This window comes from Hemiscyllium ocellatum, chromosome 13 (assembly GCF_020745735.1).
Source record: "Hemiscyllium ocellatum isolate sHemOce1 chromosome 13, sHemOce1.pat.X.cur, whole genome shotgun sequence".
NCBI lineage: Eukaryota > Metazoa > Chordata > Chondrichthyes > Orectolobiformes > Hemiscylliidae > Hemiscyllium > Hemiscyllium ocellatum.
Window position 1 is genome coordinate 20,316,394 of NC_083413.1, and position 144,179 is coordinate 20,460,572.

Genomic DNA, 144,179 nt, shown 5'->3' on the forward strand with positions numbered 1-144,179 from the left:
GTTGGAGGTTTCAACAAGACGTTGACAGGACGCAGAGCTCGGCTGAGAAGTGGCAGATGGAGTTAAACTTGGATAAATGTGAAATGGCTTATTTTGGAAGATCGAATTTGAATGCTGAACACTGGTTTAAAGAGAGGATTCTTGGCAGTGAGGAGGAAAAGCGGGATCTTGGGGATCCACATACATAGATCCTTCAAAGTTGCCACCCAAATTGATAGGGCTGTCAAAACGGTGTGTGGAATTTTGGCTTGCCTTAACAGGGGGATTGAGTTAAAGAGCCTCGAGGTTTTGTTGCAGCTCTATAAAACCATGGGTAGACCACAATTGGAATATTGTGTACAGTTCTGTTCACCTCATTATTGGAAGGATGTAGATGCTATAGAGATGATGTAGAGGACATTTACCAAAATGCTGATTGGATTGAAGGGCTTGTCTTATGTAGAGAGGTTGACGGAGCTAGAGCTTTTCACACTGGACAGATGAAGGAAGAGAGGTGAATTGACAGAGGTGTGCATGGTAGTGAGAGGCATAGATAAAGTAGACAGCCAGAGACTTTTCCTCCTGGCACAAATGACTGTCACGAGGGGTCACAATTTTAAGGTGAATGGAGGAAGGTATGGTGCAGATGTCAGAGGTAGTTCCTTTACACAGAGAGCTTTGGGTGCGTGGAATGCACTGCCAGTGTTGGCAGTAGAGTTAGAAACATTAGGGACATTTAAGAGACTACTGGACAAGCACATGGACCGCAATGAATTGAGGCATATGTACTTTAGGTTGATCTTGGATTAAGGTAAATGCTTGACACAAAATCGTGGGCTGAAGGGCCTGTTTTGTGCTACACCATTCCATGTTCTAATGGCATGCGTGGACTCTTCCATACCCCGCCATAGTCATACGAGACTCTTGCACTATCTGCATTGTTGTCACTTGTCTTCCTAACTATGCCTGCGGTGTGACCACTTCTCTCAAGCTACTCCGTGATCTCCCACATCTGACAGATAGAGCATACCACTCACGCCATCTCTACCCCATTGACAAAACAGATTTCTCGGGGTGGGGGTGAGGGTGGGGAATGGGTCTTGGGGGGGAAGGCGTCTGATCTAACCTTTGCCATGTAGCAGCTCGCCATCCTCAATAAAGTCTGGTTTTCACCTAGATCCGCTCATTTTAAAACAAAATATCTGTTAAGTAAAATGGCAGTTGTCATTGCAGGGCTTCATAAAAGTTCACAATGATCCGTGTGAGTCGTTGGGCAGAAAAAGATTTAAGCCTAATCATTGTCAAGAAAACATTCTTGTATCTTCTCCTACAAGTACCACAGCCAGCTGGTGCTGGTACATCTCCAGCGTTGTTGGCAGGAAGTTCAATGACTTTGATTCAATGTGAATGAAATAAGAGCAATAAATTGTCAAATCAAAGCTCTGTGTGACTTGGATTGCAACTTCCACTGGCAGAAGTTTAGCCAATCCTGGAGCGAATGAAACAGATTTAAAAGGCAACACCTAGAGAATTGTCATGATCTTAAATGCACTGCTTGAGGGAATGGTAGCAACACATCGAACAGTCAACATTAAAAAAGACTATTGGTTCAAGATTTTAAGGGTAAACGTACAGTTCACAGTGGAAGAGTAGGCTACCCGGTCTTGCAGTATACCTCTCTTGACGGCAAAGTACGAAAATTTCCACGTGTGTTACGCTGTGAATCTATTATGTGGATAACATGGCATTATTTCCTTTGTTTTAGATTCCACGTGCGCTTTGCTCAGAACCCTGTCCTCCTGGAAAAAGAAAGGTCAGCAGGAAAGGTCAGCCAATATGTTGTTTTGACTGCGCAGAGTGCGGCGATGGTGAGATCAGCAACACCACAGGTATGCATGGCGGGACCGAATACCATGTTAGCTCGTGACAATATCATTTTCATAATAAAAGGAAGATTCTTTCATTCTTTCAGATTCCATCGATTGCGTCAAGTGTCCTTTGGAATACTGGTCGAATCAGCAAAAAGATCGATGTGTTCCCAAAAAGATTGAATTCCTTTCCTTTGAAGAAGTTCTCGCTTACGTCTTAGTGGCACTTGCTTTCATGGGAGCGTGTCTTGCACTGGCTACAGCTATTATATTCTTCCAGTATCGGGAAACTCCTATCGTTCGAGCGAACAATTCGGAACTGAGCTTCCTCCTTCTCTTTGCACTAACGCTTTGCTTCCTGTGCTCACTTACCTTCATTGGGAAACCGACCGGATGGTCCTGCATGTTGCGGCGGACTGCATTTGCAATTGTATTTGTTCTCTGTATTTCCTGTATTTTGGGGAAAACTATTCTTGTTGTGGTCGCTTTTAAATCAACTCTTCCCAACAACAACTTGATGAACTGGTTTGGACCCATGCAGCAACGGTTAGGAGTATTCGTCCTCACATTTCTTCAAGGTTTAATTTGCACAATCTGGCTCATTGTATCACCTCCCTATCCAGTGAAAAACATGGCGTATTATAGAGACATTATTATCTTGGAATGTGACGTGGGCTCTTTAAAAGCCTTTTATTTTGTATCCAGTTATATTGGTCTTCTCTGCACTGTTTGCTTTCTGTTAGCTTTTCTTGCCCGGAAACTTCCAGATAATTTCAATGACGCGAAGTATATAACTTTCAGTATGCTGATCTTCTGTGCTGTTTGGATCACTTTTATTCCGGCTTATGTCAGCTCTCCTGGGAAGTACACGGTGGCCGTCGAAGTGTTTGCCATTTGGGCGTCAAGCTTTGGTTTACTTGTCTGCATTTTTGCTCCAAAATGTTACATTATCTTAGTGAAACCGGAAAATAATACAAAGAAAAATATGATGGGCAGAGGGTCTCCACTGTAGTACTTAGCTTCCTCTCTTTCTGCCCACAATATGTTCATTCTGGAAATTGTTGTTGCAATGTCAATATTCCTTGCATTCATTTTAAATATATTTGTGCTTTTGTTCTAATGAATACAAATGTAATTAATTTCGACATTGTATCAAGGTTATGAAGCCTATTTTGTCGTCTGACTCATTGGCGACCTTTCATATTGGTCTGGATATGAATTCCATGCACAAGTTACACTTTTTACGTTGGCCTTACTATTCGTTCGTAATCATGTTCATTTAATTTATTACTTGGAGTAATTTTCTTCTCAGATTGCCTTTTTTTGATTAGCAGATGCACATTCTCCGCATATTTTTGGAAGGAGTAACAGGAATGCAGACTAGTAGGCTACTGGTAAGCTTCTTGGTAGCGTAGGTGAGCAGAGGGTTCTCGGTGTCCAGGTACATAGTTGTCAACTACGTTGATGGAGTTTTTAAAGAGGCACAGGATGTGTTAGCTTTTATTGACAGAGGGATTGAGTTTCGGAACCACGAGATCATGCTGCAGGTGTACAAAACTCTGGTGTAGTAGCACTTGGAGTATTGCGTACAATTCTGGTCACTGCATTATAGGAAGGATAGAGTCATAGAGATATACAGCACGGAAACATACCCTTCGGTCCAACCAGTCCATGCCGACCAGATATCCTTACCCAATCTGCTCCCACCTGCCAGCACCCTGCCCATATCCCTCCAAACGCTTCCTATTCATATACTCATCCAAATGCCTTTTAAATGTTGTAATTCTATCAGTCTCCACAACTTCCCCTGGCACCTCATTCCATACACGCACCACCCTCTGCGTGAAAACGTTGCCCCTCGGGTCTCTTTTATATCTTTACTCTCTCACCCTAAACATATGCTGTCTAATTCTGGACTCCCCGCCCCATTCCGCTCATGATTTTGTAAGCCTCTATGAGGTCATTCCTCAGCCTCCGACGCTCCAGGGAAAACAGCCCCAGCCTGTTCAGCCTCTCCCTATAACTCAAATCCTCCAACCCTGGCAACATCCTTGTGAATCTTATCTGAACCCTTTCGAGTTTCACAATATCTTTCTGATAGGAAGGAGACCAGAATTGCACGCAATATTTCAACAGTGGCCTAACCAATGTCCTGTACAGCCGCAACATAACCTCCCAACTCCTGTACTGAATACTCTGACCGATAAAAGAAAGCATACCAAACGCTTTCTTCACTATCCTATCTACCTGCGAATCCACTTTCAAGGAGCTATGAACTTTCAGTCCAAAGTCTCTTTGTTCAGCAACACTCCCTAGGACCTTGTCATTAAGTGTATAAGTCCTGCTAAAATTTGCTTTATCAAAATGTAGGTTCACGAGGACAATTCCTGGAATGGCGGGATTACCTTACATGAAAGACTGAAGCGACTGGGCTTGAATACCCTTGAGTTTAGAAGACTGAGAGGGGTTCGGAATGGGACATATGAGATTATGAAAGGATTGGACAGTCTGGCAGCAGGAAACATGTTTCCGCTGATGGGTGAGTGTGGAACCAGAGGACATAGCTTAAAAATACGGGGTAGACCATTTAGGACAGAGATGAGGAGAAACTTCTTCACCCAGAGAGGGGTGGCTGTGTGGAATGCTCTGCCCCAGAGGGCAGTGGAGGCCCAGTATCTGGATTCATTTCAGAAAGAGTTGGATAGAGCTCTCAAAGATAGTGGAATCAAGGGCTATGGAGATAAGGCAGGAAGAGGATACTAATTAGGAATGATCAGCCATGATCATTTTGAATGGCGATGCAGGCTCGAATGGCTGAATGGTCTACTCCTGCACCAATTGTCTATTGCCTATTGTCTAACCTCACATTTACCTGAATTAAACTCCATTTGCCACTTCTCAGCCCATTGGCCCATCTGATGAGCAAGCTTTGGAAAGGATTCAGAAGAGGTTTACTAGGATGTTGCCTGGTATGGAGGGAAGGTCTTACGAGGAAAAGCTGGGGGACTTGACGCTGTTTTTGTTTGAGAGAAGAAGGCTGAAAGGCGACTGAATTGAGACATATAAGATAATCAGGGGGTGAGAAGTGGTGGACAGTGACAGCAATGTTCCTCGAGTGGCAATGACTAGCACGAAGGGACATAGTTTTGAATTGAGGGGTGTTAGATATAGGACAGATGTCAGAGACAGTTTATTTACTCAGAAAGTGGTTGGAGCATGGAATGCACTGCCTGCAACAGTAGTAGACTCGCCAATTTTAAGGACATTTAAATGATCATTGGATAGACATATGGACGAAAATGGATTAGTGTAGGAAGGATGAGCTTCAGCCTGGTTTCACAGGTTGGCTCAACATCGAGGGCCAAATGGCCTGTACTGCGCTATAATGCTCTGTGTTGTATGTAATGTTCTGCAATCAACCAAAAACGTCAAACACTGAAAACCTGAAGCAAAAACAGATATTGCTGCGCAAACTCAGTAAATCCAGTAATATCTATTAAAAGAAAACTGAGTTCACGCTTTGACTCCCATGACTTTCATGAGAATTGTTAATAGCTCGAAAATCCTGGTATTTGCGCCGAAGTCAGGGTGGGGAGTGAGTGGATATGTGGAGACCTAGTTGAGGCAGAGAGATATATGAAGGGGTCGGTGAACAAGAGATGATGGCCAACACATTAGGAAAGAAGAAAAGCAGAATAACAGATAAGAAGGGCTGAGAGTGTGAAGATTGGTGAGATCTGCTGAACACAACTCTTAAAAAGTGATCATAGGCCTGGACGTTGGAGACACTGAATCACTGTGCTAAATGCAACGCATATCACGACAGGAAGCGGTGTGGCATGGGTACAAAACATGGAAGGATGGAATCAGGCTCTAAAATTATTGAATTCCATGTTGAGACTGCGAAACCGCAGGCAGTCGAAGTGGACAATTATATTTAGGGGTTCTCGTGCACAGGTTATGAACAAAAATACACGTTTAGCAGGTAATACAATGATAAATGGAAAGTTGCCCTGTGTTTTAAAAGTTCGAAAAGTGTGGCACTTGAACAGCACTGCAGGTCAGCCAGCAACCAAGGAGCAGGAGATTCTACGTTTTAGGCATAAGGCCTTCATCAGGAATTTGCGGGGCGTGGAGCGGGGTGGGGGAGGGGGAAGGGGTTGGGGGGTGAGAGAGAGGGGGAGGTTCAAATTTTGGGAGAAGATTTGTAGCTCGGATGCTTGTTGTTGTGGTTCTGTTCGCCGAGCTGGGAATTTGTGTTGCAAACGTTTCGTCCCTGTTTAGGTGACATCCTCAATGCTTGGGAGCCTCCTGTGAAGCACTTCTGTGATCTTTCTACACTACAAATGCCGGAGGAAAGATCACAGAAGCGCTTCACAGGAGGCTCCCAAACACTGAGGATGTCACCTAGACAGGGGACGAAACGTCTGCAACACAAATTCCCAGCTCGGCGAACAGAACCACAACAACAGAGGGGAAGGTGTCTGAGAGATAAACAGGAGGTAGTGGTGGGGCTGGCGTGTGATAGGTGGGAAGGTACGGTAAGTGCATACAGGTGGGGGTGATGGTCAGAAGGGAGGATGGAGAGGATAGGTGGGAAGGAAGGACAGTTCAAGAGGTCAGTGCTGTTTTGGAAGGTCGAATCTGGGATAATGTGGGGGGAGTGGAGTTGAGGAAACTGGTGAAATCAAATTGTTGCCGTGTGGTTCGATAGTCCCAAGGTGAGAGATGAGGCATTCTTCCTCCAGGCGTTCAGCTGGACCATCTCCAACAGCTCCCTCCCCTTCCTGGACCTCTCTGTCTCCATGTCTGGCAACCAATTCAACATGGACATCTACTTCAAACCCACCGACTCCCACAGCTACTTGGACTACACATCCTCCCCAAACCCCTCCGGTAAAAATGTTATCCTTTGCACCCAAATCTTTCACCTTCACCTTATCTGCTCCCAGGAGGACAAATTCCACTCCAGGGCTTCCTAGATAGCCTCTTATTTTTAGGACCACAATTTCCTTCCACGTAATCAACAATGTCCTCCTCTGCCCTTCCAACCACAAAGATAGAACCCCTGGTCCTCACCTTCCACCTCACCAGTCTTTGGATACAACGCATTACCCTCCGCCATTTCCACCACTAGACCACCATTAGACCCCACCACCAGAGAAATATTTCCTCCGCACTCCAACCAGTATTCCAAAGAGACCATTCGCTCTCTGACTCCCTGGTTAGGTCCACACCCGCCACCAACCCACACTGCCCTCCTGGCACCTTCCCATGCTGCTGCAAGATATGTAAAACCTGCACCCACACAACCTCCTCACCTCCTGCCAAGGCCCCAAAGGATCTTTCCACATCCAACAGAGATTTTCTGTGCATCCAAACACCTCATCTACAATGTCCATTGCTCTCGAAGTGGTCTCCTCTACATTGGGGCAAAAGGACGCCAACTCGTAGAATGTTTTAGGGAAGATCTCTGGGGCACACGCATACAATAACCCCACCACCCCGTGGTCGACCATTTCAATTACCCTTCCCAGTCCGCCAAGGACATATGAGTCCCAAACCTCCTGCATTGCCAAATCCAAGCCACCTGCTGCTAGAGGAAGAATGCCTCAATTTCCGCCTTGGGATGCTCCAACCGCACAGCCCCAACATCGATTTCACCAGTTTCCTCATCTCCCCTCCCCTCTCCTCATCCCAGACCCAACCTTCCAACTCGGCTCCACCTTCTTTAACTGTCCTCCCTGCCTATCTTCATTCACACGTATCTGCTCCACCCTCTCCTCTGACCGATCACCCTCATGCCCATCTGCATCTACCTATCACGTTCCCAGCTACCTTCTACCCTGCCCGAGCTCCACTTCTACCCTCTTATTTATCTCTCAGCCCCCTTCCAACCCCCCAGTTCCTCATGAAGGGCTTATGCCTGAAACGTCGATTCTCCTCAGATGCTGCCTGACCAAACTTTGATTTTCCAGTGACACATTTTTTGACTCTGATATCCAGCATCTGTACACATCCCTTTCTCTTTTACTTCAAAGGGAAATAAATGTGGGCCTGCAATCATACAACATAGAAGAATGAAAGGGGGCCTTATCAAAACATACAAAATTTTTAGGGAACTTGACAGGGCAATTACTGAAAGATTAGCTAATCAGAAATACCAGAACAGAGGACTTAACCTCAGGATAATTAGCAACTTATATAAGACAGAGATGAGGAATACAAGAACTGAAGAGTGATTAGACAGACTGTTTTCCTTCGAGTACAGGACATGAGACGTGACCTGACTGAGATATATAAAATAATGAAGGGAATAGTTGTGGTACACTGGAAGAAACATTTCCCCTGATGGAGGAATCAGTGACCAAGGGCGTAGATTTACAAGGATGCTGCCAGGGTTGGAGAATTTGAGCTATAGGGAGAGGCTGAACAGGCTGGGGCTGTTTTCCCTGGAACGTTGGAGGCTGAGAGGTGACCTTATAGAGGTTTACAAAATTATGAGGGGCATGGATAGGATAAATAGACAAAGTATTTTCCCTGGAGTCGAGAAGTCCAGATCTAGAGGGCGTAGGTTTAGGGTGAGAGGGGAAAGATATAAAAGAGACCTAAGGGACAACTTTTTCACGCAGAGGGTGGTATGTGAATGGAATGAGCTGCCAGAGGAAGTGGTGGAGGCTGGTACAATTACTACATTTAAGAGGGGTTTGGATGGGTATATGAATAGGAAGCGTTTGGAGGGATCTGGGCCAGGTGCTGGCAGGTGGGACTAGATTGGGTTGGGATATCTGGTCAGCATGGACAGGTTGGATGGAAGGGGTCTGTTTCCATACTGTACATCTCTATGACTCTATATAAGTTGCGGTAGAAGCTTTACAGGAGATGTGAGGAAAAAATATTTTTCGGCTGCAGGTGGTGCATACCTGGAACTCACTGCCTGTTAGGGTGGTAGAGGCAGAAACCCACAGAACATTGAACAAGTATTTCGATGTGCACTTAAAATTCTAACGCTATGGGCCCCATGTTAGGTAATGGGATTAGAATAGTTTGACGCTTGATTTTGACCAGCGCAGATGTAATCGCTGAAAAGTCATTTTCTGTGCTGCAGATCTCTGTGGTTCTTTGAGTGTCTTCAGTCAGAGTGTCGTGCGCTGTGGAATCCGTTACCACGGAGGGTTGTGCAGATTGTTCGTGAAGTATATTTTTGTGTATGAGAGAGACCGATTTTGAATTATTACGCGAATCAATTATTTTGGAGAAAAGACAGGAAACTGGATTTGAAGATAATGAGATCAGACACGATCAGATCGATGGGGTGAATGACCTACTTTTGGTCTAGTCTTAGAGATGATCATAAGCAGGATTAAGGCTTCTTACAACCTGTTTCTGAATCGAAAGCTTGGACTCTCTTGGGGTTTAAAAGTTGACTTATTTTTTATTTCACATGAATTCTGTTTGCAGAAATAGCGATTCATTAATTACGAACGGCCGCATGACTGAAAATTCCTCATTAACAAGTTGAGTGAGCAATGTCTCAGAGATGTAGGCTATTTGATCAGGTTAAGATGGCTTGTTAGCTGTGAGGCGCTGTGGGATGTCCTCGGGTTATAACAGTCCCTTTATAACTTCACCTTTTTTTTCTCATTTCGTTAATCTAGTGATAGGTTCTTTGCAAGAGCGCCATGATTTTGTTTCCGATATTCCTATTGCTAGCTGTTGTGTCTACGCAGCAATCACCTGGAATGGTTTGTAAGTCTCGAGGAAAAGGTGACTTGCCTAATTTGTCTGAAGATGGAGATATTATCGTGGGCGGGATATTTGCAGCACATTTAGACGTGATTCATGATATTCCCTCATTTGCCGTCAGTCCGTCAGACACGCATTGCGAAAGGTAGGTCAAACAATCAAAAAAATTATAGAATCCCTACAATGCAGAAAGAGGTATTCGACGTCTCTGAAGAGCATCCCGCAAGGTCAAAACCCCACTTTCTCGCTGTAAATCCGCATTTAGCACAGACAACCCACAGAACCTGCACATCCTTAGACAGTACGGGGCAATTTGGCGGCCAATCTACCAAACCTCAGGACATAGCAGTAAACGATAAAGAAATCCTGATTCCACGAAACCACAAATCCCGAATAATTTTCTGAACTCAGTGAGTAATGCAGCATTTAAACAGTATTGTGTTTGTTCTGAACATGATTATGTTCTGATATCTTGATTGCATAAAGTAATTATGCAGACTAATGACCATTCTTAGCTGTCTACGTTACTCTTGGATGTCGAATTTCACTTTGATATTGCATACCACGCAAAGACAAAATTAGATCTCAAGAAGAGTCATAACAAACTTGAAAAATTTGTCCACGGATGCGGCAGATTTGCCCCAGCATTCTTTGCGTTTGTGCTTATTTAAGGAAGTAATGCTTACTTATAGCGACATGGAATTGTTGATGACTGGTTTTGTTGTCCTTGCAATGTGAAAATGCTTATTTGGGGGGCAGAAACGAATCTGAAACAGAAGGTACAAGGTATCAAAAGTACACTGAAAATAAACGACCGTGGATATTAATTAGAAATAATCTGTGTGCCGTCGGCGGTGGTATTGGAATCCGTTACGCAATGGAAATAAAATCTAAACAACATTCGGCAAAAGTGTAATGATTTAGGCAGAATCCAAAACAGAGTTTCTACGGATGTTGATGACAGAAACGTGGAGTTTTAGATTTTGAACGTTGAGCAGACTGCATCAAATTAGAAGATAGATTTTTAAAATTACAAAACGGGCAAGAAAATGCAATAAAGCTGAACACAGAAATGTATGAGATAGCACATTTAGCTATGAAGAATAGAGAGATCACTAACTACTTTGCAAGTTCATATCTGGATAGAGAAAAATAAAATGGTATTGAACGGCAAGTAGACGGGTCACGAAATGCTATGTCATATGTTTGGAATGTGATTACTAAAGCAAACCAAAACGAAAAGTTTCATGTCAAAAGACTTAAAACTGATTCTTGGGAGGATTCTAATAAGCCATCATTGAACATTGGTTAGACCGCACTAACTATACCACGAGCAATGCATTTCAGCTTCTTAGACAAATGGGACAGTGGAGATGCTGCAGAGATGGTTTGCAAGGATGAGTCAAGGAAATGTTTGGAGTTTGTTATGGGAAGGGAACAGATAGTTTACTTTCCTCGTGGAAATGAAAGCTGAGTGTGACCTAACGGAGGACTTAATGTGATTCCAGGCTTTCAAAGAGTAAATAGAGAGAGAATTTCTCATTTTATGTGGGAGTATGTCACTAGAGGTGATCAATTAATCAACATTACTGATATTGATACATACGTTATGGTCAAGAGCATGGCAGCGGCATAGGCGGTTGAACATGTTTTTAACTGCACCTTTAGCTTGTATTTTTGGTGAGGCATTCGAACTTCCTCTCTATGCTGTCAGTAATCTTCGAAGGAATTCGCGGGGGGAATTTCGCGGTGGCGGTGTTGACGGGAGTTTACAAAGTTAAAAATCACACAACGGCAAGTTATAATTGAACAGGTTTATTTGGAAGTAGAAGCTTTCGGAGCGCAGTTCCTTCGTCGGGTAGAATTTGCGAGGGGCAATAGCGGGTGGCAGATATGGCGGAGCTGCCTTTCAGGTCATTAGAGGAAACCGTGAGTGTAAAGATTGCGCAGTTTTCCAGTCTTCCACCGGCTAGTATTAATTTCTGTGACGTTGTGTGCATTTTTAAAGTGTTTTAAACATTTCTAAGTCTTCTAGGGTATTGATAGTTGCTTGCAAATATTTCCAGGAGTTTGTACGCGTTTCCAGATGTCTTGTTTGCCTCAGGGTAGTTGCAGGCAGTTGGACGGGTTCATTGATACAATAAATTAATTATAGCTCATTATGCCTGGTAATCAGAGAAAATGGGCGTGGAAGGATAGGGTTTTGGGTGGCGTGGGAAAAGTCGGCTGGTGAGCGGAATGGGCGTTGATGTACAACGGGATAATGGATGGTGAAATTGCTGGGCCGTGGGTGTGAGCGGAGTTTGAAATACACAAGGGGTCCAGTGTGCCGGCTGTACACTGCGTTGAATACATGCAGAATATCAGGGGAACGAGAGGCGTGAGTGGGGCGGCTTTGCCGATCGGTTGCCATGGGTGCTGGCAGTAGGTTGGGGGTGCCTGGGCGGATTTCATAGCCCCACTGGCGGAGAGCATTTTAAACATTGTAAGCATGACTTGAATCAAGGTATATAGCTGGGTATGTGGTGGACAACCGACCCAACTTTTCTCACTAATTTGTACCGTAGTAAGGCCAAGAAGGCCTTTCTGGCAAACCGTAAGTTTCAGCAGAAGTCTGATGCTCGGAGTTTGTGCCTCTATTGTGGTTATCAATTAAGGCGAGATTCTCAACGGGGCTGCGTGATCTGGGTGAATGAGGCTTGCATAATCGAATGGTGAATATAATATGCATGTCATTCTCTTTCACATCTAACCCCGCAGTTTTGATATCGCAAGCTTCCGCCTGATACAGACAATGATATTTGCTATTGAAGAAATAAATCAGAGCAAAACGTTACTTCCGAATATCACTCTCGGGTATGAGATCTACGATGACTGCTCGATCTCCGCGATAGCTTCGGAAGCCGCACTGGCTTTGGTGAATGGAGAACAAGAACTAATTGAGTACCCAAATTGTAAAGGTTCTTCTAATGTTGCAGCCATTATTGGTTGTGATTCATCCACATCATCTATTGCCGCCGCAAGGACAGTTGGAACGTTTGGAATTCCGATGGTAACGTGTTTAGTAGCTTACTGCATGCTTCCTACGCCTAGGATCTTCAATTCCCCACTGTCCAAATAAAGACCATTTGAACCATGGAGTGGGAACAGCCTCTCCTAAGAGCATTCCATTCCCATCCTGACATTTATTACGTCTACCACCTTGCCAGCGCATACCTGGACGCTATGGGCCATTTTGCATGGTCAATCCACATAAGCTGCACATCTTTTGACTGTAGGAGGAGACGGAAGCCCCCAAAATAAATCCTCGCAGACACGTGGAGAATGCATATCCTTCACATAGTCAGTCGCCCAAAGGCGAAATGGACACCCGGTCTCTGGATCGGTGAGGCAGCAATGCGAACCTGATTCTCCGTGCTGCCAAAAATTTTGTCTTTTTTTTTGCTTATTGCAGGCATTATTGAATTCAAATATTGCTGTCTATAATAGCGGGATTTAAACCCAAATCCCCACAATCATATGCTTTGGTTTACTTATGCAATGATATTACCATTATGCTACTACCCCAACATACCACTCATTTTCTCGTGAGTGTACAGTTACAACATGTAGCGAAATTGTCATCATAAAAAGAAAGGTTATTTCAGACTCAGGCCATCTTTTAAATTCCAGTAGAATATTCAACACGTTCCTTCAGGACGATAGTTCTCATGCAACCACAGTGCTAACCAATGCAAAATTCAGTGCGCCACGTCTTTTTTTTAAACTCGATTTACGATTTACTTTGTGTGATCATTTCCATTCATAGGCATTTGTGTTTGATACTGCACTTGATGAAATTCATAATTAAGAAAAATACATTCATATTGAAGGTAAAGGAGTGAAGCTTTTCAGAATTAATTCCAAAAAACCAATGAAAGCATATTTGCATATATTTTCCCGTTTTCTGCAGATTAGTTATTTCGCCACTTGCTCTTGCCTGAGCGATAAGCAAGAATACCCGACTTTCTTTAGAACGATACCAAGCGACAAATATCAGTCCAAACTTCTCGCTGAACTCGTGAAAACCTTTGGTTGGAATTGGATTGGCGCGGTTAGAAGCAACACAGATTATGGGAACTTTGGGATGAGAACATTTATCGAAGAGGCCCAGAAAATTGGGGTTTGCATCGCATATTCTGAATCGTTCTACAGAACCGATCCTGCTGAGAAAATCAGCAAAATAGTGCAGGTGATGAAAGAAGCGACCACAAAGGTTGTGGTTGGATTCTTGCAAAAAAGAGATATGCGAGTGTTAATTGAGGAGATTTTGCGCCAAAATGTGACGGGTATACAGTGGATTGGAACTGAAGGATGGCTTACAGGAGATACATTGTTCACTGAAGAAAGAGCAAGGGCTCGCGTTGGGGCCATTGGTCCAACGACCCGAAGGACAGAAATAGCCGGCCTCAGAGATCATCTTCTGAAAATTCATCCTACTAGGTTTCCTGACAGCACTTTTGTGAAGGAGTTTTGGGAAAATCTCTTCTCATGCTCTTTAACCACGGGCGATACGACAGACCCCCGAAGTTCTGCATTTCAAGTGCGGCCATGCACGGGAAATGAACATTTAGATGGGTTAGAAAATACCTATCTTCCAGCGATCATGGACGGAAGTTCCTACCATGTATACAAAGCGGTCTACGCTGTCGCTCATGCACTTGACGATATGCTGTCTTGTGAAGAAAACAATGGCCCTTTTATGAATAGCACTTGTGCTCATACTTCAAGCTTTGAACCCTGGCAGGTAGGAAAATATTTCATTTTGTTTCATCATCTTTGAAGTTTTATTTCCGCTTGTGTCTTTTTTCAGAGCTCCATTTCAACAACAAATTTCCTCTCGGAGATTGAGAGAAAAGCGTGCCAATATGTTACTCGTGTATCAAAATGAGAATGAAATATACCAAATACTGCAAAATCAAGCACACAATAGGTGAAGAACAAACATAAATCCATTATTGCAATGATCAGACTGGTCTACACCTCTTCAGCAGCCTCTTATCGACTGTGACGTGCTTGAGAGGGTTATTCATTGCTGTGAAGTTTGAAATAGAAAAGCTAAATTGTAGCCAATGATATGCCAATAATAACAATGTGATAAATGTTCCCAATATCGATGTCAGTCATTGTTGTTGATGACTATTGACGAGATTCGTCTTTTCACTTTATTATAGCGCCTTAGTTCTCTGTGAATGTTTAATTTAAAACATGTTTCTCCGGCAATTCAGCACACATTGCAAATTATACTGCACTATCAGTCAAAACTCAGTTGTAGTTCTAAACTCATAGAGGCTCAAGGAGATGTATAGCAGAGAAACAGGCCCTTAGGTCCAACTCGTCCATGGCGACCAGATATCCTAACCTCATCCACTTCCATTTGCCAGCACTTGGCCCATGAAGCCCTAAACCCTTCCTGTTCCTATACACATCCAGATGTCTATTAGATGTTGCAACTGTACCAGTCTCCACCACTTCCTCTGGCAGTTCACGGCACCCCATTCCATTCAGGCACCACCCTCTGCATGGAAAAGTTACCACAAGGTCCCTTTTAATTTTCCCCCTCTCACTCTAAATCCATTCCCTCGAATTCTGGACTCGCCCGCTCCAGAGAAAAGACCTTGCTTATTTACCCTATCCACACCCCTCAGGATTTTATCAACCTCGACAAGGTCACCCTCCAGCCTCCAACTCTCGAGGGAAAATAGCCCCAGCCTGTTCAACTACTCCCTGGAGCAGCATCCTTGTAAATCTGTTCTGAACCCTTTCATGTTTCACAACATCCTAACCAATGTCCTGTACAGCCGTAACATGACTTCCCAATTCCAAGACTCAGTGCGCTGTCCACTAAAGAAAAGCGTACCAAAAGCTCTTTTCGCTATCCTGTCTACTTGCGAAGCCCCTTTCAAGGAACAATTAACCTGCACTCAAAGGTTCACATATTCTCAATTAGAATCATTGGGACTAATAAAAAGATTTGAATGTCAGACAGATGTTCCGAAACTTGCAAAAAAATGGCAGGTAGTGATCTCCAAGCCTTATTTATTCTTTTCCGGATGCTGATTTGTGATATCATTAATTTCTAAAATATCGGTGTAATTTGTTCAAATGAATTTTAATGCATTTTTAAACATGACAGGGACGATTTACATGCCTTGCTTTGCTCTCCTTTAGCTACTGCACTATCTACACTCGGTAAATTTCACTGCTAGCACTGGGGAACTCGTGTATTTTGACGAAAACGGCGATCCGGTCCCAAAGTATGACTTAATAAATTTACAAATGAATGCGGAAGGTACGCTTAAAATTGTAAAAATTGGATATTATGACGGTTCAGCGCCGGAAGGACAAGAAGTTGTCCTGAATATTGGAGATATCGTGTGGAGCTCCGCGAGTAACCAGGTATTTTCCTTACGATCGTCACTGAACAACAATGGCAAAAAAAGTGTCGTTAGGACGCGAAAAATTGAAAAGGCGCGTTAGATTATGGGCGTCACTGGTATTGCAGCTATGGATGGTCCTTTCTTACAGCCCTAGTTTTGCACAGAACTGATTCGTTTTGCAGAACACCTGTTCCATTTTCTCTTCTTCCCTTTACCCCGAAACCAAGATTTTGTTCCTCTTCTCACCACGATTATTTCTGTGCAATTCATCAGTGGCAAATATAATTTCAATCTCCATTTCGAAATACCTTTTTTTATTGCAATGCAGCTGAGATAAAATCTATAATTTAAAAAGAAAACCTCCTGCTTTACTTCTTCTTGGAATTGGGGTATTTTTGCATGCATTATTTATATTTATCTGGAAAGTTTAGAGTAAAGAAAATTGGTCTTTAGACTCAAAATGTTGGCTCTGTTTTCTCTTCCGGGATGCTGCAAGACCTGCAGCAATTTATGTTTTAATTTGTTACCGCCCAATGTCAAGTCAGTTTTTTTTTCTCTCGGAGCGGTGAGGCGATAGACATTTTTGAGATTATGAAAGGCCTTGATCGAATAGACGTAAAGAAAATGCATGATCTTCAATCATTAGTATCCTCAACTTACCCAGAGAATTTCAGACTGGAGGCCTGTGACCAGTCGAGTGCCACAAGGATTGGTGCTGGGTACACTTTTCTTCGTCACTTATATAAATGATTTGGATGTGAACATAAGAGGTATAGTTAGTAAGTTTGCAGATGACACCAAAATTGGAGGCGTAGTGGACAGCGAAGAAGATTACCTCAGCTTACAACGGGATCTTGACCAGATGGGCCAATGGCCTGAGAAGTGGCAGATAGAGTTTAATTCAGATAACTGCGAGGTGCTGCATTTTGGGAAAGCAAATCTTAGCAGGACCGATACACTTAAAGGTAAGGTGCTAGGGAGTGTTGCTGAATAAAAAGGCCTTGGAATGCAGGTTCATAGCTCCTTGAAAGTGGAGTCAGAGGTAGATAGGTTAGTGAAGAAGGCATTTGGTATGCTTTCTTTTATTGGTCAGAGTATTGAGTAAAGGCGTTGGGAGGTCATGTTGCGGCTATACAGGACATTGGTTAGGCCACTGTTGGAATATTACGTGCAATTCTGGTCTCCTTCCGATCGGAAAGATGTTGTGGAGCCTGAAAGGATTCAGAAAAGATTTACAAGGATGTTGCCAGGGTTGGAGGATTTCATCTGTAAGGAGAGGCTGAACAGGCTGGGGCAGTTTTTCTTGGAGCGTTGGAGGCTGAGAAGTGACCTTATAGAGGTTTACAAAATCATGCTGTGCATGGATAGGGTAAATAGAGAAAATATTTTCCCTGGGGTGGGGGAGTCCAGAACTAGAGGGCATAGGTTTAGGGTGAGAGGGGCAAGATATGAAAGAGACCAAAGAGGAAACTTTTTCGCACGGAGGGTGGTACATGTATGGAATGAGCTGCCACGGGAAGTGGTGGAGGCTGGTACAATTGCAACATTTAAAAGGAATTTGGATGGGTATATAAATATGAAGAGTTTGGAGGAATATGGGCTTGGTGCTGGCAGATGGGACTAGATTGGGCTGGAATAGCATGTTGGCATGGACGAATTGGACCAAAGGGTCTGTTTCCGTGCTGTACATCTCTATGACTCTATACATACAACCTCCAAAATGCTCTTGAATGTAATGATGTTGATGGATTTACGAGACCTACGGAAATCGCCATGAGAGAAAATAATTAACACTTATGGTGCTGATGCTGAATATAGAGTGTTGGATCAAACTTTTATGGAGAGTAGATACTGTGTAATTCATGTCAGTAATGTCACATGTATACAATTTATGTTGTTATCTCTTCCTGGCAACAATCGGATGCAAATGGAGGAGGACTGCTGGAGGATCATATCAGCTGCAGCCAGAGTTCATTCAGGGAACCATGCAAAGCATTGGGAACTGACAAACGATAATTTGCATTGTCAGTTTAATATATTAAAAACCTTTCCGAACGACAAAATACTAACTTTATTTTGTCTTTAACGCTATGGTTCCATTGTATGGATAACATAGGTATTATTTCATTGGTTTTAGATTCCACGTGCTGTTTGCTCAGAGCCTTGCGCTCCTGGAACAAGAAAGGTCAGCAGGAAAGGTCAACCGATATGTTGTTTTGACTGCGCAGAGTGCGCCGATGGTGAGATTAGCAACACCACAGGTATGTACAAACATGGGACCAAATGCGATGTTCTTCTGTGGTCAATATCATCTTCGTTTTCAAAAACGGATTCTTTCAATTCTTTCAGATTCCAGTGACTGCATCAAGTGTCCTTTGGAATACTGGTCGAATCAGCAAAAGGATCGATGTGTTCCCAAAAAGATTGAATTTCTTTCATTTCAGGAAGTTCTCGGCTGTGTCTTAGTGGCACTTGCTTCAGTGGGGGCGTGTCTTGCACTGGCGACAGTTGCTGTATTCCTCCGATATCGCGAAACTCCTATCGTTCGAGCGAACAATTCGGAGCTGAGCTTCCTCCTTCTCTTTGCACTAACGCTTTGCTTCCTGTGCTCACTTACCTTCATTGGGAAACCGACCGGATGGTCCTGCATGTTGCGGCGGACTGCGTTTGGAATTGTATTTGTTCTCTGTATTTCCTGTATTTTGGGGAAAACCGTTCTTGTTGTGATCGCTTTTAAAGCAACTCTTCCCAACAACAACTTGATGAACTGGTTTGGACCCATGCAGCAACGATTAGGCGTGTTCATCCTTACATTTCTTCAAGGTTTAGTTTGCACAATCTGGCTCATTGTATCACCTCCTTATCCACTGAAAAATATGACCTATTATAGAGACGTCATTATTTTGGAATGTGACGTGGGGTCTTTAAAAGCCTTTTATTTTGTATCCAGTTATATTGGTCTTCTCTGCACTGTATGCTTCCTGCTAGCTTTTCTTGCCCGGAAACTTCCAGATAATTTCAATGACGCGAAGTATATAACTTTCAGTATGCTGATCTTCTGTGCTGTTTGGATCACTTTCATTCCGGCTTATGTCAGCTCTCCTGGAAAGTACACGGTGGCTGTCGAAGTGTTTGCCATTTGGGCGTCAAGCTTTGGTTTACTTGTCTGCATTTTTGCTCCGAAATGTTACATTATCTTAGTGAAACCGGAGAATAATACAAAGAAAAACATGATGGGCAAATGGTCTTCACTGTAGTTCTGAATTTCCTTTTTTTCATGTCCGCGAAATGCTCCATCTGGAGATTTTCGTTCCAATATTAACATTCCTTCTTGATTAAATAATTTGCATCTACTTTCGATACATTCGTTACTTTCGATACATTCATACAGGCGACTGACTGTGTGGAGATTGCATGTTCTCCCCGTGTCTGCGTGGGTTTCCTCCGGGTGCTCCGGTTTCCTCCCACAGTCCAAAGATGTCCGGGTCAGGTGAATTGGCCATGCTAAATTGCCCGTAGTGTTAAGTAAGGGGTAAATGTAGGGGTATGGGTGGGTTGCGCTTCGGCGGGTCGGTGCGGACTTGGGCCGAAGGGCCTGTTTCCACACTGTAAGTAATCTAATCTAAAAAAAATAAATTTTTTTCTGATTTTGTGTGAAGTTTCTTGTTATTCTTGAAGAGTATTTTATAGTCCATTTTGGAACATTTGTTCGTCTGGATTTGAATTCCATGCACAGCCTTTGCTGATATTCATTAAATACAAACCGAAATAACTGCAGGCGCTAGACATCAGAAACCAAAATAGAATTGCAGCAACAACTCAGTAGGTCAGGTGGACAGAAATCAGAGTTAACATGTAAGATTCATTGACGCTTCCTCCAAATTGTGCTGATCCGAATTGTTATCTTTGATATCCCTGCACAGATGGTGCAACACCTGCTGTATTTTGCACGGATTTTTTTTTTGTTTTTGTTGACCTTGCATAAAGTTGTTCCTTCAATTTATTCCTTTTAGTTTATTCCTATTCATTAGCTCTTGGGCTGGGCTAATGTTCTTCTCATTCCGTTCATTTGCTATTTGTAGATGCGCATTCCCCATGTACAACCGAGTTGTTATTCCAGAATGAAATAAAGAACCGCAGAAGGCGCAGATCTGAAACAGAAACAGTGTTGGAGAAACTCAGCAGGACTGGCAATCTCTCTGGGAAGCATATAGCGTGAAAGTTTAAACTTCATTTGACTCTTCATCGGAACTAATAGTAGCTAGGAACAGTTGGGATTTATGTCGAAGTCGAAATGGGGGAGAGGTTGATGGATCAGTAAATAAAGAGATAATGGATAACAGGCCACCACAGAAAAAAAGCTGAATAAAAAATCAAAAGAACTCAGCTTGAGAAAATAGTTGATATGCACTGAATGCACACATAGTATGTGATAATGGCCTGGAAGTAGGTGAGAATAGGTAATAGTGCTAAAATCAAGGCATTTCAGAGCATGACTCGCTGTAAAGGAGGTAGAAATGATGGAAAGATGTAATCATGGTCATTAGTCATTGAACTTGATGTCGAGACCTGAAGGCTGTGGTGTCTTCAAGCAAAAAATGCAAGCTTACTTTGGGGATCTCTTGAACGCTGCAGTGGATGTATGAGAGAGGCGTTGGCGTGGAACACATTAGTATGTTTGAGTAGCTGTCTCATTCTCCTAGTTTCTCCATTGCACGCATTCTGCTAATGCTATCTTCAACAACTCTACCTCAGAAATGTTCACTCATTCGTTCAATCGAGAATTCCTGTCACCAAGGTTGACAGGGCCTCGAGTCGTGTTCGACCCATCACCTAGACCTTGGCCCTCACTCCTTTCCTTCTGTTTACCTCCTCTCTAATCACCATCCAAGACCCGAGACAAAACTACGAGGTGAAGCAGTGATCGTATGTACTTCAGTTAATCTAGACCACCATAGTTGCTGGTCACAATGTGATCTTCCACAGTGAGGAATCATGCCACAGACTGTTTGACTGATCTGCAGAGCACCTCTGCTCTAGCCATAACAATAACTCTGCCAGTGCAACACACCGTGTAACCATGCAAACACACTGTTGCAGGGATGTTGCAATATTCCAAAGTGCTTGACTGCAACCTTTGAAGAACAACATCTAATTTTTGGCTTGCGGGTATCCCTACAGTCTCTATGACTTAACATTGGGTTCAATAACTTTAGAACCTGATTAAATCCTTCCATGTTCATTACCCAGCCCACATCTAGTCCTGTTAGGAAATGGGCTGCTTTCAGCAGAGTCGTCCATTCACTGCTACTTCTGACCCTTTATCACGTTACATGTGTTGCACTATTAACTGATTTGCTTACTCTTAGCTCTTCTTGTCTTTTATTCAGCTTTTCCTCTTTTCTGGCCTGCAATTCATTATCTCTTTGCCTACATACTCCTTCCACTGCTCTTTCTCTCTGAGCTGTGTGTCCACTTATCCACCCAACAATCCTTCTCCACCTCTCCACCCCCTTGTCCCACATTGGTTTCAGCATAGATACTAGGTTTTTTTCCTACTTACTAACGGTTGTGATGAAGAGTCAACAATCTCAAAACTTTAACTCTGCCTTCTTCCCAAGGATGCTGCCAGACCTGCTGAGTTTCTCCAACAATTTCTGCATTTGCTCCAGTATTCCACAGTCGTATTTCCTAGTAAGAGGATTATCAGGGCAGAGCGATGGACATGATCTATATTGACTTCAGTAAGGTGTTCAACAAGGTTCGTCATGGTAGATTGATGAGCAAGGTTAGAACACACAGAATAGATGGAGAACTAGCTATTTGGATTCTTAACTGAGCCGAAGGCAGGAGACAAAGAATGGCGATGAAGTGTTGCTTTTCAGGACGCCTGTGGCCATCAGTGTACAAGAATCGGTGCTGGTCCACTGCTTTTCATCATTTATGTACATGATTTGTACGTGAACAAAAGAGAAATGGTTACTAGGCTTTCAGATGATACCAAAATTGGAGGTGTTGTGGAAAGACAAGAAGATTACCTCCCATCACAACAGGATCTTAATCAAATGAGCGAATGGGCCAAGGAGTGGCAGATGGAGTTTAATCTACATGTGAGGTGCTGCATTTTGGACAGGGAAATCGGGGTAGGACTTTTACAATTAATGGTGTGGTCCTGGTGAGTTCTGCTGAATAAAGAGACATTGGAGAGCAGTTTCATAGTTCCTTGAAAGTGGAGTCACAGAGAGGATCATGCAGAAGGTGGTTGACATGCTTGCCTTCATTTGTCAGTGCATTGAGTATAGGAATTGGGATGTCATGTTGAAACTGCATAGGACATTGATTAGGCCACATTTGGAATAATGCGTGTAATTCTGGTCTCTCTGCTTCAGGAACGATGTTGTAAAACCTGAAACGACTCAGAAAAGACTTACAAGCATGTTGCCAGGTTTGGAGAGTTTGAGCTAAAGGGAGAGGCTGAATGGACTCAGTACATATTCCCTGGAGTATTAGAGGCTATATGTATAAGGGTGACTCTGTAGAGGATTAGAAATTCTTGGGAGGGGGGGTATAGGAGTAGGGGAGTTCGAAACTAGAGGGAATAGATTTAAAGTGAGATGGGAAAGATTTAAAAGGGGCAAAGTTTTCAAACAGAAGGTGGTGCATGTGTGGAATGACTCACCAGATGAAGTCGCACCCTCCCCTGCTTATCTCTCCACGTTTCAGGCTCACTGCCTTTATTCCTGATGAAGGGCTTTTGTCTGAAACGTCGATTTCGCTGCACTTTGGATGCTGCCTGAACTGCTGTGCTCTTCCAGCACCACCAATCCAGAATCTGGTTTCCAGCATTTGCAGTCATTGTTTTTACCAAAGTTGGTATAATGTTGATACTTTAAAAGCATCTGGATGGGTATTAAAATAGATGTACATGGAATAGTGTAGGTGGGATGGGCTTCAGATTAGTATGACAGGTGACGCAACATCGAGGGCCGAAGAGCCTGTACTGCGTCGTAATGTTCTATGTAAGTGTTTAGAGGGATATGAGCCAAATACAAGGAAAAGGGACTAGATTTATTTTGGATCTCTGGTCAGCGTGGACAAGTTGGACCAAAAAATCTGTTCATGTGCTATACATCTCCATAACTCTAGTGGTTGCCATTAAATACCTAAGAGTATCCCACTGTCTGCTTTAATAAAGCGATAATTTAATATAGATAACAATTTTGAGAAACAATTACACTGATTACTTTGATTTTTGAGATGTTGAGGAACTTATGGCTTTTGATTTATGGTCCAGTTTTTGTCCAGACTCGTCTACTGCCGAGTATGCGTCCTCCCTGGGGCCACTTGTCAACCACCACGATAGAGCGCTGAGCCTACTTGCAGCTGCTGATGCCATCACCACAACAAACCTCTCCAACAACATAGAATCATAGTAGCCCTGCAGTGTGGGACTACACTGGGCCACACCGACCCTCTGAAGAATCGTCCATCCAGACCCATTCCCCTACATTTACCCCGACTAACGTACCTAACCTACACATCCCTGAAGACCATTGGCAATTTAGCGTGGCCAATTCACCTAACCTGCGCATCGTAGGATTGTGGGAGGAAATGCACGCAGGCACGGGAAGAAACTACAAACTCCACACAGATAGTCGCTGGAGGCTGGAATCGAAGCCTAGTCTCTTGCGCTGCGAAGCAGCAGTGCTAACCACTGAGCCACCATGCCAACCACTGAGCCAATGTGCCGTCCCACGGGTGGTGGCGGCTCAGTGATTAGTACTGTTGGTCAGTAAAAACAAGCAGAATTCTTAGAGAACTTGAAAGGGAAAATGAAGTAAGGTTACTTAGCATTCTGCGAAATATATGAGCAGAGGGCATAATCTTAAATTGGCACTCATTTAAAATAGATGTATGGAATACTAGATCTGAAGAGAGACTGATCAGACGGAGGATGCTCTCCTCAGAACAGAGGACGTTGAGAGGGGACATGGTTGAGATATATAAAATTTTGAAGTGAAAGATAGGATGTACTCAACAAAACGTTTTCCCCCTGACAGAGGAATCATTGACAAAGGACACGTGCGCCGATATGGCGCCAGGGACCTGGTTTCGATTCCAGCCTCGGACGACTGTCAGTATGGAGTTTGTACATTTTCCCCGAGTCTGCGGGGGTTTCTTCCCACAAGGGTTTGGGAATCAGAGCTACACATCTGAGAGGGGGGTACTTGTAGATGGGGCAGTGACATGATGTAGCGAATCTATCGGGAAAGTTTCTCACGTGATGGAACAAAGGGACCGGATAAAGTGTGACTACTTTAACGCGTGCAGTGTCAGAAATAAGAGGGATGAACTTAGAGCATGGATCAGTCCTTGGGGCTATGATGCTGTGGCCATAACAGAGACGGGGGTTTCACAGGGGCAGGAATGTTTGCTAGATATTCCCGGGTTTAGAACTTTAAAAAGAACAAGACGAGTGGAAAAAGAGGAGGGGTGTAGCATTGCTAATCAGAGAGTGCATCACAAGTACAGGAAAGAAGGTTTTTGGGGAAGGTTTGTCCACTGAGTCAGTATGGGTGGATGTTAGGAAGAGCAAGGGAGCAGCCACCTCACTGGGGTTTTCTACCGATCCCCTATTAGCAGGAGAGAGATTGACCATCTGATAGGCTGGCAGATTTTGGAAAAATGTACATGTAGCAGGGTTGTTGTTATGGGTGACTTAAACTTTCCCAGTATCGACTGGAACATCCTTAGTGCAGATGGTTTAGATGGAGCCGTTTTTGTCAGGTGTGTTCAGGAAGGTTTCCTTACTCATTATGTGGAAAGGCCGACGAAGGGGGAGGTTATTTTGGATTTGGCGCTCGGTAATGAACCAGGACAGGTATCAGATCTCGTGGTGGGAGAACACTTTGGTGACAGTGACCACAACTGCCTCACATTTACCATAGCCTTGGAGACGGAAAGGAGCAGTTACCGAGGGAAGATATTTAATTGGAGAAAAGGAAACTATGACGGTATTAGACGAAGTTGGGAAATACAGCCTGAGAACAAATGTTGTACAGGAAGGGCACAACAGACATGTGGAGACTGTTTAAGGAGATGTGGTTGCGAATGATGCACGAATTTGTCCCTCTGAGACAGATAAGAAGGGGTAAGATTAAGGACCCTTGGATGACGCGAACAAGGGGAGCTTCTCGTCAAAAGGAAGAAGGCAGCTTACGTGAGGTGGAGGAAACAAGGATTGAACATAACTTTAGAGGAATACAAGCTTGCTGGAAAGGAGCTCCGAAATTGATAGAGGAGAGTTAGGAGGGGCAATGAGAAAGGCTTGGCAGGAAGATTAGAGAAAATCCAAAGGCATTTAACCCATACATGAGGAATAAAGGAATGATAAGAGAGAAGGTAGGGCCAATCAGGGCCTGAAGAAGGGCTTATGCTCGAAACGTCCAATCAGGGATAGTGCAGGGAACTTGTGCGTGGAGTCTGAGCAGATAGGGGAACCCTAAATGCGTTTTTTGCTTCGGTTTTCATGATGGAAAGGGACCTTGTTGTGAATACAGGTTTGACCAGATCAAGATTGATGAAATTAATGAATTGGAAATTTTGGAAAATATAAAGAGTGAGGAGTCCCCAGGGCCAGACCAGATTTATCCCAGGCTGCTCCAGGAAGTGAGAAAGGAGGTTGCTAAACCGTTAGCAAAGATCTTTGCTACCTCACTGTCCACGGGAGTCCTGCCAAGGTTGGAAAGAGGTGAATGTTGTTTCTCTTTGTCTTATGTCTTTAGTCAGCAAAATTTTGAAAAGAATTCTGAGGGATAGGATTTATGACTATTTGGAAACGCATGGCGTGATTAAAGGCAGTCAGCATGGCTTTGTGAGAGGCAGGTCATGCCTAACTATTCTTATTGAGTTCTTTGAGGAAGTGACAGGATACTCGATGAAGATCAAACAGTGGTTGTGGTGTACATAAAATTCAACAAGGCATTTGACAAGGTTCCCCATGGCAAGCTCATTGTAAAGTCAGGAGGTATTGGATACTGGGAGGTTTGGCTATCTGGATTCAGAATTGGTTGGCTGACAGAAGGCAAAGAGTAGATATAGATGTAAATGACAAGTATTCTGCCTGGGGGTCAGTGTTGAGTGGTGTCCTGCAGGGCTCTGTTCTTGGGCCTCTGCTTTTTGTAGTTTTTATAAATGACTTGGATGAGGAGGTTGAGGGTTGGGTTAGTAAACTTGCAGATGACACAAATGTTGGAGGTGCTGTGGATAGTACTGAGGGCTATTGCAGGCTGCAGCGTGACATAGACAGGATGCAGAGCTGGGCGGAGAAATGGGAGATGGAGTTCAACCTGGATAAATGCGAAGAGATGCATTTTGTAAAGTCGAATTTGAAAGCTGAATATAGGATTAGAAACTAGAGTCTTGTCAGTGTGGAGGAACAGAGGGATCTTGGTATTCAAGTATATGGATGCCTCAAAATTGCCACCCAATTGGAAAGGGTTGTTAAGAAAGCATGTGGTGTTTTGGCTTCCATTAACAGGGGGATCGATTATAAGAGCTGCAAAGTTTTGCTACACCTTTACAAGTCCCTGGTAAGACCACACTTGGAATACTGTGTCAAGTTCTGGTCGCCCTACTTTAGGAAAGATATGGAGGCTTTGGAGAGCATGCAAAGAAGGTTTGTCAGGATGCTGCCTGGACTGGAGTGCTTGATTTATGAAGAGAGGTTGATTAAGCTCTGACTTTTCTGTCTAGAGAGAAGGAGGAAGAGAGGTGACCTGGTCGAGGCATACAAGGTAATGAGAAGCATGGATAGAGTCAATAACCATAGACTTTTCCCCAGGGCAGGATTGACTGGTACGAGGTGTCATAGTTTTAAGGTATTAGGAGAAAGGTATAGATGAAACTTCAGAGGAAGGTTCTTTACAGAGTTGCAAATGCATGGAATGCATTGCCAGTGGTGCTGGTGGAAGCAGAGTCATTAGGAACATTTAAGCGACTGCTGGACATGCACATGGGCAGCAGTGAATTGAGGCGTGCATAGGTTAGGTTATTTTATTTTAGATTAAGGGCCTGTTCTGTCCTGTATTTTCCTATGTTCCAATCCAAAGATGTGCAGATTGGTGAGTTGGCCAAACTAAAATTGCCCTTCGTGTTCAGGGATATGCAGGTTAGGTCAGGATGATAGGGTAAGGGAATTGGTCTGTGTAGGTTACTCTTCAGAAGGTCGATGTGGAATAGTTGGGCTGTAGGGCCTGCTTCCACATTGTAGAGATTCTATGACATCGATTTATGGCAAGGGGCAAAAGGTTCATAGAAGATATAAGGAAAAACATCGTTACATGATTGTGGGAATTTGAAACTCACTGCCTGTCAGTATGGTAGAGGCAGAAGTTCTCAGAATATGTAGTTAAATGTACATTTACAAAGCAAGGTTACGAGACAAATATTGAATAATGGCATTAGGACAGTTAGATGCCAGTTTTTGACCACCACTGATGTAATGGGCTGAAGGGCCATATTCTGTTCTGTATAGCCAAGTGCCTCTTTGAATGTCTTAGCCCGGAGAGTAGTGAAATTCTTTACCACAGAACGTGGTAAAGTTTGATCATGAAGTACGATCGAGAATATGAGATAGACAGATTTTTAATGAATCAAGGAACCAAGCGTTTTGGTGAAAAGGAAGGAGATTGGAGTTGAGGATTATCAAATCAGATATGACCAGATAAAACGGGCTGAATATCTTACCTTCCTTGGCAAGATCATTCTCAAGATTAAGCCTTCTTGCATTCCTGTTGTCTGATTATAAAAAAAACCTCACTTTTGGTTTTTAAAATTAGTTCATTTTTAATTCATGTGAATTTCATTTGCAGAAATTGGGATACATTAGTCATGAAGGTGACTTGCAAACAACGTGATTGTGCAGTGTCTCCAATATTTAATCTATTTTATCTGGTTTTATGTCAATTATTGCTATGAGGCGCTGAGAGATATCCTCAGGTTGCAATAGATTGTATATACCACATTCTTTCTTATTCAGTTTCACCCTGTGATATATTCCTTGCGAGAAAGCAATGACTTTGTCTCTGATATTCGCATTTCTGGTTTCTGTACCTACGCAGGAATCACGTGGAATGATCTGCAAAAGATAACTTGCCAAATTTGCCTGAAGATGGTGATATCATTTGGGCGAAATATTTTCAGCACACTTAGATGTAATTTATGATATTCCCTCATTTGTGGTTCGTCCATCAGACATGTATTGCGAAAGGTAGGTCAAAGAATCATAGAACCTTCGAATCCATCCAGACCCGGACCCTCATCTCCTCTCCCTAAGCTCGCATTTATCATGGCAACTCCATCTAATCTGCACATCCCTAGACACTATGGGACAATTTAGCATGGCCGATCCATCTAAACTGCATATCTTTGGACAGAGAAGTAAACGATAAAGAAATCCTAATTTCATGCAACTGACGTTCTGCATAATTTTGTAAGTTCATTGGGTAATCATGAATTACAGTGTTTAAACAGTTTTGACTTTGTCCTTAACATTATTATGCTCTGATACTTCACTGGGAGCATTTTTAGCTATCTACATTAGTCTGCAATGTCGAATTTCACTTTAATATCACACATGAGATAAGGACAAAATCAGTTGTCAACAAGAGTCTTAAAAGACTCGAAATGTTGGCGCTGTAACTCTGTCCACAGGTTCTGCCAGAGCTGCTGAGTTTCTCCTGGCATTCTCTGCATCCCGTTTATGTGACAATGTTTACTTGTAGTGATATGGAATTGTTCGCGAATGTTTCTTTTCTGCCCTTGCACTTTAAAATGGTAATGTAAGGGACAGAAACTTTTAAAGGAATCCGAAACACTGTATGCAATGAATCAGATGCCCACTGAATATAAACGACTGGGGTATTAATTAGAAATTGTCTGTATACTGGCGGTGATATTTTTACAATCGTTAAGCAATATTCTGTGGTTCTCTGCAAATAAAATCTGAACAATATTCGGCAATGATTGGGACAGAACTGAAAGCACAATTTCTAAAGATGTGATGGAAGAATCCTGGGGCTGGAGATTTTGTCTGAGCAGACTGCAACAAATTGCAGGAGAGATTAACAAACGTGGAATACGGGTAAGTCAATGCAATGAAGTTGAACACAGCTAAATATGAAATAACACATTTAGCTACGAAGAATAGACAGATCACTGATTACTTCTAATATGCGTGTCTAGGTAGAGTACAGTAAAATAAGAGATTTTTGAATAACAATTAGACCAGTTAACAACTACAATGTCACATGTTTGGAATGTGATTACTAAAGTATACCAAAGCAATGAATTTAGTTTCAAGAGTGTTAAAACTAAATCGTTGGGAGATTCTGATAAATCTGATTGGAACATTGGTTAGAGTGTGCTGAGTGCTACGTGCAGTTGTGCTCACGTTCCTGGACAAACAACAGTGGAGATGCAGCAGAGATGGTTAACAAGGATTATGCTGGAAATCATATACTCATAGAATTATACAGCACAGAAACAGACCCTTTGGTCCAACAAATCAATGTGAGCATAAAAGGTATCATTAATAAGTTTGCAGATGGCATCAAAATTGGGGGTGTGGTGGACAGCGAAAAGGGTTATCTCAGATTATAATGGGATCTTGCCCCCACTGCTGCAACCAAGGGCCTGCCTAGGACTTGCCTGAGGCCTGCCTCCACTATCGCTTCCTGGGACTTGCCTCGGGCTCTTCCTCACAACCTCCACCACTACTATTGTTGGAGGCCCACCTCCACTGCTGCTGCCTTTTCCCCCAGGAACCAGGCATTCCGGTGTCGGGAGAGGAACGGTGCCCCGAGCCTCTGCCGCCTGACGACCCAAACTCGGGGTGTTCTGGGAAGAGGTGCACCGAGGAAGGTACCGCCGGTGACCCTGGGGGTGGGGTCGATGGGGGGTTGAGGTCAGTTGGCGGTGCCGAACCAGCCCACATTCTCTCTGTGGGGGAGGGGTCGGTGACCGAGGGCGACCTGATTGTGGAGTTCTTCAAGGCATTCTGGGATGTCCTGGGGAGCGACTATGCAGAGGTCTTGGGGCAGTGTCTAAATGCCAGAGAGCTGCCCCTCTCTTGGTGCAGGGTAGTCATTATCCTGCTGCCAAAGAAGGGGGACCTTTGTTCTTTGAAGAACTGGCATTCGATCTCCCTTCTCAGCACGGACTACAAAATCTTCGCCAGGGTGTTGTCTTCTCGCCTGGCTTCTGTGCTGGCCCACACGATTCACCCGGACCAGTCCTACACTGTCCCGGGCTGGAGGATACACGACAACGTCCACCTGGTCCGGGACCTAATTCATTTCTGTCGATGGGCTGGACTGCCGAAAGCCTTCCTGTCTCTCGACCAGGAGAAGGCGTTTGACAGGGTCGATCACGAGTACCTGCTCAGGACTCTGCGGCATTCGGGTTTCGGAAGCAGTTCGTCACTCAGATCCAACTTTTGTATGCCGCCGCAGAGTGTCTGGTTAAAGTTAACGGGTCCCTGACGGTGCCCCTTCGCTTTGGGAGAGGAGTGCTTCAAGGCTGCCCCCTGTCCGGCCAGCTGTATTCCCTGTGCATGGAACCTTTCCTGCGCCTCTTGCGGAGGAGGCTGTCGGGGCTGGTTCTGCGTGGCATGGGCACGGGGGTGGTCCTCTCAGCCTACGCCAATGACGTGCTCCTCACTTTCACCTACCCGGCTGACCTGGGGAGGATGCGCAAGTGCCAGGCCGTGTACTCAGCAGTGTCTTCCGCCAGGATCAACAGGGCCAAATGCTCCAGACTACTGGTCAGTCCGTGGCGTGTGGACTCTCTGCCGGAGGAGTTACCGGGGTTCAGCTGGAGTACCACCCATCTCCTCTACCTGTGGGTCTACCTCAGCCCAGCTGAGAGATCCTGGTGGGCCAACTAACAGAAGCTGGAGGCTAAAGTCTTGGCTTGCCTAGGCTGCTGGACAGGACTGCTCCGAGTGCTATCTTACAGGAGTCGAGTGCTGGTCATAAACCAGTTGGTGGCCACCATGCTTTGGTACTGGCTGGTCACTTTGGTCCCTCCTCCTGGCTTTGTCGCTGATATCCAGAGAACGTTGGTCGACTTCTGGGACAAAAAGATGCACTGGGTCACTGCGCAGGTTCTGAGTCTCCCTATTGAGGAGGGCGGTCAGTCGCTGGTGTGTGTCCACACCCAGGTCATGATGTTTCGCATTCAGACCTTGCAGTGATATCTTTATGTCGAGGCTCCTCCCAGGTGGTGCACCCTGGTGATGTATTTTCTTTCCACCGGGTGCATAGCCTCATCTATGACAGGTAGCTCCTGTTCGTCGACCATGACAGTTTGGAAGTCGCCCTCAAGGCACTACCTGTCTTTTACCAGGACCTGATCACTGTCTGGAACATGGTCGAATCGCACCGTGTCTACCTTCCAGCAGGAGTAGCGGCTGTCATCAGGGAGCCGTTGCTCTAGAATCCGCACCTCCGTACCCGCGGGTTCGAGTGGCTGTCGGAGGGGACGGCTGTGGCAATGAAGGTGACCAGGGTCAGGGATGTGCTGGGTGCCAGGGGCCTGGGCTGGACGCTGCCACTGGACATAGTGAGCAGGGCAGCAGTAGACGTCCGGTACATGGCCACCGCCATCCGACGCTTTAAAGTGGTGTTGCTCGGACCCGACATAGTGCACCAGTTGGAGGACACTCAGGTGTCCGCGCTCACCCCAGCCCGGATGGAATTTCGCATTAGTCCCAAGGTCCCGTACTTCCCATGGGAGCCTATGCCCCACAAACTGAGCCGTCTCCGGAATTTTAATTTTGTTCCCTTTCAGGGGGTAAAAAGACGGGCCCTGTATAGACTGCTGGTGCACACCGTCCACCTCTTCTCCCTCATCCACCGTCTGGACAAGCCTTGGCATGTCCATTTGCCACCGGGCTGTGGGGATCCCCAGTGGAGTGCTCTCTAAGTGGGAGTCCTCCCCCTTTCTCTCATGGATCTGGGGTGGAGGGTGCTGCACGCAGCAGTCCCCTGGAACCGCAGATTGTGTTGGTTCATGGACTCCCAGCCCAACTGCTTGTTTTGTGGCGCTGTGGAGTCTGTGGACCACGTGTATATTGGGTGTGGGCGTTTGCAATCCCTTGTTGCTTTTCTTAAAAACCTCCTCCTCTGCTTTTGGTTGCACTTCAGTCCCACACTCCTTATCTTCGGGCACCCGGTACACAGGAGGGAGGGCAGGTCTGAAGACCTCCTCGTGGGTCTGCTCCTGGGCCTGGCCAGTCTGGCCATAAACAGCTCCAAGCAGCAGGCCATGGAGGGGGTTGTTAGGGCCGTCTGCCTGCTCCTCTTCCATTGGTACGTTAGGACCTGGATGTCCTTGGAGAAGGAGCATGCGATGTCGACTAACACTCTGGAGTTGTTCAGGGAGAGATGGGTGCCGCAGGGAGGGGAGTGCATTATTTCCCCCTCCAACTTTATTTTGATTTAATCCCTGCCCTCCCCTTCGCTGTTTGATCACACAGCATTGCCCTTCGATGTGAAGGGCACTGCTTGTCACTGGCCACTCGGGTGTTTTCCTATCTTCCTGGTAGTAGAAATTGAATAAATATTCATGTATCTTGTGTCTCTCATTGTGTCTCACACCTGCACACACACACACACACCATGGGTGCTGGGGAAAAAATTAGCACTACCGCAGTTAGGCGGTAGTGTGGGGCATAAAAGAAAAAAAAATGAAATGGGATCTTGATCTGATGGGCCTATGGGCTAAGATGGGGTTTAATTCAGAAATGTGAGGAGCTGCATTTTGGGAAAGCAAATCTTAGCAGGATTTATACACTTAATGGTAAGGTCCCAGGGAGTGTTGCTGAACAAAGAGGCTTGGAGTGCAGGCCTGGACTCCCAGGTAGATATGACAGTGAAGTGGAATCTCAGGTAGATATGACAGTGAAGAAGGCATTTTGTGTACAATCCTTTATTGGTCAGTGCAATGCGTAAAGGCGTTAAGAGGTCATGTGGCAGTTGAACAAGACATTGGTTCCCCTACTTTCTGAATATTGTGTTCAATTCTCATATCCCTGCTACAAGAAAAATGTGAAACTTGAATGGGTTCAAAAGGATCTACAAGGACATTGCCAGGGTTTGAATGGTATGGAAAACTAAACTGTCTGGGTCTAATTTCCCTGGACAATCAGGTGCTAAGGGGTGACTTTTTGGAGGCTCATAAAGTTATGAGGGGCATGGATAGTGTGAATAGTCAAGGTCTGTTTCCCGTGGTGTGGGAGTCCAAAAGTAGAGGGCCACAGGTTTAAGGTGAGAGGGGAATGATTTAAAACGAACCTAAGGGGCAACTTTATCACGCAGAGGGTGGTGCATGCATATAATGAAGTGTCGGCGGACATGGTGGAAGCTGGTACAATTGCAACATTTAAAAGGCATCTGATGTTTATATGAATAGGATGAGTTTAGAGGGATATGGGCCAAATGTTGGCAAATTTGTCTTGATTTATTTAGGAGATCTGTTCGGCATGAAGGGGTTGGTCCAAAAAATCTAGGTCCATGTTGTGAAGTTAAATGTCTCTATGACCCTAGTAATAATATTTCTTTCTGATTAAACAGTTTACATTCACGTTAGATACTGTTGTGTTTTTTGTTGTTGTAAGTTAAAAGAAAATTGCTTCATGTTACTTGTTATTTGTGAAGAATATTTTGTAGCCTAAGTTTAAATGCATTGGCACAGGTGGTTTATGTTGGTGTGAATATGAATTCCATGTACACGCTGCACTTTTTCAATTAGCGTTTCTATCCATTCATTTTTGTTTTCCTTTAGCTGTTTGGATGGGGTAATTTTCTTCTCTCTCCACTCATTTATGACCTATAGATGCATATTCTCCATTTATGTCTGAGTTCATTATTCCACAACAAAAGAAAAAGAAAAACTGCAGATGCTGGAGACCTCAAACAAAAAAACAGGAACTACTGGAAAAACTCAGCAGGTCTGGTAGCATCTGTGGAAAGAAACCATAGTTAACATTTTGAGTCTGATGACTCTTCATGAGATTCATTAGTAACTACCTAAATTCTTAGCAGCTTAGTATTTACGACAAAGTTTCAGTTGTGGAAAGGTGAGTGAATAGGTGGAGACAGAGCAAAGACACAGGTAGATATCAAACAGATGAGTAAACAAGGACATAATGGACAGGAAGCCAAGGAAAGAAAAACAACTGAATAAGATATAAGAATAGCTAAGCATGAGAAAAAGAGTGAGCAACGCTGAATAAAGTCCATATAATATGATAATTAGTCTAGAAATTGGTGAGAATGGATATTTGTGCGAAAAGCAACCAATGCCATAACAGGCCTGGAGTAGGACACAGGAATTGGTGGTAGAAGGCTCCTTTTCAGACTGGAGGCATGTGACCAGCTGCTTGTCACAAGGATCAGTGCTGGATCCAGCTTTTTATCATTGATACAATTAATTTGTAGTGAATACTGGAGGCCTAGTTAATACGTTTAGGCATGACACAAAATAGGTGGTGTAGTGGATAGTGAAGATGATTGTCATATTAAACTGGATCTTGATCGGAAAAGTCAATGGACCAAGCAGTGGCAAATGGAGTTCAATTCAGAAAAATGCAATGGTTTTGAGTTTGGTAAGGCAAGACACACCTGTACTTACATAGTTAATGGTAGGGCCCTCAGGATTGTTGCTAACAAAGAGACCTAGGTGTGCAGGTGCATTGTTCCTTGAAAGTGGAGTTGCAGGTAGACGAAGAAGTGAAGAAGGTGTTTGGCATGCATGCCTTCATTGTCAATACATAGTTTATTGGAGTTGGGATGTCATGTTGCATCTGTACAAGATATTCCTGAGGCCAGTTTTGTAATAATGAGTGCCATTCTACTCCGCTTACTGTAGTAAGGAAACTGTTAAACTTGAGGGGGTACAGATAACAACAGTGTTTCTGGGACCTGAGGGTTGAATTTGTTGGGAGAGGCTAAATAGGCTGAAGCATTTTTCCTTGGAGTGACTGAGGGTGAATAAAATCATGAACGGCATGGATGATATGAGTAGCTGAGGTCTTTTTCCTAGGGTGGAAGAATCGAAAACTAGAGGGTAAACGTTTAAGGTGAATGGAGAAAGATTTAAATGGGACCTAAGAAGTAACCCTTTTACACAGTGGGTGGTGCATGTGTAGAATAAGCTGCCACAAGAAGTGGTGGCTGCTGGTACAATTAAAAGATTTAAAAGGCACCTGGATGGGCATATAAATAGGACGGATTTAGAGGGATGTAAGCCAAATGCCAGAAAATGTAATTAGAATTATTAAGGCTATCTGGTCGGCAGTGGCAAGCTGGATGAAAGCGTCTGGTCCATGCTATATTGATGACTAATATTTCTCAGATTAAGTAACTTACATTTACTTTCATTGCATTTGTGCTTTTGTTGTCAGAGGTTAAAAAAATCGGTTTTGTTTCATGTTTTTTGTTACTTATGAAGATTATTTTGTAGACTAGGTTTAAACACTGTGATGATGCTGCTGCTTTAACAAGGTTAAGTTGTGCATATTTCTGTTTCAGCAGCTAGTAAATACACAGGCTCCGAAATATCTGGGTTGATCTACTTGAGGAAGATTTTAAATAAAAAGTGCAATAAAAGGGGAGTGGCCATTTCTCCCAGTTTGGTTTTCTCTGGTTGGTTTATGTTTCATCAATCTGGCTGTTCAGAGCAAGCAGTCAGTCAGTTTTAAGACTGCTGATCAAAGAAACAGCTGCATGGAAGAAAATGTTCCAATATGAATCTCTCAGGCATCTCTCCTTTCAGACCCTGTGTTTGCGTTTACCTTTCATGCCAAGGGGTATTTATGGGGTATGTTGCAGGAATGTGGAATGGCATCATTAAGTTGGGATAATCTGTTGGATTTTCAGATAGGTGAAGTTATTCTATATTGTGTTCTCTTTTGTTCGTGTTGCATTCAGTAATTCTGCAAATAAGTTCTGTTTTGTTTAAAATTAACTGGTTGGGCCAATGACATCACTCCTTGAATATCCAATGTACACCTGCTTAAACTAACTGGCAAAGTTAGGCTCCAGACTACTTTCTTGAAATGTTTTGAGGGTGTCTGGCCTGGTCCATTACAACACATTGGCGCAGATATCTGATGCTGGCATGGATATGGATTCCATATACACACCCTTCTATCCGTTTGTATGGGTTTTCCTTTCATTTTTTGGCTGGAGTAACTTTTTTTCAGTCTGTTCACCTACGATTTGTAGATGCATATTCTTCACATGGAATAGAATCCACTAATCTACAACAAAACAAAGAACTGCTGATGCTGGAGATCTGAAACGAAAACAGAAAGTAGTGAATAGAGAAGGCTTTTTTCTAGGGTGGTGAGTCTAAAACTCCCGTCCAAAGGGCTATAAGACCATAAGCACAGGAGCGAGAAATTAGGCCAGTCACCCCATCGAGCCTGCTCTGCCATTCAATCATGGTCGAAAATGTTTGCAAACTCATTTTCACACTTTGTCCCAGTAAACACTAATCCCCTTGACAATCAAGTACTAAACTATCTTTATCTTATATATACTGAATTACCTGGCCACCATAGCCATTTGTGGCAGTGAATTCCAATAATTCACTATTCTCTGGCTGAAAAAGTTTCTCATTACCTATGTTCGGAATGGTCTTTCCGTTACTCTAAGGCTGTTACCTTGGGCAGTAGTCTCTCCTACCAATGGAAACATTTTCTCAACATCTACTCTGTACAGGAGAGTCTAGATTAGAGAGGTGCTGGAAAAAGCACAGCAGGTCAAGCAGCATCTGAGGAGCAGGAAAATCGACGTTTCAGGCAAAGGTCTTCGTCAGGAATGACCTGATGAAGGGATTTTGCCCGAAACGTCGATTTTTCTGCTCCTCAGATGCCGCCTAATCTACTCTGTCCAGGCCATTCAGTATTCTGCCAGTTCAATTAGATCCCCCTCTCATCCTTCTAAACTCTATTGAGTATAGACACAGAGTTCTCAAACGTTCCTCATATGTTAAGCTTTTCATTCCTGGGACCATTTTCATGAACCTCCCCTGAGGACATTCTAGGGCCATTGCATCCTTCCTGAGATCTGGGCCCCCAAACGCACAATACTCCAAATGTGGTCTGACCAGAGTCTTAGAGAGCCTGAGAAGTGCATCTCTGTTGTTATATCCAAGTTCTGTCAAAATAAATGCCAACATTCCATTTTTCTTCCTAGCTACTGACTCAAACTGCAAGTCTACCTTGACAAAATCCTGGACTAGAACGCTCAAGTCTCTTTGCACTTCTGACTTCTGAATTTTCTCTCCATTTCGAACATACTTCACTTTACTATTCTTCTTACCAAAGTGCCCATTTTCTCACGTTGTACTTTATCTGTCACTCCTTTTCCTTCTCTCCTAAACTTTCTTCCCCTTCTCCAGCCTCGCCGTTTCCTCAATATTACTTGTGCCTCTGTTTATTTAGTTATATTTGTTCTACAAACTTAGCCAGAATGCTGTCAGTTCCTTCATCTCGACCATTAATACATTGAGTGAAATGTAGTGTTGCCAGCACTACCCCTTGTGGAGCACCACCTGTCACCGACTGCTATGCTGAGAAGGACTCTTTGAGTCCCACTATGTACTTTCTGCCAGGGAGCCAATCTTCTATCCATGCGAGCACCTTGCCTCTAACACCATGGGCCCTTATCTTACTCAGCAGCCTCCTGCATGGCATCTTCTCAAAAGCGTTCTTGAAATCCAGGTTAGATAACATCCATTAGCTCTTTCTGGTCGAATCTGCTCATTACTTCCTTCAAGAATTCTAGCTGTTTTGTCAGGCATGACCTCCCCTCAATGAACCCATGCTAATATCGCCCTCTTTTACCATAGATTTAAGGTGAGAGGGGTAAGATTGAAAAATAACTTGAGAGGTAATCATTTTCATGCAGACGGTGGTGGTTGCATTGAATGAGCTGTCAGAAGAAGTGGGAGAAGCAGTTACAATTTCAATATTTCATGGGCAGCTGGATGTTTGCATGAAAATGAAGGGTTCGAGGGATGTGTTCCAAATGTTCAAGAACAGAGCAAGGGCTAATTGGGATGTCTGGTCAGCAGAGACGAGTTGTACTGAATGGTCTGTTTCTGTGCTGTTTGGCTGGATGACGCAAGACCTCTAAGAGGTGGTCTGGAGTGGCTACAAAACATAGAAAGAAGAAACCATGATCTAAAGTTATTGAACTCAAAGTCCAGTCCACAAGGTAGAAGGTTCTGCATTTAAAAGTGTTTTCTGCACATCTCCTCTGAACCTTTTGCCCCTTATCTCAAATACCTGCCCTTAGTTATTGATTCATCCATCGAAGAGAACGTATCTTTCCATCTACTCTATTTATACTCCTCATCTGTCATATATCTCAATCATGTCCCCTTTGAATTACGTGTGTTTTAAGAAAATCTCACTTCAGCTCTTATACTGATCATTTCTGTTTTCAGTGGATGACCACTTAGCCTTAAATTAAGCACTCAACTCTTTATTTCCATCAAGGCTAAATAACCTTTCTGATTTACCCAGTCAGATTCGCTAAGAGTTTTGGATGTTTCAGTATGGTCACCTCAAATATTCTAAGCTTTATGAGTGCAAGTTCAACATGCTCCATTCCCTTTGAAATGAAGGCCAACTTTCCATTTGACTTGCAACTAACTACAGATTTTATTAAAAAAATAACTTATCTACAAAATTCCGAAATAACAAAATTAAAAGCACAAATGAGTCAACATTTTCCATTCACACAATAGGAAGGTAAGAGATTAGAGCAAAAGAACATTGTAGAGATTGGTCGTTAAGTATATTCGAGTATATGAGATATAAAATATTTTTTAAAAGTCAATGAATCAAGAGTTTTGTGAGAAAAAAGAAAGGAAATTGGAGTTCAAGATGATCAGATAGGCCGTATTTAGATTCGATGAGCTGAATGTCCAACTTTTGTCCAATATGTCTGCGATGATCATTACCGGTCTAAGCCTTCTTCCCTTCCTACTGTGTGATTGGAAAATGTTTACTCACTTGAGGTTTTATTTTTAGTTCACGTGAATTCTATCTGCAGAAATAGCGATCGATTAATCAGGATTGGCTGCATCAACGGAAATCTCCCGCACGCAAGTTGATTGTGCAATGTGCAAAGTGATTCGTTGGCTGTGCGGCGCTGTGGGATGTCTCGGTTTAGAAGGGACGGTATATAACTCCACTTTCTTTCTCTTTCCATTGAACCTCGTGATAGGTTTCTTACAATAAAGCGATGGCTTTGTTTCTGATGTTCCTGCTGCTATCTGTTGTTCCTACGCGGGAATCAAATGGAATGGTTTGCAAGCCTCGAGCAAAAGATGAATTGCCGAATTTGTCTGAGGATGGTGATATTGTCCTGGGCGGGATATTTTCAGCGCATTTAGATGTGGTTCACGATGTGTCTTCATTTGCCGTTCGTCCGCTATATATGCATTGCGAAAGGTAGGTCGATCGTAGAATCCCTGCAGTGCAGATATAGGCAATTTGACCTCGAAAGCACAGCCCAGTCAGACCTAATCCCCACATCCCACTGTACCCTCGTAAGCCTGCATTTACAATGGCTAGCCCACATAACCCGCACGTCCCCAAATACTACAACGCAATTTAGCATTGCGGAGCCACAAACCTGCACATTTAGATAGAACAGTAAGCGATAAAGAAATCCTGATTTCACGTGACAGCTCGCACGGAAAAAAATTCTGAATTCTGCGAGTAATCATGAATTGTAACATTTAAACTGTTTGTGTTTGTCTTTAACATACATATGTTCAGATATTTGAATGGGATAATTATATCCGCAGAACGATGATCATTCTTAATTTTTAAAATTACTCTACAATGAAGAATTTCAATTTGATTTTGCAAAAGACGGAGGGACAAAATGAGTACTCGAACACAGTCAACTAAGAATCGAAACGGTGACTCTGTCCACACATGCTGCCAAATCCGCTGAGCTTTTTCGGTATTTTCTGGAGTTGCATTTCACGGAAGAATGTTTATGGTAACGATATTGAATTGCTGACGAACGGCTTTATTGTCCCTGCAGCGGAAAACCAGTAATGTACTCGACAGGAATTGCGAATGGAATCCCGAAAAGCATATGCACTGCGTCGGAGATGCACTGAATGTATACGACGTGAATATTAATTAGAAATACTCCCTGTGCAAGCGGTGAAATTATTACAATCTGTTAAGCAATGGTCCGTAATGGAGTTAGAACCATAGAACCCCAACAGCTTGGGAGTAGCCTATTTGCCCCATCATGCCCACACCGACCCGTCTCCCTGCTCAATCTTCGTATCCCGGCATTTCTCATATCTAATTCACGTAGCGGGCACATTCTTCTACTTTATGGAGAAATTTAGAATGGGCAATCCATCAAAACTGCGCATCTTTAGACTCTAGGAGGAAACCTACGCAAACATGTATAGAGTATGCAAACTCCAGGCAGCCAGTGGCCCGATGGGTTGAATCGAGCCGGGGTCCTTGGCGCTGTGAGGCAGCAGTGTTAACCACTGAGCTTAATTTCAACGCCGATAAGCGGGCAATTGTACGTTTAACATTGTTTAGAGCGCACTACGTTTGTTAAATGCAGTTCTGTTCATCTTCTTAGACAACAGAGAACGTGGAGATGGTACAAAGATGACTAATGAGGATGACATTGGAAATTTGTGGGTTTAGATATCGGAAAAGGGTTGAGCGGCTAGATTTCTCTCCTGGTGGGAGCGTCAGGGTGACTTAACTGGGGTGTTTAACATCATAAAAGACTCTGAAAGAGTTGATAGAAAGAGAATGTTTAATTTGATGCGAAAGACCGCCAGGAAAGGCCATCAAGCCACATAATACTCATAAATGTGCACACCTTCTGTTCAGGAGTATGGCAGAGACTGCTGCTATTGAGTGTTTCAAATTACTCCGAGAACTTTTTTTACTTTGCTATCGTCTTGTAATTTCCTCTCTGCGCTCAGTAATATTCGATGGAGTTGCCAAGGGCCGAAAATGGGGCGGGACGATCGCGGAGCTGCGGTCCCATGAGATGATTGGAGGAAGGCATGTGAATAAAGGTCGTGCAGTGTTCCAGTCTTTTTGCTGATATTGCTTATAATTGTTTATATTATATGCGTTTTTAAGCGTTTTAAGTGTTGTTTTTAAGGCTTCTTGGGTACTGATAGCTGTTTGCAAATATTTCCAGGCGTTTTCTATGTGTTTCCAGATGTTATGTGTGCCTCCAGATATTTGCAGGTATTTGCAAGAGTTAATTCATTCAAGGTTTTAATTGTAGATCCACAGACCCGTCAAACAGAGAAGAGGGCAAAAGCAGAGTGGCGTGGAAATGAGTAGTGCTTGTGTTGGTGTGCGACGGGAGTGAGTTTCGGGTCATGACTATGTTGGGGGTTGATAGATAAAGGGATGCAAGATGTTGGTAATTCTGTGGGACTGGGTTTACGCGGAGCCCTGAGGGTAAACAGATGCCAGTTGTCGGTTGTGCATCGTGCTTAATGCATGCTGAATACCGAGGGAACGAGAGATATGGCTGTGCAGGGAGTGTTGCTGGTGCATTTCCGTGGGAGCCAGCACCTTTTGTGGCTGCCGGCGTGAAATAGACAGGACCTCTAACTACGGATTTAAAAACACTTGTAAATCCGACATAAGTCGGGGTGAATGGTTGGGTATGTTGCGGATAATTGACCCAACCTTGCTCATCCATGTGCTCGTCTGGGCCATGATCATGAGTTCCCAAAGAGACCTTCTTGGCAGAACGGAAGGTCCCAGCATGAGTTGGTTACTGGGAATTTGCGCCTCCATTGCGGTTTTCAGTTGAGGTGAGTGTCTCAGTGGTATTGGAACATCTAGATGAATGAAATCCGCAGAATTAGATGGTGAACTAAATATGCATATCATTTCCTTTCATATACACCCGGCAGTTTTGATATCTCAAACTTTCGGCTGATGCAGACCATGATATTTGCTATCGAAGAAATAAATCGGAGCACATCTCTACTTCCGAATATCACTTTGGGATATGAGATCTACGATGACTGCTCGATCTCCGCGATAGCGTCGAAAGCAGCGCTGGCTTTGGTGAATGGAGAGCAAGAATTAATTGAGCACCCTGAATGTAAAGGTTCCTCAAATGTCGCAGCCATTATTGGCTGTACTATATCCACGTCCTCCATTGCAGCCGCAAGGGTCGTTGGAACGTTTGGAATTCCAATGGTAATGCATCAAATATTTGGCTGCATTTTTAAAACGCATATATCCTATGATAGAATCCATAAATAGGAAACATTTGGCGCATCCAATCTGTCTCGACTGTCCGAAGACCATTCCACTCCATCCCCAGATAACCCTTAACAGTATGCGACAATTTTGCATGGCACCTCCATATAACCTGTACATCTTTGTACTGTGGAAGGAAACGGAAACACACGTGGAAAACCCACTGAAACACGGGGAAAACGTGCAAAATCCAAATTGGTACCCAAGGATGGAATTGAAACTCGGGCCTGATGCTGTTTGGCAGCAGCGTGAAGCACTGAGCCACCTTGTCGCCCAAATTTTCATCATGGTAGCTTTTCTGTTACTTCCAGTTTTTGTTGTATTGAAATTCTTCTATGTGTCATAATGCAATTTGTCCTCATGTTCCCACACTTTCTTCTGCCTTGGAAAACTTATCCAATGACGAGCGGCACGGTGGCACAGTGGTTAGCACTGCTGCCTCACAGCGCCAGAGACCAGCGTTCAATTCCCGCCTCAGGCAACTGTCTGAGTGGAGTTTTCGCATTCTCCCCGTGTCTGCATGAGCCCCCTTCGGGTGTTCCGGTTTCCTCCCCTAGTCCAAAAATGTGCAGGTTAGGTAAATTGACCATGTTGGGTGGGTTGCTCTTAGGAGCGTCGGTGTGGACTTGTTGGGCTGCAAGTAATCTAATCAATGATGTGCCACCATCTCCCACATACCGCCCATTTGTTCACGAAGGGACAACGCCGTCATAAAGAAAACGTAGTTTCAGAAGATGTTCAAGGTTTCAGTAGAACATTCTTCTGGTAAAGCCCTACAGGGAGACAGCTCTCTTTTTGTCACGACGCTGTTTCAGCATATCATTTGACAGTTTTTTAAACTGCGTGAATGGATTATAATCATGTGATTATTTAAATGCAAAGATGTTTAGATTTAATATTGCACTTATATGCAATAATCAAATTCATTCACCCTGAAGACATTTTTAACATGTTTCCAAAAACGATGAGTTCCCAAAGAGACCTTCTTGGCAGAACGGAAGGTCCCAGCATGAGTTGGTTACTGGGAATTTGCGCCTCCATTGCGGTTTTCAGTTGAGGTGAGTGTCTCAGTGGTGTTGGAGCATCTAGATGAATGAAATCCGCAGAATTAGATGGTGAACTAAATATGCATATCATTTCCTTTCATATACACATTTTCTCCACAGATTAGTTATTTCTCCACTTGCTCCTGTCTGAGCGATAAGCAAGAATACCCGACTTTCTTCAGAACGATACCAAGCGACAAATATCAGTCCAAAATTCTTGCTGAGCTCGTGAAAACCTTTGGTTGGAATTGGATTGGGACTGTTAGGAGCAACACAGATTATGGGAATTTTGGTATGAGGTCATTTATCGAGGAGGTCCAAAAACTTGGGGTTTGCATCGCGTATACTGAATCGTTTCACAGAACCGATCCCGGCTGGAAAATCAAGAAAATCGTGCAGGTAATGAAAGAGGCGACCACAAAGGTGGTTGTTGGATTTTTGCAAGGTGGAGATATGCGAGTGTTAATTAAGGAGATTTGGCGCCAAAATGTAACAGGGATACAATGGATTGGAAGTGAAGGGTGGATTCGAGAAGATATATTCTCACACGAAGAAAGCGGAAGGTTTCTTATTGGGGCCATTGGTCTAACAACCAGAAGGACAGAAATATCCGGTCTCAGAGACTATCTTATCAAAATTCATCCCTCTAGGTTTCCTGACAACACTTTTGTGAAAACGTTTTGGGAGACTCTATTCTCGTGCTCTTTAATGAAGGACGACACCATAAAGACTGAAAGTTCTCCATTTCAAGTGAGGCCATGCACAGGGAATGAACATTTAGACGGGTTAGAAAATGCTTACCTTCCAGCAATAATGGACGGAAGTTCCTATCATGTGTACAAAGCCGTTTATGCTGTCGCTCATGCACTTGACGATATGCTGTCTTGTAAAGAAGGCAATGGCCCATTTATGAATAATGCTTGTGCTCACATTTCCAGCTTTGAACCCTGGCAGGTAGGAAAATATTTCGTTTTGTTCTAGAAAAATCCCTAGCTTTGGAGTCCGTACTGTTCTATTTCCACTTACGGACTTCTTCACGGGTTCCGTTTAACAAACAGCCCTGTTTGTAAAAATATATTTCCCTCAGAGAATGAGAGGAAAGCATTCCAAAAGTACGTATCGAAATACAAATTGAGCATAACAAATATTGGGAATTCACTCGCATAGAAATGTGGATATCAAACCTAAATACATTATTGCAAGTACCTCCAAGGCCTTCAGCGGCATCTTTGACACAGTAAATTGTTTACGAGGTTTAGTCAGTGTTGTGATGTAGAAAACAGAAAATATAAACTCTTGCCGACGAGTAACGGTGTTAGCTTTTGTTGTGGGATAGGTATTGGTAATCTTTGTCTTTTCAGAGTCTGACTGAACCTTATTGCTTAATTTAAAATATGTCACCCGACAATTCAGCACTCAGTGGGAGGTACTCTGCACTGTCTATCAAATCCCCGTAGTGGGACCAGACTCCATATATTCTCAAATAGAGTATTTACAGCTGACATTGACAATTCGATCTGATACCGAATATCAGAAACTTGCAAAAATGGAACATGATCTCTAAACTTGATTTGTTCTTCGCCAGATGCTAATTTATGATATCATTCATTTCTAAAGTATTGGTATTCCTTTGTAAAAAATATTTTTAATCCGTGCATCCAAATGATAATCAAACATTTACATGCCTTGCATTATCCTCCTGTAGCTGCTGCACTATCTACACTCAATAAATTTCACTGCTCAAACTGGGGAAATCGTGTATTTTGACGAAAAAGGTGATCCAGTCCCAACGTATGACTTAGTAAATTTACAAATGAATTTGGAAGATAGACTTGAAATTATAAAAATTGGATATTATGAAGGTTCAGCACCGGAGGGACAAGAAGTTGTTCTAAATGTGAGAGATATCGTGTGGAACTCCATTGGAAAACAGGTATTTCCTTTACGAATGTACTGAGTAACAATGGCTAAAAAAAGGTGACATTTAGACGTGAAAATAAAAGTTGAAAAGTGTTTTTGTGAACCATTATAGTGGGTGTCACTGGTGAGGCCGTTATTTATTGTCCTTTCTTATAGCCCTAGTTGTACACACAATTGTATGGTTTCCTCGGGCACCTGATCACATATTCACTTCTTCCCTAATCCCTTAAAACCTAAGATTTTGTTCCTCTTTCTCGTTGCGAGTACTTCTGTGCGATTCAACATTTGACAACCGACAATGACTACATTGTTATTATGAGACTCTTACTTCCGGATTTTTCTTTAATCCAAAGTCAACCACCTTCCGTGGCAGGACTCGAACCAGGGTCCCCAGAACATTATCTGGGTTTCCGGATTAATAGCCCGGCGATAACACCACGAGGTCATCGCCTTCCCTCATAATTACCATCATAGGTTTGAAGAAAAAATGTACCTCTAATGACTGAAAAAAAAAGGTTTTACCGATACGTTAACCTTACGTTATCGAGCGTCCTCCTATCTCAATTTTTGCTAAAGCTGTTCCAAAATTTTAATGAATGCAATCTGTATTCACAGCCACAAATACTTCACCTACAGGTTTCGAAGTTATTTTTCCTTGAAGGACGATTTCATGTTGATCTGTGTATTGTAGAAATACATTAGTAGTCATTAGAATTAGAAATCATTTTTCTCGTCGATTTCCAACAAACGTATCAAGAACACTTGAACTGTCAAATGCGCAATTCATCATAACAGTGTTGGTCAAAACCATGTTTCATATTTTCACTTGAATTTACTAACCTGACTGGACTAATAAAGATTTTAACATGTAGAGCAAGACCATTGATATCTTGCCGAATGTTAATCATTCAAAGGCAATTGTAAAATGATGCATATTTAATGACACAACTTCATATGTTTGTTCAACAAAGTATTTATAAATTAAAGCAAGAGTTGTGTTTGTGGCATTGTTTTGAGATGGTCCGTGTAACTCGTTGGAAAGAAAGGGATTTCTTCATAATTGCCTTTCAGAAGATATCGCTGACCCTTATTTTATAAACACCACAAATCACCTGATAGTGGTCGTTTTCCTTTTGGCAGGAAGCTGAAAGACATCGTTTCAACGTGAATGGAATAACGGCAACAAACTGTCAAATCAAAGCTGCGCGTGTCTTGGAGTTCAGTTGCGCGTTTCTAGGGGTTTTTTTTGTCAAACATCAGTGCCTGGCATTTCCTGAACACATATATTAATCATTCGGAATGCTTTCAAGCCTGGGTGATATCCAAGTCTTCGTCCATGTGGGTGAGACTTGTCCATTATTAGAGCAATAGCAAATTGAACCAAGCGCTATTCAGTTTCAGCAAATAACACCATATTAATGACTTTTTTCCGTTTTACTTTCACCTACTTACCTTTTGTGGGAGATGGAGTATTTGCGGGGGACAGTGAAGAGCGCGCAGGGCAGGTGTAGGGGGTAGGGGCGGTGAGAGAGAGGGAGCCCAGCGCGATTGAAAGCGAGTCAGGGTGGGTAAGCGTTAGATAGCGAGACCAGCAAAGACAGTGATTCCGTCCTTGCAACAAAAGATTTCGCGGGCATCTGTGGCGGTGAGAGCAGGTAGCCCTAGTACCTTGGCAGATGCGGCCGTGTCGAGCACGGGAACACCGAGATCCAGTCCAATAGGGAGAGATCGAGCCCATTTGGTGAAAGCGAGCCAGCATGGCTAAGTACGTAAGGAGATCTGCAGTGTTGAAACATTATTTTTATTTATTTTTCTACTTTATGCTAAGGACATTATTGTTGAACTTTTAGCTATATTGTTTATTTTTCAAGGTACCTAGGTACTTTTGGATCTAAGATTGTACCTGGAATGGCAACAGTGTACACTGTTCACTGCAGTCCTTTATCCCCGTACTTGATAATATTAATAATACTAATATTATATGATGATAGTTCACGTGAAAGAAATCTCGGTCCAATTCTTATCTTAAAATTCCTTGTTATGTGGTACCGCTGAGCGAGTCGTGTTTGACAGCACTAATGATGTTATGATTTTGCTGACGATCGAGTGTGAGTGAGGGATGGGTTTTGGCTAGGTGGACAGTGAAATTGTCACGCTTGACGGGCAGGGCTTACTTCGGTAAATTTCAAGAAATTTCGTACCTGCGTTGGGCAGTTTGGAGTTCCTGTTGTATCCACTGCGCTTAGCCGTTTCTCCATATCTCAGATAGATCTCCTGGGCTGAAAATGTTTGAAAGCACTTGAGCGCAAATAGAACATAGAACATAGAAAAATACAGCGCAGTACAGGCCCTTCAGCCCTCGATGTTGCGCCGATCCAAGCCCACCTAACCTACACTAGCCCACTATCCTCCATATGCCTATCCAATTAAATGCCCATAAAGAGGGAGAGTCCACCACTGCTACTGGCAGGGCATTCCATGAACTCACGACTCGCTGAGTAAAGAATCTACCCCTAACATCAGTCCTATACCTACCACCCCTTAATATAAAGCTATGCCCCGACGTAATAGCTGACTCCATACGTGGAAAAAGGTTCTCATGGTCAACCCTATCTAAACCCCTAATCATCTTCTACACCTCTATCAAGTCACCCCTAAACCTTCTTTTCTCCAATGAAAACAGTCCCAAGTGCCTCAGTCTTTCTAAATATGATCTTCCTACCATACCAGGCAACATCCTGGTAAATCTCCTTTGCATCCGTTCCAGTGCCTCCACATCCTTCCTATAGTATGGCGACCAAAACTGCACACAATACTCCAGATGCGGCCGCACCAGAGTCTTATACAACTGCAACATGACCTCAGGACTCCGGAACTCAATTCCTCTACCAATAAAAGCCAGTACGCCATATGCCTTCTTCACAGCACAATTTACCTGGGTGTCAATTTTCAGAGAACTGGGTATATGGACACCAAGATCCCTCTGCTCATCCACACTACAAAGTATCCGACCATTAGCCCAGTACTTCATCTTCTTGTTAACTCTTACCAAAGTGAATCACTTCACACTTATCTACATTGAACTCCTTTTGCCACCTTTCTGCCCAGCTCTGCCGCTTATCTATATCCCGCTGTAACCTGCCACATCCTTCCTCATTGTCAACAACTCCACCTAATTTCGTATAATCCGCAATGTGATGTAATCCACTATCATTGATGTCGAACAGGTTCAGGGACCAGCTATCTCTTTTGAACTGATATCTGACCACTACCATATAGGACTGGATGTGGCAACGAGAAAATTAGTGACATCCAGTTTCCAGTGGCAAAAGATTGGTCACTTATAGAACGAAGGCGCTGGACGCAAAATATAATACCCAGAGAATTGTCATGATCTGCAATGGATTATCTGATGGGCAGTAACGTGTCGATTAGTCGATATTCAAAACACTATTGGCTTAATATTTGAAGTGAAAAACTGACAGGGAACAGTGTCAGGCTGCAGACATTGCCATATACTTCTACCAATGACAAAATACGAGCATCTCAATATGTTAAAAATCACACAACACCAGGTTATACTCCAACATGTTTATGTTTAAGCACTAGCTGTCAGAGGGCCGCTCCTCCATTAGGTTGTGTGATGTTTAACCTCGGCCACCCAGTCCAACATCGGCACCTCCAAGTCATCTCAATATGCGTTATACTCCGAATCGAATATATGGATAACACATGTATCTTTACTTTGTCTTAGATTCCACGTGCCCTTTGCTCAGAACCTTGCCCACAAGGCACAAGAAAGGTCAGCAGGAAAGGTCAGCCAATATGTTGTTTTGACTGCGCAGAGTGCGCCGATGGTGAGATTAGCAACACCACAGGTATGTACAAACATGGCGGCCACACTCTGCTCCATGGACAAAGTTATTTGCATATTAATTTTTTTTCATTCTTGCAGATTCCACCGACTGCGTGAAGTGTCCTTTGGAATATTGGTCCAGTCAACAAAAAGATCATTGTGTTCCCAAAAAGATTGAGTTTCTTTCCTTCCAAGAGGTTCTGGGCTGCGTCTTAGGGGGTTTTGCTTTAGTGGGAGTATGTCTTTCATTGTGTGCAACTACTATATTCTTCCGGTATCGCGAAACTCCTCTAGTTCGAGCAAACAATTCGGAGCTGAGCTTCCTCCTCCTCTTTGCACTAACACTTTGCTTCCTGTGCTCACTTACCTTCATTGGAAAACCGACTGAATGGTCTTGCATGTTGCGGAGGACTGCGTTTGGAATTGTATTTGTTCTCTGTATTTCCTGTATTTTGGGGAAAACGGTTCTTGTTGTGATCGCTTTTAAAGCAACTCTTCCCAACAACAACTTGATGAACTGGTTTGGACCCATGCAGCAACGGTTAAGTGTGTTCGCCCTCACATTTCTTCAAGGTTTAATTTGCACAATCTGGCTCATTGTATCACCTCCTTATCCAGTGAAAAACATGACGTATTATAGAGACATCATTATTTTGGAATGTGACGTGGGCTCTTTAAAAGCGTTTTATTTTGTATCCAGTTATATTGGTCTTCTCTGCACTGTATGCTTCCTGTTGGCTTTTCTTGCCCGGAAACTTCCAGATAATTTCAACGACGCGAAGTATATAACTTTCAGTATGCTGATCTTCTGTGCTGTTTGGATCACTTTCATTCCGGCTTATGTCAGCTCTCCTGGAAAGTACACGGTGGCTGTCGAAGTGTTTGCCATTTGGGCGTCAAGCTTTGGTTTACTTGTCTGCATTTTTGCTCCAAAATGTTATATTCTCTTAGTCAAACCGGAGAATAACACAAAGAAAAACATGATGGGCAAATGATCTTCATTCTAGTTCTAAGCTTTCTCGATTTCTGCCCATAAAACGTTCAGTCTGGTGATTGTTGTTCCAATATTAACATTTCTTGTTGAGTAAACAATTTGCATTTGCTTTCGTAAATTTGTGTTTTCTTCTAATAAATAGAACCATAACGATTTACTTCGATTTTGCTTCATCTTTCTTGTTATTCGTGAAGGCTGTTTTGTAACCGAGGTTTAAACGTATTGGCGCCGACGGTGAGCCGCTTATGTTGGTCTGAATATGATTTCCATGCACAAGCTGCACTGATTAATTTGGCCCTTCGTTTCGTTCGCCATGCTTTTCATTTAGCTCGTTGACTGGGGTAATTTTCATCTCAGTTTGTTCAATCACGATGTGCAGTTGCACATTCTCCGCATAGAACAGGGCCTATTGCTGTCCAATCAACCAAAGAACTGCATGTGCTAGAGATCGGAAATAAAACCGCAAGTGCTGGAGAACCCTAGAAAGTATGGCAGCCTCCGTGGAGAGTTAACGTTCTCTATCAGGAATGCTAGAAGCTCGGAAAAAAAACTGATGTTTATGCCGCAGCCAAATTGGGGGAAAAGTTTCCGGTGGAGATCGACCTGGACAGACAGAGAATTGAAATGGGCCGGTTAATAATAAGACAAAGGATAGCAGACCAGGACAAGAGAAAAGCTGAAGAACTGATCAGAAAATTGAAGTGAAAAAATGGCAGGGTTGTGCTGAAAGCAAAAATCATGGACCTAGTAGTAGGCGAGAGTTAAAAGTAACTCATGACATAATAGAATTCGGTATGGAGTGGGCAAAAAAAAACTTGGAAGGATGGAATCAGGCTCTAAAGTTATTGAAGCTGATGTTGAGATCTAGAAACTGCAGGGTCTCCGGAGGGAAAATGCGATTTCAGCACTCTTGCACATAATTTACTAAAACGAAGACATGTTCAGTAGGTTATAGGAAGGAAAATGAAAAATTGGCCTTTATTTCAAAGGGAGTGGTACATGTTGCGCCTGCAGTCATAGCGCTTCGAAGAATGGGAGGCGACCTTCTTGAAACATACAAAGTTCTTAGGGAAATTGACAGGGTAAATGCAAAAGGTTATAATCTCGCGATGGAGAATGTAGGAGCAGAGGGCTTAATCTCAGTATAAGTGGTCGCCCACTTAAGACAGAGATGAGGTGTACAAAAGCTTGGTTGGACAGACTCAGGTTTTCCTTCGGACAGAAGAGATTGAGAACGGACGTGACTAAGACTTATCTAACTGCGCAGCATAAAGATCGTGTACCCTTGATAGAGGAATAAATGACCAAGGGCATAGCTTTGAGGTAAGAGGCAGAAGGTTCAGAGGAGGTGTGAGGACAAACGTCCTTACTCAGATGGTCGTGGGAATCTGGAACTCCTTGTTTGCAAGAGTGTCAGAGGCAGAAACCTTCAGAACTAGTAGTAAGCATTTAGATATGCACTTATAATGCCCCAACAAATAAAACTATGAGCCAAGTGGTGGATAATGGGATTAGAGGATAATTAGGTCCTTGTGGATTTCCGGCATGTATACAATGTGCTGAAGGGCCATTTCATGTGCTGAAGATCTGTCTGGCTCTATGAATATCTTCCCTTTGAGGATAATGAATCTGTGGAATTACTTACCACATTGGCGTTGTAGGGCTTCATCTTTAAGTACGTCTGAGTATCTGATATAGATAGACTTTTAATTAACAAGGGGATTAATTGAGGCAAAAAATTGGAGTCGCGGATTATCAGAGCCATGATCTAATTGAATGGCGGATTGTCTCCATGGGCTGAATAGCCTGTTTTTGTTGTGGTTTTAGTGGCAATCACTAGCAGGATTAATCCTTCTTGCATTCCTGTTGTCTTATTGGAAAATTTTGATTAACTTGGAGTTATTAAGTTCACTTTTTTAAAAATCTCACGTGAACTTTATCTGCAGAAATACGGATCCATTATTCATGATTGACCATATCATTGAAGATGTCCCGCTGGCAGGTTGATTGAGCAATGTCTCAGGGAAGTAATCAGTTTGATCAGGTCCTAAGTGATTCATTTGCTGTGTGGCGCTGTGGGACGTTATTTGGCTTCACGTTTATTCTTATCTCACTTAGTCTAATGAAGGTTCCTCGAAAGAAAATGATGGCTAAGTTTCTGAAAATCTCGTTGCTAGCACTTGTGCCTACATGGGAATCAGATGGAATGGTCTGCAAGCCGTGAACCAAATATGACTTAATGAGTTTGTCTGAAGATAGTGATGTTATCCTCAACGGCAAATTTTCAGCACATTTCGATGTGAACCATGATGTTTCATCATTTGCCATTAGTCCAACAGGCATGTATTGTGAAAGGTAGGCCAGTGCATTATAGATAAAGAAATCCTGATTTCACATAACCACACATCTGGATTAATTTTCCGAATTCAGTGGGTAGTCATCAACTGTAGCATTTAAAGAGTTTTGCTTTTGTTCCTAACATGATTATGAATAATCATCACTCTCAGCTCTGTAAATAATTCTACAATGTTGAATTTCAATTTGATATTGCATGCAATATATGGACCAAATAAGTTCTCAAGAAAATTGATATCAGAGCCGAAATGTTGACACAGTTGCTCTCTCAACAGATACTGCCTAGACCTGCTGAGGTTTTCTGACGAATCCTGTATTGTGTTTAAGAGAAGAATGGTGACTTGGAGCGACAAGGAATTATCCACGAACTTTTCTTTATTGTCTTCGTAGTATAAAAATTGTAACGTACTCGGCAGAGAATTCTAAAGGAATTGCTAACATTATATGTAATGCATTGAAGTTATATCGAATATATATCGAAAATGACAAACCAGCCAACCGAACATCAGCGACAGGAAATGTAACAGAAACCTGACAAAAGTGCAGATTTAAAACATTTAGAAATGAAACAAAAAGCAATAAAATGCTCGTATTGATTTAAGAAAGGTAAAGTTTGCCTGTCCAATTATTTTGATTTTTTGAGAAGGAGGTATAGAAAGAGAGTGAGTGCATTTTTAAATGAACTTTCAAAAGTCTTTCGACTTTTGCTCAGCAATAAAATGAGACAATGTGGTGTCACGGGAAATTGACAGAAAGATTTGCCGATTATCTTCACTACAGAAAGCAAAGAGTGAGAACAAAGACTTGTTATTCACAGAGGGAGAAGGAGGAAAATGATTTTTCATTCATATCAATTCAACATACGCTTTGTGCACCTGCGGTAATTTTATTGGAACCAGTTGAGCAATATTTTGTGCGTATCTGCGAACAAAATCAGAATAATATTCATCAAGGTGTATAAAATTACCCAAAACCTCTTGTGCAGTTACCCTGACGTCAATTTCTTGCATGGACTTTGTGATAGTCGGAAACATTGTGTTCTCCTAATCATCGATGCTCTTTTCGTTGTTGATGACCAGATGGCTAAATCACTGAATTATATTGGGACAGCACACAAATACAAAGATGCCACCAAGTTACAAACTATTTTCCGTGGATAGTTATGCCCCCCTTCTCAATATATTACGATTTAAACCCCATTCTCTTCCAGTTTTTTACTTGTTAATTAGGTATGGACTTGATGATTGTGATGATTGAAAGAATAGTCCAACAAGTGAAGATTTGGGTCTGGACGTGAGGAATGAAGCAAAGAAGAGAAGTAACAGCTCTTTTGACACAGTGATCATACACTTTATTTGAATGGCGAATGAGAACTGAGAATAACATAAGTATGGTGGAAGTCGGTTAAAAATGTGGGGGGGGGGGAGGGGGGCATTAATTTTTCGAGCTTGCGAATACAGATTGGGAATGTAAACTGGGCAACAACATTCAGAATAGACGATGTAGAACAGCATGGGAATGGTAGGAAACGATGTGCAACTGAAAATAATAAGTATCTGCAGGACACACTAAACAAAATCCACTTTGATTGCAGCCACTTATTTTAAATGAATCTTGGGAGCTATAAGACAAATGTTTAATTTTAAACAAAACACACATACATTATAAGAGGACAGCTGAGTGGTTTATGTAACTAATGCAATGAGGAAAGAAAAATGACAAACCAGCCAACGCTTATGCTCGAAACGTCGAATTCTCTGTTCCTGAGATGCTGCCTGACCTGCTGTGCTTTGACCAGCAACACATTTGCAACCGAACATCATTGACAGGAAATGTAACAGAAACCTGACAAAAGTGCAGATTTACAACATTTAGAAATGAAACAAAATGCAATAAAATGCTCGTATTGATTTAAGACAGGTAAAGTTTGCCTGTCCAATTATTTTGATTTTTTGAGAAGGAGGTATAGAAAGAGATTGAGTGCATTTTTAAATGAACTTTCAAAAGAATTTCTACTTTTGCTCAGCAATAAAATGAGACAATGTGGTGTCACGGGAAATTGACAGAAAGATTTGCCGATTATCTTCACTACAGAAAGCAAAGAGTGAGAACAAAGACTTGTTATTCACAGAGGGAGAAGGAGGAAAGTGATTTTTCATTCATATCAATTCAGCTATCAATGTTGTTTGCCTGAATAACCTGGACTTTAACACCGAAACTGCACTTTCTAAAAACACTGAGGACAGAAACCTGAGAGTTATGAATGCTGAACAGACCAGACCAGATTGGAGGAGAGATTAACACATTTACAAAATCGGAAATTAGTGACAATGTAGTTCAACACAGTTCCATATGAAATAGTGCATTTTGCTACAAAGTTTGGAGAGATCGTGTATCACTTTGAACCTACATGTGTAGGAAAAGTAAATATTTCATTACAATTAGACCAATCACTAAATACAATATCACAAGTTAGCAAGTTATTATCAAAACAAGCCAAAATAATAAATTTTATTTCTAAAGTGGTAAAACTGAAATGTAGGGAGATTCTCATAAACTTGCATTGGACATTGGTTGGACTGCGCTAAGTGTGTCATATGCAGTTATAGAGTCATAGAGATGCACAGCATGGAAACAGACTCTCCGGTCCAACCTGTGCATGCAGACCAGATTCCCAACCCAATCTAGTCCCACCTGCCAGCACCCGGCCCATATTCCACCAAACCCTTCCTATTTATATACCCATCCAAATGCCTCTTAAATGTTGCAATTGTACCAGCCTCCACCACTTCCTCTGGCAGCTCATTCCTTACACATACCACCTGCGTGAAAAAATTGCCCCTTAGGTCTCTTTTATATCTTTCCCCTCTCACCGTAAACCTATGCCATCTAGTTCTGGACTCCCCAATCCAGGGAAAATACTTTGTCAATGTACAAAAACTCCCAGCTCGTTTGTGTGTGTTGGGGTGGTTGCTTTCATAGTTTAAGACTTGGTCTGTGTGTGTGGCTTTCCTGTATACCTTCGTGGTGAATTCTCCGTTCGGTGTTCTCTGTACCATCACGCCTAGGAATGGGAGCTGGTTGTCCTTTTCTTCCTCTCTCGTGAATAGGATTCCTGTGAGTGTTGCGTTGATGATCCGGTGTGTGTCTCTATTTCTGTGTTTTTAATGATTACAAAGGTGTTGTCCACGTATCTGACCCAGAGTTTGGGTTGTAATTGCGTTAAAACTGTTTTTTCTAACCTTTGCATTACTGCTTCTGCTATGAGTCCGGAGATCGGTGAGCCCATGGGTGTTCCGTTGATTTGTTCATATATCTGGTTGTTGAATGTGAAGTGTGTTGTGAGGCACAGGTCCAGTAGTTTACGTATACCGTCTTTGTTAATAGGTTCAACGTCTGTTGTCTGTTACGTATGTCCAGCAGGTTGGATATTGTTTTTCTGGCTAGGGTTTTGTCAATAGAGGTGAACAGTGCCGTTACATCGAATGAGACTATGTTTTTTTTTCCTTGTCTATGTGTATATTTCTGATGATGTCCAAGAATTCTTGTGTTGACTGTATAGAGTGTCTGGATCCGCTGAGTAGGTATTTCAGTTTCTGTTGTAGCTCTTTAGCCAGTTTGTGTGATGGTGTTCCTGGTAGTGATACTATGGGTCTGAGTGGGATGTCTGGTTTGTGTACTTTAGGTAGTCCATAGAATCTGGGGGTGTTGTTTATCCTATTGGTGAGCTGTGGAGTGGGGCCAACCTCCCTCTTTTGGTAAGTGTTGGTATCTGCAAGTAGTTGTTCTGCCTTTTGAGTGTAATCTGATTTGTCCAGGATGACCGTCATTCTGCCTTTGTCTGCTGGTAGTATGATTATGTTCTTATCGTTTCTTAGTGAGTGTAGTGCTTCTTTCTCCTTGGTTTTGAGGTTGTGTGTTTGTCTTTTCCTTGTTATCAGAGGTACGATACTTTGTCTCACTGTTTGTTGTGTCTCTTCTGTCAGTCCATTGTTCCTGAGTGTGCATTCTAGTGCTGCTAGGAAGTCTGCTGTCTTGGCGTCCCTGTGGTTGTAGCTAAGTCCCTTGGCCAGTATTGTTCTTTTCGTGTCTGTGAGCTGTCTGTGGGAGAAGTTTTTAACCCAGGTGTGTGTTGTGGTGTCCTCTTCGTTGTGTGTTAACTTGGCCATTTTTTTTTCTTTTAGTGCCGTTTTTTTGCGGTGTGTGGTCCTGTTCTGTACTATGGTGACAGCCTGTTCTATGGTCGGGGTCCATTCCTGATTGGTGGTTTTTGAAATTAACGATTTTTGGCGCGCAATTTCTTGTCTGTATTTGCGAAGTCTGTTGTGAGCGTCTGTAATCATTACCTGGACCATCCTGAATCTGTTCTGTCTGGCTGTGTCCCTGGTTTGTGGATTGTTGACTGGTGGTCTGTATCTGACACATGGTGGAAGGATTCGATTCTTTCGGCATTCATGCAGGAATCGGAGTTGTTTATATGTGGTGCTTAGGCGGTTAGCACAGGATTCCCATTTCCTGGCTTGTCTTAGCGTCTCTCGCCCGTAAGTGTTCAAAGTTTGTGTTCACAAACTTTGAACACCTACGGGCGAGAGACAAACTTTGAATACTATATTATCTCGTGACCAAAGTCATTTTCGTATTTTTTTAAAAAAAGGTTTTTCATTATTTCAGATTCCACCAATTGAGTGACCTGTCCTTTGGAATTCTGGTTCAATCACCGAAAATATTATTTTATTTTCCTTCCGACAAGTTCTAGGCTACGTCTTAGTGGTACTTCCTGTAGTTAGAGTGTGTCTTTACTGAGTGCAGCTTGTCTATTCTTCCGGTATCCGGAAACTCCAATCATTCGAGCGAACAATTCAGAGCTGAGTTCCTCCTCTCTTTGTGCTAATATTTTGCTTCTTGTGTTCACTTATCTTCATTTGAAAGCCGACCGGATGGTCCTGCATGCGGTGGACTGCATTTGGAATTGTGTTTGTTCTCTTCAGTTGAGGAAAACCGTTCTTGTTGTGGTCGCTTTCAAAGAAACTCGTCACAACAAAAATTTGATAAACTGGTTTGGGTCCATGCAGAATTATTTGGTCGTGTTCGTCCTTACATTTCCTCAAGATTTAATTTGCACCATGTGGCATATTGTATCGATTCCCTATCCACTGAAAAAATTACGTATTATAGAGACGTAATTATTTTGTGGCCTGCTATATTGGTCTTCTGTCCCACTGTAGGCGTCCGGCTTGCTTTCCTTGCCGGAAAATTCCAGATAATTTCAAAGACGCAAAGTATATAACTTTCAGTATGCTGAGCTTCTGTGTTGTTTGGATCACTTTTATTCCGGTTTATGCCAGTTCTCCTGAAACATACTCGGGGGCAATCGAAGTGCTTGCAATTTGGGCGTCAAGCTTTAGTTTGCTTGTCTACATTTGTGCTCCAAAATGTTATCTTGTTCAAAGCGGAGAATAACACAAAGATAAGCTTGTGCCCGCAAAATGTTCAGTCTGGAGATTGTTGTTCCAATATAAATATTTCTTGCTGATTAAACAATTGGCCATCATTTTCGATATATTTGTGGTTTTATTCTAATAAAAAAAAGCAGATTCAGTATATATCAAGTTTCTTCTTGTTTATGAAGACGACATTGTAGCCTAAGTTTGCATGCATTAGCGCTGATATCTTGTGTTTGTCTGGATATGAATCCCATGCAACAGCTATATTGATATTGACGAAACAAAAATAAAGGAAGAACTGCAGATACTGGAAATCGGAAACCAAAACAGAAATTGCAGGAAGAACTCAGCAGGTCTAGCAGCATCTGTGGAGAGAAATCGTTGTTAATGATTGTGTCCAGTGACCCTTCAGAACTGCACCGACTCGAAATATTAACTCCGATTTCTCTTCACGGATGATGCAAGATGCTGCTGATTGTTTCCAGCAATTTCTGTTAATTCAATGAAGTTCGCCTTTCAATCCTTTCCTCTTAGTTTTCCTTTAGCGCTTCGGGTGAGGTAAGTTTCTTGTCATTCTGCTTGTTTACCACTTTGCTCTATATATTCTCCGCTTAGAACATACACATTGTTCTATGATCAAACAAAGAACTGTGGATACTGCAGGTCTGTAACACAGATGGAAAGTGCTGAAGAAACTCAGCAAGTCTGGTTGTCTCTGTTGGAAGAAAACTGAGTTAACATTTCAAGTCTGATGACTCATCATCAGAACTACTAGTCGCTTGGAAAAACTGATATTTATGCTGAAGCCAAAGTTGCTGAGAGGTGAGCGTATAGATGGAAATGGAACCAAAACAGAGGGAGAGATTAGAAAATGATCGATAAACCGAGAATAACGGATTGTAGGCCAGTACAGAAGAAAAGCTGAATAATATACAAGAACAGCTCGGAGTGAGAAAATGGGTGAAGTGTGCTGAACGCATCTGTTTGATAACTGGCTTATAAGTAATTGAGAATGTGTGGCTGCAATAATATCAACCTATCTCATAACAGGACGCAGTGAGGTGTGGGTACAAAACATGGAAGGACGAAATCAGGCTCTAAAGATATTGGACTCAATAGTGAGTTCTTGACGCTAAATGGTCCTCAAGCAGAAAATGAGATGCAGTTTTCTAAGCCTGTGTTGACACTCGTTTGTACACTGCAGCAGGACTGTAACAGAAATGTTATCATGGGAACACTTTGGTATGTTGAAGTGGCAGTCCCATTCTCTGTCGCTTGTGTTCTGATGAAGCGCCTCATCTTCCGCCTGGGAACCCTCCAACCACAAGGTATGAATTCAGATTTCTCCAGTTTCCTCATTTCCCCTCCCCCCACCTTGTCTCAGTCGGTTCCCTCAACTCAGCACCGCCCTCCTAACCTGCAATCTTCTTCCTGACCTCTCCGCCCCCACCCCACTCCGGCCTATCACCCTCACCTTGACCTCCTTCCACCTATCCCACCTCCATCGCCCCTCCCCCAAGTCCCTCCTCCCTACCTTTTATCTTAGCCTGCTTGGCTACTCTCTCTCATTCCTGATGAAGGGCTTATGCTCGAAACGTCGAATTCTCTATTCCTGAGATGCTGCCTGGCCTGCTGTGCTTTGACCAGCAACACATTTTCAGCTGTGTTCTGATGATGCCACATTCCAGGGGTAGGGATATGTGGTTGATCAGAAATGTACACCATGGAGGTCAATAGGGTCTTGAGCCATGTTTGATCCATCTTCCACACTTCAACCCTCACCCCTTCCTTTCCCATCTGCAACAAGGATTGGATCCCTCTCGCCCTGACTTGCCACCACACCAGCCTTTTTAATGAAAGGATTTTAAACTGCCATTTCCATCACCTCCAAGTGAATGCCACGACAAGTCTCGTCTGTCAGCATTCTGCAAGATCCATTCCTTCTGGAATTCTCTGCCATACTATTCTTGCACTGCCACCGTCTCCTCACACTCACATGGCACATTTGCATTCAATTGCAGAAGATGCAATACCTCCCCATTTACCTCCTCCTTCCTCAGCTCCAAGGCCTGAGACAAATGTGCCAGGTGAAGCAATGTTTCACCCGCACTTTATTTTAACTACTGTGTTAGTAGTCTATTGATTTCGCTGTTTACAATGCCGTCTTCACACCAACGAAAGGTCAAAATATAGCCTGGATATCTAATCAGCAAAACACCGCCAAATAGAACCCTGCGCTTCCAGTTACCTGTCACTTCAACACATCATGTAACTAGACCAATATACTACCACGTTTCAGTGCACTTGAGTGCAAGTTTAAAGAACAAATATTTTCTGCTTGCAGGATTCCTTACTGCAGCTAGGACTCAACATCAACTTGAAGAACTTTAGAGCCTGATTTGATTCTTCCATTTTCTTTTTCATCCAAGGTCTGGTCATGTTATGACAAGGGTTGCATTTTGCAGAGTCACCCATTTGCATATACTCACAGGCCCATTGTCAAGTGTATGTGGTGCACTACTATTCTACTTTGTTACTGTTAGCTCTTACACAGCTTTTCTACTGTCTGGCCTGCCACTCATTATCACCTTGCCTACCTATTGGTATGGCTTTGTCTCTGGATTCCATCTCCACCATCTGTCCAAACAGTTCTTTCTCCACCTCACCACCCTATCCCTCACATCGGCTTCAGCATAGATACTAGTTTTTCTTACTTGCTAATAGTTCTGATGAAAAAAATCATCAGACTCTAAACTTTAAGCTCTACTTTCTTTGCACAGATGCTGCTAGCCCCGCTGAGCTTTTCCACTAATTTCTACTTTGGTTCTGTTATTTTACAGTTGCATGCAGATTTGTTGCCATGTAAATTGTAAGAGTTTTTCATATCTTGCTGCTCTCAAAAAAAGCAGAGGCGGTAATTTTAATAAAGGTAACAACTTTGAGGAATAACTATTCCTTTACTTCCATATTTTAAGGTGTTGAGGAGCTTATTCCTGTAGATGTTTGAGCAATTTTAATATTTCTTGCTGATGAAGCAATTTGCCAACATTTTTAATGCATTTGTGTTTTTTTTCTAATGAATAAAAAAGCAAATTAATTCGATTTTCTATCAGGTTTATTGTTATTTGTGAAATCTGTTTTGTAGCCTAAGGTCAAATGCATACACCGATGTTTTATGTTTGTCTGGGTATGAATTGCATGTATAAGCTGCACTTTTATTATGTTGGCTTGTCTATCCATTAGCATTGGTATTCCTTTCGTTTTGGGGATGGTATAGTTTTCTTCTCAGTCTGCTCATGTATGATTTGACTTGGAAGAGTTGGAGTTGTATTGGAGTGGACAAAGTTAAAAACTACAACACTAGATTATAGTCCAATAATGTATTTGGAGACACGAGCTATTGAAGCACTGCTCCTTCTTCAGGTGGTTGTGAAGCAGGACCATAAGACACATAATTTATAGTAAAAGATGACAGTGCCAGAATGGGTTTTAGAATGGGTTTCTTCAATTCGGTCCTTTAAAATGCAAGTCCCAAAATTTCCTTTAAATCACCCATTCTCAAAGATCAAAGACTTAATCTAGGTTTATCGTTTCCGCTGCCTGACACAGCTATGAATTCCGTCTTCTGGTCCTGCTTCACAACCTCCTGATAAAGAAGCAATGAAAGCTATTGGACTATAACTTGGTGATGTGTGATTGTTAACGTCTTCTATGATTTGCATGGGCAAACTCTCCATACGGAATGAAGTGCATTATTTCCCAATAAAACAAAGCGGGTACTGGAGATCTGAAAAATAAATAGAAAATGCTGAAGAAACTCAGCAAGTCTAGTAGCATTTGTGGGAAGAAAACAGAGATAACTTTTCACGTTCGATGACTATTCATCACAGCTGTTAGTAATTAAGAAAATCTAATATTTATGCCAAAGCCGAAGTAGGGAAGAAGTAAGCGGTTAGGTGGAGACAGACCCCAGATGGAGAGAATTATAGAGCATGCCAGGAAAAAAAAACGAAATAAGAGATAAAAACAGCTAGGAGTGAGAAGGTGGGTGATGTGTTCTGATTACGATCCATGCAATATGACAAATGGCCTAAAAGTAGGTGCGTTTGGGTGACTGTGCTAAAAACAACCCATATTATAACAGGACACAGCGTGGGATGAGTACAAAACATGGCAAGATGGAATGAAGTTCTAATAGTATTGAACTCGATATTTAGTCCGAGAGGCCGCAGAGTCCCCAAGCGGAACATGAGAGTTATGAGTTCTTGTGCATAAGATTTTAGTAAAAATTACAGGTTCAGGAGATAATACGAAGTCAAATAAAAGTTTGATTTTATTTGAAGGCAAATGCAATATGTTGAGCATGTACTCATATAGCTTTGAAGAATTGTTTATTTGATTGATTTATCATCATCTGTATGTTGTTGCAAAATGCAATGAAAGTTTTGTATAGTGTCGTTGTTCTCCAGCACCAACTTAAAACACTGAAAGCAACAAAGAAAATGAAGGCAGAAGAATGAATAAACAAAGAAAATGTGTTAAACTTTACAGTCGTTATTATTAAGTAATAATAGGCCAGAGGCATGGTGACTGGGCAAGAGTCACTTTGCAATGCTGCTTAGAACATTGAACATAGAACATAGAACACAGAAAAATAAAGCGCAGTACGGGCCCTTTGGCCCTCGATGTTGTGCCGACCCAAGCCTACCTAACCTACACTAGCCCACTATCCTCCATATGCCTATCCAATGCCCGTTTAAATGCCCATAAAGAGGGAGAGTCCACCACTGCTACTGGCAGGGTATTCCAAGAACTCACGACTCGCTGAGTGAAGAATCTACCCCTAACATCTGTGCTATACCTACCTCCCCTTAATTTAAAGCTATGCCCCGACGTAATAGTTGACTCCATATGTGGAAAAAGGTTCTCACTGTCAACCCTATCTAAACCCTTAATCATCTTGTACACCTCTACCAAGTCACCCCTAAACCTTCTTTTCTCCAATGAAAACAGCCCCAAGTGCCTCAGCCTTTCCTTATACGATCTTTCTTCCATACCAGGCAACATCCCGGTAAACCTCCTCTGCACCCGTTCCAGTGCCTCCACATCCTTCCTATAGTATGGCGACCAAAACTGCACACAATACTCCAGATGTAGCCGCACCAGAGTCTTACACAATTGCAGCATGACCTCAGGACTCCGGAACTCAATTCCTCTACCAATAAAAGCCAGTACGCTATATGCCTTCTTCACAGCACTATTTACCTGGTGGCAACTTTCAGAGATCTGTGTACATGGACACCAAGATCCCTCTGCTCATCCACACTACCAAGTATCCGACCAGTAGCGTAGTACTCCATCTTCTTGTTACTCTTACCAAATTGAATGACTTCACACTTAGCTACATTGAACTCCACTTGCCACCTTTCTGCCCAGCTCTGCAGCTTATCTATATCCCGCTGTAACCTGCCACATCCTTCCTCACTGTCAACAACTCCACTGACTTTCGTATCATCCATAAACTTGCTCAACCATCCTTCTAGCCCCTCCTCCAGGTCATTTATAAAAATGACAAACAGCAATGGTCCCAAAACAGATGCTTGCAGAACACCGCTAGTAACTGCACTCCAAGATGAACCTTTATCATCAACTACTACCCCCTGTCTTCTTCCAGCCAGCCAATTCCTAATCCAAACCTCCAATTCACCCTCACTGCCATATCTCCGTATTTTTTGCAGTAGCCTACCATGGGGAACATAATCAAATGCCTTACTAAAATCCATATACACCACATCTATCGCTTTACCCTCGTCCACCTCCTTAGTCAACTTTCTCAAAGAATTCAATAGGTTTGTGAGGCTCGACCTGCCCTTCACAAAACCATGCTGACTATCCTTGATCACATTATTCCTATCCAGATGTTCCTAAATCCTACCCTTACAATTCTCTCTAAGACTTTGCCCACAACAGAAGTGAGACTCACCGGCCTATAGTTACGAGGGTTATCCCTACTCCCCTTCTTGAATAAGGGAACCACATTTGCGATCCTCCAGTCTTCTGGCACTATTCCTGTAGACAACGAGGACATAAAAATCAAGGCCAATGGCTCTGCAATGTCCTCCCTTGCTTCCCAGAGAATCTTAGGATTCACCCTTTCCAGAATTTCCAACACCTCTTCCCTACATGCCTGAAAGCCATCTATTCTAATTAATTGTGACTCAATATTCATGTCGGCAACAATGTCCTGTTACTGAGTGAATACTGACAAAAAGTATTCATTCAGTGTCTCCCCAAACTCTTCAGCCTCCACGCACAACTTCCCACTATTATCCTTGACTGGACCTATTCCTACCTTAGTCATTCTTTTATTCCTGACATACCTATAGAAAGTCTTTGGGTTTTCCCTAATCCTACCTACCAAGGACTTTTCATATCCCCTCCTTGCTACTCTTAGCTCTCTCTTTATTGGGGAGACAGGCCGTCTACTTGCAGAACGTTTCAGAGAACACCTCTGAGACACCCAGACCAACCAACCCAACCACCTCGTGGCTCAACACTTCAACCCCCCCTCCCACTCCACCAAGGACATACAGGTCCTTGGACTCCTCCATCGTCAGACTATGGCAATGCAACGGCTGATGGAAAAGCACCTCATCTTCTGCCTAGGAACCCTCCAACCCCAATGGATGAACACTGAATTCTCCAGTTTCCTCATTTTCCCTCCCCCCCCATCTTGTCTCAGTTCCAACCCTCGAACTCAGCACCGCCTTCCTAGCCTGCAATCTTCTTCCTGACCTCTCTGCCCCTACCCCCACTCTGGCCTATCACCCTCACCTTAACTTCCTTCCACCTATTGCATTTTCAACGCCCCTCCCCCAAGTCCCTCCTCCCTACCTTTTATCTTAGCCTGCTTGGCACACTCTCCTCATTCCTGAAGAAGGGCTCATGCCCGAAACGTCGATTCTCTTACTCCTTGGATACTGCCTGACCTGTTGTGCTTTTCCAGCAACACATTTTCAGCTCTGATCTCCAGCATCTGCAGTCCTCACTTTCTCCTTACATGAAGGAAGAGCAAGTTTTCTCACTGGGGCCATTGGTCTAACAACTCGGAAGGCAGAAATAGCTGGCCTCAGAGAATATCTTCTGAGAATTCATCCTTCAAGGTTTCCTGACAGCATTTTTGTGAAGAAATTTTGGGAAACTGTATTCTCCTGCTCTTTCATGAAGGATGACATAACAAAGACTGAAAGTTCCACATTTGAGGTGCCGTCATGCACAGGGAGTGGACATTTGGATGGGTTAGAAAATGCCTACCTTCCAGCGATAATAGAAGGAAGTTCCTATTATGTGTACAAAGCCGTCTATGCTGTCGCTCAAGCACTTGATGATCTGCTGATATATGAAGAAGGCAATGGCCCTTTCATGCATAATACTTGTTCTCACATTTCAAGACTTGAACCCTAGCAGGTAGGAAAAAAATTCAAATATCTTTCAGGTCGATCTCAGTTTTGTAGAGTGTTATACTTTACTTTCATTTGTGGCCTTTTTCACACTACCTTTTAATAATCAGTCATGTTCAGAAGAATCCAATACAGTATTTACGTCAGAGAATGAGGAAACCAATCCATTATGACAAACATGCGTCAAGATGAAAATAGCATTTAGAAACACTGCAGATTCACTCACACAGAAAGTTATATATCAAGCCTAAATATATGACTATAAGGATCTCCAAGGCCCGAATCACTTCAAGGATAGCAACACCTTGAGGTTTAGTCGCTGTTGTGATGTAAGAAAATGAAAAGGTTAATTTGTAGCCAAGGGTGTGCCACTAGTAACAATGCGATAAGTGCTCAAAATATGAATGCCACGTTTTGTGGTGAGATAGGCATTGTCGAGTTTCGTCTTTTCACGGTCTGACGGTACTTTAGTTCTCAGTAGAAAGTTTAAGGTAAATCATGTCACTCTAACAATTAGGCACTCACTGGAAGCTATTCCATACTGTCAGTCAAGTCTTTGCCGTGCGGCTGGACTCCACATATTCTCAAGTAGAGTCATTCCGGCAAATATTGGCATTTTGATCTAAGACGGAAGATCGGAAACTTGTAAAAAGGCTAGATGGTTCGTCAAACTGTATTTGTTCATGTCTGGATGCTAATTTGTAGCATTATTCATTTCTAAATTATTGGTGCTCATTTCTTTAAATTAATTGTAATGCATGCTTCCTAATGACCGACAAACGTTAATATGACTTTCATTGTCCTTCTGTAGCTGCTGCACTTTCTACACTCAATAAATTTCACTGATCATACTGGGGAAGTCGTGTATTTTGACGAAAATGGTGATCCAATCCCAACGTATGACTTAATAAACTTACAATGAATTTGGACGGTTCACTTGAAAGTGTAAACATTGGATATTATGAAGGTTCCGCTCCAGATGAACAAGAACTTGTCCTGAGCATTCGAGATATCGTGTGGAGCTCCACTGGAAATTAGGTATTTTCCTTACAATTGGCACTGAGAAACCACAGTAAAAAAGTGACACTAAAATGTGAAAAAAATTCAAAAACAGCGCAAGTGTTTTTATGAACCGTTAGACTGGGGGCGTCACTGGTAAGGCCTTTATGTATTGCTTTTCATAGAGCCCTGGCTTTATACATAGCTGTTTAGTTTTCTAGGGCACTTGTTCCCGTTTTTATTTCTTCCCTGAACCCTGAAATCTGATTATGTTCTTCATTCTCCCTGTGAGTATTTCTGTGCGACTCAACAGTTGGGAATGCAGTTTTCATCCTCCATTTCTAATTGCTTTATTTATTGCAAAGCAGCTGAAATGAAATCTAAGCATTAGTTTTTGAATTCGTCCTGCTTTTAATTTTTCATGGAATTGGGATTTTTCTGTACACATTATTTGGATGAATCTGGAAAGTTTAGAGCCAAAATGGTGGAACCCTGAACACAAAACGTTGGTTCTTTTTTCTCTTCACAGAGGCTACTAGGGTGTTGAATTTATTTAGTAATTTCTGTACTTGTTTGTTGTAACCAATCGGCAAGTTTGGTTACTTTCAGAACGATAATCTGATATCGTATTTTAAGATTAAGAAAGCCTTGGTAGCATAGACGTAGAGAAGGTACATGCTGTTCAATCATAAATGCTGTTCAGTTACCCAAAGAATACTTACATGAAATCTCCAAAATGCTCTTCACTATTTTTTATTGCTCAGCTTCTGAAATGAAACCTATCCATTCGGTTTTGAATTCATCCTGCCTTTAATTCTTCGCGGAAATGGGATTTTAAAAATATATTGTTTATATGTATGCAGAAAGATTAAATGGTTTTATCGATGGGTTTAATGGGAAGATACAGAAACTCGCGAGAGAGAAAATAATTGACGTTTATGTTACTGACACCGAGTGGACATAGAGTGCTACACTAACTTTTTATGGAGTATTCGAAGGGGCAAGGAACAGTTCGTGTCTGTGCTGTAGATTCGGTCATTCTTGCAAATCATGTGACATGAATGCAAGTTTGCGTTGCTACCCCTGGTTGGTAGCACGAATGCAGATTGAGGATGACTCCTTTAGGTGGTATTATTACAGCTGCAGTCACGGAGCGCACAGCACTGCGAGCTAACAGACAATAATTACCATTAGCAGTTTGGAAAAAAAATGTACCTCCGTTGAACGTACGACAGAGTTTCACAGATAAGTCTCAACTTTACATGTTAGAGACTCTTCCTATTCATATTTTACAACACCTGTTCTACAGATTAGCGATACATTTTAAAGAATGCAATCTGTATTCACGTCGACCAATTCCTCACTCAAGACATCCGAAGCAATCTTCAAACTGATGTTGCAATTTCATTGTAAAGAGCTCCATGGTTGATGTGTTATCTGGAAGGGAATTAGTGGTGATAATGCAATTACCTCACAGTCACTTCTCTTTCATTTCTCGTCAGTTTCGTATAAACGTAGCTTTTTCTTCCTTCATAGTTTTTAAAACTATTTTAATCTATTCACCGTCCTTGCAGAACCTGCGCAGGGGACAGTGAAGGAGTTTAGGGAAAAGGGAGAGAGAAAGCCGAATGCATGCCTAAGATGGCACTGAATAATGCAATATTGAACACTTTTCACTGTCCTCCTGTATCTCTGTACTTGAGTACACATGGCAATAAAATCTCCTTCTAATTTTAAATCTAAAATTCTTAGTTGCATTGTACCGTTGAGCGAGTAGTGTTTGACAGCATAAATAATATTACAATTTTGCTGACTATCGGATGTGAGCGAGGGTACTTGGATACTATTCCACAAATCTTTGGACAATTTGGAGTTTAGCTTGTATCCACTGTGCTCAGTTGTTTCTCGACATCTAGATTGCTCAGTTACTGAGGTCTGAAGTCCGGGAATGGGGTTGTAGTGTTGGTTTACTGGTTAGCTCTACTGAGCTGAAAATGTTTGAAAATATTTGAATGCATACATGATGCGTTCCACTATCATTGAAGTCGGACAGGTTCATGGATCACCTAGTTCTTTTGACATGGAAGCTTGATCACCAACACACACGACGGTATGTGACAGAGACAATCACAGGCACACATTTTCCTGTGGCAGAAGATTGGTCAATCATAGGATCAAGGCCTCGCATGTGAAATATAATATCCAGAGAATTGTTTGATCCTGAATGTGCTGAGCGAAGGGGTGGATACAATGCATTGAACAGTCAACATTGAAAACAACTATTTGCATAATATTCGACGGGAAAAAGAACTTACAGGTCACAGTGGAAGAGACGGGTTCCCGTCTGTGTAACATACCCCCAACAATGATAAATTCCGTGCGTGTTACGTTATGTATCCAATATATGGGTAACACGGGTTTCCTTTGTTTTAGATTCCACGTGCGCTTTGCTCAGAACCTTGTCCTCCCGGAACAAGAAAGGTCAGCCGGAAAGGTCAGCCAATATGTTGTTTTGACTGCGCAGAGTGCGCCGATGGTGAGATTAGCAACACCACAGGCAAGTACATACATGGAGTCGAATAAATGCTATCTTGTGGACTATATGTTTTTGCGTATTAAAACGAAGAATATTTCATTCTTTCAGATTCCACCGATTGCGTGAAATGCCCTTTGGAATACTGAGCCAACCGGCAAAAAGAACGTTGTGTTCCCAAAACGATTGAATTTCTTTCCTTCCAAGAGGTTCTGGGCTATGTTTTAGTGGCACTTGTTGTAGTGGGCGTGTGCCTTTCACTAGGTGCAGCTGCTGTATTCTTCCAGCATCCGGAAACCCCTGTCATTCGAGCGAACAATTCGGAGCTGAGCTTCCTCCTTCTCTTTGCACTAACGCTTTGCTTCCTGTGCTCACTTACCTTCATTGGGAAACCGACCGGATGGTCCTGCATGTTGCGGCGGACTGCGTTTGCAATCGCATTTGTTCTCTGTATTTCATGTATTTTGGGGAAAACTGTTCTTGTTGTGGTCGCGTTTAAAGCAACTCTTCCCAACAACAACTTGATGAACTGGTTTGGACCCATGCAGCAACGGTTAGGCGTGTTCGTTCTTACATTTCTTCAAGGTTTAATTTGCACAATCTGGCTCATTGTATCACCTCCTTATCCAAAGAAAAACATGACCTATTATAGAGACGTCATTATTTTGGAATGTGAAGTGGGCTCTTTAAAAGCCTTTTATTTTGTATCCAGTTATATTGGTCTTCTCTGCACTGTATGCTTCCTGCTAGCTTTTCTTGCCCGGAAATTTCCAGATAATTTCAACGACGCGAAGTATATAACTTTCAGTATGCTGATCTTCTGTGCTGTTTGGATCACTTTTATTCCGGCTTATGTCAGCTCTCCTGGAAAGTACACGGTGGCTGTCGAAGTGTTTGCTATTTGGGCGTCGAGCTTTGGTTTACTTGTCTGCATTTTTGCTCCGAAATGTTATATTATCTTAGTGAAATTGGGAAAAAAAATACGAAGAAAAACATGATGGGCAAAACGTCTTCACTATAGTTCTAAATCTCCTTTATTTCTCTTCGCACAATATTCAATCTGGTGATTGCCGTTCGAAAATAAATATTTATTGCTCATTCAATATTTCCATTTATTTTCGATAGCCTTTTGGTTTTGTTCTAATAAAGATGTAGTTTACTTCGATTTTGTTGTATATGAAGGCTATTTTATAGCCTGGTGCACTGATACTGGCATTTTGTGTTGGTCTGTGTTGTAGCAGTCCATGACTAAAGTTGACAAGATGGTCACTTGCGGCTATTTAAATTCACACAAGACTGCCGAAAGGGATTGACAGTTGTATATAGCAGAAGTTCACATGCAAACGTGTGGTTTTCCCAGAGGAGGAGAGGATCAGATACTGCGTCGGAAGAAACAAGAAGGAAGTTAATCAGATTTCTGTAATTCGGCAGTTCGAAACATATAAGCATTTTAATAAGGGGCAGTTCTGAAAGGCGGAGCTTAGCCGTTTTCCCTAGCTTGTTACTTCGGGAAGAGTGGAGAGGAAAGTCTGATGTCACAGTGTCCTGACAGGTTTGGGTAATTGTAGAATTAGAAAGGCAAGCAAACTATCATTGTGAAAACGTTAGTAGCATTCCTTTAGCAAGTATTTTTAGGCAGTAAAGAGACCCAGTTCATTACTAGGGAAGATACAGTAATAAGTGGGGTAAACACGACCTCCAAAAAATTATTGGTACAGGAGGGCAGAAGAAGGTTGTAAAAAGACAAGTCACGATTCAGGAGAAATAAACAATAGAAACTCAAGTGCAGAGATAGATATAGATCCTCGGCACAACATCGTAGGCCGAAGGGCCTGTTCTATGCCGTACTTTTCTATGTTCTATGTTCTAGATAAATTGAAGAGATGATTCCACCCAAATGTCAAAGAAAGAATGACAAAAATAGATTTCAAAATACAGAGTGGCCGTGTGGTTCTGCCCCCTTGTTATTTATGGAAACAATAAAGCTTCATTTAGAGACTTGGTAAAGTTGTGAAATGATTGAACTTCGCCCTAAGCGGTATTGAACGATCCTGTGGCTTTCACAGATGTATTTTATCCTGATTTGTTTTAAGAGATGTTTTATGGCAAGTGTGATGAACTGGCCAGTGAAAGTAAACTTCTTGAGAGGCTTTTTTAAAAGTTGGAACAATTGAAGCAACCTAGATGGATGTGGACTGCTCTCACATGCCAGGATTCCGAGTTTTGTTTTAGTTTTCCAGACATCTTGTGGAAGAGCTGGTGCTGAAGTGGGGTGGCCAAGGTCAACATTCATGCGACACCAGTTTATCGTCCAACAGATTTATTTGAAATCACAAGCTTTTGGAGCACTGCTTCTTTCGCAGATGAAATGATTATATGGCAAAAGTAATTTCACCTAAAGAAGGAAGTGCCCCGAAAGCTTGTGGTTTCAAATAAACCTGTGGTACAATAATCTGCTTTCAGGTGCCTTCTGACATTATTTTGTTTTAGTTTTAAGATTTTGCTGTTGAAGTCTCACCAAGTTTGGAAGCTACTGTAAATATCTATTGGCTGCTGCTCTCTCTGGAGTTTTTGTTTGCTCCGCCCCCCTCCCCCACCTCCGTCTGTCTGCTACTGGGTTACATGTGATAAAAGTCTGATTTCTGAATTTGCCTTCTTGTCAAGGGATGTGTTTATGGGATGTGACTATATAGGAAGAATTAATTCATAATAGTTACTGTATCTATTATCCTGTTAAATTTTCCAATAGAGTTAAATTATTATATTCTTCTTTCTTTTGTTATGTTTTAACTATAGTGTTTGATAAATTGTGTTATACTTAACAATGAGTCTGTTACATTTGCCTTGAAAATAAGAAAACAATGAGGATCTTGGTTACCTTCTTGAAATATTGTCGGTAAGAACCTGGGGGGCGGGGGGTATCTGTGCAAGCATTGCTCTAGTTCAACGAGAAGAGTATAGAAGACTTTTTCATTTCTTTTGAAAGTAGGTGAACAAATGAAATGGCTGTTGACCATGTGGGTATTGTTAATCCAACCAAAGATGATAGGTTGAGCTAGTGACCTATTTGCATCACTATTAGCGGAGTTATCAAGAGAGGAATGAAGGAAGCCATCTTAAGTGCATATGGTCTACTGCCAGAAGCCTGTAGATAATGTTTCAAATATCTAAGGAAGGGATCTGATCAAAAGTACATCGAGTCTGAAAATAGACCAAATGCATGATGTTCCTTGAGAGATTGTTATTTTGGAAGAATTCAAAAATTCACGTCCTGATGTAATGAAAACTCATGAGGAAGAGCAGAAAGTTAAAAGTTCAAGATTAGCAGCCGAAATTGCAGATGATTATGAGCTGGCTTATAAGTCAAAGTTTGGCTTATGACATCAATTTCAGTCCATGGGGGGTAGAAATTGTGGAAAAGGGAAATCTTGAGGTGGTGGGAGAAAAAAGAGATCTCATTGAAGATTTTAAGGGTAGTGTACCACAGGGTAGAAAGGAAATCTATGAGGCAGAAAGAGAAAAGAAGAATGTTCAGGTGTTTTCACTGTAATAAAGTTGACCACGTGAGGTTGCAATGTTGGTGGTTTTCAAGAAACTGAAATGATGGATGTGGAAAACAGTATAAGCCGATGAGCTTTGTTGAAGTAGTAAAGGAACATAGAACATAGAAAAATACAGCGCAGTACAGCCCCTTCGGCCCGCGATGTTGTGCCGACCGAAGCCTACCTAACCTACACTAGCCCAATAATCTCCATATGCTTATCCAATGCCCGCTTGAATGACCATAAAGAGGGAGAGTCCACCACTGATACTGGCAGGGCATTCCATGAAATCACAACTCGCTGAGTAAAGAATCTACCCCTAACATCTGTCCTATACCTACTACCCCTTAATTTAAAGCTGCGTCCCCTAGTAACAGCTGACTCCATACGCGGAAAAAGGTTCTCACTGTCAACCCTATCTAAACCCCTAATCATCTTGTACACCTCTATCAAATCTCCCCTAAACCTTCTTTTCTCCAGTGAGAACAGCCCCAAGTGCCTCAGCCTTTCCTCATACGATCTTCTTACCATGCCAGGCAACATCCTGGTAAACCTCCTCTGCACCCGTCCCAGTGCCTCCACATCCTTCCTATAGTATGGCGACCAAAACTGCACACAATACTCCAGATGAGGCCGCACCAGAGTCTTATACAACTGCAACATGACCTCAGGACTCCGGAACTCAATTCCTCTACCAATAAAGCCCAGTACACCATATGCCTTCTTCACAGCACTATTTATCTGGGTGGCAACTTTCAGAGATCTGTGTACATGGACACCAAGATCCCTCTGCTCATCCACACTACCAAGTAGCCTACCATTAGCCCAGTAATCCATCTTCTTGTTACTCCTACCAAAGTGAATGACTTCACACTTAGCTACATTGAACTCCATTTGCCACCTTTCTGCCCAACTCTGCAACTTATCTATATCCCACTGTAACCTGCCACATCCTTCTTCCCTGTCCACCACTCCACTGACTTTCGTATCATCCGCAAACTTGTTCACCCAGCCTTCAAGCCCCTCCTCCAGGTCATTTATAAAAATGACAAACAGCAATGGTCCCAAAACAGATCCTTGCAGAATACCGCTAGTAACTGCACTCCAAGATGAACCTTTACCATCAACTACTACCCTCTGTCTCCTTCCAGCCAGCCAATTCCCAATACAAACCTCTAATGCACCCTCAATGCCATACCTCCGTAATTTTTGCAGTAGCCTACCATGGGGTACCTTATCGAACGCCTTGCTAAAATCCTTATACACCACATCTACTGCTTTACCCTCATCCACTTCCTTGGTGACCTTCTCAAAGAACTCAATAAGGTTTGTGAGGCACGACCTGCCCTTCACAAAACCATGCTGACTATCCTTGATCACATTATTCCTATCCAGATGTTCATAAATCCTATCCCTTACAATTCTCTCTAAGACTTTGCCCACAACAGAAGTGAGACTCACTGGCCTATAATTACTAGGGCTGTCCCTACTCCCCTTCTTCAACAAGGGGACCACATTCGCTATCCTCCAGTCTTCTGGCACTGTTCCTGTAGACAACAACGACATAAAAATCAAGGCCAATGGCTCTGCTATCTCCTCCCTAGCTTCCTAGAGGATCCTAGGATAAATGCCATCAGGCCCAGGGAACTTATCTATTTTCACCCTTTCCAGAATTTCCAACACATCGTCCCTACATACCTCAAAGCCATCCATTCTAATCACTTGTGACTCAATATTCACATCAGCAACAATGTCCTTTTCCTGAGTGAATACTGACAAAAAGTATTGATTTAGTGTCTCTCCAATCTCCTCCACCTCCACGCACAACTTCCCACTACTATCCTTGACTGGACCAATACCTACCCTAGTCATCCTTTTATTCCTGACATATCTATAGAAAGCCTTTGGGTTTTTCCTAATCCTACCAACCAAGGACTTTACATGTCCCCTTCTCGCTGCTCTTAGCTCTCTCTTTAGATCCTTCCTGGCTACCTTATAACTCTCAATCGCCCCAATTGAACCTTCACGCCTCATCTTTACATAGGCCGCCCTCTTTCCTTTTACAAGGGATTCCAATTCCTTATTAAACCACGGCTCCCTCACAAGACCCTTTCCTCCCTGCCTGACTGGTACATACTTATCAAGGACACCCAATAGCTACTCCTTGAACAAGCTCCACATATCATTTGTGTCCTTCCCTTGAAGCCTACTTTTCCAACCCACACATCCTAAGTCATGTCTCACCGCATCATAATTTCCCTGCCCCCAGCTATAACTCCTGCCCTGCAGTGCACATTTATCCCTCTCCATCACTAGAGTAAAAGTCACCGAGTTGTGGTCACTGTCCCCGAAGTGCTCACCTACCTCCTGCACACATTGGACGAACACCGACCCATCTAACGAACTCGAGCTATAGCTTTCCCAGTCAATATCTGGGAAGTTAAAGTCCCCCATAACAACCACCCTATTACTTTCACTCTTCTCCTGAATCATCCTTGCAATACTTTCCTCTACGTCTCTCAAACTATTAGGAGGCCTGTAGAAAACTCCTAACGGTGACCTCACCTTTCCTATTTCTAACCTCAGCCCAAACTACCTCAGATGGCAAGTCTTCCTCCATTGTCCTTTCCACCACTGTAATACTATCCTTGACAAGCAATGCCACACCTCCCCCTCTTATACCCCAGCTCTGACCCTACTAAAACATTTAAACCCTGGAACCTGCAATAGCCCTGGAAATCACAATGGAAACTAAAATTCTGCATCAGAATGTATAACTTGGCCAGGGGCTGGTTGAGTAGAAAATCCAAGAAAAATGATCTCTTTAAATAATTTACCTGCAAAAGTAAGGTTTAGACATATATGTGAGGAGGAGTAGGTGAAAAAAAATAACATTTTTAGAAATACAGGAGCAAGTCAATCTTTGATAGTGAGAGATGTGGACATATGTAATTCAGAAGGATTATTGTCAAAATAAAGGTGGTAATATGTGGAATTCATGATGAAACATGAAGTACTCCATTATATAAAATGAGGTTGCAGTGTGAAGAAGTGATGGCAGGAGTACTAGAGACACTCTCGGCTCTAGGACTACCCTGTGTTGTTGAAAATGATATCACTGGATCACAAGTGAAAATGATATTTACTGTGATTGCGAAGCCAGTGGAACATCAGGCAACTAAGACATGACAGGAATATATTCTGTGATTTATCCTGACTGTATGATAATAAGTTCACAAAGCCATAAATTGAATCAGAAGGACAGATGAAAGAAGAAAGATAAGGAAATTGAATTTCCTGAGAGATGATGTTTGATGAAATTGTTGATAACAAGAAGAAGTGGCGAAGGACAAGTATGTATTTTTAGTTCAGAGAATTTAACTGAATTCTAAGAGAAAGATGAAAAACTAAAGTTGCTGTATAAAGAAGCTATGACTCAGTTCTAGGACCACCTCATCAATGCTGAAGCTTCCGGAAATCCAAACTCTCTCTGAAGTTGCCACCACCAGTTCATACTAGGCCCACTCATCAACTGCCTACTTGCTGGTGATGATGACATTACCACGACTGAGCTCTTCCACAAGAGTTTGATTTGGGGGTGCTGGTGTTGGACTTGGGTGTACAAAGTTAAAAATCACACAAACCTGCACCCAATGTGCCAACATTTTCATGCACGAGTTCGAACAAGACTTCTTCTCTATGCAGGATCTCCAATCAACTCTTTACACCAGGTATATTGACGACATTTTCTTCCTCTAGACCCATGGTGAGGAGTCACTGAAACAACTACATAGTGATAACAACGAGTTTCATCCCACCATCAAACTCACCACGAACTACTCTCTAGTATTTGTCTCATTCTTGGACATATGCATCTCCATCAAAGATGGGCACCTCAGCACCTCATTCTACCGCAAACCCACGGATAATCTCATGATGTTACACTTCTCCAACTTCTGCCATAAACATATCAAAACAGCCATCCCCTATGGACAAGCACAGGATGTGTTCAAATGAGGAGGAAAATGACGGGTGCTTGGAAGTGCTCAAGGATGCCCTCATAAGAATGGGGTATGATGCTCAACTCATCGACCACCAGTTCTGATGTGCCACAGCAAGAAACTGTAATGACCTCCTCAGGAGACCAACAAGACTTGCAACCGACAGGGTACACTTCAGTCCAGTACTTCCCAGGAGCCAAAAACTACATTCAAACTCAGACCTTTGGGTGACCATCCTCCAAGGTAGACTTCAGAACAAGCAGCAATTGCACAGTGGTCAAGCAGAGGCTGAACGCCATGTTCAGTACCCAAGGGGATGGCCTCAAACGAACCCTTGGGTTCAAGTCACACTACAGATGACCCCACAGCGTACTCTCCTTCTTTCTGTCTCTCTCTCTCTCTCTCTCTCTCTCACACACACACACACACACACACACACAGTCCTACATACCCATACACTCACACAGATCCTCTCTCAAACACAAGATCTCTCATACACTCATACACACACGCCCACGCACACCCACACATGCACCATCTCACAGACTTATAGCACTTTCCACTCACACTCACACACATACACGTACACATATTCTCTCACAGACACTCATACCCTACCCCTGCACACACACACTCACACACACACACACACACAAGTTTGTGGGGTGAATTTGTACTTGCAGAATTACGTTTTATTTAGCTCAAAATTTGCAGGAATCCATGTAAGATTATGTAAATCCCTTTTGTTTTTAGAAATTGAATCAGTGTGAACATATGGACGCAGACAACCTCATACAGGGCACCTCACGCCTTCAATGCATTATCTGGGCCGACATGGCACCTGTTGTTAAAGTTCACTTGAGATTGTAACTTTTAAAAAACATATTCTGGTATTTGCATATGAAAGAACTGAAACCAACATAGTCATTCTAAAAGATGAGAAATTTAACAAACAATCTAGGTCTTTTTCAATATATAATTTCAGTTGCATCACACTGCAAACCTTTGTTATACATTCTGCGTCTTACGATTTTATACTCCACAACCACCTGCTGAAGGAACAATGCTCCAAAAGCTAGTGCTTCCAAATAAACCTGTTGAACTATAACCTGGTGTCTTGGATTTTTAGCTTTCTGCAAGAGGTGTGTGAAAATATACAAAATTCTTAGGGAACGTGACAGCCTAAATGCAGATAAGTCATTTACCCTTGTGCAAAATATAGTAGCACAGGGCTTAATCTCAGGATAGGTAGTCACCCATTTAAAACAGAGATATGGAGGAGGAGAGTTGAAGATAGATTGGACAGACAAAGATTGCTTTCCTTAGAACAGAAGGGATTAAGAGTGGAAAAGACTGAGATACATAAAGTGACGAGAGGGTAGTTAGGGTAGACAGGAAAATATCTTTTACCCTTGATGGAGGAATCAGTGACGAAGAGCATAGATTTATGGTAAGGGACAGAAGGTAAAGAGGAGATGTGATTTTACAATCGTCTTTATAAACACGGTTGTGGGAGTTTGGAGCTCACTCTCTGTAAGGGTGGTAGAAGTAGAAACTCTCAAAACATTTATGTGCACTTTCCGTCCCAAGATACAGGCAAGTGATGGTTAATGGGATTACGATAGCTAGGTGCTTGGTTTTGACCAGCACTGACACAATGAGCTAATGGGCGTATTCTATTCTGTAGAGCTATGTATTTCTTCACTCGGAGGGCAATAAACTTATGGAATTCTTCAACGTAGAGGAGTGTTCAGGGTGACCCTGAAGTATGTTCGAGTATATTAGATAGACAGATTTTGACTTAATTAAGGAATCAAGGTTTTTGGCGAAAATGAAATGAAATTGGAGTTGAAGGTTATCAATCAGTCATGATCAGACTCCATGGGCTGAACGTCCTGCTTTTGTCATAGTCTTTGTGACGATTATTAGCAGGATTAAGCCTTTTTTACATTCCTGTTATCTGATTGGAAAATTTTGACTCACTCGGGGTTTTAAATCCAATTATTATTACTTTCCGTAGACTCGGTCTGCAGAAATAATGAACATTGGCCGCATCAATGAAAGTGTCCCGCAAACAAGTTGATTGTGCGGTGTTTCGGAGATGTAATTCCTTTCAGCAGTTCTCATGTGATTCGTTGCTGTGCGGCGCTGTGGGATGTCCTCGAGCCATGATGATTTCGGTAAAACTGCGCGTTCTTGCTTGTACCGTTTAACGTAGTGACAGGTTCCTCGCAAGATAGTGATGGTTTTGTTTCTGATATTCCAGTTGCTGGCTGTTGTACCTATACGAGAATCATGTGGCATGGTTTGCAAGCCTCGAACGAAAAATGACTTGCCGAATTTGACTGAAGATGGCGATGTTATCCTGGGCGGGATATTTTCGTTAAATTTTGACGTGAATTATGATGTTTCTTCATTTGCCGTTACTCCATCAGACTTGTATTGTCAAAGGTAGGTAACACAATCATAGAATTGTAGAATCCCTATGCGCGGAAGAGGTCATTCGACCTCTCTGAAGAGCTCCTACCCAGACCCTGACCCCCACTTCTTCTCCGTAACGTCGCATTTAACATGGCTATCCCACCTAGCCTGCACATCCTGAGGCAATTTAGCATGGCCAATACACCTAACGTGCACATCTTTGAACAGCAGCAACCAAACAAAAAAAATCCCGATTTCACATAACCACTGTACCGAATAATTTCCTGGATTTAGAGGGGAATCACCAACTGCAGCATTTAAGCAGTTTTGTCTTTAACCTTAATTATGTTCTGATATTTTGAATGCGATAACTACTTCGGCAGAATAATGATTATTCTTAGCTATCTACATTATTTCACAAAGTCGAATTTCACGTAAGTACAAAATTATATCTCATGAAGAGTCACATAAGATTCAATCATTTGGGACTCTGCTTCTGTGCTGCAGATGCTGCTGAGTTTCTCTGGCATTCCCTGTGTTCGTGTTTGTTTAATGAGACCGTGGTTACTTGTAGCGACGTGGAATTTTTGACGTTTTTTTGTTGTAAAAATGGCAATGTGGGCGACAGAAACTTCTAATAGAATCTCAATGCATCGAAAGTACACTGAATATAAATGACGTGGGTATTAATAAGAAATACTCTGTGTACCAAGGGTGATGTTGTCGGAATTCGTTAAGCAATCTTCCACGTCTATTTGCAAACAAAATCTGAACAATGTTCGGCAAAGATGTAATGATTTGGACAGAACCCAAAACACAATTTCTAAAGATGTAGGTGGCGGAAACTTGGAGGTAGAGATTTTGAACGTTGAGCGGACTGCAATAAATTGTGAGATTTGCAAAACAGGCAAGTAGCGCAATGAAGTTGAATACTAAAATATATATAATAGTACATTTAGCTAAGAATAATAGGGAGATCATTTATTACTTTGGATGCTTAGGCAGAATAGAAAAATATAAGAGATGCTGCTCAGATGATTAATCTGAAAGGGATTGGCCGGCTGGCTTTCTTTTCTCTTGAAGTTGTGGGTGACCTAACAGAGGTCTGTAATGTTATGAAAGACTGAAAAAAACGTTACAGAGAATACCTCCTTGTATGGGGAAGAACATCACGAGAGGCCATCAAGTCAATACCATTACCGATATAGACAGGCATTCTTTAGTCAGGAATAAAGCATTGGTATACGCTGTTAATCGTGGTTAAAGCAACTGTTTTAGCTTGCTATTTTGGTACGGGCTTGAAAGTTCCTCTGCATGCGCTCAGCAATATTTGACAGAATGGCGAGGGCCCAGAGCAGGATGCGGATATCGCCGCGCTGCGTTCCCTTTGAGCTCATTGGAGGGAGACCTGGGCGGCATAGTGCCTTAGTGGTTAGCACTGCTGCCTCGTAGCATTAGCGCCCCAGGGTCGATTCCAGCCTCGGGTGACTATCGGTATTGAGTTTGCGCATTCTCCCTGTGTCTGCGTGGGTTTCTTCTGTGCGGTCCGGTTCCCTCCCACATTCCAAAGACCTGTAGGTCAGGTGAATTGGCCATGCTCAGTTGCCCATAGTGTTAGTTGCATTAGTCAGAGGAAAATGGGCCCCAAGGTGTTGATCCTATAGAACGCACTATGCCGGGCTAAAGAGAGGTGTGGAACAGCAGGGGCTTTGCCGATCGGTTGCTGTGGGAGCTGACATGAGGTTAGGAATGCCAGGGCTAATTGGATAGTCCCACTGGCGGCCATGTTTTCAAACAAATGGAATCCCGTCGTAAATTATGGGATATGGCGGGGCTAATGGTCCAATATTGCTCAAGAATGTGATCCATCGTATAGTGATCATGTGTTCCGAAGACGGCCTTTCTGGAAAACCGCAAGTTCCAGCGTGAATCGGTGGCTATAACCTGCTGTTGTGTGATTTTTAACTTTGTCGACCCCAGTCCAACACAGGCACCTCCAAGTCATCATTTCCGTTCACGTCTACCCCACAGGTTTGATATCGCCACCTTTCGCCTGATACAGACCATGATATTTGCTATTGAAGAAATAAACCAGAGCGAAACTCTACTTCCGAATATCACTTTGGGATATGAGATCTACGATGACTGCTCGATCTCCGCGATAGCGGCCAAAGCAGCGCTGGCTTTGGTGAATGGAGAGCAAGAATTAATTGAGTACCCTGAATGTAAAGGTTCCTCAAATGTGGCAGCAATTATTGGCTGTGATATATCCACGTCCTCCATGACAGTTGCAAGAACGGTTGGAACATTCGGAATTCCAATGGTAAGGTATTTGATTGCATTTTTACAATGCCGTTAGAATCATAGATTCTTTACAGTGTGCTCATAAGTGCACACAACGTGTAGCGATACTGCAATCATTAAGGTTACTTCAGCCCCAGACAATGTTCAAGATTCCAGCAGAATAATCGATTAGTTCCTTCTCATGCAACCTCATGTGCTATTTATTGCAAACTTCAGCTTCTCATGTGTCCTTTTTTTCTCCACAAATGATATATTTTGTTCGATTATTTCCAATGGTAAGCGTTCATGTGTAATACAGCACTTAATAAAATTCATAAACAAACAAAATGCATTCACACTGACAATATTCGACTGTAATGTTTTCAAAATGATTCTATAATGATGAATATATATTCACATTTGTCTGCACTGAAAATTCTGCAGGTTAGTCATTTTTCCACTTGCCCCTGCCTGAGCGATAAGCAAGAATACCCGACTTTCTTCAGAACGATACCAAGCGATAAAGATCAGTCCAAACTTCTCGCTGAACTCGTGAAAACATTTGGCTGGAATTGGATTGGGACAATCAGAAGCAACACAGATTATGGGAATTTTGCGATGAGAACATTTATCGAAGAGGCCCAAAAAGTTGGTGTTTGCATGGCCTATTCTGAATCGTTTTACAGAACCGATCCCGCCGAGAAAATCAGCAAAATAGTGCAGGTGATGAAAGAGGCAACCACAAAGGTTGTGATTGGATTTGTGCATAGCGGAGATATGAGAGTGTTAATTAAGGAGATTTTGCGCCAAAATGTAACGGGGTTACAGTGGATTGGAAGTGAAGGCTGGCTTACAGAAGATATATTGCCACCTGAAGACAAAGCAAGGTTTCTCATTGGGGCCATTGGTCTAACAACTCCTTGGACAGAAATAGCCGGCCTCAGAGATTATCTTTTAAAAATTCATCCTTCTAAGTTTCCCGACGACACTTTTGTGAAGACGTTTTGGGAAACCCTATTCTCGTGCTCTTTAACGACGGGCCACACGACAAAGTCTGGAAATTCCACTTTTCACGTCCAGCCATGCACAGGGAATGAGCATTTAGATGGATTAGAAAATGGCTACCTTCCTGCGATAATGGACGGAAGTTCCTACCGTGTGTACAAAGCGGTCTATGCTGTCGCTCATGCACTTGACGATATGCTGTCTTGTGAAGAAGACAATGGCCCGTTTATGAATAATACTTGTGCTCACATTTCAAGCTTTGAGCACTGGCAGGTAGGAAAATGTTTAATTTTGTTCCTTTCGGCTTTCTTTTAAAAATCTGATTTGGAATAATTGAATATTTCCCAGAGAATGAGAGAAAACATGACAATAGGTCAATAATATATCAAAAGGAAAACTGAATATCAGAAATATTGGAAATTCACTCGCATAGAAAGGTGGATATCAAACCTTAAATACATTATTATAAAGATATCCAAGGCCTGAAGACCTTCAGCAGCATCCTATGAACAATAAAGTACGTGCGAGGTTTTTCACCTGTTGTGATGTAGAAAATAGAAAAGCTACATTATTGGCAAGGACTTACAACTAATAACAATGTGATAAGTGCTCAATGTTTGTTGTCAGATAGGCAGTGGCAAGCTTCTTCTTTTCACTATAATAAAAGGCCTTATATCTCGTAGAATATTTAATTTTAAAAAATGTGACTCCGCCAATTCATCACTCACTGGGAGCTACTCTGCATTATCAGTCAAATCTCTGCCATATTCTCAATCAGAGCCATTGTGCTAATATTGACATTTCAATCTGAAACGCAAGGTCAGAAACTTGCAAAAATGTTCGATGGATCTTTAAATTTTATTTGTTTCTCCCCGGGTACTAATTTGTGATAACATTTGTTTCTAAATAATCGGTGTTCATTTTTAGAAATAAATTTTAATACATGCATCCAAATGACAGCCAAAGATTTATATACCTTGCATTGTTCTCCTGTAGCTGCTGCATTACCTAGACTCGGTAAATTTCACTGCTAACACTGAGGAAATCGTGTATTTTGACGAAAGTGGTGATCCAGTCCCAGCGTATGATTTAATAAATTTACAAATGAATTTGGAAGGTTCACTTGAAATTGTGAAAGTTGGATATTATGATGGTTCCGCGCCGGAGGGACATAAACTTGTCCTGAATATCGGAGATATCATCTGGAGCTCCACTGAAAAGCAGGTATTTTCTTTATCAGTGGCACTGAGAAGCGCAGTTTAAATAATGAGATTTCGTTGCAAAAAAAAATTAAAAAGAAGAGCGACTGTTTTGATGGACCATTAGACTCTCCCTGTCACTGGTCAGGTTGTTATTTATTGTCCTTCCTTACAGCCCTGGTAATTATTCCCCTTTTGTACGTACAACTGAATAGTTTTCCAGAGCGCTTGTCCCCATTTTCACTTCTTCCCTTAATCTTTCAATGCCAAAAAAAAAATTTGGAATGTAATGCTGTGGTTGTAAAGAACATGTTTAAGCCACTTTTGGAATATTATGTGCAATTTTGGTCTCCCAGCTCCAGGAAGGATCTTGTAAAACTCGAAAGGGTTTTGAAAAGACCTACATGGACGTTACCACGGCTGGAGGGTTTAATCTATAGGGAGAAATTGAAAAGGCTGAGGTTGTTTTCTCTGGAACATTGGAGGCTCAGGTGTGAACTTGTCGAGATTTTTAAAATCATGGAGGGCATGGATGGAGTAAATAGACAAATGTTTTTTCTCCAAGATTGGGGAGTCTAAAAGAAGAGGCCATTGATTTAAGATGAGAAAGGAAAGATTTAAAAGGGACCTCGGGGCAACTTTTTCACATAGATGGTGGTGCATGTATGGAATAAGCTGCCAGAAGGAGTGGTGGAGGCTGGTACAAGTGCAACATTTAAAAGGCATCTGTATGGGTATATGAATAGGAAAGGTTTAGAGGGATATGCGCAAAATGCTGGTAAATGACGGTTGATACGTTTAGGATGGACGATTTGGACCGCAGGGTTTGTTTCATTGCTGTGCATCTCTATGACTCTGTGAATTGTCCTGTTTGATGGGCAGGACACAGTTAGCTAATTTTGCACAAATGTCGTACTTGTATCGGGCAGTCTGGAGTTTCTGTTGTGTCCACTGTGCTCCGCTATTTCTCGATATAATGTGTGATGGATAGCTGAGTTGCTGATGTCTGACATCTGTGATGGCCCAGTCCTAAAGTCAGGGAAGGGGGCTGTTGGTGTTGTTTTACAAGTTAGCTTTCCTAAGTTGAAGATGTTGACCACAGAAATGATGTGTCCCAAGATCATTGAGGTGGTTTCCTTCATGGACACTCTGTCTCCTTTCATCTGATACTTGACCACTACTAGATACGACTGGATGTGGCAAAGAGGAAATTAGGGGCACACAGTTTCAGATAGCCTGTCTCCCCAATATAGAGGAGGCCACATCGGGTGCAGCAGATACAATAAATGATGTGTGTGGAGGTGCAGGTGAATTTGTGGCAGGTATGGAAGGATCCCTTGGGGCCTTGGAGAGAAGTAAAGGAGGAGGTGTGGGATCAAGTTTTGCATTTCTTGCGGTTGCAGGGGAAGGTACCGGGAGTGGAGGTTGGGTTGGTGGGGGGTGTGGACCTGACGAGGGAGTCATGGAGGGAGTGGTCTTTTTGGAAATATATCCCTGGTGGTGGGGTCCGTTTGGAGGTGGCGGAAATGACGGTGGATGATACGCTGTATATGGAGGTTGGTGGGGTGGTGTGTGAGGACCAGTGGGGCTCTGTTCAGGGTGAGGACCAGTTCAGTCAGTTGAAGGAGGGTGTCAGTGGAAGGGTACTGGTTGATATGGCGGGAAAGGAAGAAGCGGAGGGCTTTGAGTCCTTCGTGATGGGGATGGAGGTGTACAGGTACTGGATGTCCATGGTGAGGATAAGGCGTTACTATAAACTGACTGACTCCCACAGCTACCTAGACTACACCTCCTCCTACCCTGCCCCCTGTAAAAATGCCATCCCATATTCCCAAATCCTTCGTCTCCGCTGCATCTGCTCCCAGGAGGACCAGTTCCAATACCGTACAGCCCAGATGGCCTACTTCTTCAAAGACTTGCAATTTCCCCCCAGACATGATTGACGATGCCCTCCACCACATCTGCTCCACTTCCCGCTCCTCTGCCCTTTAGTCCTGCCCCTCCAACCGCCACCAGGACAGAACCCCACTGGTTCTCACCTACCACCCCACCAACCTCCACATACAGCATATCATTCGCTGTCATTTCTGCCACCTCCAAACGGACTCCACCACCAGGGATATATTTCCCTCCCCTCCCCTATCAGCTATCCAAAAAGACCACTCCCTCCGTGCCTCCCTCGTCAGGTCCACACCCCGCACCAACCCAACCTCCACTCCCATCACCTTCCCCTGCAACCGCAAGAGATGCAAAACTTGCGCCCACACCTCCTCCCTTACTTCTCTCCAAGGCCCCAAGGGATCCTTCCATATTCGCCACAAATTCACCTGCACCTCCACACACATCATTTACTGCATTAGCTGCACCTGATGTGGCCTCCTCTATATTGGGGAAACAGGCCGCCTACTTGCGGAACGTTTCAGAGAACACTTCTGGGGCACCCAGACCAACCAACCCAACCACCCCGTGGCTCAACACTTCAACTCCCCCTCCCACTCCACTAAGGCAGGTCCTTGGACTCTTCCATCGCCAGACCATAGCAACATGCGCCTCATCTTCCATCTAGGAACCCGCCAACCGCAAGGGACTAACTCAGATTTCTCCAGTTTCCTCATTTCCCCTCCCCCCACCTTGTCTCAGTCAAATCCCTCGAACTCAGGACCGCTTTCCTAACCTGCAATCTTCTTTCAGACCTCTCCGCCCCCACTGCGCCCTATCACCCTCACTTTAACCTCCTTCCACCTATCGCATCTCCAACGCCCCTCCCCCAAGCCCCTCCTCCCTACCTTTTATCTTAGCCTGCTGTACACACTTTCCTCATTCCTGAAGAAGGGCTTATGTCCCTTCACTGTTTGATCACACAGCATTGCCCTTTGATGTGAAGGACACTGCTTGTCACAGGCCACTCGGATGTTTCCTTTCTTTCTGGTGGTGGAAATTAAATAAAGATTTATGCACTTTGTGTCTCTCACCGCGTCTCGCACTTGCACACACACCATGGGTGCTGGGGTAAAAATAACCAAATAAAAAAGGGCTTTTGCCCGAAACGTCGATTCTCCTGTTCCTTGGATGCTGCATGAAAAATATAATACCGAGAGAACTGTCACGATCTGCAATGCACTGCCTGAAGAGGTGGAAGCAAAACGTTGAACAGTCAACATTCAAAAGAGTATTGGTATAATATTTGAAAGAAAAAACTTCCAGCTCACAAGTTTGCATCCGAGGAGCAGGAGAATCGGTCTCAGATAGAAGGGCTTATGCCTGAAACGGCGATTTTCCTGCTCCTCGGATGCTGCCTGACCGGCTGTGCTTTTCCAGCACCACACTCTCGACTCTGATCTCCAGTATCTGCATTCCTCACCTTCTCCGACACCTCTACCAATGACAATATAACAACATCTCCATGCATATTACGCTATTAGTCTGTTTTTTTTTGGATAACGCAAGTATCCTTCACTTTGTTTTAGATTCCACGTGCCCTTTGCTCAGAACCTTGTCCTCCCGGAACAAGAAAGGTCAGCCGGAAAGGTCAGCCAATATGTTGTTGTGACTGCGCAGAGTGCGCCGATGGTGAGATCAGCAACACCACAGGTATACACAAACATGGGGCCGAATATCGCGTAATCTTGTGGCCATAATCAATCTCAACATTTTTTAAAAAAATGTTGCTTTCATCCTTGCAGATTCCACCAATTGCATGAAGTGTCCTTTGGAATACTGGTCGAATAAGCATAAAGATCGATGTGTTCCCAAAAAGATTGAATTTCTTTCCTACCAAGAAGTTCTGGGCTATGTCTTAGTGGCACTTGCTTTAGTGGGCGTGTGCCTCGCACTGGGTACAGCTGCTGTATTCTACCGGTATCGGGAGACACCTATCGTTCGAGCGAACAATTCAGAGCTGAGCTTCCTCCTTCTCTTTGCACTAACGCTTTGCTTCCTGTGCTCACTCACCTTCATTGGGAAACCGACCGGATGGTCCTGCATGTTGCGGAGGACTGCGTTTGGAATTGTATTTGTTCTCTGTATTTCCTGTATTTTGGGGAAAACCGTTCTTGTTGTGATCGCTTTTAAAGCAACTCTTCCCAACAACAACTTGATGAACTGGTTTGGACCCATGCAGCAACGGTTAAGTGTGTTCGTTCTTACATTTCTTCAAGGTTTAATTTGCACAATCTGGCTCATTGTATCACCTCCCTATCCAAAGAAAAACGTGACCTATTATAAAGATATCATTATTTCGGAATGTGACGTGGGCTCTTTAAAAGCCTTTTATTTTGTATCAAGCTATATTGGTCTTCTCTGCACTGTATGCTTCCTGCTAGCTTTTCTTGCCCGGAAACTTCCAGATAATTTCAACGACGCGAAGTATATAACTTTCAGTATGCTGATCTTCTGTGCTGTTTGGATCACTTTTATTCCGGCTTATGTCAGCTCTCCTGGAAAGTACACGGTGGCTGTCGAAGTGTTTGCCATTTGGGCGTCAAGCTTTGGTTTACTCATCTGCATTTTTGCTCCGAAATGTTATATTATCTTAGTGAAACCGGAGAATAACACAAAGAAAAACATGATGGCCTAAGTATCTTCACTGTTCTGTTGGCAAAATGTGCAGTCTGGAGACTTTGTCCGCATAAATACTACTTGCTGATTATTAAAATTGCATTCACTTTCAATGCATTTGTGTTTTTGCTATAATAATTAATAAACGAATTTGGTTCGATTTTGTTTCATGTTCTTTTTATATGTGAGGATTATTTTGTATTTTGCACATTTCCGCCAACGTTTTATAATGGTCTGGGTAAGAATTCCATGCATAAGCTGAACTTTTATTAAGTTGGCCTTTCTGTTCGTCCGTAATGTTTTTCACTGATTTGTCGCATGCACTCAAAGGAGCACAGTGAAAAGTGTATAAGATGCCACTGACTGTGCCATCTTAGGGAGGGCATAGTTAGGTATAGGTCAAAATACATAGGGAAAACAATAGAAAAATAAAGAAATGTTATGCCCCCCATTATAGATCGCAGGAATAAGTTAGAAAGTAGAGAAATAAAAAGTTCAGACAACAGTCCTCCCAACCCAGTCCACACTGGCAACTGGCTTCCAGTTGGCAACTTGACTCCAGATGGGAGGTGTGGCATTGCTTGTCAAAGATAGTATTACAGCGGTGGAAAGGGCGATGATGAAGACTCGCCATCTGAGGTAGTTTGGGCTGAGCTTAGAAATAGGAAAGGTGAGGTCACCCCGTTAGGAGTTTTCTACAGGCCTCCTAATAGTCCTAGAGACATAGAAGAAAGGATTGCGAGGATGATTCAGGAGAAGAGTGAAAGTAATAGGGTGGTTGTTATGAGGGACTTTAACTTTCCAGATATTGACTGGGAAAGCTATAGCTCGAGTACGTTAGATGGTTCGGTGTTTGTCCAATGTGTGCAGGAGGGTTTCCTAACACAATATGTAGACAGTCCAGCAAGAGGTGAGGCCATACTGGATTTGGTTCTGGGTAACAAACCAGACCAGGTGTTAGAATTGGAGGTAGGTGAGCACTTTGGGGACAGTGACCACAATTCGGTGACTTTTACTCTAGTGATGGAGAGGGATAAGTGTGCACTGCAGGGCAAGAGTTATAGCTGGGGGCGGGGAAATTATGATGCGAAGAAGCATGATGTAGGATGCGTGGCTTGGAAAAGTAGGCTTCAAGGGAAGAGTGCAATCGATATGTGAAGCTTGTTCAAGGAGCAACAATTGAGTGTCCTTGAAAAGTATGTACCTGTCAGGCAGGGAGGAAAGGGTCATGTGAGGGAGCCATGGTTTAATAAGGAATTGTAATCCCTTGTTTAAGGGAAGATGGCGGCCTATGTAAATATGAGGCATGAAGGTTCAATTGGGGCAATTGAGAGTTATAAGGTAGCCAGGAAGGATCTAAAGAGAGAGCTAAGAGCAGCAAGGAGATGACATGAAAAGTCCTTGGTTGGTAGGTTGAGGGAAAACCCAAAGGCTTTCTATAGGTATGTCAGGAATAAAAGAATGACTAGGGTAGGAATAGGTCCAGTCAAGGATAGTAGTGGGAAGTTGTGTGTGGAGGCTGAAGAGATTGGGGAGACACTGAATGAATACTTTTTGTCAGTATTCACTCAGGAACAGGACACTGTTGCCGACATGAATATTGAGTCACAACTAATTAGAATGGATGGCTTTAAGGTATGTAGGGAAGAGGTGTTGGAAATTCTGGAAAGGGTGAAAATAGATAAGTCCCCTGGGCCTGATGGCATTTATCCTAGGATTCTCTGGGAAGCAAGGGAGGAGATTGCAGAGCCATTGGCCTTGATTTTTATGTACTAGTTGTCCAAAGGAATAGTGCCAGAAGACTGGTGGATGGCAAATGTGGTTCCCTTCTTCAAGAAGGGGAGTAGGGATAACCCTAGTAACTATAGGCCAGTAAGTCTCACTTCTGTTGTGGGCAAAGTCTTAGAGAGAATTATAAGGGATAGGAATAATGTGAGGATTTATGAACATCTGGATAGGAATAATGTGATCAAGGATAGTCAGCATGGTTTTGTGAAGGGCAGGTCGTGCCTCACAAACCTTATTGAATTTTTTGAGAAGGTGACTAAGGAGGTAGATGAGGGTAAAGCAGTAGATGTGGTGTATATGGATTTTAGTAAGGCGTTTGATAAAGTTCCCCATGGTAGGCTACTGCAAAAAATACGGAGGTATGGCATTGAGGGTGAGTTGGAGGTTTGGATTAGGAATTGGCTGGCTGGAAGAAGACAGAAGGTAGTAGTTGATGGTAAAGGTTCATCTTGGAGTGCAGTTACCAGCGGTGTTCTGCAAGGATCTGTTTTGGGACCATTGCTGTTTGTCATTTTTATAAATGACCTGGAGGAGGGGCTTGAAGGCTGGGTGAGCAAGTTTGCGGATGATACGAAAGTCAGTGGAGTTATTGACAGTGAGGAAGGATGTGGCAGGTTACATCAGGATATAGATAAGCTGCAGAGCTGGGCAGAAAGGTGGCAAATGGAGTTCAATGTAGGTAAGTGTGAGGTGATTCACTTTGATAAGAGTAACAAGAAGATGGGGTACTGGGCTAATGGTCGGATAATTGGTAGTGTGGATGAGCAGAGGGATCTTGGTGTCCATGTACACAGATCTCTGAAAGTTGCCACCCAGGTAAATAGTGCTGTGAAGAAGGCATATGGCGTATTGGCTTTTATTGGTAGAGGAATTGAGTTCTGGAGTCCTGAGGTCATGTTGCAGTTGTATAAGACTCTGGTGCGGCCACATCTGGAGTATTGTGTACAGTTTTGGTCGCCATCCTATAGGAAGGATGTGGAGGCACTGGAACGGGTGCAGAGGAGGTTTACTAGGATGTTGCCTGGTATGGTAGGAAGATCGTATGAGGAAAGGCTGAGGCACTTGGGTCTGTTTTCATTGGAGAAAAGAATGTTTCGGGGTGACTTGATAGAGGTGTACAAGATGATTAGGGATGTAGTAGGGTTGACCATGAGAACCTTTTTCCTCATATGGAGTCAGCTATTACGGGGGAGGGGGGGGGCATAGCTTTAAATTAAGGGGCGGTAGGTATAGGACAGACGTTAGGGGAAGATTCTTCACTCAGCGAGTCGTGAGTTCATGGAAATGCCCTGCCAGTAGCAGTGGTGGACTCTCCCTCTTTATGGGCATTTAAACTGGCATTGGATAGACATATGGAGGATAGTGGACTGGTGTAGGTTAGGTGGGCTTGGATTGGTGCAACATCGAGGGCCAAAAGGCCTGTACTGCACTGTATTTTTCTATGTTCTATGTTCTCTATGTCCTATGTTCTATGTTCTATGTTCTATGTCTATGTTCTATGTTCTATGTTAATGCTGTGGTCGTACAGGACACTGGTTAGGCTACTGTTGGAATATTGCATCCAGTTCTGGTCTCTTCCCTATCAGAAAGATGTTGTGTAATTTGAAAGGGTTCAGAAAAGATTTGAAAGGATGTTATCAGTGTTGGAGGATTTGAGCTACAGGGAGAGCCTGAATAGGTTGGGGCTGTTTTCCCTGGAGCATAGGAGGCTGAGGGGTGACCTTATGGAGGTTTATGATATCATGCAGGGCATTGATAGGATAAATAGACAACGTTTTTTTCCCTAGGGTGAGGGAGTCCAGAACTAGAGGGCACAGGTTTAGGATGAGAGGGGAAAGATATACAAGAGAGTCAAGGGGCAACTTTTTCATGCAGAGGGTGGTATGTGTATGGAATGAGCTGCTAGAGGAAGTGGTGGAGGTCAGTACAATTGCAACATTGAAAAGGCATCTGGATGGGTATATGAATAGGAAAGGTTTGGAGGGATATCCAGTGGGTGCTGGCAGGTGGGAGTAGATTGAGTTGCGATATCTGGTCAGCATGGAAAATTGGTCCAAAGGATCTGTTTCCATACTGTACATCTCTATGACTCTGTGACTATAAGTCATGAATGTGATAGAATACTCCTCACATGCTTAGATGGGAGCACCTCCAATAACACTCAAGTCACCAAGCAGGATAAAGCATTGCCATGATTGGCATCATATCCACAAAGATCCACTTCCTCCTTCACTGGCACTCATTAACATAACTGTGCATCATTTAGAAGGTGCATTGCATATGCTCACCAAATATCTTCAGACAGCACCTTCCAAACCTATGACCACTTCCACCTGGAAGGACAAGGGCTGAAGATACATAGGAACAGTACAATCTGCAATTCTCCATCCAAGGCTTATAATATTCTGACTTGGAATTATATTGTTGTTCTTTCCATATTGCTTGGTCAAAATCATGGAATTCCATCTCTAAGGGCAATTTCGGACAATCTACAGCACATATACTTCAGTGGGTCAAGAAAGTAGGTCACCACCATCTTGTCAAGGGCAACTAAAGATGAACAATAAGTGCTGGCCAAACAGTGACAATAACATCTTTCCCTAGGGTGAGGGAGTCCAGAACTAGAGGGCATAGGTTTAGGATGAGAGGGGAAAGATATAAAAGAGAGTCAAGGGGCAACTTCTTCATGCAGAGGGTGGTATGTGTATGGAATGAGCTGCTAGAGGAAGTGAATAAAAAAAGAAAGAGACCAAGTGGTCACATTCTCAAAAATACTTTCAACTTCTGAAACATTATGTATCCTGGTGTTTGAGAGAATAACAAAGACAGAGTTTCACGAGTTAAGTATGGAAGTTACAGGAATATGGGTATGAGTTACATTCGTAGTGAAATTTTTGTCAAGTTTTGCAGTAAGATGAAAGCCTGGTCCTGGTCATGAACAACTTTTGAGGTCAAAAGCTCAGCTTAGAGTCACGTATTATATTCCATTGTCTTCAAGAGAGAGAGGCCTGTGAGGAGGAATAGTTGATAACTAAACTAGCTTCCAGTGGAAGCTAGAACGAATGTTTTGCTTGAGACGAGTAACTAAGAGTCTGCTCACAGTCTGCATAATGGACCAGCTGTGAATTTTAAAAGCAATATTTGGCTGAGCATAATTTTGTTTCCTTATAGGTATGACCCATGATTTGGATGGTGGGTCACTTTGAATCATAGAATAAAGCAATGGAGATTGTGCCCATTCATTTTGGTGCAACTGAAACATAACAGAAAATTGTGGTGGAATAAGTGGGTATAAGATATCAAGATTGGATATGATTTCTTCACAAAGAATTAATGTTGATTGCTCTTGGTCCAGTGGAATTGGTGGGAAAAGAAAGAAATGATTAAAAAAAAGGACATAGGGAAGTACATGTGGACATTGGAGAACATATTTTCTTTTGCAGAAAACGAAGTGGCTGTTTGAACATTATTGAGGACTGTGACAGAGAAACAGAGATAAAATGAAATGGCTGTAAGACCAGCACAGCAGCATATTAACTATCTGTAGCAGCTTAAGGTGAGGAGGTAGACGTAAATGTAATCAAGGTGAAATGGTGAAAATGAAGATGAGGTGGGCAGAGAGAAATGGGTCTGGGAAAGGGAGGGCAAACCCACATATGTGAGAGTGAGAAAGGAGGACATAGCAAGAAGATGAAGGTCAAGTCATCATAGTTTTACCATACCATAGGACTGCTCTCTCATAGTGAGAATTGACTGGTGATTGTTTAACCTGAGGGTGACCATACCTCAGGCAAAGGGAAGAGTTCAGAAGGTTAGTCCCTCAGTGTAATCTCAATGGATACCAAATTAAAACCATCTTATTGACGTCCATTGTATTGTAAGCCAGCAGTAGTGATCTGCTCAGAGCCAAATGGGTTAACTGACCCCCATTCAGCCAGGACAAATAAGGAAGATACAAAAGCACTGAAATTAATTGACAATGGGAAGGCAGAAAGAACAACACTGAATTAGGAACATAGGAATGTTATAGTATTGAGCTGTCAAGTCTGTCCCAATATTCACGTCGATCATGTCTTATTGAACACTTCATTGGCTTTTAAGGATTTTGCATAATCTTGTATTGCAATAGTAAACTGTAATCCATCAATCTGTACCTGAAATATACTGAAATATTAATTTCCACAGCCCTTTGAGTTTGAGAATTCCAAAGGTTCACAACACTCTGAATAAAAATATCTCCTCATCTCAGATCAAAGTGGAACTCTTTAGCTTTTAATTGTGTCCCCTGGTCATAGACTCCCCAGAAGGGAGTCTATCAATCCTACTTGATTATCCAATTAAATATTTCCTAAGCTTCAATGAGACATGCTTTCATTTTTCAAAACTCTGGAGAATACAAGCCCAATTTGCTTAATCTTCCTTCGCAAGCCAATTCTACAATCCAACAACAAGTCTGGTGAATATACATTGCACTCTTTCAAAGCAAAATACCTTTCCAAAGATAGGGAGATCAAACACTGCACAGTACTCTAGGTCCTATTAAACTATGCTCCTATACAACTGAAGCAAGATTACATTCTTCTATACTCAAATATTTCTGCAATGAAGGCTACCATCCATTAACCTGCCTAATAGATTGCTGTATCTGTATGTTAGTTTTCAGCGACATATCAGCAAAGATATCTAGGTCAGAGGCTAGAATAAAAAATGAGGTCTGCAGATGCTGGAGATCACAGCTGCAAATGTGTTGCTGGTCAAAGCACAGCAGGCCAGGCAGCATCTCAGGAATAGAGAATTCGACGTTTCGAGCATAAGCCCTTCATCAGGAATAAGAGAGAGAGCCAAGCAGGCTAAGATAAAAGGTAGGGAGGAGGGACTAGGGGGAGGGGCGATGGAGGTGGGATAGGTGGAAGGAGGTCAAGGTGAGGGTGATAGGCCGGTGTGGGGTGGGGGCGGAGAGGTCAGGAAGAGGATTGCAGGTTAGGAGGGCGGTGCTGAGTTGAGAGAACCGACTGAGACAAGGTGGGGGGAGGGGAAATGAGGAAACTGGAGAAATCTGAATTCATACCGTGTGGTTGGAGGGTTCCCAGGCGGAAGATGAGGCGCTCCTCCTCCAACCGTCGTGTTGTTGTGTTCTGCCGGTGGAGGAGTCCAAGGACCTGCATGTCCTCGGTGGAGTGGGAGGGAGAGTTAAAGTGTTGAGCCACGGGGTGATTGGGTTGGTTGGTTCGGGCGGCCCGGAGGTGTTCTCTAAAGCATTCCGCAAGTAAGCGGCCTGTCTCACCAATATAGAGGAGGCCACATCGGGTGCAGCGGATGCAATAGATGATGTGTGTGGAGGTACAGGTGAACTTGTGGCGGATATGGAAGGATCCCTTGGGGCCTTGGAGGGAAGTGAGTGTGGAGGTGTGGGCGCAAGTTTTACATTTCCTGCGGTTGCAGGGGAAGGTGCCGGGGGTGGAGGTTGGGTTGGTGGGGGGTGTGGATCTGACGAGGGAGTCACGAAGGGAGTGGTCCTTGCAGAACGCTGATAGGGGAGGGGAGGGAAATATATCCTTGGTGGTGGGGTCCGTTTGGAGGTGGCGGAAATGCCGGCGGATGATACGTTGTATGCGGAGGTTGGTGGGGTGGTAGGTGAGAACCAGTGGGGTTCTGTCCTGGTGGCGGTTGGAGGAGCGGGGCTCAAGGGCGGAGGAGCGGGAAGTGGAGGAGATGCGGTGGAGGGCATCGTCGATCACGTCTGGGGGGAATCTGCGGTCCTTGAAGAAGGAGGCCATCTGGGCTGTGCGGTGTTGGAATTGGTCCTCCTGGGAGCAGATGCAGCGGAGACGAAGGAATTGGGAATATGGGATGGCGTTTTTACAGGGGGCAGGGTGGCAGGAGGTGTAGTCCGGGTAGCTGTGGGAGTCAGTCGGTTTATAATAGATGTCTGTGTTGAGTCGGTCGCCCGAGATAGAAATGGAAAGGTCTAGGAAGGGGAGGGAGGAGTCTGAGACAGTCCAGGTGAATTTCAGGTCGGGATGGAAGGTGTTAGTAAAGTTGATGAACTGTTCAACCTCCTCGTGGGAGCACGAGGTAGCGCCGATACAGTCATCGATGTAGCGGAGGAAAAGGTGGGGGGTGGTGCCAGTGTAGTTGCAGAAGATGGACTGTTCCACATATCCTACGAAGAGGCAGGCATAGCTGGGGCCCATGCGGGTGCCCATGGCAACTCCTTTAGTTTGGAGGAAGTGGGAGGATTTCTCCAGTTTCCTCATTTCCCCTCCCCCCACCTTGTCTCAGTCGGTTCCCTCAACTCAGCACCGCCCTCCTAACCTGCAATCCTCTTCCTGACCTCTCCGCCCCCACCCCACTCCGGCCTATCACCCTCACCTTGACCTCCTTCCACCTATCCCACCTCCATCACCCCTCCCCCTAGTCCCTCCTCCCTACCTTTTATCTTAGCCTGCTTGGCTCTCTCTCTTATTCCTGATGAAGGGCTTATGCTCGAAACGTCGAATTCCCTATTCCTGAGATGCTGCCTGGCCTGCTGTGCTTTGACCAGCAACACATTTGCAGAGGCTAGAATACTACAGCACCTCTTGACACCCAAAAAGCCTGTCCACCATCTATGAGACACAAGTTAGAAGCCTGATGGAATATTCCCCACTTGCCTGGATGAGTGCACCTCCAACAACACTCAAGAAGCTTGACAACATTCAGGATAAAACAACATTGTTGATTTGCACCACATTCACAAAGATTCGTTCCCTTCACCATGAATGCTTCATAGCAGCAATTAGTACTAACTACCAAGATCCCTTCTGGAACTGTTGCAGTCCTTATGCATCATGAATATACATGACTCAACATATGAAGCCATCTCATAGAGTCATAGAGATGTACAGCAAGGAAACAGACCCTTTGGTCCAACTTGTCCATGCCGACCAGATACTGTAACTTAATCTAATGCCTTTTGCCAGCATTTGGCCCTATCCCTGTTAACACATCCTATTCATATACCCATCCAGATGCCTTTTAAATGTTGTAATTGTACCAGCTTCCACTACTTCCTCTGTCAGCTCATTCCATACACACACTACCCTTTGCATGAAAAAGTTGCCCCTTAGGTCACTTTTACATCTTTCCCCTCTCACTCTTAACCTATGCCCTCTGGACTCCCCCAACCTAGGGAAAAGATCTTGCCTATTTACCTATCCATGCCCCTCATGATTTTATTAACTTCTCTAAGGTCACCCCTCAGCCTCTGACAATCCAGGGAAAACAGCTTCAGCCTATTCAGCCTCTCCCTAAGAGCACAATCTTTCCCAATCTAGGCACCATCCTTGTAAATCCTTTCTGAATCCTTTCATGTTTCACAACATCCTTCCAGTACAAGGGAGACCATAATTGCACACAATATTCCAAAAGTGGTGTAATTAATGTCCTGTGCAGCCACAACATGACCTCCTAACTCCTATACTCAAAGCTTTGACCAATAAAGGAAAGTATACTAAATGCCTTGTTTACTATCCTGTTTACCTGAGACTCCACTTTCAAAGGACTCCAAGATCTCGTTGTTCAGAAACACCCTCCAGGACCTTACCACTAAGTGTACAAGTCCTGCTCTGATTTGCCTTTCCAAAATGCAACACCTCACATTTATCTAAATTAAACTCCATCTGCCACTCCTTGGTCCATTTGATCAAGATCCCATGGCAGTCTGAGGTACTCTTCTTCGCTGTCCACTGCGCCTCCAATTTTGATGTTATCTGCAAACTTACTAACTATACCTCTTATGTTCACCTCCAAATAATTTATATAAATGACAAAAAGCAATGAACTCACAACCAATCCTCATGGCACACTACTGGTCACTGGCCTCCAGTCTGAAAAGCAAGCTTCCACCACCCCCTGTCCTCTACCTTCGAGCCAGTTCTGTATTCAAATGGCAAGTTCTCCCTGTATTCCATATGATCTAACCTTGCTAACCAACCTACCTCAAGGAACCTTGTCAAATGCCTTACTGAAGTCCATATAGATCACATTCACCACTCTGGCCTTGTCATTGCTGCTTCAAAAAACCCAAGTTAATGAGACATGATTTCCCTCACATACAGTCATGTTGACTATCCCTAATCAGTCCTTGCCTATCCAAATATATGTAAATCCTGTCCCTCAGGATTCCCTCCTACAACTTGCCCACTGATGTCAGGCTAACCAGTCTAGAGCTCACTGACTTTTCCTTACCACCTTTCTTAAATAGTGACACTACATTAGCAAACCTCCAGTCTTCCAGCACCTCACCTATGACCTTCGATGATCAAGGGGCCCAGCAATCACTTCCCTAGCTTCATACAGAGCTCTAGGGTGCATCTGATCAGATCCTGGGGATTTATCCACCTTTATGAGTTACAAGACATCCAAAACTTCCCTCTCTGTAATATAGACTTTTTCACCAACTATTTTCCCATATTCTGTATCTTCTATGTCCTTCTCGACAGTAAACATGGATGTAAACTACTCATTTAATATCTCCCCTATCTCCTGCGGTTCCACACAAAGGCCACCTTCTTGATCTTTGAGGGGTCCTCTTCTCTCCCTAGTACCATTTTCTCCTTAATGCATTTATAAAATCCTTTGGATTCTCCTTGACTCTATTTGCTAAAGCTATCTCATGCCCCCTTGTTGCCCTGCTGACTTCCCTCTTAAGCATACTCCTACTCATTTTTTACTCTTCTAAGGATTCACTCGATCTCTGCTGTCTACACCTGACTTACACCTTCCTCTTTTTCTTGACCAAAACCTCAATTTCTCTATTTATCCAGCATTCTCTGCACTCTGCGCCTTGCCCGAAACGTCGACTTTCCTGCTCCTCGGATGTTGCATGACTTGCTGTGCTTTTCCAGCACCACTCTGATCTAAACAAAAGCCTTGCCTTTCATCCTAACGGGAACATAATATCTCTGGACTCTCGTTACTTCAACTTTGAAGGTTCCCATTTTCCAGCCATCACATTATCTGCAACAGCTGTATCCAATCTACTTTTGAAATTTCTTGCCTAATACTGCCAAAACTGGCCTTATTCCCATCTAGAACTTAAAGTTTTTAGGACCTGTCTATAGTATTCCATCACTGTTTTAAAATAAGTAGCACTATGGTCACTGCTCCCAAAGTGCTCCACCACAAATACCTGACTCACTTGCTCTGCCTTATTTCTCAAGAGTAGGTCAAGTTTTGCATCTTTTCTCGTAGGTACTGAATCAGAAAATGTTCTTGTACACATGTCATAAATTCTTTGCCATCTAAACCATATAAACCCTTCACACAATGGCAGTTCCAGTCTATGTTTGGAAATTCAAAGTCCCCTACCATTACTATACTATTATTCTTGCTGATTCAGAGCTCTCTTTATGAATTTGTTTCTCAATTTCCTATTGACTATTGGCGGGGGTGGGGTGGGGGGGGGGGGGGGGGGGGGGGGGGGGGGGGGGGAGATCCATAGTGCAATCCCAATAAAGTTACCATCCCTTTCTTTTTTCTCAGTTCCACTCAAATAGCTTCCCTGGATGCGTTCCTAAAAATATCCCCCCCGATCACAGTCATAATGGTATCCCTCATCAAAAGTGTCACTGCCCCTCCTTTCTTGCTCTCCTTTCTATCCTTCCTATAGCATTTATATCCTGGAACAGCCAGTCCTGTCCATCCATGAGCCACATCTCTGTGATTGCTATGATCTCTCAGTCCCATGCTTCTAACCATGCCCTGAGTTAATCTGCCTTCCCTGTTAGGCCCCTTTTATTGAAATAAATGCAGTTTAATCTGCCTCATTCTTTGCTTTGTTTCTGTCTGCCCTGACTGTTTGATTTGTTCTCTTTCCCAACTGTAGCAGCCTCAGATTGATCTCTTTCCTCACTATCGCACTGTGTCCCAACACACCACTCCACCCCCTTACTAGTTTAAATCCTCACAAGCAGCTGTAGAAAATCTCCCCGCCAGTATTTTAGTCCCTTCTAATTCAGGTGCAATCTCTTATTCTTACAAAGGTCACTACTACCCAGAAGAGATTCCAAGGATCCAAAAATGTGAACCCTTATCCTCTGCACCAGCTCCTCAGCCCTCTTCATCTGCTCGCTCCTCCTATTTCTACCATCACTAGCCTGTAGCACCATGAGTAATCCAGATATTACTACCCTTGAGGACCTCCTTTATAAATTGCTGCCTAACGTCCTATATTCTCTCTTCAGAATCTCGTCCTTTTTTCTTCCTATGAAATTAGTTCCAAAGTGATGATGACATCCTGCTGGTCCCACTCCACTTTGAGAATATTCTGCACTGTCTATGAGATATGCTTAATCCTGGTACCATGAATGAAACAGACCATTCTGATTTCTCACTGTCAGCTGCAGAAATGCCTGTCTGTGCCTCTGACTAGTGAGTCACCTATCATAATCGATCGCTTGGAACTTGACATACCCCACGTTACACTCAAGCCAGTCTTGGTACAAGAAACTTCGCTGTTTGTGTTACATTCCCTTGATAGTCCACCACGCACTATATTTCACAAAACAGCATACTTGTTTGAGGTGCGGGTAACCACAGGAGACTCCTGCACTACCTGTTTGCCTCTCCTATCTTTCTTGGCAATAACAATTCTACCTGACTGTTTTTGCAGATTTTCTCCATTCTTATAAATGCTATTCAACTCAACACCTACCTCCTGTAAATTGCTCATTGCTTTTAACGGTGGCTCTAACCAATCCATGCAATCTGATAGAATTCACAACCAAACACACTTACTGCAGATATAATCTCCTGTAAGATGGAAATTCTCCCTAATCTCACACATCCGACAGAAAGAGCACATCACTCTACTAAAGACCATGTTTGCACTTCAGCAATCTACAGAAAATACTATAATCTTACTGCTCTAAAAAAAACACTGCTCCAGGCTAACTTAGTACCTATGTATTTTATTTTAAAATTTTAATCAAGGGACAGATCTCAATAAAACACATAACCAAACATATAATAAAATATATAACCACTGTACTCACTAGTGAAAAGTGAGCAAGGTTACACTTAAAAACCAGACACTGCTCCTGTGCTGTGAGCTCTCCTACACATGTACTGCAAAGATCAGCTGTGAATTTCGCTGTTCATTATTTTTTTCTTAGATGTAATCAGATGTCCAGAAATATTTGAACTCAAACAGCAAAGACAATAACTATGTGAGTACACTGTCAGACAGCAGTGCAGGTTTTTTTCTCTCTCACACACACACACACACACAGACCATGTGGTCCCTGCCTTTGTTCTCTTCCTCCTTTTAAAAGTGCTGTTGTTTTGATCTCTGTGCACCCCCCACACCCCCAACCACCTCCCCAAAGTTCCAAAACACTGCAATAGCTTATAAAACAGTAATTACTAAAATTCAAGGAAATCACCTCCAACACCTGAAATACCTCAAAAAAGGAGTAGCTCTAAAAGCTGCATTTTTTCCCTATACTCCATTTTGGATTACTCAGATTCACCACTCTCTGGGAAATTACTCCTTACCTGCGTCTTAATTGGGAAATTGCTTATTCTGATATTATGCTCTCTGGTGTTAAACTCTTACAGAAAAAGGTCTCCATATGTACTCTGTCAAGTCCTCCATGAATCTTAAATGTTTCAATGAATGCAGGCTCAATCTACTCATGCTCTCCGCATAAGACAGATCTCTATACATTGGATCAACCCAGTGAACCTTCTCTAGACTGTATCCAATTTCAGTATATCTTCCCTTAAATAATAGCCTCAAGATTATTCACAATATTCCAGTTGTGTTATGACTATATATAATTGTAGCAGGGCCTTCCTATTTTTATAGTTAATATCACTTTGGAATTAAGGGAATTCAAATTGCCATAGCCTTCCATGCTGTAGTTTTTGCAGTTTTTCTTGATTTAAATAATATTCAGATCTCTGCCAAAGTGCATAATGTCACGCTTTCCTAAAATATATTCCAAATATATTTGCGCAATCATTTTGTCTGTCTACAAAGCTCAAATAGCTCTCCCTGCTCATTTTCCCATCTACTTCGTGTCATCTTCAATTTTAGCAATAGTATATTCACTTCCGTCAACCACGTAATTAATTAAAACACCTGCTGTGTTTTTCCAGCACCACTCAAATTTAGATTCTGATTTCCAGCATCTGCAGTTCTCACTTTTGCGAATACAGACTGTTCTGTTCATCACTAGCGATTGGGTTCGTACACAATTCAGACTGTATACGTGAATATAGATATAACGATAATATTAAATTCTCGAAGGCTTACACTCGTAAGGACATCTTACATCGTACATGAATTCAACTTAAATTTATTGAGCAATAGTTTTGCATATTGATGTGACAGTTGGAATGTAATACAGAGAAAACAATCTCAGAGTTACTGTGAAGACCCTTTGCCCATCATGTTTTTCTTTGTGTTATTCTCCGGTTTCACTAAGATAATATAACACTTTGGAGCAAAAATGCAGACAAGTAAACCAAAGCTTGACGCCCAAATGGCAAACACTTCGACAGCCACCGTGTACTTTCCAGGAGAGCTGACATAAGCCGGAATGAAAGTGATCCAAACAGCACAGAAGATCAGCATACTGAAAGTTATATACTTCGCGTCGTTGAAATTGTCTGGAAGTTTCCGGGCAAGAAAAGCGAGCAGGAAGCATACAGTGGATAGAAGACCAATATAACTGGATACAAAATAAAACGCTTTTAAAGAGCCCACGTCACATTCCAAAATAATTATATCTCTATAATAGGTCGTGTTTTTCAACGGGTAAGGAGGTGATACAATGAGCCAGATTGTGCAAACTAAACCTTGAAGAAATGTAAGGACGAACACACTTAACCGTTGCTGCATGGGTCCAAACCAGTTCATCAAGTTGTTGTTGGGAAGAGTTGCTTTAAAAGCGATCACAACAAGAACGGTTTTCCCCAAAATACAGGAAATACAGAGAACAAATACAATTCCAAACGCAGTCCGCCGCAACATGCAGGACCATCCGGTCGGTTTCCCAATGAAGGTAAGTGAGCACAGGAAGCAAAGCGTTAGTGCAAAGAGAAGGAGGAAGCTCAGCTCCGAATTGTTCGCTCGAACGATAGGAGTTTCCCGATACTGGAAGAATACAGCAGCTGTACCCAGTGCGAGGCACACGCCCACTAACGCAAGTGCCACTAAGACATAGCCCAGAACCTCTTGGAAGGAAAGAAATTCAATCTTTTTGGGAACACATCGATCTTTTTGATTATTGGACCAGTATTCCAAAGGGCATTTCATACAATCAGTGGAATCTGAAAGAATGATATAATCATTTTTAAAAAATGAAATTGATTATGGACACACGATAACATCGTATTCGGCCCCATGTTTGTACTTGCCTGTGGTGTTGCTAATCTCACCATCGGCGCACTCTGCGCAGTCAAAACAACATATTGGCTGACCTTTCCTGCTGACCTTTCTTGTTCCGGGTGGACAGGGTTCTGAGCAAAGCGCATGTGGAATCTATGGGAAAAGAAATACTTTATTTCCACTATGTCTTAAGAACAATACACAAATTACATCCGGCGCATCAAGAATGTATTGCCATTTCAGGAATTCTGATCACCAACACAAGGTGCGTATTTTCCAAATAGCCTTAAATGTCTTAGTGTGCAAGCGATTGTTTTGCCACCAGAAACAGTTCTTCACGGATTCTTTTCTGATTTTGAAGAACTCAGTCAACGCTTCTTTATATTTCTGCTCAAAGGCACACGTGGGGAGGTAGCGGAGTAGTGCCAATTTCGCTGGCCTTGTGCTCCCCAATCCTGGCTAATGTTCTGGCCATGGCTTTGTATACGACCATAGCAAATGATAAAATCTGAATTTTATTTACTCGCTCATTGAATTTTTCTGTTCTTTCCCTGATTATCCTATATACACTTTGATGCATCTCAATTCCTAATTAACTTCGCTGGCAAATGTCATCCCACTATTTCGGAAAAGAGTGAGACAGAAAAGAGAGGCGGAGCTGTCAGTCCTCAATCAGTAGTAGGGAAACTGCTAGAATCTAAAATGAAGAAGATAATTAATGCATAGTGGGGTAAAAATGATCTGATCAGGCATACACAGCATGGATTTGTGAATGGAAAGACATGTTTGTTATACTTGTTGCATGTTTCCCGAACCTGGAGCTTTATTTTGAAGGATATTTCACAAAATGGATAAAGGAGAGTTCTTGAATGCCGTATACCTGTATATTCACAGGCTTTTGATAAGGTTCCACATAGGAGGCTAGTTAGCAAAATTAACTGCATGGTAAAAGAGATACTGACACGGATTAATGATCAGTTAATGGGCCGAAAGCACACAGTTGTAACAAGTAGATCATCTGATATTAGTAGGCGGTACTCGTAAGTACCGAAAGGGTCAGTACTTGGTCCTCAAATATCATTCACAATATTTATCAATGATTTGGAGGTGGTGACCAAATGGAACATTTTGCTATTTGTAGCTAATAAAAGTTAGGCAGGGATGTATATTGTGACGAAGATGCAAAACATACTCTGGAGAACTTGGAGAGGCTTAACAAGTGAGCAAGAATAATGAAAATGGAATACAATTGTGGAAAAAGTGAGGTAATGCACTTTGATAGGACGGACAATTGAGCAGTGCATTTCTTACACGGTGATGGGATAAAAAGCGTAGATGTGCAAAGGGACTGGAATGTCTCTTCAATAAGACAATTAATACTAACATGCAGGTGCAGCAAGCTATTAGGAAAACAAATGGAACATTATCTTCTATGATGAGAGGGTAAGATTACATGAGTAGTGAATTCCTGTTTCAATTACATAGACGTTTGGTAAAACCGCACCTGGAGCATAGTGCACTGTTTGGGCCTCCTTACCTTGGTAACAGTATGATTGACAGAAGAGTGCACGAGAAGTTGTTTCCAGGGTGGCGGAACCACCCTATGAAGAGAGATTGGGCAAACTAGGTCTGTATTCTCTGGAAATTTGAAGAATTAGAGGTGACCTCGTTGAAACTTAGAAAATACTTAAAGGGATATAATATACAGATGCAGCTAAGTTGTTTCCCCTGATTGGGGAGTTTAGAACCGAGGCACACTGTTTAAAAATAATGAGGATGCCATTTAATGAAACCGCACTATGTTGAATCTACAGTTTCAAGATTGTTTAAATCGGAGGAACGTAGAGAATGAAAAAGTGATAAGATTCTAAAGAAGTGGTGTCCATAACTATTCATTTATCGTACCCAGGAAAACTCAGAATAGACAGTAAATACCAACCTTGCTCGTGGGACGTATATTCAATTGACAGATTTTTAAAAAAAATGCACACACATGCAATTGCTGCCAAAGCTGCTGGTCTGGTTGTGTTATCGTAGATTGCCAGGCAAAATTTAAATGAATATACCTGATTGTCAACGGTGCTCCACACGATATCCCCAACGTTGAGGGCAAGTTCTTGCCCTGAAGGAGCCGTACCATCATAATAGCCAACGTTTACAATTTCAACTGTACCCTTCAAAGTCATTTGCAAATTTATTACTTCATACGTTGGGACTGGATCACCATTTGCATCAAAGTACACAACTTCTCCAGTCCGATCTGTAAAATTTACCGAGTGTAGGTAATGCAGCAGCTACAGAAGAACAACGTAAATCATGTAAATCATTAGGTGTAACAGGGATATGTTACACGTGGATAGATGCATTCAAATTCATTCAGGTCTTGGAACTGTGCAAATTCTCTTTGAGTTTGAGATGAATTATTAAACACAGATCCTACATGAACGTGATGGTTTTAGCTGTGGTTTCATGGAAACACATCGGCAGTGAGGCAGGACGCTTCAGATCAAATCCCAATTCAGAGACTTTAACCCATAATCTAAACTGACACCCGGGTGCACTAAAGACTGAGTGCAACAATGTGCTGTTCTGTGATTCATCTGTTAAATAAAAACAGAAAATGGGAGCAGAAGTAGGCCATTCAGCCCATTGAGTACGTTTCTCCTTTCATTGTGATCATCCAGTATAGCCTCGTCCAACTTTTCCCTATAACCTTTCATCCCTTTAACACGAACTGCTATATCCAACCTCTTCTTCAAATCATACAATGTTTGGTCCATCACTTCCTTCTATAATAGCGAATGACAGTCTCACCACTCTCTAGGTGAGGAAATGGGAATTGCTCCGAGAAGCAAAAAGCGAAGGAAAATCATTCCGTCCCCTGGCCCAATATCCTAGCCCTTAAACACAGAAAATGATGATCTGCTTATCTATGATGTGGAGGTGTGGGTGTTGGGCTGGGTTGGACATGGTCAAAAATCACATGACAACAGGTTATAGCCTAACAGGTTTACTTGATTTGGAGGTGCCGGTGTTGGACTGGGGTGTACAAAGTTAAAAATCACACAACACCAGGTTATAGTCCAACGGGTTTAATTGGAAGCACTAGCTTTCGGAGCGACACTCCTTAAGCGTTGCTCCGAAAGCTAGTGCTTCCAATTAAGCCTGTTGGATTATAACCTGGTGTTGTGTGATTTTTAAGTTTACTTGAAAACGCGAGCTTTCGGAGCGTCATTCCTTCTTCAGGAGCTAGTGACCTTCACCCGAAGAAGGAGCGAGGCTCCGAAATTTTATTGTTTCAAATAAACCTGTTGGACTGTAACTTGGTAAGATTTTGACCCTGCTTATCTATCATACTGTTGTTTTGTGAAGCAACTTAACTTTCGCACTACACTTAAAACGGGCTTCCTTGATTATAAAGCTCTCTGGAACTGCCGAGGCACTGAAATGCGCCACTAATTACATCTTTCTTTGTTATTAGCTTTAATGCTACAGCGATTATCTGGCTTCCTATACATTCGCAAACATTTTCTGCATGGTTGCCGGGGGTGGTGGTGGTGGGGCGGGGGGGGGGGGGGGGGGGGAGGGGGTTGTTCCTTTTGTTAATACCGGCGTGTTATTCTTTCTGTCTCATTCCCTGAATATATCGCTTGCTCACTGGGATTGTTTGTTTAAGTAGAACTACTCAGTAGTAAAGACGCAACTGGGAATGTAACAAATACCATTTTGGGTGGTATTTATTTGCAGAGTTTTTGCACTGGAAACGATTGGGTCACCATTAATTTGTGCCTATTTTCTTACCTGCCAGGGTTCAAAGTTTGAAATATGAGCGCATGTATTGTTCATAAAGGGGCCATAGCCTTCTTCACAGTTTAGCATATCGTCAAGTGCATGAGCGACAGCATAGACCGCTTTGTACACATGGTAGGAACTTCCGTCCATTATCGCTGGAAGGTAGGCGTTTTTTACTTCATCCAGCTGTTCTTTTCCTGTGCATTGCTGCATTTGGAATGCGGACGGGGTTTGATCTGTCTCATTGTCGGCCTTTAAAGAGCACGTGAATGCAGCTTCCCAAAATTTATTCACGAAAATGCTGTCAGGGAACCTGGAAGGATGAATTTTTAGAAGATAATCTCTGAGTCCGTCTATTTCTGTTCTACGGGTTGCTAAACCAATCGTCCCAACCAGAAATCTCGCTCTTTGTTCAGGGGGGACCAAATCTTCTGTAACCCACCCTTCACTCCCAATCCATTGTATCCCAGTTACATTTTGACGCAAAAATTCCTTAAGTAATATACGCATCTCTCCAGGATGTAAGAACCCCACCAAGACTTTTGTGGTCGCCTGTTTGATCACCCGCACTATTTTGGTGACTTTGTCTGCAGGGTCCGTTCGATAAAACAATTCAGAGTACGCAATGCACACCCCAAATTTTTGGGCTTCTTCGATAAATGCTCGCATTCCAAAATTTCCATAGTCGGTGTTACTTCTAATTGTCCCAATCCAATTCCAACCGAACGTTTTCACTAGTACAGCGAGAAGTTTGGACTGATAATCGTCACTTGGGATCGTTCTGAAGAATGTCGGGTATTCTTGTTTGTCACTGAGGCACGAACAAGTGGAGAAGTAACTAACCTGCACAACAGTAAATGTAAATGGATGAAAGCGCGTGTTTAGGTGCTTTGAATTACCTAGAGAATCTCCTTAAATTGGCATTCTTGCAAATTGTTCTGATGAATGTAAGACGAAAGTCTGAGAGAAAACGTATCCCTTTTCTAGCAATGCTCATGTTCTCTATTACAAAAACAACTACTTTAAAATTAGATACTCTTACACTACGGAAAAAAGTCATTCGGCTCAACAAGTCCACACCGACCCTCTGAAAAAGGACCCAACCAGTCCCATTCCCCGACCCTATATTTACCCCTGTCTAATGCACCGGACGGCCAATTCACCTTGCACATTTTTGGATTGTAGGAGGCAACCAGAGCACCCGAAGGAAGCCCATACAGACAGGCTGGAATTGAACCCGGGTCCGTGGGGCTGTGAGGCAGCAGGGGTAACCACTAAACCACCATGCCGCCCGCAAATATGCGCAATTAAGCAATATGACTTATGATAACTTGTTCAGGACGAATTATTTGATATTACTTCTATAATTATAATACTAATCTCGTAAAATGTAACGGGAATTAATTGTACATTTTAAAATCTTTTGTTTAAAATATTGAGCTAACAGGATCTCTGGGGGATGCACTCATAGAGTCATAGAGTCATAGAGATGTACAGCATGGAAACAGACCCTTCAGTCCAACCTGTCCACGCCAACCAAATATCGCAACCCAATCTAGTCCCACCTGGAGCACCCAGCCCATACCCCTCCAAACCCTTCCTATTCATATACCCATCCAAATGTCTCTTAAATGTTGCAATTGTACCAGCCTCCACCACATCTCCAGGCAGCTCATTCCATACACGTACGACCCTCTGCATGAAAAGGTTGCCCCTTAGGGCTCTTTTATGTCTTTCCCCTCTCACCCTAAACCTATGCCCTCTAGGTCTGGACTCCCTGATCTCAGGGAAATTACTTTATCTATTTATCCTATCCATGCCCCTCATAATTTTGTAAACCTCTATAAGGTCACCCCTCAGCCTCTGACGATCCAGGGAAAACAGCCCCAGTCTGTTCAGCCTCTCCCTATAGCTCCAATCTCCCAACCCTGGCAGCATCCTTGTAAATCTTTACTGAACCCTTTCAAGTTTCACAACATCTTTCCGATAGGAAGGAGACCAGAATTGCATGCAATATTCCAACAGTGGCCTAATCAATGTCCTGTACAGCCACAACATGACTTCCCAACTCCGGTATTCAATACTCTGACCAATAAAGGAAAGCACACCAAACGCCTTCTTCACTATCCTATCTACCTGCGACTCCACTTTCAAGGAGCTATGAACCTGTACTCCAAGGTCTCTTTATTCAGCAACACTCCCTGGGACCTTGCCATTAAGTGTATAAGTCCTGCTAAGATTTGCTTTCCCCAAAATGCAGCACCTCACATTAATCTAAACTAAACTCTATCTGCCACTTCTCAGCCCATTGGCCCAACTGGTCCAGATCCTGTTGTAATCTGAGGTAACCCTCTTCGCTGTCCACTACACTTCCAATTTTAGTGTCTTCTGCAAACTTACTAACTGTACCTCTTATGCTCACATCCAAATCATTTATATAAATGACAAAAAGTAGAGGACCCAGCAGCAATCCTTGTGGCACTCCACTGGTCACAGGCCTCCAGTCTGAAAAACAACCCTTCCCCACCACCCTCTGTCTTCTACCTTTGAGCTAATTCTGTATCCAAATGGCTAGTTCTCCTTTTATTATGAGATCTAACCTTGCTAATCAGTCTCCCATGGGGAAACTTGTCGATCACCTTATTGAAGTCCATATAGATCACATCTACTACCCTGCCCTCATCAATCTTCTTTGTTATTTCTTCAAACAACTCAATCAAGTTTGTGAGACATGATTTCCAATGCACAAAGCCATGTTGACTATCCCAAATCAGTCATTGCCTTTCCAAATGCATGTACATCCTGTCCATCAGGATTCCCTCCAACTATTTGCCCACCACTAAGGTCAGGCTCACCAGTCTATAGTTCCCTGGCTTGTCTTTACTGCCCTTCTTAAACATGGCACCACGTTTGCCAACCTCCAGTCTTCTGGTACCTCACCTGTGATAATCGATGATGCAAATATCTCAGCAAGAGGCCCAGTAATCACTTCTCTAGCTTCCCACAGAGTTCTTGGGTACACCTGATCAGTTCCTGGGGATTTATCCACTTTTAACATTTCAGGACATCCAGCACTTCCTCCTATATAATCCGGACATTTTGCAAGATGTCACCATCCATTTCCCTACAGTTTATATTTTCCATATCTGTTTCCACAGTAAATACTGCTACAAAATATTCATTTAGCATCTCCCCATTTTCTGAGGCTCCACACAAAGGCCGCCTTGCTGATCTTTGAGGGGCCCTATTCTCTGCCGAGTTACCCTTTTGTCCTTAATACATTTGTAAAGCTCCTTTGGATTCTCCTTAATTCTATTTGCCAACACTATCTCATGTCCCCATTTTGCCCTCCTGATTTCCCTTTTCAGTATACTCCTACTTCCTTTATACTCTTCTGAGGATTCACTCGATCTATCCTGTCTATACCTGACTTATGCTTCTTTCTTTTTCTTAACCAAACCCTCAATTTCTTTAGTCATCCAGCATTCCCTATACCTACCAGCCTTCCCTTTCACCCTGACAGGAATATACTTTCTCTGGATTCTTGTTATCTCATTTCTGAAGGATTCCCATTTTCCAGCCGTCCGTTTACCTGCGAACATCTGCCTCCAATCAGCTTTCGAAAGTTCTTGCCTAATACCGTCGAAATTGGCCTTTCTCCAATTTAGAACTTCAACTTTTAGATCTGATCTATCCTTTTTCATCACGATTTAAAAACGAATAGAATTATAGTCGCTGGCCCTAAAGTGCTCCCCCACTGACGCCTCAGTCACCTGCCCTGCCTTATTTCCCAAGAGTAGGTCAAGTTTTGCACCTTCTCTAGTAGGTGCATCCACATACTGAATCAGAAAATTGTCTTGTACCAGTCAGATTGTGGCTACCTTCAACTGAATTTCTATCATTTAAATTTCTAATTGGATCCTTTATTCTATTGCTAACTCCTACTTTAAGGGACGTTGTAGCGTGGTGGTCGTGTCTGAGCCGGAAGACCCACGTTCAAAACTCATCTGCTCAAGAAGTGTGTGGTGTCATCTCTGAGCCGGTTGACTATAAATATCCGATTCTTATTTTACTCGCTGCACTTGGGCCATTGCATCGTCTGCATCATGCATTCAGTTTGGACATAGCACCCAGCAGGGGTGTTTGTCGTGTTTTGTAACTCTTTTTGTGACTAGACATCATTAATAGTCGTACGATTGAAAAAAACTAACCGAAAGCTATTCAAATAGTCTCAAATGAAAATGCAGTCAAGTATTCGATACTTTACCATAGGAATTCCGAAAGAACCAACTGCCCTTGCGGCTGCAATGGAGGACGTGGATATATCACATCCAATAATAGCTGCGACATCGGAGGAACCTTTACATTCAGGGTACTCAATTAGTTCTTGTTCTCCGTTCACCAAAGCCAGCGCTGCTTTCGATGCAATCGCTGAGGACGAGCAGTCATCGTAGATTTTATATCCCAGAGTGGTATTCGGAAGTAGAGTTTTGCTCCGATTTATTTCATCAATAGCAAATATCATAGTCTGCATCAGGCGAAAGTTTGACAAGTGGAAACTGCGGAATATATAAATAAAATACAGCATGCATATTCAATTCATCATTCAATCGCGGATTGAATAATATAGCTAGAATATAATTGGGTCTGCTAAGTGATAACGAAGAGAAAGTATATTTGGTCAACAATAATTACTAGGTGATTGTTACTCTCTTCCTTCTCAGAACTGCAATAACAAGCCATATTCAAAGAAATGTTTGAAGGTCCATGTATGGATGTCTGCGCTATTTATAGCCAGGTCTATGTGCATAGGCATTCACATAATGCATATAAATTGGAAATGTTATCAACTACATTGCCGTGGCCTCGCTCTCTTTCCATAGTTTTACGTAGTTATTCAATTTAAGCAAGTACATGAAATGGGTTTTGGTGTTCAGTTGTAACACACGCTGACGCAACAAAAAAGGCTTGATTCATGAACAGACAATTCTTCAAATAGCTTTAACACCTGAAGTCTTCACTTCAGTATATTTTAGTCAACAAAGTAGCATCCAGTTTTTGCATTGACAATGATGCTGAGTATGCGAAATACTGTACTTTTCAATGTCTAGTGCGGCATGAAATTCAGAAGCTGTTGTCCTAAGCTACCTCGCCAATGAAATACGCTCGCTAAAAGGTTTGAGATTTAAATACATATCTGACTTGTCGTTGGCAATGTTTAAAAACAAAATGCAAGCTTTCAGGAAAAAGGGTGCTTATTTTCTGTTTCTTTTATCTCTCTTAATCCAATCCCTTTCCTCTAATTCATTGTCTTCACTGTTTTGTAGGTTAAATGATCTATTTTACAATCCTTTATTCAACACTGCACGCCTTAATGGGAATCTTCAAATGGTTCAAACAGACGCACAAATTGACCTTCGGTACTCGGTAGAGGGCGTATTTTCAGAGCTCCAATTGCTATAGATTGAAGCATGAAAGTTTGACGAACACGATCGGCTTTTGGTTGACTTGCACTTTTTGTAACTGTTCCTTGAGTGAGAAAAAAGACATTTTATATCCTTTAATCAACTTACTTTGACAGACAAAACTAAAAGAGAAGAAATTGTCACAATTTTCGACACGACGTTATATTTTTGCAGCCATTTGCGTTTAGTTCCAATATAACTCAATGGTGTGACTGCCGCTACCATAACCGTGAAAAGAACGTCATGATTTGCCGGTAATGGATTGGGGTGTACAATGTTAAAAATCATGCAATACCAGGTTATAGTGCAACTGGTTTAATTGGAGGCACTTGCTTTTGGAGGGCTGCTCCTTCATCAGGTGGTTGTGGATGAAGGAGCGGCGCTCTGAAAGCTAGCGCTTCCAATTAAACCTGTTGGACTATAACCTGGTGTTGTGGGATTTTTAACAGTGAAAAGAACAGTAGGTATTTGTAGTCTCCGATGATAAGGGAAAAAGCATTGCAGTGTTACCACATGATTGGCCTTATGTATGACAAAGTTTTGACATAGCTTTTCAGATCTTTCTTTTGGCTATGTTTACACATAGATGCAGGGGATTGATGTAACATATCGGCTGACACACGTAATCACCACCAATGTGATGCAAGTTTAGCATAGACTCGGTACATTGACCTTACAATAGAAATTCGTATTCCTAAAAGGAATAACAAAGGAAGTACTCCGCAACAAATGCAAAACAAGGGAAAAATTAACTCAAAGTTTGCCTCCAGTAGGGGCGGTATGGTGGCGCAGTAGTTAGCACTGCTCCCTTACAGCGCCAGCGTCCCAGGTTCGATTCCATTCTCGGGTGCTCCATTTTCCTCCTGCAATCCAAAGATGTGTAGGATAGGTGAATTGGCCATGCTAAATTGTCCATAGCGTTAGGTGCATTAGTCAGAGGGAGTTGGGTCTGGGTGGGTTACTCTTCGGAGGGTCGGTGTGGACTTGTTGGGCCAAAGGGCCTATTTCCAGTTTATAGGAATCTAATGAACCAGGCGAATTTTAATAAAGATGCTCACTCAAATAAATAAAAATAATATTTTCAGCTTACAAAGGGAAAGTTGTTTAACCCACGAGATGGGCGGCACCGTGGCTCAGTGGTTAGCACTGCTGCGCCAGGTTCAATTCCAGCCTCGGGTGTCTGTGTGGAGTTTGCACATTTTCCCCGTGTCTGTGTGGGTTTCCTCTGAGTGCTCCGGTTTCCTTACACAATCCAAAGATTAGGTGAATTGGCTATGCTAAATTGTTCATTGTTTAGGGGTAACTGTGGGATAATAGGGTAGGGGAATGGGTCTGGGTGGGTTACTGTGCGGAGGGTCGATGTGGACTTGTTGGGCCGAAGGGCCTGTTTCCACGCTGTCTGCATTCTACGATAGTTAGCTCCAGAATCGAGCAGTTAGGTCTGTAGTAGCGTGAAACAGAACCATTTATTGTCATTTTGTACAGTCATTGAATACTAATGTCCCGTGCAGCAACTCCACTCACCTTTCACAATCCGTTCCTGTCGGAGTTGTGGTAAATGAAGGAATGTCCGGATTCGCATCTAAATGTACTGTAAATATTCCACCCAAGATGATATCGCCATCCTCAAATACACTAGGTAAATCATCTTTAGCTTGACGGTTACAGACCATTCCATGTGTTTTCCACATAGGAACAGCAGCTGCCAAAATGAATATCACAAACAGAATCATTGCTTTATTGTAACGAACTTGTCTGTGGGTTATGAAAGACAAAGAAAAACCGCGACTTATATAGCATCCTTCATAGCCTGTGGACATCCCAAAGCGCCTTCAAACAAATTAATTTCCAACAGAAGTGGAGGAACTCCCGATGTGCCACATGATGCACGAGCTACCTATGTGTGTGGAGTCATTGGTCAAATCTATACAGAGGAGAATTCACACCAAATAAAAGTAGACAAAATGTTAAAGCGAGGAAAAATTACATATTCAGATAGATAAACAACAAACCCCAGAGAATATAAACAAAGTTTTGTGGCACTAATCATCAAGACCAGATGTGACTTTGAGACATTTAGAAAATATCGCTATAGCTATGTTACCTGAATTAATTGGGAACTGAAGTTAAGTCATGCATCTCACACACAGTCAGGGAATATATTTCAGCAATTGGGGGATTAAAGATCGAATACAGATGGAAGGCATTTTGGCTATTCTCTCTCAACTGGCGATTGAATAAGCATTTTGATATAGTGCTATTCTCTTGCCTTTTCCGCATACCCTTCCACATTTTGTCAATTCAGATCATAACTTAATGCTGTCTTGAAGATTTCAACTGAAAATGGAAAATGTCCAGGATTAATTCTTAATTGAGCATATCTGCCAGCAATCTAAGCATGGAGTCATAGAGTCATAGAGATGTACAGCGCGGAAACAGACTCTTTGGTCCAACTTGTCCATGCTGATTGGATATCGTAATCCAATCTATTCCCACCTGCCAGCACCCAGCCCATATCCCTTCAAACATTTTCTGTTCATATACCCATCCAGATCCATTTTAGATGTTGCAATTGTACTAGCCTCCTCCACTTCCTGGAGCAGCTCATTCCATACATGTACTATCCTCTATGTGAAAAAGTTGCCCCTTAGGTCTATTTTATATCATTCCCCTCTCACCCCCAAACCCATGCCCTCCAGTTCTGGATGCCCCCACCCCAAGGAAGAGACTTTGCCTATTTACCTTATCCATGCCTGTCATGATTTTATAAACCTCTATAAGGTCACCTCCTCAGCCTCCAACACTCCAGGGAAAACAGCCCCAACTTGTTCAGCCTCTCCCTATAGCTCAAATCCTTCAACTCTGACAACATCCTTGTAAATCTTTTCTGAGCCCTTTCAAGCTTCACAACATCCTTCCATTAGGAAGGAGATCAGAATTGCACCCAATATTCCAAAAGTGGCCTAAACAATGTCCTGTACAGGTGTAACATGACTTCCCAACTCCTGAACTCAATACTCACACCAATAAAGGAAAGCATACCAAACGCCTTCTTCACTATTCTATCTACATGTGACTCCACTTTGAAGGAAATATGAATCTGCACACCAAGGTCTCTTTATGCAGCAACACTCCCTATGACCTTACCATTAAGTGCATAGGTCCTGCTAAGATTTGCTTTCTGAAAATGCAGCGTCTCACATTTATCTAAATTAAACTCCATCTGCCATTTCTTTGCCCATTGGCCTATCTGATCAAGATCAAGATCCTGTTGTAATCTGAGGTAACCTTCTTCATTGTCCATTGCAACTCCAATTTTGGTATCATCTGCAAACTTGTTAACTATACCTGTTATGCTCACATCCAAATCATTTATATAAATAATGAAAAGGAGTGGACCCAGCACCAATCCTTGTGGCACTCCATTGGTCACAGGCATCCTGTCTGAAAAACAACCCTCCATTACTACCCTCTGTCTTCTAATTTTGAGCCAGTTCTGTATCCAAATGGCTAGTTCTCCCTGTATTCCATGAACTCAAACCTTGCTAACCAGTCTCCTATGGAGAACCTTGTCGAACACCTTACTGAAGTCCATATAGATCATGCCCACTGCTCTGCCCTCATCAATCCTCATTGTTACTCTTTCAAAAAAACTCAATCAAGTTTATGAGGCATGGTTTCCCACACACACAAAACTATGATGACTAATCTTAATCAGTCCTTTCCTTTCCAAATACATGTATACCCTGCCCCTCAGGATTCCCTGCAACAACTTGCCCACCACTGCCACCAGGCTCACTAGTCTATAGTTCACTGGCTTGTCCTTACCACCCTTCTTCAACAGTGCACCACGTTAGTCTACCTCTGGTCTCACAGCACCACACCTGCAACTATCGATGATTCAAACATCTCAGCAAGGGGCGTAGCAATCACTTCCCTGGCTTCCCACAGAGTTCTGGGGTATATCACATCAGGTCCTGGGGATTTATCCACTTTTATGTGTTTCAAAATATCCAGCACTTCCTCTTCTGTAATATTGGTCAAGATGTCACAATCTATTTGTCTACATTCTATGTCTTCCATATACTTCTCCTGTGTCTCCACACAAAGTCTGCGTTGCTGATCTTTGAGAGGTCCTATTCTCTCCCTAGTTACCCCTTTCTCCTTAATGTATTTAGTAAAAACCCTTTGGATTCTCCTTAATTGTATTTGTCAAAGCTATCTTATGTCCCCTTTTTGTCCTCCTGATTTCCCTCTTAAGTATACTCCAACTGCCTTTATATTCTTCTAAAAGTTCACTTGATCTGTCCTGTCTATACCTTACATGTGCTTCCTTCTTTTGCTTAACCAAACCTTCAATTTCTTTAGTCATCCAACATTCCCTATACCTACCAGCCTTTCCTTTCACCCATACTGGAACATGCTGTCTCTGGATTCTCGTTATCTCATTTCTGAAGGCTTCCCATTTTCCAGCTGTCCCTTTTCCTGTGAACATCTGTCCCCAATCAGCTTTTGAACATTCTTGCCTAATACCATCAAAATTAGCCTTCCTCCAATTTAGAACTTCAACTTTTAGATCTGGTCTTTCCTTTTCCATCACTATTTTAAAACTAATAGTTATTTGACTTATAAAGCAAAACTTCAACACCACAAAGCAGCAAGCTGAGCAAATGGTATAAGTTTAGAGATAGAACTGTGCAAAGTTAAAAATCACACAACACTAGGTTATAGTCCAACAGGTTTATTTGGAAGCACTAGCTTTCGGAGCACTGCTCCTTCATCAGGTGGTAGTGGAGTATAAAATCATAGGACATGGAATTCATAGCAAAAGTTTACAGTGTGATGTAACTGAAATTATATATTAAAAAGGACCTAGATTGTTTGTTAAGTCTCTCATCTTTCAGAATGGGCATGTTGGTCTCAGTTCTTTCATATGTAAATTCAAGAACTTTCTTAAAGTTACATTCTCAAGTGAACTTTAACAATAGGTGCCATGTTGGCCTTCATTTTCTTAACCAAACTCTCAGTTTATTGAGTCATCCAGCATTACCTACACCTACCAGCCTTTCCTTTCACCCTAACAGGAATATACTGTCCCTGACTCTCATTATCTCATTTCTGAAGGCTTCCTATTTTCCAGCCATCCCTTTACCTGTGAACATCTGTCCCCCAATCAGCTTTAGAAAGTTCTTGCCTAATACTGTCAAAATTAGGCTTCCTCCAATTTAGAACTTCAACTTTAAGGTCTGGTCTATCTTTTTTCCTCACTATTTTAAAACTACAGAGGAACCTTGATTATCCGAATATCAATTATTCAAATATCAGATTATCCAAATATTGGATTATCCGAAGGAGATCTTGAGGTCCCGATAGAAACGTTACATCAAAGACGTGTTTCCAACACTGATCGCATCTTTTGTTTACAGTGATTAAACAAGCACCATCTCCAAATGACTGACTGCCTGCCCTCTCTTTTTCTCCCCAAATTTTCCCTGGAGTTCTACACAGGGTTGTACCCTGAACCAACCCCACTCCCCAGATAATCTCTCCTATATTGTCCTGTACAGGGCAAAGGTGGGACCTGTCAAAAAGTTGCAGTAAAAAGTTGTGTATGCGGCTGTGTGTGTGTTTGTGTGTGTAGACACATGCACTATTTGGAGACTCATCCCCCAAAAGGCTGAAGCAATCTTGTTGTTGATGTCCAGTCCAATTGTCCCAGAGAAGGGGCGAGGTTGAGCGGGGTTGGGGTGGGGGGGGGTGATGATATAGTGTTGGGGGGTCGGTGGGGGGCAGTGTTGGACAGGGGCAGGGGTTGGTATTGGATGGGTGTGGGGCAGTGTTGGGCGGGATCATGGAGCGGTGTTAGAAGGGTGGGGTGGTGTTGAACAGGGTGCAGTGTTTGACTGGGTGGGGGTGGACAGGGAAACAGTGTTGGACAGGGGAGGTGGGTGGTGTTGGATGGGGTAGGGGGGCATGGGGGTGGTGTTGGATGATGGTGGGGGGGGGCTTACATGCTGTGTGCTGCTGCCTCATCTCTTGAATGGAGAGCAGACTGAAAAATCTCTGAGCCCCAGATGAACGGCATTTAATTGATTCATCGAATAATCGATTATCCGAACGAAAAAATGCCTGTCCATCTCGTTCGGATAATTGAGGTTCCCTGTAATAGAATTATGGTCACTGGCCCTGAAGTGCTCCCCCACTGACACCTCAGTCATCTACCCTACTTATTTCCCAAGAGTAGGTCAAGTTTTGCACTTTGTCTAGTGGGTACATCCACATACTGAATCAGAAAATTTTCTTGTACACACTAAACAAATTCCTCTCGATCTAATCCCTTAACACTATGGCAGTCTCAGTTTATGTTAGGAAAGTAAAAATCCCCTGCCGTAACCACCCTATTATTCTCACAGGTAACTGAGATATCCTTACAAATTTGTTTATCAATTTCCAGCTGACTATTAGGGGGTCCATAATACAATCCCAATCCCAATCATCCTTTTCTTATTTCTCAGTTCTACATCAATAACTTCCCTGGATGTATCTCCAAGAATAACCTCCCTCAATGCAATTATAATGCTATCCCTTATCAAAAATGCCACTCCCCATTCTCTCTTGCCTCCATTTCTGCTCTTCCTGTAGAACCTGTGTCCTGGAACATAAGCTGCCAGTCCATATCTGGTTCAGTTATGATATGGGTCATGTTTAGTATGGTCACCCATTTCCATGTCTTATATTCACAGGCCCATTATTACATAATATTGTTTGTAGTATGAACCCCTTTTCACACTCTTAGCTCTTAGAGTCATAGAGTCATAGAGATGTACAGCATGGAAACAGACCCTTCCGTCCTAACCATCTATGCTGATTAGATATCCAAACCCAATCTAGTTCCACCTGCCAATACCTGACCCATATCCCTCTAAACCGTTCCTATACATATACCCATCCAAATGCCTCTTAAATGTTGCATCCACCACTTCCTCTGGCAGCTCATTCCATACACATACCACCCACTGAGTGAAAAGGTTACCCCTTAGGTCTCTTTTATATCTTTCCCCTCTCACCCTAAACCTATGCCCTCTAGTTCTCGACTCCCCCACCCCAGGGAAAAGACTTTGCCTATTTCTCTATCCATGCCCCCCCCATAATTTTGTAAACCTCTATAAGGTCACCTCTCAGCCTCCAACGCTTCACGTAAAACAGACCCAGCCTGTTCAGCCTCTCTCTATAGCTCAAATTCTCTAACCCTGGCAACATTCTTGTAAATCTTTTCTGAACCCTTTCAAGTTTCTAACATCTTTCTGATAGGAAGGAGACCAGAATTGCATGCAATATTCCAATAGTGGCCTAACCAATGTCCTGTACATTGGCAACATGACCTCCCAACTCCTGTACTCAATACTCTGACCAATAAAGGAAAGCATACTAAACGCCTTCTTCACTATCCTATCTACCTGCGACTCCACTTTCAAGGAGCTATGAACCTGCACTCCAAGGCCTCTTTATCCAGCAACACTTCCTAGGACCTTACCATTAAGTGTCTAAGTCCCGCTAAGAATTGCTTTCCCAAAATGCAGCACCCTGCATTTATCTAAATTAAACACCATCTGCCACTTCTCAGCTCATTGGCCCATCTAGTCCAGATCCTGTTGTAATCTGAGGTAACCCTCTTCACTGTCCACTACACCTCTTCTTCTTATCTCTTATTCAGCCTTACTTCTGTCTTAGCCTGCTGTCCATTAACTCCTTGTCTACACATTGTTATGGACTAGGCCAGACCACTCAAAACATTCTTAAGCAGGCAACCCAGACCAAAACTTTGCAATTTGTTTCAATAAGTATACAGCGAAAATTACCCGGAATAAGTTAACTTGGATGACTACCAAGTTTTAAAACAGACAAAAATTTATTCACAAAATTATGCAATGAAGCACAAAGAACAGAACTCAGTCTATCCAAACTAGATTTAAGAATGCTGTTCCGAATATACTCAACAGTTCCAATAAGCAAAACCCCTTAAATACAGTAAAAATGGAACAAATGCTTGCAGGTTGAAGTTAGAAGAACAGAAGGAGAGAGAGAAAGTTTAGTAGCCTGCTTCCATGCATCTGAACTCCTAACTAGTTCTGGACTAAACTGCTTACCTGGAGAGTTGACCACTCTCCTTTCTTTATACAGGTCACTTCTAAAATATGATCACTTGGTCTGATGTCTCATCTGTTTACATACAAACAAAAGTCCTCCCAAAATCCTTTTTCATCTCTGTACCAAACTAGTCACCTTGGAGCCAGGAGGATTTTATGACCCCACTGAAAAAAATCAAGGATATAGTATCCTTGAGAAAAGGAACAGTTCTTAGAAAAAAAGGGGCCAGCTCTTTGACATCCCTTTCATTTCTCACCCCGTCTAAGCTCCATCACCATCAGTGTATTGACCCCTCCCCCATTATGGCTTCAGAATAAATTCTAAGTTTTCTGAACACTTAACAGCTTTGATGTAAAGTTGTCACAGTCTATAAGAAGGCTACCAGAATTGGTGAGATTCTCCAGCACTTTCTGTTTGTGGTTTACATCTCCAGTTCCTGCAGTTGCTTGTTTTATTGTAGAATAATAGACCCAGTTCTATGATGAGAATGTGTACCTACAAATCGTAAATGAACAGACTGGGAAGAAAATTGCTCAGTCTAAAGAGCTAAAGGAAAGCCAATTTGAGCCATAGAAAAATCACCTTGTGCATGAAATTCATATCCAAAACAACATAAAACATCAACAACAATTCATGAAAACCTTGGATATAAAATAGTCTTCACAAATAACAAGAAACCTGAAACAAAATTGAATTAAATTGCATTTTCTTTCATTAGAACAAAAACATAAATGTATTGATCTGAATGTAAATTGTTTGATCAGCAATACATATTAATATTGGAGCAAACATCTCCAGGCTGAACATATTGTGGACAGAAATAGGAAACTTTTGAACTATGATGTAGACCCTTTGCCACCAAGTTTTTTTCTTTACATTATTTTTTGGTTTCAGTAACATTTCAGGGAAATAACATTTTCATTGATGCCGAGATCAAGTAAACATGGATGCTCCTAGTCAATCTGCTTCATGATATAACTTGGTATTTGTTGCCAATGATTTACAATGAGGTTACTCTGGACACTATGCATAAGTTCTAAGGATAATCTTTGCATTTTCAAGAGCAGTGATGCAGTTAGCATGATATTCAAGAAATTTGCTGCTATACATAGGACTCAAATGTGCAATGGAAATCAAATACAAATCTGATAACTGTATCACATTATCCAGATATGATATAAAGTCAGCATTCCTTCTGTTCTCTTTGAATGAAAGACTTTTTCGAAATACATCATACTTTTCAATAGTTTTTCACTGCTGTAATGAAGCATTTTCATGTTTCTTGGTTTGCAGATACTGCAGCAATCTTGAAGGTTGTTGGGCAATGACAGATGCACCTTTGTCTGAGGGTTTCTCCATCCAAGCAGCCAATGTTGACTGCCATAATGACAGGTTATTGCATTTGAAAAAGAGCAGAAATATATATCAAGGGCCATTCCATTTCCATTAGCTACATTCTTTTACCTTTTTCCTGTGCTTTGCATATATGGCTCAATTTTGTCGTCTTTATCTCAGTTGATTTTACTGACACATGACTAACATAAGAAAAATAGTTGATTTTTTTCATAAACTTTGAAGTGTATACCAGTAGCAGGTGCTTTGTGCTGTTCCATAAGTCCCCGCTCTGCCTGTGAGACTATTGCATGTGATTTGCATGTGGTTTCCTGACAGGCGTGTTGAATTTGAAATGTAGTTATTTTTAGTAGACCTCCTCTGTTGATATTAGAGAGTTTGGTAGCTTCAAGGAAACAAAATATAAATTCGATACAGCAATCCCACCCACTCACGGCAAAAACCAATTAAACCCATTAATGAGTCAGTTGTCACTATTAACCTTGAGATCACTTGACTTTATTATCAGGCAGGGAATTAGTGAGTATCACTTGTGTTTCCTGACCTTTCAAAGACCGCTCAACAAACGCAAAAAGCTTTGCTTGCAGCTTTGTACAGCAATCTCTCATTGACAGAAACTTAGTGCCCAACTGAGGCACTAGGAAGCAGAGTTGCTGAAAGCCATGCAACTAGCTTTGCCTCTGATAATGCTGCCATACCACAACTCTCTGAGAAGAAATTCCTCCTAAACTCAGTCTTAACATGGCATCCTTAGTTCTGAGACAATGCTTTCTGATCTTAGACTCTCCCATGTGGGGGAACATTCTCTCAGAATTTGCCCCATCAATGCCCTTAAGAATCAAAGATTCAATTAGATCACCTCATTTTTCTATATTACAGTCTGCAGAGTCCCAAATGATTTAATTAGGCTTTGTACTTGAGAAATCATATGTCTCAATTTGATTGAGATTTTTTTGAAGAGCTGACCAATAATTTAAAAGGAGGCAGAATGGTAGACATTGTTAAAGGTCTTGGTAAAGTCCATGAAGACAATTTCCCGCATGATAGACTGGTTAGTACAGTTAAATCACATGGGATCTGGAGAAAGCTAGTCAATTGGACACAAAATTGACTTGATGGTAAGTGACAGCAGATGGAGATAGAAGTTTGTTGTCTGGAAGGGAGGCCTGTGACCAGCGGTGTGCCACAAGGATTGGTGCTGAGTCCACTGCTGTTAGTCATTTATATAAATGATTTGGATGAGAATGTAAGCTGCACACTTAGTATGTTTGCAAATGACACTAAAATTGATGGTATAGTGGACAGGAACAAACTTATCTTAGAGTACAATGGGATCTTGATCAACTGGGCCAGTAGGTATGGAAATTAATATAAGAGCTGTGTCACTAAATTAATGGAGCGATACATAGAATTGTGTGACAGATGAGCACAGGCTGAAAATAATGGTAGCTCAATATGATAGGTTAGTCAAATCACGTGATAAGTGAGAAAACGTTGAAGACGATGGTGGCATAATGTGATAGCTTAAGTGCAAAGTAGAAGACCATTGTGACAGAAGATGATTAGTTTAAAAAGCTAATACGATTGGTTATGTTAATAACACCAGATAAGCGCGGCAACTAGATAAGTATAAAAAGCAGTGAGCCCCAGGAAGCGGGAGCAAATGGGAAGCCATTTTCTGATTGTCACAGCTATGTTTGCAATAAAAGTTTAACTTGATGAGGAATTCTCCTTGTCTCTTAGTGATTGTCACAAAGCATTGTGTACGACCTCTCCACAACAAATTTGGCGCTATCAGCAGGTTTGGAAACAGATCTACCCGAAAAGAGGGGGCACTTCCGGTTGACTGGGAAATTCCCTCGGCTGACAGAATAAAGGTTGGCCCTTAAATAAAAAAAAGTAAGAATTTTGCTGTTAATTCGAACTACATTTTGTTAAGTAGGGGAGGTCTTCTGGGATGCAGGAGTGCAGAGAAACTGCTGAAGGATCGCTCCGATCCAAAGGTCCAAAAGACGCTTGGTAAATTGCATCGGAGGAGGCGCAGGAAAACTGCAGAGTGGGAAGACTAAGTGTAGAACAAAGAGATTGGCTGAGATAAAATTCCACGTGGTGTAGGTAAGTCTCTATGGATACCGCCTCACGGGTAACGAGGGTCTGAACAGACAGGGCAGAATGCTCTGCGGTGACAATGACAATCCCATCAGCCATTTGATCAGAATGACTCATAATCATACATGCAGCCCTATTGCCCTTTCTTGTGCCTCCTTCTTCAGGCCTCCACATTCTATCAACAAGATGAATGGGGAAGCAGCACGTCCAACAGTGGTGTGGTTATAGTACTCCTTGGTCTACCAGTAAAGGTAACCAGACATTCCCTGTGGGCATTTGCACAGTACGTGAAGGCTTGAGCTTTGAATGTTTCAGACAGAATGGCTCTGTTCCGGTAGGCCACTTTGAAGGCCCTTGTGTGAACACATTTGACATTGAGACTGACACAATCTTTGGTGCCAGTGAGCCACACCACGAGTTTGTTATGAATTCTCTGCACATTCCATGAGCAGATACCTGGTGGCTGTGTGGCCTGGAAGTGGGGGGGGGTGGGGCGCTGTGTCTAATGCTTCCCTCCAGCTGGGATGGTACCTGCACTCATGTAATGCTACTCCATGAGATTGTTGTGTTACCAAGGGAACGGTTTGACATCCTATCACAACCAACTTTACACTGCCCCTGATGGAAGCGTGTGTCCCCGATCCAATAACACAAATTGATAGTATATGTCAACCAAGTGTGTCCCCAATGAGTTCAAGGCCCGAAACAAAATTGCCACAGGGTGCAATCTCTTCTCCCTGCTATAGGGATTAGCAAAAATGCTGAATGGATTAATTGCATCTATTACAAACAACAGAGAATTATTAATTACACTGATGATGCCCTCTCAGCGTTGGGGGAGCAAATGGATGCAACTAGCAAAATGTCATGTCAAAATAGACAGGCTCTGGACTAGTTGTGAGCCAGAAGAGGAGGAATCTGTGTAATGTTTGGGGAAATTTGTTGCACCTTCATACCCAACAATACTAGCCCAGAGGGATATTTTATTAATGCGATGGATAAGCTGAAGAATCTAAAAAAAGAGCCTAAGGAAAATACAGTGTCCGACCATTGTGTTTTTTGACTGGTTGGATAGTGTTTTGGGGTAATGGGGGGCTTGGTTCGCCAAGATTGGGACTGTCGCAGGTATTGTGTTGCTGACTGTTGCATTTATGTTTTGCTGTGCTTTATCTCTTATTAAGCCTTTTTTTTATTGCATTTCATTCCGATGAACTCCAGACCACACCCCCTCTCCCGATAGGGTTTCAATGCTCCATTGCTATGATCTGACGTCCGCTGAGGTGCAGAGGGCTTGTCCGAATGAAGGAGCCCGAACTATTTTATGTAGCGCGTGATCTTAGATTGTAACAGTCTTTGGGGTTTTTTTTCCTGTTCCGGGTATTTGATGGCAGAATTTTGGCTGAGGGACTCCAGGAATGGAGGAAGAATGCTTTGAGAACTGGACCCCAAAATTATTTCTGCCTGCTTTCGGGCCTGCAGCTTCCTCAATGGCCGTTGTAGGTTCAGCCTGATTGCCTTCTTTCTCTGTGTAAGACCAGTAGGTATCAAAGGGGGGATTATATGGAAATTAGTATGACAGCTGTGTAGTTAAATTAATGGAGTGATACATAGAATCATGTGATAGATGAGCAACGGATAAGCACAAGCTGAAAATAATGGTAGCCCAATATGCTAGGTTAGTCAAATTATGGGATAACTGAGCAAATGCTGAAGACAATGGTGGCAAAATCTGATAGGTTAAGTGTAAAGTAGAAGACTATTGTGTCAGAAGATGATTAGTTTAGATAGACAATACAAGCTAATATGATTGGTCATGCTGATGACACCAGATCAGCACAGCAACTAGAAAAGTATAAAAAGTAGTGAACCCCAGGAATTGAGTGCAATTGGGAAGCCATTTTCTGATTGTCACAGTTTTTGTTTGCAAATAAAAGATTAACTTCTCGAGGAATTCTCTACGTCTCCTGGTGATTCTCACAAAGCATCAGGTATGACCTCTCCACAACATAGGCTGAGGAATGGCAGTGGTTAATTTAGATAAATGGTGTTTCCTGGCTGATACAGCCTTTGCTTAGAGTGGCACAATGGTTCAGAGGTCAGCACTGCTGCCTCACAGCACCAGGGACCCACGTTTGATTCCCACTTCAGATGACTGTGTAGAGTTTGCACATTGCCCCTGTGTCTGTACGGTGTCCTCCCACAATCCAAAGATGTGCAGGTCAGGTGAATTGGCGATGCTAAGGGATATGTTCAGGGATATGTAGGTGAAGTGCATTAGTCAGGAATAAATGTAGGGTAGTGGGGTGGGTTACTCTTTGGAGGTTCGGTGTGGACTTGTTGGGCCAAATGTCTTGTTTCCACACTGTAGTGATTCTATGATTCAAATGCAAGGTGTTGCATTTTAGTAAGATAAACCAGGGCAGGACTTGCATAGTTAACAGTAGGACCCCGGGAGTATTGTCAAACAGAGAGAACTAAAGGATGCGGATACATAGTTCCTGGCCAATGGTAGCACAGGTAAGCAGGGTGGTGAAGAAGGCATTTGGCACACTGGCCTTCATTGGTCAGAGCACTGAGTACAGAAGTTGAGAAGTCATGTTAAGGCTGTACAATACATTGGTAAGGCCACATTTAAAGTACTGTGTACATTTTTGGCTGCCCTATTATCAAAAGGTTGTTATTAAAGTGGAAAGAGTTTAAGGATGGTCAAGGATGTTACCTGACTGAATGGTTTGAGTTATAAAGAGAGACTGGCTTGGCTGGGACTTCTTTCTCTGGAGCATAGGAGGCTGAGTTGTGATCTAATAGAGGCCTATAAAACCACGAGGGGCGAAGGTGAAGGTCCAAGGTCTGTTCTCAAAGTTAGGGACATCCAAAACTAGAGTGCATAAGTTTCAAGTGAGAAAGAACAGATTTAAAAAGGACATAAGGGGCAAATTTGTCACACAGAAGTTAGTGCATATATGGAACAAACTGCCAGAGGAAGTTGTACAGACAGGTACTTTCACAACATGCAAAAGATATTTGGATAGGTACATAAATTGGAGACATTTAGCAAGATATGGGCCAAACACAGGCAAATGTGACTGGTTCAGCTTATGAAACCTGATTGGTATGGATGAGTTGGGCCAAGGGCTCGTTTCTATGCTCTACAGTTCTATGACTATAATCTTTGTTCATAAAACAATCCCTTCATACTGGAAACATTCTATGAAACTTTTCTGAATTCCCCCAATGAAATAATATATTTTCTTAGAATAGGAAACCAAAACTGCTCACATTACTCCATCTCGTCAATACCTTGTATAGTTGTAGTAAGACGCTTATACTCCAATCTCCTTGAAATAAGGGAAATAGATGTCAACCAGCCAATTGAGTTTTTACAGGCTCATTCAAACTAATCACACAGTTCTCATTCCCTGACTCATTTTTCACTTCCCTCCTTTTGTTTGTTTCAAGTGTATGTTCAGTTCCCATTTTGAATATTGCCCTTGAATCTGTATCCAGAAGGATATCAAGCAGTGCCTTCCAAATCCTGACCTGATTTCTTCATTACACCTCTTCTTCCCTTCTCAATCATATGCAATATGTGTACAGGGTCATGATCCTTCATGCAACTTTCTTTATTTACACTTAATTATCTTTTCACTATCAGTCATAGAGTCATAGCACGGAAACAGACCATTCGGTCCAACCAATCTACGCTGAACATAATTCCAAATTAAACAAGTCCTACCTGCCTATTCCTGGCTCATATCCATTCAAATCTTTCCTATTCATGTACTTATTCAAATATAATTTAAACATTGCAATTGAACCCACATCCACTACTTCGTCAGGAAGTTCATTCTACACATGAACAACCCTCTAAAAAACTTGCCCCCATGTCTTTTGTAAATCTTTGTTCTCTCACCTTAAAAATGTGCCTCCCAGTCTTGAAATCCCCATCCACAGGAAAAGGCAACTACCATTAACCCTATCTATGCCTCTCATTATTTTATGACCGTCTAGAAGTTTGCCACCTACACGTCAGTGAAAAAGAACCCAGCCTATGCAGCCTTTCTTTATGACTCAAACTTTCTATAGCCAGCAATATCCTGGTAAATCTCTTCTGAACTCTCTCCAGCTTAATAATATCCTACATGTATGTAGTTCTCACCAATGTTCTGTACAACCTCAGCATAACTGACCAACTCCTATACTCAATGGACTGTGCAATGAAGGCAAGTGGGCTAACCACATTTTTAACCACCCTGTCTGAAGTGCAGTTTGATCTCTACAATCAAGGCAGAAGTCAAACATATGACAGCTTGCTTTCCACTGTGAATTCCTTTGTGCAAGCTTGAATCCTCCCTTGAGAGACCAGTATCAAGTCATGCATTTGAGAAGGAAGCTTAAAGTATATCCACCTGCCATATTATACTCTTATGTTATTAAAGCTAGTTGGGATCTATACAATAAACAGATTTGGTTACCTGACACCTTCTGACTTGGAAATAAACAGAACAAAAGAATATCACAAAATGTGGAAAGAGACAAAGAATTTTTAACCTATCAAGCCCAATTCTTCTTTAGATTATTTTCAATCTACTATATTTACTTGACCTATTCAATTTTTGCAAATTATGAAATGAATTGACAAAACTAATAAGCATAAACACTTTAGATGGCTGGTTAAAAAAATTAATATGAAGAGGTGATCCTGGACATTGGAGAAACAATTAAGGAAAGGAAATGAGTGTGGAATGGATATTGGATATGATGACTGAATAAAGGATTTCTACAGGCAGAGAAGCAAGGATATTATTGAGCTCTGAAATGTTTTTTTAGGAGAACTCAGAGTTGGCAACAACTTGAAGTGCATTTTTGGGCTCTAATGAAACTTCTTGTTATGAAGATAAACCAAAGCCCCTCAAGATATATTGAGGAGATAATTCTAGACCTTAATATTTTTCTTAGTTAAAGGCAAATGAAAGGTGTTGCATTCCAGATGCATTTTGATTGGTCAAACTAGTACACTTTAAGCAAAACACGTTTCATTCTTACGCTACAATTATAATACAGACAAAAAAAACTGGCTCAACTCTAACTCTATCAAAATACTTAACAAAATAATATATTATTTAAATACTACTCATTAACTGTTTCCATATAGTTCATTCAGCAAATCCAGCAAAATACCTCTCCGTCACTTGACATTTCCAGACCTGGAGAAATGTCAAAACTGAAAATATGAATCTAGCAGAAATGTGAAAACTCAGCTTGTGCAGCAGCAGTGAAAAAGAACTAGAACCACCTCCAAAATCCCAGCTTCAACAACTACCCTGCTTTACATAGAGCAGATAGCTCCACATCAGGTTTGCAACATCTGCTTTCAAGAGAAACAGGACAGAACAACTCCCTCTTAAAGTCACATGTCATCACATTTTAAGTAACTGATAAAATAAATGTACATCGTTTGACCATTCTAATGTATAACATCTGTATTCATAGAGTGAGGATCACAACTCACCTCAGCTAATTAAGTATCCAGTATCAAGGTTAGGAACTTATTTTACAGACCTCCCTTCTTCTATTTACATCTACTTCAACTTGGTGGGAGGGGTTTGTAAAACTGAGTTGTTGTATTGCTATCAGCTATTACACATTATTAGAAAAATCAAGCTCTACTCCGAAAAGCCAGAGCTCTAGATATGAAGATTTTCACAACTTGGAGCTCACTAAAGCATACGAGGAATATAAATGAATAATGCATTGATCCTGGTCTTTAAATCATTGCAATTCAATTAATGTATGAATCAAAGGACTCCCACTACAAATATATCCCTTTTATACATCTGTGTGGTTAGAAAATTATAACTTGTTCTTCAAATATCCTTGAGTAAAAAGTGAGGTCTGCAGATGCTGGAGATCAGAGCTGAAAATGTGTTGCTGGTTAAAGCACAGCAGGTTAGGCAGCATCCTAGGAACAGGAAATTCGACGTTTTGGGCCAAAGCCCTTCATTAGGATATCCTTGCCTACTTTTATAGGTGTGCCATTGAGAGCATTCTGTCTGGATGTATCACTGCCTGTGGCAACTGTACCATTCAAGATCTGAGATGGTTACAGAGAGTGGCGAACACGGCCTGAACAGTCACAAAGACCAACTTTCCATCTATAGAAACCAGGTCTGCTGACAAGGAAAGGCCGCCAGCATTCTCAAAGATCCATCCTACCCTTGCCATGTTTTTCGACAACCTCTACCATTGGGGAGAAAGTACTGAAACTTGAACGAAAACACACACACACACCCGTTTTGAAACAGTTTCTACCCTACTGTTGTTAGAATACTGAATGGACTCACAAACTCTTAACATTCGCCAGTACCCAAGTTTTTGCTTTTGCTGCTGTTTACCTATTATTTACTTATCTATGCTAATTAACTCTGCAACCTGCCTGTATTGCTCCCAAGACAAAGCTTTTCACTGTGCCTCAGTACACATGACAATAAATTCAATTCAATTCAATTTCTTATAGGAATTCAATTAGCTATGGCCTACATTAGGTTCTAGTTTCATCAAGTGGTTGACTGCTGATGTTCTGAGTTGAAAAGTGTGGTGTTCAAAAGCACAGCTGGCCAGGAAGCATTCGAGAAGCAGGAGAATTAACATTTGAACATAAGCCCTTCATCAGGAATGAGGCTTGTGGCCCAAGGGGGCTTAGAAGTAAATGGGAGCGGGCTTGGAGCTGGGGGGAAGGTAGCTGGTAATGCAATAGGTAGATGAAGATGGGGGTGATGTGATAGATCAGAGAAGAAGGTGGAGCGGAAGGAAGATGGACAGGTAGGACAGTTCAAGAGAGCGGTGCCAAGTTGGAATGTTGGATTTGGGATAAGGTGGAATGGGGGAATGAGGAAACTTGTGAAATCCAGATTGATCTCCTGTGGTTGAAGGAATTAGGCTTCATAGCTCAGTGGTTAGAGCACTGGCCTTGTAAACCAGGGGATGTGAGTTTGAGTTTCACTGGAGTCTATGATGCCTCTCTGTGTTGGCGTCTGCTTGAACATACTAGGCTTAAGTTTGCCTACTTTTTGTAATGTTCTGTGAAGTGGTTGAGAATTTAAAAAAAAAACCTTTTCTGCATTCTAAGCTAACTTGGATTTGGACAATAATCGGGGAACAATTCCCTTGACTACACTGAGCCTTTTTTCCTTCCTGGCCAGGTGCTGAAGAAATACACATCACCTGCACCATTGCTACTGTTTTTATACACATTTCTTCCTGATAAAATAGTTTGTGAGGACTCCTTAGGGGTCTAGTCCCGCAATAAACCTCTTTCATATCAAGCAATTAGATTTAGTATGTCCAATTTTATTACAATGCAAGAATTTTCTTCATGTAACCTATAAAATATAATATTTCTCCACAATAAACCCACCTTAAAAACTAAGAACTTTTCCATCTTCATATCTTCTATTCTTCTAATTTTATTCTTGATTCCCACATCATCAATTCCTTACCTTTGATTCTGTGGTGAGATGTGATAGATATGCATCAGAACTACTGCTTCTCATAGTTTTGATACTTGACATTTATTTAAATTAGCCTTAATTGTTACCTGAACACCAAACTGATTTTTTCCATAATCATGGCCATACACACTCTCAAACATTTCTCTAACTTCATTGATGAAATCATTAATCCTATGGCATTTAGTTTTCTCTCACAAATGCTCCAATATCTGATTAGACTTATTTCTTTTAGTTATAACTTTAATTGATAAGCTTTATAGATAAGCTTCTAAGCATTGTGTATTGATCTTTTAACAACTTCATAATCTGCATATTACTCTTTGGAGAAACTTCTGTATGTATTTCTACCTACCTATATAGACATCATGTAATGTTAAATTCCAAGCCTCTTTTGGTCGCTCAACACACGACTTTCTTTTCAAATTAGGTGAAATATCTTCCAGCTCCATTCTTTGTAAATTTAGGCAACATCTGGAATCAGAATCATCCCCGATTACTTATTTCTTTCTTTGTTTCAAGATTTTATTGAGCCAAGTCATGTCTGAGCTCTGTCTGTCTGTCTGCCTGGAGTTTAAGATTTAAATTCCTTTTTATTTGCTTTCTCTTATCTTGACAATTCAAAATTGTTTTTATTTCTAGTTCTTTGTCCAGCTCATTCTATTTTCTTCTTCTCTTTCCATTTGTCTTTTCTTTCTCATAGAATTCATTTTTTCTTTCATTTCTTTGTCTATTTCATTTTCTCCCAATTTAAACTATTTTCATTTGTAGCTTAACCTTAGCTACATCAAAGTCATCAAATTAAGACACTTCCATTCTAAATGCTGGGCAATCACTTCAACCATAACCATTATTACGAAGTCCTGTATTTATTTTTACTTTCTAATTATTTCGCATTAGTCGATAATTTCTAATATTCTACCATTGCTTCTACTTCCAGAAAAACTTCTTTGTAACAGGAAACTCTTCTGTGTGCAAAACCAGCTTACTTACAGGGACTCTTGTCTTTGTGGAATCACAGATTCCTCATAAGTTACTCTTGGATGAGCATCCATTTTGTTCTGATGCCAGTTAACGAGTTTTGAGATTTGTAGCTCAGGTTGAGGTTCTGGGTGTAGGTTTGCTCACTGAACTGGAAGGTTCATTTTCAGACATTTCATCACCATATAAGGTAATATCATCCATGAGCCTTCAGTGAAGTGCTGGTGTTATGTCCCCCTTTCTATTTATGTGTTTAGGTATCCTTGGGTTGGTGATGTCATTTTCTGTGTGTGTGATGTCATTTCATATCATGGTGATGTCATTTCCTGTTCTTTTTCACAGAGGGTGGTAAGATGGGTCCAAATCGATGTGTTTATTGATAGAGTTCTAGTTGGAATCCTATACTTCTAGGAATTCTCGAGTGTGTCTCTGTTTGGCTTGTCCTAAGATGGATGTGTTGTCCTAGTCAAAGTGGCCTCCTTATTCATGTGTACGTAAGGACACAAGTTAAAGTTAATATTGAACAAATCAAATCTCATAATGACACTTGGCATGTTAAACCTTCACTTTGTTTTTTATTAATTTAAAACAATGGAGGAGGTCAGTTACTGAACACACCCGTAAGAGTCAACCAGTACATATATAACATAAAGCATTAAATATTTATTGGACAAAAACATGTATAAATTTTATTAGACAAAAATAGATGTTGGAAACTTTTCAAAACAAGCGCTGGATAGGAGTCAAACTCACACTCTCTTGCTTTTTCTCCCAGTTATAATCTTACAAACAACAAAAACTGAGTGAAGATTTACGATGAAATCCATGTCGATGCTGTCTGCACAGAATCAAACTGGTACAGCTATGGCTGGTTTCCTTTCTGTGAATTTAATGACTCAATTTGTTTTTATCTGATGTATCTTCTTGAGACATTTAAACAAACTGCAAGCTAAATTAAATTATAACTTTGTTTCAGAGTACTACATGAATGCCTATACCCAGCAGTCCTTCACTTTCAGACATACACCATATGACTGACTTTCTGAACTGTTTTGTCCATCTCTGCATGTCATTGAAATACTGTCACCAAGCAACTGCATAATTTTGTTTCTCTATTTTTAATGCACTGGACTGCTCACCTCAAGAACTTAAACTTCATTAAAATATACATAAACTGCAACAGGTCCCCAAACTTCTTGACACCACAGTCCCAAGCTCAAAAGGGCAGCACGGTGGCATAGTGGTTAGCACTGTTGCCTCACAGCGCCAAAGACCTGGGTTCCATTCCTGCCTCAGGCAACTGTCTATGTGGAGTTTGCACATTCTCCTGCAGCTGTGTAGGTTTCCTCCCACAGTCCAAACATGTTCAGGTTAGGTGAATTGGCCATGCTAAATTGCCCGTAGTGTTAGGTGAAGGGGTAGATGTTGGGTTGGGTTGTTCTTCGGTTGGACTTGTTGGGCCAAAGGGCCTGTTTCCACACTGTAAGTAATCTAATCTAAAAGTGAAGCTCCTAAAATGATTAATCTTGCTTTTCACATGAAACACTCAAAATATAATTTAAATTTGATGACATACATGGCTCTTAAATGCTTCATTGGCATCTCATTCACTATTTAATGCATTTACCAGAAGGACGGAAGTGTATATCATCCAAAAGATGCATGGCAACATTTAGTAATATTCTTTCCACATCATTTTTCAAAACCTCAGCTTCTATACCAAACACTGGAGCAGATGCTGCAGGATACAATAGTATCTGTATATTTCCTCCAATGTGCACACAATCTTGGCTTGGAGTTATATTATTTTCTTCCTCTGTTGCAGAATCAAAATCCTGGAAGACCCTGCCTAAGAACACTACGGATCTCCGTCTAAAAGATGGACTTCAATTGTTAAAGAACGCAGTTTAGCCCTATATTATCATTTGCATTTAACAATGGATCATAATTAATATCTTTGCCAGTGATTCATCTCGGAGCTAATGAAGAAAACAAATGGAAAGAAAATACTTAAATGTTGGCAATTTTCAAAATTAGAAAAAGAGCCAGAGCAGATGGAATTAAGAGGGGAACTTGTCGGGATCATGGTCATAACTTTTCAATTTTTCTCAAGAATAGGGGAGGATCTTAAGAATGCAAAGGTTGCACTTCATTCCAAAAAAGGAGGATGGATAAATCATGGCCACCAGCTGAATATCACTACAGAAGCAGCATTTAAAAAAATATATAGGGCAAATGGGCATTATGGAAAAATAATGGTACATGCATGGAAGTTCATTTGGTTTTGTCAGAGACAAATTGCATTTGATTGCCTTAATTTAATTACCAGATGCAGTGAAAAAGTGGATGGTGATGCCAATACAGTTGTGGTCATGCAGATAGGTGATCAAAGGGTATATGATATTGTGCCACATAATAACTTCTTAAGAATAAAATTGAGATCCATAAGATAAAATGCCCAATGGTTTTATGAACTTTTAAGTTGTTCAGAACAAGAAACAGAGTTTAGCAGTAAGAGATATCAGAAAAATCATAAATGTTTAGGGTAATTGATGAAAGATTAGAGTCGGAATGAGAGGAGAAAATATACACCAGATTTGAGTGGCACGGTGGCACAGTGGTTAGCACTGCTGTCTCACAGCGCCTGAGACCCGGGTTCAATTCCTGACTCAGGCGACTGACTGTGTGGAGTTTGCATGTTCTCCCCGTGTCTGCGTGGGTTTCCTCCGGGTGCTCCAGTTTCCTCCCACAGTCCAAAGATGTGCGGGTCAGGTGAATTGGTCATGCTAAATTGCCCGTAGAGTTAGGTAAATGTAGGGTATGGGTGGGTTGCGCTTTGGCGGGTCGGTGTGGACTTGTTGGGCCGAGGGGCCTGTTTCCACACTGTAAGTAATCTAATCATCTAGAGTGTAACATCTAAAATGATGGTGTGAGCACATTTAATCATGTCATTTTAGAGGGCATGAGGTAAATACATGAATTAGTGAGACAAAGGACTGTACGTTTCTGGAGAAACTCAGCAGTATCTGTGGAGTGAGAAAGAAATTTATTATTTTGAGATCAATGAACCTTCATCAGTACTGAATGGATAAAGTAGAAATGTAATGTACTATCACTTGTATTTTTTACAAAAAAAGGTGAAGTGTTCAAACTGCCATACTCCAGTGCCATTTTAATAACAGAAATTTTATATACATATATAAAAGAAAGCAATTAAGACAAAGTCCATCTGAGTTCAATTCATAGACTCCTGGAGACCCGAAACCCAAGGCGCTGCAAGGAATCCTATGTTGTGGTATTTAGGTTTACAACAGTCAGTGGAATGGGGGAGTTGGTAATGAGGGAGAAAGGAGTGAGTGGATTGGTGGAAACTTAGCCCAGAGAGACAGAGAAAGACAGTTCAGCAAAGTAATATGATAGCATGCCAGGGAGAAAGAATAACATGGACCATAAGTACATGAAACCAGTTCTGAAGAACGGTAATTGGACTGGAAATCTTAGCTCCGCTTTCTTTCCACAGATGCTACTAGATCTATTGAGTAGCTTCGGCAATTTCTGGTTTTGTTTCTGATTTCCAGCATCTGCAGTTCTTTGTTTGATTTTCATGGAAATATAAGATTTGCTGGGCTATGGCAAGTAAGAATTGGAATGCGCTTTCAAAGCACTTGCACATGTTGGAACAGATCACCTTCTTCATTTCTGTTCATGTAGTGTTTCCAGGATTCTTTGATCAAAAAGATGCAGTGTTAAGTTTTTATTTCAAGTAGTAATGCAACTCATTTATAACATACAATGGAAATAAAATTGAAAAGGCAATGTGTACCTCTGTGATCTTATTTAAAATCCTGAAACGTCGAAATGAAAAGAAGAAAAATGACTGTCGTACTAGCCCATGACTAAAGTTGATGTAAAATGATATCAGGGGATTTATAACTAATATAAGAAAAGGAACTAGCAGCTACATATAGCAAATATTCACAGCCAGACTTGTGGTCTCCATACATAGTTACTGGTTAAGATCATGAAAGACCCCATGGGAATTATAAAAGCAACTCATTAAGAATAAACATAAGGGAATTTAATCACATTTCTGTGAACAGGCAGCACGAAACACATAAACATTTAAATAAGGGGCATCTTTTAAAGGCCTAGCAAAGCATCAGTCCCAACTTTGTTATCTAGTGAAGTGTGGAAGGAAATGTCTGATCCTACATGATTCTGAAGATTTTAGGTAGTTGTCAATAGAAATGCAAACAACAAACTAATATCAACTAGAATTCCATGAGCAAAGATTTGTAAGCAGTCCAAGACATTAGCAGCGAAGATAAAGCAACTAATGATGTGAATAGTTAACTTCTACAAGAACACCAAGAAAACAATGGTGTAGAAAGTGGTTGTATAACAGACTTTGGAAAAAAATAAACAATTTTAGTTTTACTAATGAACAAACAACTTAAACGCTGATTTAGATAATTTGAAAAAATCCTTTTATCCAAAATCAAGGAAAGAATGAGGAAAGAAGTAGAAAATACAAGGTAAAAATCTAAACAAGTTTCTTTTAATGACTTGGTAAAGCCAGAAAGGGATTACATTTCACCCTCAAGTTAGATGCTGTCATATTAAGTAAAGAAAATTAGTAATAGAAAGTCATTAGAGTAAAGTCAAATAAAGATTTGTTCAAGAACTAAACTCTGGTTTAAAACCAGCATCTGAGTACAGAGAGAATGGGGCTGTTGTTGAAAATAAAAGTCTGAGAGACTGTTTGATCTCTCAGGCTCAAGTGAGAGAGAAGTTCATCCCAGTCTGTCAGTTCTGTGTTACAGAAATTTATATCAGAGTTGATCTTAAAGACTTTTCAGCAATTCATAGAAATTAACATTCTTTTGATCTTCTGCAGTAAGGTTCATAGGGACTATAAATTGCAAAACAAAATTTGGAAGTGTCCTAAATGTACCGTACCCAAGACTTTGGCAAATAATATGATGCAGGTGGCTAATGTCTGGAAAGGAGAATAAAATGGTCAATATTGAAATGTGGTTTCATAGTATATATTGTATATTCCAAAGACAAATTATAAAGCTATCTGCTAAGTGTCAGGAGATTATGTGAGGAACTACGACTGTCCATAGAATTGTCCATCATTGGTCATGTGTTTTTCAGACTGGATGTATAGATTAGGTGGATATGGATAACAATGATATTAATCGTATGCAATTACTGTAATGCGATATGCATAAAAATGCTGTACTTCACTAAAGGGAGCCAAAGTGTCCCAGACAGGGACCTTTCCCTCACCGTGTTGGTAAGGAGCTCTGAATAAAGGCCAATTGTCCAACAAAACACAGGACTCAACACTCCTATTTTTATATTTGTACCTTCAACAGTGACTCCATGTCATCTTGGTCCCAAAGCTTTGAGCATTTACATCAATTTTGAACCAGAACAATTGCAAGAAAATCAGATGGATGAGACTTTAGCTTACAGAACCAACATATTGAATATTTATTAATGAAATGTGTAGTTTCATAATAATGATCAAAAGGAGAAAGAATTTCAGGTGAAGTGGAATTACTAGTGTTATATGCCATGATTCCATGATATTTTCAATCAAGAATATGCTTTACAATGGATTACCAATTCCTCTGTACTTACATGCACACGGCCTCCATATTAATGTTTACATGTGTTACCATGCTAAATAATCTTTTGACAAGTAAAGGCAAAATAGTTCAGGGAAGTGCAGAAACATACTCTGCAAGGCCCAATTTGACAATCTGGCACACAGAATGTAGCAAGCATATTTTACATTGCAGAATTTATTTTTGCAATTTCTTCTCATGCATTTTACACCAAAATTTTGCAAGTGTTAATTTCAAAAACAGCAAGTTATATGATGAAAATAATTGAACTAATTTCAAGCAGTTTAGAAAAAAGCAGTAGCACTCTGTACGTTTGCATTACTCTAAGCTCTAGGTCATGGGAATCTCTTGCCGAGCAGATGGGATCCGTACAGTGAGGTTTGCTAGTGCCACTCAGGAGGGTTTAAACGAGTGTGGTGGGAGTGGGAAGCAGAGCACCACGTCAGCATGTATGGAGAAAGTGGAGATTAGGAGGATGAACAAGCAGGGCCTGTTTAATTAAGAAGATGGGACTACAAGAAGTGTATTGAGTAAGGACAGAGGGAGAAATAATAAAAATATACTGAAGGGTGGGATAGAATGTACAGCTGAAAGTAGAGTTTGTTATATAAATGCAGTGTGTAAGGTACAGATTCAAATTGGAAATTGTGATATAGTAGCAATTATGGAAACATGGATGCAGGATAGTTAGGACTGGGTGCTAAACATACTAGGTTATAAGATTCAAAGGAGAGATAGAGAATTTGCAAAGAGGTGGGGAGCGGGAGTCAGTAGATGTGAAGCTGGAAGAGTACAGCAGGTCAGACAGGATCTGAGAAGTAGGAAAGTCAATGTTTTCAACCGAAACCCTTCATCAGGGTCCCGACACAGGGTTTTGGCCCAAAACATTGACTTCCCTATACCTCAGATGCTGTTGCACCTGTCATATTCTTCCAGCTTTACATCTACTGACTCTGACTTCCAACATCTGTAGTCCTTACGGGGTCCCATTGTAGTAGCATTACTGATTAGAATCAGAATCACTTCTACAGTAAGTGAGGATATAATGAGAGAGAAGCACCCAGTGGAGACATCACGGGTAGAACTGAAGAGCATAAAGAATCTAAAACAACAATAGGTGTCTTATATTGATCCGCTGGTAACAGCTCAGAATAACCACACAACTTTGTGGTTTGTCGAACTTTCTCTATACAGTGTTCCAAACTTGGTATTGAGTATGAGTCTGATATTGTTACAGTGCTGACATTCCAATAATGCCGGCAAAATTGTTGAGTTCTATCAGGTTTGGGAACTAACATGATCAGTGAATTCCACTTGCTCTGACTCAGTTCAATGATATCTTTGTTGCGCATCATATCCACTTTCTTCTGGATCTGTGTGGCTTTGAGAGGATTAAGCCTGTAGGGGTGTTGTTTTAGGGGAAAAGCATTTCCTACTTCTATCTCATGCACAATAGCATTAGTCCTCGCCATCTTATTCCTTTATATGTCCTCATACTGGTATAACAAATGTTTCAGTTGGATTCTTTGCTTCTGAGACAGATAGTTCATTAACCTATCCCACTCCTCATGAATGTCCTCACTGTTTAACATATTTTGAGGGACATCAAACTCCCTAACATCTGGATTTGATTCCGTACTCTGCAGGGCAGTAGCTAACACTTGTTTCTCTAGTTGCTTCTCTCTCTCTTACAACAAGGTTTCAACATATTCGCATGACATACCCAATACTGTTTTTTTTCCTATCTGGCATCTTTGCCAGATCGTTTCCTTGACACAACTTTTTCTCAATTTGAAATGTACCACTAAACCTGGCTTTGAAAGAATCTCCAACCACTAGTAGCAATACTAATATGTGATGCGCAAGGGAAAAGGTCCAAAGTTCAGAGTTTTTATCTGCCATCTCCTTCATCCTATACTATGGCCTCTTCAGGTGCTGTTTAGCTAACTCACCTACCCAATTTAATCTCTCCCTCAATTCTGATACATAATCCAAGAGTGAGATCTCTGACCTTGGTTCTGTCAATTTGTCTTTAACTAATCTCAAAGGTCCTCTCAATTCATGTCTGAATATTAACTCAAAGGGAGTAACCTGAGCAGATTCATTTGGGGCATCTCAACTGGAAAACAATACAAATGGGATACCTTTATCTCAATCATTCCGGTAATCCTGACAGTACGCTGTTAATATGGTCTTCAGGATCTGATGCTACCTTTCCAAAGGGACTCAGGATGATACGCACTTGATTTAAAGTGTTGTGTGCCTCAGCTATCCATGCCTTCCTTAAACAGCCTAGCGATAACATTAGATCCTTGATCAGACTGAATCTCTCTGTGTGGGCCATACCATGTGAAGAAAGCTAATAACTCATCTCCCACCCTTTTTGACTTAATACTCCATAAAGGATATGCCTCTGGAAATCTGGTTGACACATCCATTATGGTTACCGAGTTCTGGCTTCCACTTTTAGTTCTCAAGAGGGGACCTGCACAATCAATTATAACCCACGTGAAAGGTTCTTTGAATGCAAAAATTGGCAGCAAGGTGCTTGTTTTATTACTATCTGTGGTTTACCTACCATTTGGCATATATGACATGTACAGCAAAAGTTAACCACATCCTTGTGCATTCCAAGTCAATAGAATTTTATTTTATCTTAGCCTGAGTCTTCCTTACACCTAGGTGATCTCCTATTGGTAGTTCATGTGCTGTATGTAACACTTCCTATCTTTATGCTACTGGCAACACAATCTGATGCACTTCTGTTCATTTCTCCTCTGCACTAACATGCCATGGTCTCCATTTTCATCTGAGGACTCTTTTTAAGATAATAACACTCAGGACTATTCTCTGACTCCTTTTCTGAGTACGCATCAACAGATATATCCTTGATTATTTCGTCTTTCTGTTGTAAATCCATTAGCCTTTCAGGACTAAACACTTCTGTCTGACCCTCTGCCTCTTCAGGCTTTTACTGCACCATTACATCAAACAGGGTGTCTGCTAACTGAACCTCGACTCCTTTGTCTTTCTCTTTAGATTTTGTTTTGTGCTGTGACTTATGATAGTAGGATCTTGTCACCACACAGTCTGGAAAAAATTCAGGGTATTTTTCCTTTAACTCCTCCGTTCCCCGGTCTTCGTTTGGCTTCTCCATGACAAGAGGTGCCACTCGCACCTTCAATCCTGCTAAATAGTACCCAAGAACAATCTGTATTCCTGGAACTGACACTCTGTCAATCATTCCCACTGTTACTCCCTCAGTCTTGAGTTGGCACTCCAACCTGATTTTACACAGGAGAACGCTAAATTTCTGTCCATCTGTCCCATGAATTACCACTCTCTCGGGTAACAGAACAGAAAGAGTGCAAGTATGTTCATCTTTTACTATTAGAGACTGATTAGATCCTATATCTCCGAAAATTTTAATTTCTTTCCCATCCCGCTCTGTTCTTTCTGAGTAAACCTTACCCACAGAGACAAATTCTTTGTGAAGATCAGGCACTAACTCCAGACCAAGGAGTTAGTGCCTACGGTGTGTACCCTCTTGCAGTACCTTGACTTTTCTTGGGATTTCCTTTGCTACTTTCACTAATGCCACAGGCTTAGCTTCTTTTACCATATATTTTCCCACAGTTAACAATCACACAACACCAGGTTACAGTCCAATAGGTTTATTTAGAAGCACTAGCTTTCGGAGCAGCGCTCCTTCATCAGGTGGTTGTTGAGAATAAGATCATGCTCACAGAATTTATAGCCAAAGGAATCTAACAAACTTAGATTAAAACTTTGGCGAGGTGCTCATCTCCATTGATAACGTGTTGAAGTCTGTGAAGAACATGGTGGAGTCATTCACCACCTGAGAAGTACTGGACAAAGAAGGGTACCCATTCTGTTGCAGTCTGTGTCTGTCTCCTGAGGAGGTCGTTATGATTTCTAGCTCTGCATGTCAGAACTGGTGGTTGATGAGTTGATACTCGTACTCTGTTTTTACGGGGGGCAAGCCTGAGCACTTTTAAGAGTCCGTCACGTTCCTCCTCATCTGAACAGATCCTGTGAATGTGGAGGGCTTGCCCGTAGGAGATGGCTGGTTTAATGTTTACGGTGGAAGCTAGAGAAGTGTAGCACCATGAGGTTATCTGTGGGTTTGCAGTACAGTGAGGTGCTGACGTGCCCATTCTTGATGGAGATGCATGTGTCCAAAAATGAGACAGTTACTAAAGAGTAGTCCATGGTAACTCTGATTGTGGAATGAAACTCATGTGTCTAGAGGAAAAAAAATTTCATCAATATACTGAGGAACTGCGATTATCCGAATATCAATCATCCGAATATCGGATTATCCAAAAGAGATCTCAAGGTCTGAATAGAAACATTACATCAAAGACGTGTTTCCAACACTGATCACATCTTTTGTTTACAGTGACTAAACAAGTACCTTCTCCAAATGACTGATCTTCCATCTTCTCTCCCTCCACACACTTTCCCTGGAGTTCTACACAGGGGTGCATCCTAAACCCCATTCCCCAGATAATCTGTCCAATGTTGTTTTGTACAGGGCAATGTGGAATCTGTCAAAACGTTGTGTGTGGGTGCATGCTATTTGGAGAATCACCTCCCAATAGGCAGCAGCACCCGTCTTGTTGATGTCCAGTCCGGCTGCCAACAAGAGAGGGTGGGGGTGGCCAGGGGTTGGAGGGAGGCACAGAGGGGTGGGTCGGGAGTCGGTGTTGGACAGAGGCCAGCAGGGGGGCGGTGTTAGACGGTGTGGGCAGAGGGCAGGGATGGGCAGGGGGTGGTGTTGGACAGGGGCAGGGGCAGGCGGGGCGTGGTTTTGGATGGGGCAGGCAGAGGGTGGTGTTGGATAGGGTGGGTGGGTGGGGTGGTGTTGGATGGGGTCGGGGGTGGGCAGGGAGGTGCTGTTGGACAGGAGGGGGGCGGTGTTAGATGTGGACAGGGGTCAGTGTTGGATGGGGGGGATGTTGTTGGACGGGGTTGGGGGGTGTGCGGAGAGGCGGTGTTGGATGGAGTTGTGCGGGAGCCTTGCGCTGTGTGCTGTTGCCTCATCTCCTGAACAGGTTGGGGACTTTAAAAACTCCGATCCCCAGAGGAATGGCATTTAATCGATTAACTGAATAATTGATTATCTGAATGAAATAGTGCCTGCCCTTCTTGTTTCGATAATCAAGGTTCCTCTGTACCTGATGTATAGTGTTGGTTGGAGGTTCTGTGCAGAAATGAAATCTTGTTCAAACTTTTGCATGAATATGTTGGCATATTGGGGTGCAAATTTGGTCCCATGGCCATCCGTGTGTCTGGGTGAAGAACTAGTTTTCAAAGATGAAGATATTGTGGTCGAGGATGAAGTGGTTGAGTTGTAGCATAGTGCTCGGAGATTGGCCATTGTTGGTATTGAGTACTGAGACTGTTGCCATGACGCTGTAATCACAGGGGATGCTGGTGTTGAGGGCTGACACGTCCATTGTGACAAGGAATGTCCCCAGTTCAACTGGTCCGTGGGTGCTGAGTTTCAGTAAGAAATCTGTAGTGTCACAACAGAAGCTTGGGATCCCCTGAACAATGGGTTTCAAGATGTCTTCAACATTGCCAGAGAGGTTCTTACACAGGGTCCCATTGCCTGATACAATGTAACATCCTGGTGTGTTGGCTTTGTATATCTTCAGAAGGCCATGCTTTTAGGAATTCTCGTGCATGACTTTGTTTGGCTTGTCCTAGGATGGATGTGTTGTCTCAACTGAAGTGGTGTCCTTCCTCATCCATATGTGAGGATACTAGTGAGAGCGTAGTGTGTTGCTGCCTAGTCTCCTGAATGGAGAGACATGACCCTCTCTCACTTGTATCCTCACACACAGATGAGGAAGGATACCACTTCAATTGGGACAAACACATCCATCCTTGGACAAACCAAACAAAGACACGCATGAGAATTTCTAGAAGTATAACATTCCACTTGGAACTCTATCAACAAACACACTGAGTTAGAATCCATCTACCACCCC

The 144,179-nt window shown here is 42.2% G+C and overlaps 6 protein-coding genes across 6 annotated transcripts in view; 5 read left to right on the forward strand and 1 right to left on the reverse strand.

The window, feature by feature from the left end:
* LOC132821462 (extracellular calcium-sensing receptor-like) overlaps positions 1-4,366 on the forward strand; it is a gene marked incomplete at its 3' end in the record, with an annotated part of 15,416 nt that extends 11,050 nt beyond the window's left edge. The window contains exons 5-7 of the mRNA XM_060834053.1: positions 1,745-1,868; positions 1,952-2,846; positions 4,345-4,366. Coding sequence (XP_060690036.1) covers positions 1,745-1,868; positions 1,952-2,846; positions 4,345-4,366 — 1,041 coding nt within the window. The remainder of the gene's footprint in view (positions 1-1,744; positions 1,869-1,951; positions 2,847-4,344) is intronic.
* Positions 4,367-12,360: 7,994 nt separating this feature from the next.
* Positions 12,361-19,269, forward strand: LOC132821463 (extracellular calcium-sensing receptor-like). The gene is made up of 5 exons (XM_060834054.1): positions 12,361-12,645; positions 13,546-14,379; positions 15,804-16,031; positions 18,150-18,273; positions 18,362-19,269. Exons 1-5 carry the CDS (start codon positions 12,388-12,390, stop codon positions 19,267-19,269), a joined length of 2,352 nt encoding a protein of 783 aa, XP_060690037.1. The 5' UTR covers positions 12,361-12,387.
* Positions 19,270-42,035: 22,766 nt separating this feature from the next.
* On the forward strand, positions 42,036-50,200 carry LOC132821464 (extracellular calcium-sensing receptor-like). Its single transcript, XM_060834055.1, has 5 exons — positions 42,036-42,320; positions 43,550-44,383; positions 45,135-45,362; positions 49,104-49,227; positions 49,305-50,200. Exons 1-5 carry the CDS (start codon positions 42,054-42,056, stop codon positions 50,198-50,200), a joined length of 2,349 nt encoding a protein of 782 aa, XP_060690038.1. The 5' UTR covers positions 42,036-42,053.
* A 2,238-nt stretch (positions 50,201-52,438) lies between these two features.
* Positions 52,439-69,988, forward strand: LOC132821697 (extracellular calcium-sensing receptor-like). The gene is made up of 3 exons (XM_060834401.1): positions 52,439-52,554; positions 68,891-68,993; positions 69,200-69,988. Exons 1-3 carry the CDS (start codon positions 52,439-52,441, stop codon positions 69,986-69,988), a joined length of 1,008 nt encoding a protein of 335 aa, XP_060690384.1.
* Positions 69,989-80,992: 11,004 nt separating this feature from the next.
* On the forward strand, positions 80,993-88,017 carry LOC132821465 (extracellular calcium-sensing receptor-like). Its single transcript, XM_060834056.1, has 5 exons — positions 80,993-81,277; positions 81,682-82,515; positions 83,239-83,466; positions 86,909-87,032; positions 87,125-88,017. The coding sequence occupies exons 1-5, from the start codon at positions 81,020-81,022 to the stop codon at positions 88,015-88,017; spliced, it is 2,337 nt and encodes a 778-aa protein (XP_060690039.1). The 5' UTR covers positions 80,993-81,019.
* Positions 88,018-102,198: 14,181 nt separating this feature from the next.
* Positions 102,199-111,508, reverse strand: LOC132821466 (extracellular calcium-sensing receptor-like). Its single transcript, XM_060834057.1, has 5 exons — positions 111,224-111,508; positions 106,966-107,799; positions 105,231-105,458; positions 103,194-103,317; positions 102,199-103,106 (listed from the first exon to the last, which is right to left on the reverse strand). The coding sequence occupies exons 1-5, from the start codon at positions 111,488-111,490 to the stop codon at positions 102,199-102,201; spliced, it is 2,361 nt and encodes a 786-aa protein (XP_060690040.1). The 5' UTR covers positions 111,491-111,508.
* Between the last annotated feature and the right edge of the window lie 32,671 nt (positions 111,509-144,179).

What these genes read in the sequence shown, in the direction of transcription:
- LOC132821463 (XM_060834054.1), top strand. Translation starts at nt 12,388, where the DNA reads ATGATATTTGCTATTGAAGAAATAAATCAGAGCAAAACGTTACTTCCG. An exon ending in GAACGTTTGGAATTCCGATG is followed by an intron (nt 12,646 to 13,545) that starts GTAACGTGTTTA and finishes CGTTTTCTGCAG; the next exon opens with ATTAGTTATTTCGCCACTTG. An exon ending in CAAGCTTTGAACCCTGGCAG is followed by an intron (nt 14,380 to 15,803) that starts GTAGGAAAATAT and finishes GCTCTCCTTTAG; the next exon opens with CTACTGCACTATCTACACTC.
- LOC132821464 (XM_060834055.1), top strand. Translation starts at nt 42,054, where the DNA reads ATGCAGACCATGATATTTGCTATCGAAGAAATAAATCGGAGCACATCT. An exon ending in GGAACTCCATTGGAAAACAG is followed by an intron (nt 45,363 to 49,103) that starts GTATTTCCTTTA and finishes ACTTTGTCTTAG; the next exon opens with ATTCCACGTGCCCTTTGCTC. An exon ending in TGAGATTAGCAACACCACAG is followed by an intron (nt 49,228 to 49,304) that starts GTATGTACAAAC and finishes TCATTCTTGCAG; the next exon opens with ATTCCACCGACTGCGTGAAG.
- LOC132821697 (XM_060834401.1), top strand. Translation starts at nt 52,439, where the DNA reads ATGAGTTTGTCTGAAGATAGTGATGTTATCCTCAACGGCAAATTTTCA. An exon ending in ACAGGCATGTATTGTGAAAG is followed by an intron (nt 52,555 to 68,890) that starts GTAGGCCAGTGC and finishes CCTTTGTTTTAG; the next exon opens with ATTCCACGTGCGCTTTGCTC. An exon ending in CTGCGCAGAGTGCGCCGATG is followed by an intron (nt 68,994 to 69,199) that starts GTGAGATTAGCA and finishes TCCTTCCAAGAG; the next exon opens with GTTCTGGGCTATGTTTTAGT.
- LOC132821465 (XM_060834056.1), top strand. Translation starts at nt 81,020, where the DNA reads ATGATATTTGCTATTGAAGAAATAAACCAGAGCGAAACTCTACTTCCG. An exon ending in GAACATTCGGAATTCCAATG is followed by an intron (nt 81,278 to 81,681) that starts GTAAGGTATTTG and finishes AAAATTCTGCAG; the next exon opens with GTTAGTCATTTTTCCACTTG. An exon ending in TGAGATCAGCAACACCACAG is followed by an intron (nt 87,033 to 87,124) that starts GTATACACAAAC and finishes TCATCCTTGCAG; the next exon opens with ATTCCACCAATTGCATGAAG.
- LOC132821466 (XM_060834057.1), bottom strand. Translation starts at nt 111,490, where the DNA reads ATGCAGACTATGATATTTGCTATTGATGAAATAAATCGGAGCAAAACT. An exon ending in GTTCTTTCGGAATTCCTATG is followed by an intron (nt 107,800 to 111,223) that starts GTAAAGTATCGA and finishes ACTGTTGTGCAG; the next exon opens with GTTAGTTACTTCTCCACTTG. An exon ending in TGAGATTAGCAACACCACAG is followed by an intron (nt 103,107 to 103,193) that starts GCAAGTACAAAC and finishes TCATTCTTTCAG; the next exon opens with ATTCCACTGATTGTATGAAA.